The sequence below is a fragment of the Lynx canadensis genome, chromosome B4 (genome assembly GCF_007474595.2).
Source record: "Lynx canadensis isolate LIC74 chromosome B4, mLynCan4.pri.v2, whole genome shotgun sequence".
Lineage (NCBI taxonomy): Eukaryota > Metazoa > Chordata > Mammalia > Carnivora > Felidae > Lynx > Lynx canadensis.
The window spans coordinates 54,319,667-54,463,451 of record NC_044309.1 but is presented as its reverse complement, the minus strand read 5'-3'; the positions used below and the strand labels follow the sequence as shown (position 1 = coordinate 54,463,451).

At 44.3% G+C, this 143,785-nt stretch overlaps 4 protein-coding genes, 1 long non-coding RNA gene and 1 pseudogene across 6 annotated transcripts; 5 read left to right on the top strand and 1 right to left on the bottom strand.

Moving 5' to 3' along the window:
- The first annotated feature begins 6,929 nt into the window (after positions 1-6,929).
- Positions 6,930-21,810, top strand: LOC115518163. The gene is made up of 3 exons (XR_003970188.1): positions 6,930-6,942; positions 7,975-7,976; positions 21,695-21,810. It is a non-coding gene; the product is annotated as an uncharacterized LOC115518163 (long non-coding RNA).
- An 8,902-nt stretch (positions 21,811-30,712) lies between these two features.
- Positions 30,713-31,501, top strand: LOC115518669 (cationic amino acid transporter 3-like). Its single transcript, XM_032593775.1, has one exon. The coding sequence runs from the start codon at positions 30,713-30,715 to the stop codon at positions 31,499-31,501; it is 789 nt and encodes a 262-aa protein (XP_032449666.1).
- Positions 31,502-31,544: 43 nt separating this feature from the next.
- Positions 31,545-32,522, top strand: LOC115518162 (cationic amino acid transporter 3-like). Its single transcript, XM_032593728.1, has one exon. The coding sequence runs from the start codon at positions 31,561-31,563 to the stop codon at positions 32,482-32,484; it is 924 nt and encodes a 307-aa protein (XP_032449619.1). The 5' UTR covers positions 31,545-31,560; the 3' UTR covers positions 32,485-32,522.
- A 12,889-nt stretch (positions 32,523-45,411) lies between these two features.
- Positions 45,412-139,944, top strand: LOC115518419 (cationic amino acid transporter 3-like). 2 transcript variants are annotated; one of them, XM_032593921.1, is made up of 3 exons: positions 45,412-45,497; positions 66,227-66,278; positions 137,647-139,944. In XM_032593921.1, the coding sequence occupies exon 3, from the start codon at positions 137,831-137,833 to the stop codon at positions 139,607-139,609; it is 1,779 nt and encodes a 592-aa protein (XP_032449812.1). In that variant the 5' UTR covers positions 45,412-45,497; positions 66,227-66,278; positions 137,647-137,830; the 3' UTR covers positions 139,610-139,944. The 2 variants fall into 2 exon arrangements, with proteins under 2 accessions (XP_032449812.1, XP_032449811.1); XM_032593920.1 differs by having other exon boundaries at positions 137,535-139,944.
- Positions 45,419-98,070, top strand: LOC115518423 (cationic amino acid transporter 3-like). The gene is made up of 2 exons (XM_032593933.1): positions 45,419-45,497; positions 95,958-98,070. The coding sequence occupies exon 2, from the start codon at positions 96,143-96,145 to the stop codon at positions 97,892-97,894; it is 1,752 nt and encodes a 583-aa protein (XP_032449824.1). The 5' UTR covers positions 45,419-45,497; positions 95,958-96,142; the 3' UTR covers positions 97,895-98,070.
- LOC115518668 lies at positions 50,582-53,330 on the bottom strand (annotated as a pseudogene).
- Positions 139,945-143,785: the final 3,841 nt, after the last annotated feature.

Genomic DNA, 143,785 nt, shown 5'->3' with positions numbered 1-143,785 from the left:
ATAAATACCTACAATTATTATCCCTGTTTTACAAGGGGTATAAGCTGCCACACCCTATCAACTTTATCACACTGTATTAAATCATAGGTTTATATTAAAGTTCACTTATTCATTTTTTTCATTATTCATAGAATACATTTATGTTTTTTTCAGAGGAATATTTCATTTATTCAGTATAAGATATGAAAATGAAGAAAGCAGAACAGTTAGTAAGGTCTTGTAAGCACATCTCAACACCAGGGAGGCAGGTGGATGCTGGTGGAGAATGGCATCTAAATTAACTGGCTCCGTGTTGGCAATCCAGTTATCTATAGAGATGTCATCTGTATTCAGTCTTTAACTGGATGTAATCACTTATTCATTCAAATCTTTACTGAGCAAACTACTATGCTCGGCCTATGCTAATCATCTCCAGCATACTCAATCTATGAGAGTAAAGTTATAGTTTTGACCTTTGTCTATCATCAATGATAGGCTCTCACTCTTACCTCAAAGCACAAGTCAGCTTGGCTGCTCAAGTTGAAGATCAATAATTCTATAGCAAAATGTAACGATGATCTGCAGACAGAAAGAGCTGGCCCAGGGGACATACTGTAATGCACAAGTAAAAGCCTGAAGGATCCAGAAACGAGAGAGATACCAGAGGATTAAATAGAACCAACCCACATGTTAACACAAAAATCCAAGCAAACCTACACAGAATGAGTCCCATTCAAACCATACTGATAAGGTTTTCCTTGTGCTATTTACAATTTTAAAGTAAACTTACTTTACAAGCAACCAGGGAATTCTTTATTTAATACTGTCATAACATAAAAGTTCATTCAAACCATGAAACTGAGCTTTATGACAACCTAGAAATAGGAACTAAAAGAAGGCAAACATAATGCCTTAGAGATCAAGAGACATTGACATACTTCAGCTGTTAAAAACAGTTCAACATTCATCTAGTGGCTACAGTTTGGATGTCAATATGCATGGTATACCTGTTCTTCGGGGAGGTGAGAGACCCTTTGACTGTTATTCAGATTCTTGCAAATGGTGGGCTTGTGGAGCTTCTTCCAGAGGCTGTTACCACCCTCCCACCCCAATACTGTTTGAGGTTTGACACCTGTGGGTTCAGATTCGCAGGAAACATGACTATCTTCCTTTTGAGTCCTTGCTTCTCCTACTTGTCTTAAAATGACACCTTCTGTTGATAAAACTTTCTCTGTTTCCACAAATATCTTCTCTTTATCTGTTTCTCTGAGTTTCTGTAGTTCAATGTACTTCTCTACAAACTGTTGACAGGTAGACTTGAAGTTTGGATTGAACAGATCAAAAGCTTTCTGACCAGATTAATGGCTGAATAAAATTTCACTCTAATCCAATCTTTGGGGTACAACGTGTTCTGGATTGCAGCTTGGCTTTGTCATATTGCAAGCAGGGCCTTTGGAAGACCAACTCTCTCAGTGGGGGAAAGGCGTTATATATGTCAAACCAGAGGGGCATCTCCTCAACACCCCAGCCCCAATCAGGTCCCAAATCTGTGAGAAAACTCTCCCCATGGTCTTTAGCCAGATCCCTACCATGGCTGGCACGTCTGAATACATTTATTTAACAACATATATTGAATGTCTGTTGTGTTCGATAAATGGCTTAAATAATGTGGCAATTACAGAGATGACTCATACAGCCTTGTCAGATAGTTTATAGGCTAGACGAAAAAATAAACTGTGTGCATACGCAAACAAAATACAACTTAGAAGCTATAAACCTCTTCCAGATGTTCTTGCAATTCTGACCACTAAAGTATCAAGAAATACCAAAGTGGGCTGAATAAACATTTGTTGAGTAATTTCACAGTTTGGCATTCATCAGAATTACCTGATTACTTTTGCTACTTTATAGGTCAACATTATACATTTGGATTTATCAAAATAATTTATATCAATAAAATATTGCTTGTATTTAATCAGTGAGGTTCCACATAAGTTTACTAGGGGGTGGGGAGGAGAGTTTCGCTGATAAAAAGGTTTGAAAATGCACTGCTAGTTTATGCCCCTTTTTAAAGGCCCTCTCGTCCACCTCTGTGGAGAATGATAACATTTCCTTCTTCTCTAGTGATGCTTAATATATTCCACTTTGACTAATCCCTATTTAGATAAACATTTTATGTTTCCTAGGAGAACATACACAATGCCCTCTTTATATTTACATCCCATTTGGTGCCCAGTACGCAGAAGGACTCAACAGACACTGGAAGAACAATTGAGAAAGCAAACTGACTCTGAGCCCTTACCTTGCTTTGCTCCTTGTCTGTTTGCACATCTTTCCGTCGACAAGGAGCTTCTCCTGTTCTTGAGTCAGGGTCTTCACCATGTCTCTCATCTGATGTGTGGGAACATGAATGTCAGGTAACCAGCTGGTCACCAAAGAAGAAATGAAGGACTCGGACTTCTGTCTTGAGCTCTTCTATTGGTGCTCCTCTGTGCCCAGACCTCCACTTGTCTCTGGGATGCGATGCTCAAATCCCCAGATGAAGGCGATCCTGTTGTAAACCCTGAGTACCCAAGATTCCTCGTTCTAGAGCACAATCTAGAAACAAAGAGTTTTTCTTTTCTTTCTAGATATCATTTTTTTTAACGTTTATTTTTGAGACAGAGAGAGACAGAGCATGAATAGGGGAGGGGCAGAGAGAGAGGGAGACACAGAATCTGAAACAGGCTCCAGGCTCTGAGCTGTCAGCACAGAGCCCGACGCGGGGCTCGAACTCACGGACTGTGAGATCATGACCTGAGCCGAAGTCGGACGCTTAACCGACTCGACTGAGCCACCCAGGCACCCCTCTAGGTATCATTTTAAGAAAGTTTCTGCTGATTGCTTCCAAGTTGTTTTCACTCAATTAAGATGGCTTCCTAGTTGTTTTCACTCAATTAAGAGATCAGAATGTAATCTTTTCTAGACAAGAGGCAGCTGTTATTGATCATAAACTTTGGATCTAGGTCAGAAGTTGGCAGACTTTTTCTGTAAAGGGGCTGACAGTCAATGTTTTAGACAGGCCATGTGGATTCTGTGGCAACTCCTCAATTGTGCCACTGTAGTGTGAAAGCAGCGACAGACAACATGTACAAGGATAAGCATGGCTGTTCCAATAAAACTTTATTTATGAACCCTGGGATTTGAATTTCATATAATTTTCACATCACAAAGTATTTTTCTTCTTTTGTTATTTAACCGTTAATAATTGTTAAAACTATTCTTACCTCACAATAGTATTTCCTTGGGGCAAAACTAGCATATCCTGCACTGAAGAAGCCTCAGGGAGCAACTCACTTTTTACTCTGGGCCTTGGGTAGAATGTCTCTTTCCTAGAATGTCCTTCCCTGACTGATTATGTTATTCAATGAAAGAAAGAACTAGTATGATTTCTCCTGGAGAAAATTTGAAGGACAGGCATGGGAAGACGTCAATATTGGTGCTATTTGATAGAAATAATAGTTTTCCAGTAAAGGAAAGAAATTAATTTGTGTGGCTCCAGAGGTCTAAACCAGGACCAATGGAAGAAAGTCATAGGATGGAGGTGTTTTGTTCAATATAAGAGATACAAAAATGATAGCTATCTGCTATTGAAAGAAGCTGCCTTCTGAGGTACCGATCCTCTCTCACATACCCTCTTAAATATCTTACACTCTTCCTGCTGCTCAGATTCTATGATTTATACTTTTTTTCAGAGGAGAGATTCCATAACATTCCTGGATCACCAGTTCTCACATTTCCTAACAGCAAGAAAGGAGTCTGATCTTCTTTGCTGTGGTCATATCTGAAATCCATCCTCTCTTGTGCTGTTTTATTTATTCTCTTCTTCCAAATCCTCTGCTCCTAGCTCCTGTTTAGCCTTTGCTGCACCATAAGTGGTAACAATGATTACTTCTCAAGGTGAGTAACATAGAATAGGCTTAGGAAAAATGGAAGAGAGCTAGGCAAGGGAAAATATCCCCAGTAATTGGAATACCCTGAGTGAGGGTAAAAAAGGGAAAAAAACAAATAAAATACAGAGCAGGTTCACCTGCCTGAAACAGGAGGCTGGAGTTTGGAGGTAACAGCAAATGAAGGGAAGTGATGGGGGTAGAGAAGATACCCTCACCTTTCCAGCTGTACCTTCTCTGTCAGCACTTTCTCACTGATGGCCAAGATGTCACTTTCCAGCTCCAGGATGCATGCCTTATGGCCTCCTTGTTGCCAGCTCAGGGTATCCTTCTCTTCCATGAGCTACCTATGAAACTGAGAAAGTCCCTGGAATGAAGCTTCTCTCACAAGAGAGAGTTTGAGACTATCTCTCAAAAAATGGAACACGGGCTTCAGTAGAGCATACCAGAGTTTGACTGTTCTCACCCCCTTCTCTGTCACCTTCCTTCAAAAAGACACTGGAAGGTAACATTCCCTTACTGGTGAATACAGCCATCTCCACCCTACCTCAGCCCTCCCGTGCTCAAAGAACTGAGTCTCATTAGATTTGGGAGGTGTCTCCTGTGATATCAAGTTTAATTCTGCTTGTTGCCCTTTAAAAGCTATTTAAAATTTTTTTAATGCTTATTTATTTTTGAGAGAGAGAGAGAGAGAGAGAGAGATCGAGTGCATGAGCGGGGAAGGGGCAGAGAACAAGGGAGACACAGAATCCAAAGCAGTCTCCAGGCTCCAAGCTGTCAGCACAGAGGCAAACACGGGGCTCGAACCCATGAACCGTGAGATCATGACCTGAGCTGAAGTTGACCATTTAATCAATGGGGCCACCCAGGTGCCCTTATGCCAGAACCATCTTAAGCTCATGAACATCTTCCCTTTCCCCTTTTAATGGAGTTCAGATTTTGAGTCCTGGGTGAGCAGCCAGGCACCATCACCCACCTGGCCCAACTCCCCTTGCAGGGCTATTCTCAGCTCTGCGTGCTCCTGCCTGGTGGCTGCCAGAGTCTTCTGGAGCCCCTGTACTTGGCTCCTCAGTTTGGTCACTGGACACTCCAGCTGTAGCTTCACATGCAAGGGTCCTTCCTCTCATGCTAGTTCTCATCCAGCTGGTACAACAGGGGGCAGGATGAGGAGGTGTTTATGCTTGTGCTTGTGAAGCACCCATTCAGGTCCCATCCCCATCACTCTGCTGCTGCTGATGCATTCTGGGACTGGGAAGTTGCATCAGTACAGGCTATACAGAGGTGAGTAAGGGGAGGCTTGTTTGCACTACTAAATCCTGCCCACCACCAATCTCATGCACCAGCTCTGTTTTTTTTTTTTTAATTTTTTTTTCAACGTTTTATTTTATTTTTGGGACAGAGACAGAGCATGAACGGGGGAGGGGCAGAGAGAGAGGGAGACACAGAATCGGAAACAGGCTCCAGGCTCTGAGCCATCAGCCCAGAGCCCGAAGCGGGGCTCGAACTCACGGACCGCGAGATCGTGACCTGGCTGAAGTCAGACGCTTAACCGACTGCGCCACCCAGGCGCCCCCAGCTCTGACACTCTTGGAAGAAATCTTTCTCAATCCATACAGACAAAAGGGATGGCTCCCCTAATTTTCCTCAATCTATTCTGAGTCAGATATATGAGTTTAAATCTCCAATACAATTCTTACTAGCTATATCACCTTGGATGCTTTACTTAACTTCTCTGAGTCTCTGTTCTCATTTGTAAAGTTATCTCTTAGCCTGAGTTGATGAGAGGTAATTGTAACAAGAGTAACAGAAAAATGTAAAAACAGAACACAGGGTAGGAGCTCGTACATCTCAGACTTGTGTAAGATGTAAAGATTTCCTTCCTATTCTTGTGTTGGTTCCATGTGTTTAGAGGGTTCTAGAAGGTAAGAAATCACCTACATCACAGGCATGTTACTCATTGTTACCTCCTGAGCCTTCCTCAAGTCTGTTCTCTTGTCTGGGGAATGGATGTTGTCCCCACCTGTCCTTGTCCCTTCTTTTCCTTCAGGAAGTCCTTGCCAACATCTGTGCCCACTCTCTAATTCTTCCCTACAGAATAAGAATACAGGCCACATATAAATTTAAATTTTTCTAGTACACACTTATAAAAAGTAATAAGAAACAGGTGAAATTCATTTTAATGATATTTTACCTAGTCAATCCAAAATGTTATAATTTCAAAATGTAATCTATGTAAAAATCATTAAAACATTTTGAATTTTTTAAAATATGAAGTTTTCAAAATCTTTTGTGTATTATATCCACACAACACATCTCAGTTTGGGCCAGTCACATTTTTTTTTTTTCAACGTTTATTTATTTTTGGGACAGAGAGAGACAGAGCATGAATGGGGGAGGGGCAGAGAGAGGGAGACAGAATCGGAAACAGGCTCCAGGCTCTGAGCCATCAGCCCAGAGCCCGACGCGGGGCTCAAACTCACGGACCGTGAGATCGTGACCTGGCTGAAGTCGGACGCTTAACCGACTGCGCCACCCAGGCGCCCCCTGGGCCAGTCACATTTCAAGCCCTCAAGAACCACCTGTGGGCAGCCCCTCCAGTATTGGATGGTGCAGGTCTGGGGCCCTACTATCTGCTCTCACTTCCCACCTGTCCTGGAAGCGTGCCTCACCCTCCCCTTCCTCTGGAGTGGCCTCCCTCCACCCTTTTTATCTTCCTCTAGAGCCTAGGACAGGACATCACATGTGGGAGAAGGAATGCTTGAAAAGCACTTATGAAATCTTGAGTGACATTGGCCTGTGGGTGGCTTACTTTCCTGTTTCCATGTTTCTGTCTGTGTTAGATGGAGACTTTCTTAATGTGTAACTCCCAGTGAGGTCCTCAGTTGAGAACATAGCTGAGCAGAGGGTAAAGTGAGAAGGGGCCCTTGCCATGCTGCCCTCCCACTTCCTTGCCCAGGAGCAGCTCTGTAGTTCTGTTCTCACTGGCAGCACAGAGGCCTTGGGGACAACTGGCAGGATGTCAGTGTCACCTACAGTCTCCCTCAGGGTCATCAGTTCACCATGGGCTTTGGCTTTCAGAACTGGAAACGGGGGGCTCTGCCCACACAGCTGACCCTGGGGTTTCACATATCGGAACAAGTAGAGTTGGGCCGTGGGACTGGACAGGTAGCCGGATGTGGAAAGAGGAATGGACCCAGGACCCCAAAATGATCCCAGGCCCTCAAGTGCTTGTTTGGCAGTTCCCCTTTCCCCTTGATGTGTCTTATCACTCACTGTCCTTGGCTCCAGTCCCTTGTTCCCTGTTCCATATACTGTTTACTTTCCTCTCCACCTCCCACAGGCTATTTCTGTTCCCTGGGATAGTCTTCTCCATCCTTTCTGCCTAGCCCCAACCTTCCTCTCTTTCCCAAACCTACCCTCCTGTATAATAATAATAAAAATAATAGCTAGCACTTACTGATGGCCCACCATGTAGCAGGCATATACTAACCCTTTATCTGCATCCCTTTAAACCTCATATTGTCCCTGTAAGTCAGGCATCCCCTGTTACTGTTAAGATAACAGACACAGAGAGATCAAGTAATTTGTCCAAGGTCAAACAACTTGTAAGTATTAGAACTGAGATTTGAACCCAGGTCCTTCAGAATCTAATGACCACCTTCTTCTCAATCTAGGACACCTCTTCCCTACCTGTGGTTCCCTAAAAGGACTTCCTCCTTTGTTTTGGTAGGAGGCAGGACTAGTGACCTTCCACAGTTCCTGTTATCTCTAAGCCCCTGATTCTGCTTAGCCCTGCGGATTCTATGTCTGCTGAACGCTAGAGTTCTTATTTATTTGCACTTATTTTTCCTTGTCCTCTGTGCCTAACTTTTGTTTCTGATCCCATACCTTCCTCCAAGTCTCTATCCCCTTGCCTCTTCCCTCCTGGTTTTCCATCTTCCCTGTACCTTAGAACTGGACCCTGGCATGGACCAGGGAGCAATCAGTTGTGCTTTCAGGCAATGAAGTCCACACAAACATGTGGTAATCTTGAACACATGCAGCCTCCACCTGTGAAAGCCCACAGTGGTAGAGGGCTATGGTGATGGAACTACCACCTGGGGATGGCAGAAAGGGCTGAGGGATTGAATGGGGAGAGAGGATGCTGTTACAGTTTCAAGAATGATGACAGACAGGGAAAGTGGAGGGACACTAATGTGGCATGAGAGAGCAAGGCTAAGATCAGGAGAAGATGAGTTTTGCTTACACAGATGGCCTCTGTCATTTGTGACATTTTTCTCCCTTCTTTACCAACATGAGGTTGAGAACCCAAGAACTGAGTCATTCCCCCAATTCCAATCAACCCATGATCCATAAATCTGAGCCAAAAGTGTTCCAGACATATCTTGTAGATGCCTATCTAGTCACTGGCACTGGGCACGGTGCCTGGGGGAAGAGTATAGAGACATTTCACCTTGATGTAGGAGATGTATGTCGGGGCTACATTAAGAAAGCTGACTCCACCCCAGGATGGTGACAGGCTTAGTGATGATTCTTCCATCCTGCCCTCAGATATCTGCCCCCTGTGAAACAAAGGGTTAATATCCCAAAATCTCTCCATTCCATCTCTGCTTCTTCCCAACTCCATCTCCACCCACCCATAGTCCCTGCCACTGCACCTGGAGATGAAGTCATATCTGGTTTCCAGCCCCTAAGGATTACAGGACCCTGTAGAGGTGTGATTCTTAGTCTTTGGACATAGGCCTGATCTTCTAAGTCAGTCCCCATCCTGTCTCACACTGTACCCTCTCTGAGTCATAGGCTCTTCATAGAGCTAAGCTCTCTCTCATTTCTGCTCCCTTTTCACAGTGTCATTGACTAAGTCTCCATATCCCTGGCTCTGTCCCCTCAGTCCCTCCTTTTCTACCTCCTAACATACTTGAGCATTCCAAATTCTTCAGCCTCCAGCTTCCCATCCCACCCTCCCACCCCCAACATCATTTGGTTCTTGAACGAAAAATCCTACTGAAGTGTGGGGCCTGCTCATTCTGAGGAACACTCCACATATATCAAGGAGTTACTTACAACACCTGTAATCAACAACTAATCTCTGAAAGTAATGGCTGGGTCTTCAGAGCTGGAAAATGGCTGGCGGAACCAACAGCCCTATCCTCAGGCCCCTGAAGTCTCAGTTCTCTCCCCTCTATGAATTGTCTACCCCATGAATTGAAGGGAAAAAAAAGGCTTCTGCTCTTATTCAAGACGCAAAGGGAAAGGGAGATAGAAGGAAAGGTTCTATCTCTCAACTTTGTTACTCCAGGATGTCGAGAATTCTGGAGGTGGCTGCTTCAAGAGTGGAGTGAAACATTCAATAGGACATGGTGGTGTGGGGAGATGGAATTTGGGGACCTGGAGCCAGGAAAGTCCCATCCCCCTGGCAGGGGATAGACTGGAAAGTGGGAAGTAAGGGGTCCTGAGAAGGGGAAATGTATATATATTGTGGAGAGAAAGGAGAGATAGTTCAAAAAGAACCTAACATTCTTTTCTTCAGGTATTGCCAAGAGTAGGACGAAAAACCTGCTGGTGTGACTATATGTGAACCCCGCTCTAGTATTTCTCTCCCCATTTTCTCTCTGCCCCATTTAGCCTCAATTCTAAGTGCCTGGATAGGTAGTTGGAGGCATACTATAAGATGGGATTGAGAGAAAAAGGTGTTCCAAGTTAGGTGGGGAGAGTTAATCGAGAAATATGGGGTTGGGTGAGGAACAACAACAATCAGGAGAACTCCTCAGCCCAGAGCTGTGACATTGCCCTTCTCATCGCTCCTTTCCAGTCTACTAATCTTCATCCTCTGTCAACCACAGTGGACAGTGTCCAATCAGCCATGGCCACTAGTCGTGTGCACACCCCCAAGCCAGGCTGAAGTCAGGGGGTCAGGTAGAAACTTCAAAAGACAACAGAAACTCAGCAGAGAAGGAAAGGTGGGCCACCTCCAGACTTAAAAGAAGCAACTTGTTCCTCCAAAATAAGTACTAGATTGAGAACAAGGGGTTTCTTTGGGATTTCATCTCTGAAAAACCCCTAGTTAAAATTTATCCATGTTTTTTCCAAATACAAATCTTCTGACTTTTTAAGTGGGGATGAATTGTCCCTAAAGATCTAAGCCTGGGGAACCTCAAATACTGCCCACAAATAAAATCCATAACAGTTGGAAACATTCATCAAATATGAAACAAAAGTCTTGATCGGGGGAGGAGTTAGGGTGCTAATACCTTCTGCATAATGCCTTAAAAGGGGCAGGATGTGTTTGCAGTGCACTCTCCTGTTTGCTTTACACTACAGACTGTGGGATAGGTAGTATTGTTGCTCACACTTTACAGATGAAGAAACTAAAGCCCAGAATGGTTATGGAAGTGATCTAAAGTATCAAAGGTATGAGATGGTAGATCTCCACCAGGGTTGCCTGACTCCATCATGGCTACCTACTATTTAGGGGATGGGGAACTCTTAGCTGCGGTAGCAGTTTCTTCTTTGCTTCAACATCCAGGACAGTCTCTGTAAAAATCATGTATTGTGCACTGCTATTTTTTTCCCAACTTGGTTTCTGTGTCAGGGGTCCTTGGATGGGGCTTTCCTAGAAAGGCCTCTAGGTCTAGCAAGGGAACTCATTGCCTGAGGTGGTGGTGGTGATGGGGAGGTAAACAAAAAATAAAACTGAAAAGAGAGCCTGTAATAATTCAGGACCAGTCACAACTCACAAACAAGCCACTTGGAGGAGCTGGTTTGCCCAAACCTTTGAACTGGCTTAAATGAATTAGGATAACACATGTCCTTGCTCCTGTCTTTGTTTAGGAGAGGTGAAGGATTCACACTCTACCCACAACCCAAATCAAGTTAAAGACTTGGGCATCCTTCTCCTCACTTACTCCAAACCCCCTTCCTAGACTCTCCAGATAGTCTGAGGCATTCAAAATGATCTTTCTCCTTATCTCCATATTAAAGGATTAGAGTCAAAGGATTGATTTGCTCTTCCTGGATGCCTGCTTGTCTGCTGCACTAAGTTATGGAGCATCTGCCTTTTCCAAGTTATTTGATAGTATTTTGCTTTTATGACTAAATAGGGTGTCTGTTGCTTGCTTTTGGGTGCCTTTCATCTGAAGCCTCCAACCACTTAAAGCAGGCAGAGCCTGCTATATATTAGCAGAATCTCTTCCTTTCTTGTTCTTGAACACACAACTGGACCACACTTTTCAGTTTCCCTTTGAGTAACATGTTCCACTTCCAGGCTTGGCCCGTGAAGCCTCCCAAGGGAGATCCTTCATGTTCCTTCCTTTGTGGTTTGATTCATATGACCTTAAGCACACTGACCTTGAAGGCCAAATGTTAAAGATGGTAGGGCCACAGATCAGAAGGAACATAGTTCTCTGAATCGCTACCTGGCAGAGGACTGCTTGCTAATCAGGGTCATGTGTTTTGGACTTCACTTGACCAATAATCCATTTCTGTTTGTTACCACTCTAAAATTTTGGGCTGTATGTTTTATAGTAGTTAATGTTTTCCTAACCTATATGTCAAGTTAGAAGGTTGGACTTGATTGCCATCAGGAATAGGAAGTTAGTCACTGACAGTTTTTTTAACAAGGGGAATAATACCATGAAGACCAGTGGAAGTGACAGATACAAGGACTGAAGAATACTTACTGAGTGAGATTGTGAGATCTTGGGACAGTTGGTGTTGTCAGAATACAAGCTAACTCCTGACTATGTCAGAGAGAAGGTTGACGTGACTTTGAAAGTCTCTCAAGAGGCTTCCTCTCTAGAGGAAGGAGCTGCTGAAAAATGAATCCTATCTTCCTGAAGTTTAAAGTCTCTTTTCTCTTTTGTAAAAGTCCTGACTCTGGGGGCAACTGGGTGGCTCAGTCAGTTGAGCATCTGACTCTTGATTTTGACTCAGGTCATGATCTCAGTCAGGGTCATGGGATCAAGCCCTGCATCAGTCTCTGTGCTGAGTGTGGAGCTTGCTTAAGATTCACTCTCTCCTCTTGTCTCTCTATTTCTTTCCCTCTCTCTCTCTCCCTCTGCCCCTCTCCTCTGCTTTCTTTCTCTCTACAAAAATTAAAATAAATAAATAAATAAATAAATAAGAAATTTTTCAAATGTCCTGACTTCAGTATTGCTTAATCTAGCCCAGTGCCTGATACCTAATAAATATTGAATGGATGCTGGTCCTGGACTCTTGGAAGGCTTTAAGGAGCTACCACTAGCTGAGTGCTTATGGTGTGAAGAGGGCACTTTCATATACAGAATCATTACAACAACCACACAAAGTGCTAGCAAATTTTACAGAAGAAGTAATGTAAATTCTAAGAGTAACTTGCTCAAGGTCTCTTGGAACAATCTTATTATGAGACCCATATCTTTTCCAATATAACAAGAAACTAACTCAGAAAATCTTAATGGCTAGTGTTTACTGAGTGTCTGCCATGTGCCAGGCACTCTGCTGGGTGCCTTACAAACATACAGAAGCAGTTGGAGTATCAGATATTGCAGGCCATTACTAGTGTTTCCAAACTGTGGATTCTGTGGGAATCAGGTATAATAGTCTTCTCAGGCTGCGATAACAAAATATTATAGGCTGTGTGGCACAAAAAATTTATTTCTCACATTTCTAGATGTTAGGAAGGAAGTCCAAGATCAAGGTACTGGTTGATTTCGTTCCTAATAAGGACTCTCTTCCTGCCTTGTTGAAAGCTGATTTCTCAGCATGTCCTTACATCTCCTCACATCTCTGGTCTCTACTTGCAAGGTCACCAATTCCATCATGAGGGTCCCACTCTCATGACCTCATCTCACCCTGATTGCCTCCCAAAAGACCCATCTCCAAATCCCATCATATTGTGCTTTGGGGCTTCAACATATAAATTTTTGGTGGGCACAAATATCCAGTCCATAACAGTAGGGAAAACATTAACATAGTTTTAGGTCAAAGCATGATTCTTTTGGACTTTTCTTTAGGGCTCCTGACTCATTTTCTTTTGTCCTCTTAGTTCTTTGGCTCCATTTTCCTTGCACTGGGTCAAAGGGTGGTTTAGGGTTCTCACTAATACTCTGGTCCTGCAGCTCCTGCTTTGCTCCACAGACCTACAGACCCACTCTGATCTCACGGTGTTCAGATTGCTTTGGCCTTCTTTTATTAGTGGGGAGCAAGATGCTAGTCTGAGCCTTCATCCACCCATTTATTCACATTCCATCATTCATATTTATTTATTCAACAGATTTTTAATAAGCAGTAAGTGTCACCTATTAGAAAATAGCCAGTGACATTTGTAACTCTGGTTTCAAAGGACTTTTATATTCTTGGACTCCTCTGATCCTTTCAACCAATACTATGAAGTGGGTCATATTAATACTATGAATTTGTATCATTGAAGAAACCAAGCCCCAGAAATATTAAATAACTTGCCTAAAGTCACAAAGCTAAGATGAGATTCAAATAAAAATTTCTGACTTCCAATTGCTCTCCTCTGCCATCCACAGCTGTCAAAGTCCACATTCTACAGTGACTCCAGCCTCATTGCTTGCAGATGTGGCCTCATTACATTTATTCGTGTATTATTATTTTTTAAATGTTTATTTATTTTTTAGAGAGAGAGAGATACAGAGTGAGAGCAGGAGAGGGGCAGAGAGAGAGGGAGACACAGAACCTAAAGCAGGCTCCAGGGTCTGAGCTATTAGTGCAGAGCCTGACGTGGGACTTGAACCCATGAACCCTGAGATATGACCTGAGCCAAAGTTGAATGCCTAATCGGTTTAGCCACCCAGGTGCCCCTGATTCGTGTATTAGTTAGGGTATATATAATAGCTGCAAAGGACAAACCTCAGATCTCAGTGCTTCACCTGATAAAGATTTATGTATCATATAGTCCACTGTGGAGATCTGCGATCAGGTAACTCCAGAATCCAGACCTGCTAACGTAGTGGGTCTGCCATCTTATATATGTGGCTTCAGGTGGCCCAACAATCGCCTTTCCAGCAGATGGGGAGGGTGTGGGAAAGGCACAAATGCTCTTAACTTCCTCAGCCTGGACAATTATATTCCAATGGTGATAACCAGTTATACAACTTCATCTGGCTACAGAGGGGCTAGAGGTCAAAAAATTTAGCAACTTTGTATCAACACTGAATTGCGATAACATCCTAGGGTTGAAAGAGTTGTCCTGGGAGAAAGATGCCTTTGGAGACAATGATTCTAATCTGTCTACATGTTCACGCCTCTTTGTCTCTCATTCATGCCACCAGAATTCACAGAGCACCAACTTTGTGAACCAGTCATAATTAAAGATCTCCTGGCTGAAGAACAGATTAGAGCCCAGTCAACCAAAATGTTGGTGGGGCACTAGGCTACAGGCTGATTGGTGATAGAAGTGGTCTCTTCCCCTCAAGAGGGTGTTTGCTATTCCTACAATTTTATTTTTATGTTCTATCAAAAGCACTATCACAAAATAAAAAGGACTTTGTTGTGGTCACAACTTAAGTAGTTGATTTCATGTACTTAACTGTTCTATCACCTTTTAGAAGTTTCCAAATACTTCTCTCTGGGAAACTGTAGTGGGCATATCCTATTTGCTTCCTGGGCCTCCCCAGTACAGGAGGAAGGGAGAAGTTAACTCTGGAGCCTGGGAAAATAGGAAGAGGCAGCTCAGTTATCTTGCTGAGAGTTACTCTCATCAGCTAGAGAATGGAGCAAAGTGGTTAGACTCAAGAGTTATTTAGGAGGTTGTCTGGGCAGCATGTAGGGGATGTAAGGGAGAGGAAGCAGGACATTTTGATTTGTGAAGTCATTTTGATGCCTGTGTATATGTGACCCTAAAAAATTTCATCTTTTAGTGCCTTAAAAAGGCACTTTGTCATTTTAATGTGGGCAACAGAGTCCCTTGTCCCATCCTTAACTCAGGGAGAAGGAAGAGTCGCGACCGATCCCACGTCCCTGGCTAGGTGCATGGTGGTCTTTCCTTGAGATAGGGACCGTGATAGGAGGAGCATGTTTGGGGTGGATCTGGGTGAGGTTGAGATGGGGGAGGTTGTTCCTCTACATCTGGACATAGAGGGTTTGAAGTACTTCTTGATCCTCAGAAAGCCATTCCTTGTGCTGTGTAGCTCAGCCTTCTTGGCCAACTTTCTGTAACTCCAAACTTGCTCTTAAAGAAGAGGAAGGGTGATTCAGAAATTCAGGTACTGGGAGAAAAGGAGGAGCCAAACGTATATAAAATAGGTAAAGTGTGTGTGTATAAATACCATTAGGAGTAGGTTGCAACTGTAAAGCCCATAGATGTTCATCTGCATTGTGTATAACATTTGCAAACTAATTAGCACACATAAAAATGCAAGGAGACCCTCCAACTCTCAGCCCCTCTCCTAAATGAAGAATCATCCTTCTCTTTTTTTCTAGTTGCACCCTAAAACCCTGGTTCCTGTTATTTAAAGTTGGGCTGGTCATACTGAAAAAGAAACAAGTGGTTGGCATCTCTCCTCTCAGTATAGGGTCCCCTTTGTGCCTGGGTCAGTGTTGTGGGGGAGGGAGTGGCTGTTGAGGGGCCAGGATGGGGACAGAGATTGGCTTAGTCTGGTCTCAGGGAATGTCCTTGTTTTTATCTGAGTCCCTCTTTCTGTCTCTTTTCACTCACAGATTGTGTGGCATTTTGAGGGTGGAGTGCTTGGGCACCTAGCCCACTACTTCCCACTCCAATGTGGCCCTGGTCACAAGCCACATGGTAATGGCCATCAGCCTGGCCTCTTGGCCATCCATCATAGCCTCAGCTGCCACACTGGCACAGGTATTAAAAGGAACTTTTACTAGGTCCCTCCCACCCCCAGTTCTGTTCCCAAGGCTAAAGTGGTGGAGACTCACGTGTGGAGAGCCACTCTGGGTTGGAAACCAATGCCAACATAACCCTTTGATGATGGAGGGGGCTGTCTGTGCCTTGAGGAGGACGCTGGGGCATGAGGCTGTAGTCCATGGAGGAGGAGCACCTCAGTGTGCACTTGGGCCCTGCAGTGTTGGGAAGAGGCAGCAATGGTTGCTGTGGTATGAAGGAAGACTCCCTACCAGATCCCAGGGGATGTTTTTTCCTCTCCCTCCATGTATGTGCAAAGCCTGTGGACTTGTGCTTGTTTCCTACTGAGGCTGTATCCCCAGGTGAGAGTGTGAGCAGGGCTCCAATATCATAGGGAGAGGCCCTTAGCTGTGTCCAGGCAGTGCCCAGGTGAACCTGGAGAAAACACTGCAGGTCAGCACATCTGAATCTGTCCTGTGTGGGAGTGACAGCTGTCAGACTCAGGGCACAGGAGGAGCACAGGCATGGCTGAGGCATGAGACCTTTCAGTCCCATAGTACAGACCCCCTGTGTATGCTATATGGGACACATGAATACTATATACATGGACCTCAGCTATGGAAGATGTGTGCCCTCCTTCCTGAGAGCAGTGGCCTGGTCCTGGTGTAGACCACATCTGTGCATGGGCATTCAGGAGTGGTGAGAGATTGCTGAGAGATTGTGCCTATGGCTGATTGCACAAACTAATTAATTAGTGCTCCTCTGGTGTCCAGGAATGAGAAGGATCTAGGGGGAGGTGGTGGTGGGGTGTCTCAAAGCCCAAGAGCTCAGCTCTTCAGAGCCCAGAGTGTTACCAAGACTCAATTTCAGCAGCCCATCGCTTGAAAAGCCATACTCAAGAGAAGAATTTTGATTGGAAATGAATATGAGCTTTATTCAGGAGGCCTGCCACCTGGGGAGAGGGTAGACTCTTGTTCAAAGGCCAACTCCCAGGTTTCTACCTGGCCCAGGGATTTTTAAAGGAGCTCAGGACAGTCCATCAGAAAAGGCAATACAGTGGTCCCTAACATTTTAAAAAATATGTCCAGACTTGATGGTGCCAGCTATCCTAGTTCCTGGAGGTCGTTCAAGGGGGTCTTGTTCCTTGGTGCGGGGGGGGGGGGAGGTTATGCAAGAGTCTTTGGTTTCTGTTTCATGATGTGCATAAGGGCTCTGTTCCTTTCTAGAAAAGAATGAATGATCTATATGCACACAAGAAAGATTAATCATCATTTGGGCTTAGGGTGCTAGCTAACGCTTAAAGACTCCTAGGTTGACTAGAGGGGCCCAGGTGACTCAAAGAGGTCACCTAAGATTCTGCCAGAATGGGGGCATTCAGCCTGGTATGCAAGGTGTGGGATCAGAGATCTGGGAGCCCTGGCTGAAGAGAGGATGTGTGTGGCTCGTGGGGTTGGAGTGCAGAGGCTGGGCTCTTGAGGATGGGTGTCCTGGTGTTCTGAGCTGGACTGGATGGAGGTGGATGGAGGGAAGGACACCCCCTCTGCTTAGGGAGAACTCCAGGCTCAGGTCCTATCTTAGAGCATGTTCTCTCCAGGTGGCCCAGAGGGGAAGGGAAGGGAATGGGGATCAGACACTTCAGACCAGTCCAGCCTCATTCCTTCCCCTCTATCCTTGCTCACCTCACTAAGCTCAGCTTCACAATGGGCCATTTCACACTTATTACACACCCACTGTGTGCACTGAGCCCCAAAGTGTTCTTGTGCCATTCTCACCCTAGGAACCACTGCCTTCCCCTTGCAGCCCACACAGATCCTCAGACCCCTCAGCTCCTGGGTTGATCTCGGAGGCCAGAAGCTTCTTCTGAAGCCTGGGATCTGGAACCTAGATATTTGGGATATACCATGGGGACCCTGAAGAAGTGGGGGAAGGGAAGGTTGGGAGACAGCCCCACAATTTCCTGGGAAGGACTTATAGCAGCAAGAAAGATTCAAGTGAGAGGAGAGGAAGAACTTCCTAGGAGCAGACACTGCAGCTGGTTTTCTAGAGCAGAAATCCTGGGCCTGATATAGGGATGGAGCAAGATGAATAGGGGTGCATAGAGAGAGATCCTGTCCCCATGAGTGTTGGGGTTCAGCAAGGTATGGCGGGTGAAGGGGAGACCACATGGAGCAAACAGGCAGGAAACAAGGCGAGACTCTGGGGGAATTCTTGGCTTCCATGTGGAGGTGCAAGTCCGCTCCTGAACACACATGGCTAACTGGGAAATTATGGGCGTCTGCTGGGCTCTCAGACATCAGTAATCCTGGAGCGGAAAAGACACAGAGGACAAGTGGTTTCCTTTCTCTCCCACAAACCTCTGCTAGGAGCTGAGCGAGTCTCCCTCCAGCATGAGTGGAGGAGCAGGTGGTGGGACCAGCAGATATAACAGTCACCATTTGCCTCTGTTGTCTCCTGAGATGGAGTGGCTTTGGGGTGACCAGGTAATCAGGCCATCCTGAGATCCCAGGGCTGCCAAAGTTCCCATCTAACCTGGGGTGGGACTGAGCTGTGGGCTGTCCCTGCCCCCAGGCTACTCAGGAGGGGATGGCTCGCAACCGTAGGCAGACTTCTTCCAGGTGGGACTCAAGTACTCTGTAGGTTTCCCCTGGTCACCCTGTTATTCTGTGAACCCCTGCCCACCACTTTCCTAATGGAGAGATGGCTCTTCAGCACCTGTCTGAATCTGCCCCCAGGAAGAGAGGGAGGAGATGGCAGACAGAGGGCAGGAAGAGAAAGTAGGAGCCAATTGTCCTTCCTTTCATTGGGCTCTGAGTCCCGCTGTACTCCCTAGATTCTGGAAGGTGTGAGAAGTGTGAAAACAGATGTAGAAATGACTTGAAGTTGGGCAAAATGGTAGGATAGCTGGGTGGAGAGATGGAGGTAATGGGAAAGTGGAGCCCACTGGGAGGTTGAGTTGTCTGGGGAAGTGAGCCAGGAGGGGAGGGAGGCACGCTGGTGGGGTGGAAGGTGATCAAGGTGGGAGGGAACTGGTGGGAGGTGGGCAGTGCAGGGGTCAGAGGGATGGGGTTGGGCAGGCAGAAGGTGGAGGAACCAGGATAGGGCAATGCCAGATGGAAAATCAGAGAGGGTCAGGATGGTGGGTTGTCTGGAAGGAGGGCTGAAGGAGGATCCCACTGGGAGAAGGGGAAGACAGCACTTCAGAAGCAGTCAGGGCCTGGGAAGAATGTAGGGAGTACAGGCTGTGGCAGGGAGAGCAAGGGTGTTTGTGGGTCACTGGAGGGTCCCAGGAAGGTGAGGGTAAGACCTTCAGAGCCACTTCCCACTCAGGCTGAGGCTTGACTCTGAATGGGAGCTGAGGAGGCCACCTGAGCAGTAGCGTAGGGGTGTCATTCCTGCTTCCCCTTAACCCAGGGCAAATGCATGGATTGCCCATCAGGGTGATGTTTCTGTTTCTGTTTCTGGGAAAGCAGGGTGGAAGGTTTTTGGGGAGATGTTCACCACAGGGACTGGGTTTTTTTTTTTTAATTTTTTTTTCAACGTTTATTTATTTTTTTTGGGACAGAGAGAGACAGAGCATGAACGGGGTAGGGGTAGAGAGAGAGGGAGACACAGAATCGGAGACAGGCTCCAGGCTCCGAGCCATCAGCCCAGAGCCCGACGCAGGGCTCGAACTCACGGACCGCGAGATCGTGACCTGGCTGAAGTCGGACGCTTAACCAACTGCGCCACCCAGGCGCCCCGGGACTGGGGTTTTGAATGGGACAGCTTTCCACAGTGGTCATATGCCTTTCGGAAGCTTTATCTGTCTTTATCTTCACACAATTATTGGATAAATTTTATTAATCCTATCTTATAGGTGATGAAACTGAGGCTCAGAGAGGCTATGTCAAGGGCCCAAGATAAATTAGCTTATTAATAGGCAAATCAGGGTTCGAACTCAGGTCCTTGACTCCTGTGCTCTTGCTCCTTCCACCACACCACTGGGCAGAAGGTCTTACTCTGTTATGTGTCTGCGTCAGCTTCAGGCCTGGGGGTGCTGAGAGGTGGGAGACAGCGGATAGATGCTCAAAAATGCTTGTTGTATGAATGAATGAATTATCTCTGCAGGTTCCCCTTCCATGGTGTGGGACAGAGTCTTAGAACACTGGTGGCAGGAAGGGGAATATAGCAAAGGAGTGCCAGTGTGGGCAGAAAACTTGAAATAGGTTTCCTGTGGGTTTCCATGCTCTCTCCTGGACATTCTAGATCTCTAGAATCTAGAAGATTGGGCTCTGGATCCTTAGAAGAAAGGAATAGAGTGGAGTGTAAATGTGCACAAGTGTGTTTGATGAGTGTATAAAAGTGTGCATATTTGTGTGTGTTAACTATAAATGTGAGTTAGTGAGTATGTCTTTGTGTTGCATATATGTGAGTAGGTGATGTGTAGGTGTGTATATGTGTGTGTGTGTATGAGTGTGAGCATCTCTGTGTGTGTGTGCATGTGTGCAGGTGTGTGTGTGCATCTGTGTATGTGTGGGTGCTGTCCCAGGGGAGCCTGAAACCTCATAGCCAAAGGTGTCTTTGATTTGATTTGTGCAAAGTTCCAGCAGGTTTCAGGCTGTAGTATGTGGTGGGGGAGGTACAGGGCAGAAGAGGAAAGCTGTCTGTGCTTGAGGTCTGGGGGATTGCATAGCCTGAGCAGTGGGTGCCTCTGTCCTGCCAGGCACAGGGGGATGGCATAAGGGTCCTGGGTCTGAGGCTGGGTGGAGACTGGGTCATGATCCCTTCACTCAGGGCTTGCATTGGAAGAGCTCACAGGCCCTGCTCTGACCAGGGAGGGACATAAAGAGGTGGGGCCAAGGTGGGAAGGTGACCAGTCAGTGGAGGGTTCAGGCCTACTCTGTCCTCACCCCCACCCTCGAGATTTGGGAATGATGTAACCAGGCTGCAGTTCCTAACTCTAGGATCCACCCATTCTATCTGAGAGCCATAGAGTCCCCAGAAGTCTTTGAGTGCCACCTTCTGAGGCTGGGATGACAAGAATCACAGTGAAAACTTCTCTCTGTCAGTATTAGCCAGACAGGTCCCAACCAAGTCCCTGTCCCTTGGAAGCCATTGATAAGGCCCTGTATGCATTCTTAGTGAATTTCACAGAAACTGAGGCTTTCTCACACCTTGTGCTGGGAAGTTCTTACTGAGCATAATTCAGATCCTCTTGTTGACTTTGTGCCAGATAAGATCAGGCTGAGTTTGTGAAATTGGATCCCAGCACCCCTTCCCCCAAGTATGGAAGTAGCTTCTTCTAGATAGGGAAGTGGGTCAGAGTGTAGGGACACTGAGAGGATGTGGGGCTAAAGTTGGTGGATCACAGATGGGTCAGACCTTTCCTGGGCAGGAGGGTCATGATTAACAAGGCAATATCAGAGAAGGGAGCTCAGAGACCACCAGTTTTCCCTCTCTTTCCCCTGTTACTCCAAGCTCTGCCAGGGGAAACAGGGGAAATAGAGGCTGTGGAAGGAGGGACCAGATTCGAACAGGAAAGTGCTTCCCTGGCTGCAACTTTGAGGAGCCTCTGGAGACATAGGACAAAGAGAAAATGATGAATGAAGAGAAGTTCCTCTTGCGGCTCATGAAATAGGAAGAGAGGGGCAGGGGCCGTGGGACTCTGAGAGACAGAGGGGTGTGTGTGCTGAGGGTGAGGGTGCACACTGCATGGTATTTTTGGTGTACATGTCTGTGCTCTGTGGTTAACAGTCCTGTGTACATCAGTCATATATGTAAACATATATCACATGAGGAAGGGTGCAGCTTTGACGGTTTTTTTAAACCATGGTTTGTAAGCAGGCTTCCCACTGGGGCCTACGAAGTATGCTTTTCTGTTAGAAGCAACAGTCAGAACAGATGGGAAGACCCCAAGATTGGGAAGCAAGAAAATGTGGGTTCTAGTTCTGGCTCTAGTTATCAGCTGGGTCACTGTGAAGCATCACCTTTTGAGCTGGGATGTCACCTGCTATATGAAAAGCCACACAGCCCTTCTGTGCCAGCAGCCTCAGTGCTGGCACCAGAAAAGGGAAGGGGTCTGGAGTAGAGGAAGGCATTTTAGGGGCCAAAGGGAATAATGGATACAGGTGGAAAGGGCTGCAGGAGGGGAACCCAGAATTCGGAAATTCATGGGTTCTTGCTGGAGCCAAAGATTTGCCCAGCCTGGGCAGCCCAGGCCTATCTCAGGACCCAGGGCCCAGGGCTGGCTCTGCAGGGAGAGACATTCTCTGCCGCCCTCTTGTGGCCACCAAGCCCTTCAGTGGTTACTGCTGAGAATGTTCCCCTCAAGTTCCCAGGGCAGCAGCATCTTTTACCCCTGGTGGAAATTGCCTACAAGTGGAAAAGAAATGTTTGGTAGTCCAACCACACTTTTCCCTCATCTACTCTGGTTTCTGGGGGCACTCACAACCTCCTTAAGGCTGAGAGAGTCTTCCTGAGATTTATCTCTTTTTTTTTTTTTGCCATTGTCTGAAGTTTTCTGCTTTTGGAGATGTGCAGTGGAGACAGGGGGCTAAGATCAAGATATTGAACAGAGAAAGAAACTTCTCTTCCTCCTTGGATTCCATCTACACTCCCAGTTTCCCAGGGTGTTTGGGAGTTTTCAAAGAAAGATTGCAGGTGTAGTGACATTCCTGGAGAAAATGGGCCTGGGGCTGACCAAGCATTATGTTTCTAGGTTTCCATGAATTTGCACCTCAGTTCAGTCCCTCAGCCTCAGCAGGGAGGTGGATTGGCAGGAGCCAGGAGGCAAGAGACGGGATGATGGAGGGAGATGGCATATTTGGCAGATGCTGACGGGACTCCTTATCTGCTAGCTCTGGAATCCCCTCCCACCCACCAGGCTGCCCTTGACCCTCCCCTTCTAGTGCTCAGTGCTCATTAGTGATTGCCTGTCTTTGGGGAGACACCCAGGGGGCCAAGTGCCATTTGGTGGGGAAGGGGGAGGTTAGGAGGAGGGAGTGACACCAGGTAAGTGATGGAGGAGGAGGGGTTGGAATGACTGGGATTTGAGCTGGGGTCTAATGGTCACTGGGGTGCTTGGAAGGCTTCGCAGGGGAAACTGTCGTGGCTGCAGATATTGACTTGCTGGGGGTGAGTGAGTGGAGGGTGGGAATGGGAGGGAATATTGAATGAGATTGAGTTCCACTTATTTAGGTACTCATTTTGGGGGACCCAGTGAAAAATGAACCAATGACTTTATTGAGAGCTTCCTATGTCCAAGAAGGGTTACAGGTGCCACAAGGGATAGAAGAGAGACATTTGAAAACCTGCCACATCCCCTCCCTGGACTTGTTGCCCCATGTGGGCCTCTCTAAGGGGTACAAGGAGCTGCTGGGAAGTTCTCACCCAGGATGCAGAGGCAAAGCTTTCAGGCTTTTTGTTCTTCACCTCTGCAAAACACCTCCAAGTGGCTTTCTGCCTCTCCTCACTCCTCTTCTCACAGAATGCTCCAGACTCATAGATACCTGGCTGAGGGGTACATTGAGTGCCCTCCCAGAATTTCCAGTAGCTCCAGTTGACAAAGTGGGCATGGGTAGGGCCAAGCCTCAATGCCTCACCAGCCAGCAAAGCAGACAGAGAGGTGACTCACATCTAGAGTCCTGGAGAATATTCAGTAAGAAACCTGTGCATTCTAATCTGCCAGCTGTCCATCTTCCACACAAAGGGCTGCCTGCCACACCCCATTGCACTCTCTATGCCAGTCGATCCCTTGAATCACACAACAGCATGGGGGAGGCAGAGAAGGTTGCAGATGGACACAGGGACATGGGCAGAAAGGCCCAGTAAATTCAAGCCAAAACCAACAGAATTGGAACAATAAGGCAGAGCGGGTAAGAGCACCATGGAGAGTCCAAGAGACAAAGATACAGAATCAAGAGAGACAGACAGAATCAAGACAGACAGACAGGATCAATAAAGACCCAGAGACAGACCCAGAGACAGGAGAGAGGAAAGAGAGGAGCGTCCAGAGAACACAGCAGAATATCCAAAACAGAAACAGAGAGATACCCAGAGGCCAGAGATAGTAGAGTCAGACATAGACTCAGGGACATGAATTGGACCCAGGCTCAGGGGTCAGAAAGCCATGGACCCAGAACCAAAGACAGTTCTATGAGAAGAGACAGGTAGAACAGAAGGTTGGATGCAGACTTTGCGTGTGTGTGTGTGTGTGTGTGTGTGTGTGTGTGTGGCAGGAACACAACTCAGAGCTCCATACAAAATGGCAGCATCCTCTGGTGCTGAAGGAGACCCCACACCCCGCATGAAGGACTGCTCTGAGCAGTGGAGGTGAAGGGGGGAGAATAGGAATAAGATGCGAGTTAGAGAAAGACTGAGATGGAGAAGAAATGGCAGAGTCCTGACTGAGATCAGAGGGAGAGAAACAGAGTGAAGCAGGGAGTAGAGACATAGACAGAAGACAGAAGGAGACAGAGCAGGAGAAGGAATATGTTGGAGGCTGGTGTGCAGAGACACAGGGAGAGGGAGGGGGCCCCTCACTGCAGGAGGGAGAGAGGAGCAGGGAGAGAGACAGGCTGTTGAGAAGCAGATGAGGGTAAAGGGGGAGCAAGCAGGACACCTGTCTCCCCAGAGAGGCTGGGCTGGGATAAAACCACCCAGTGGGGGGCACTTAGTGAGTGCTTTTTTAGGGTGATCTTGTCTCTCTCTTGTTTTAAGTACAATGAACCTATTCCACACAACCATCTTCTTCACAGGAGCGCTTACAACTGCTGCTGCAGGTGCCTGGTCACCTGGCATCCTCTGTGGGAATTGCCTTCACAGCCTGCAGCACAGCTCTGAACATCCTCACCAGAGACACATGCCTGTCCTTGGGGTGGATCTGATTTTTGAGAATTGTCAAGGTTTTTTCTGATGCTGGAGAAGAGGGTGAGGACCCAGTTGGGAAGCAGTATTTCCAGTTAAATACAAGGTGAATGTGGGAAGACACAGTGGAGGATGTGCCCTCCTCCAAAATGGCTCTGAAAGGTCATTGTGAAGGAGATGCTTGCAGCATGTGATAGGAGACATTCCTAGTGGCTGCTGGAGCCCAAGTTTAATGTTCCTGTGTGTTTCTGAAACCAGGTAGTGGTGCACCCAGGAGCATTCCCAGCCTGGTACTGGAGGGTGAGGCCTGCATTTGCCTGAAATACTTGGTCCAGTGGTCCTGCCCTTGGGGAGCTCACAGTCCTTTCCATACCAACTAATATGCAAAGTAACCTGGTGACACTGACCCAACACAGACCAACAAGTGCAAAGGACAAAGGCAAATTGAGAATCAGAGTCAGTTAGTTTATCAGGGCATGCTGCCTGGAGGAAGGGAGTTATGAGTGGGCTGTAGAAAGAGAAACCCAACAGGGCATAGGGTGGAGGAGGAAAAGAAGAAGAGAACCTGTCTCTGTGTTTCTGAAGCAGGATAAGCAAACAATAAGGCAGGCAGGAGACAGCTTTGCTAACCTGGAATAAATACTTGGACTGGGGAACCAGCATGAAGGGGAGTGAGAGGGGGCAGATGCTGGCAGCTAGGCTGGGTGTTCTGAATTTGCTAGGAGAAGTATTGGGGCCCACTGGAGGGTGCCCTGAGTTGTGTTAGGCAGTGATGTGCGTGAGCAAAATTGTCTGGAGAAGTGCGTACCCAGGTTTGCATGTCTCCTGTGTGTGTGTGTGTGTGTGTGTGTGTGTGTGTTGGGGGGTTGGGATGTACATCCAGGTGAGTTTGTGCCAAGTTGCTTTGTGCCCCAAGCTTGTCTATTACATCTGTGTGGGTGATTGGCATTCTGGTATGTCTGAGTGCCTTTGTTCCTTTGTGTGTCTCCGTGTGGTCACGTGTGATTGGTATCTCGGTTGCATATTGTGTATTTTATTTGGCTGCAGGCAGTGGGAGGGCAGTGTGTGTGCATAGGAGTGTGTTGTGCATGTGTGTGTGTGCATGAGCATGTCTGCAGGAGGAGTGGGACCAGTAGGGAGCCCTGGCTGCCCAAACATCACTGTCTGTCTCTCTCCCTCCATTGGCTCCGTCTGCCCTTGCTAAGGAGGTAAACAGCAAAATGGCAAAGTGCTTTGCCCAAGGAGACCTAAACATTGTAAACTGGGAGAGGACTCCCCCTGCAGGAGAGAAATGGCAGGAAGAGCCAGAGGACCAACACACAGAGTCCTGCAGGCCCAGGCTTCTTCTTGGAGCAGGTGACTCACATGCACACACAACTCTCAGGCACCCACAGGCATGCCAGGCATAGAAGGACACACACACACACACACACACACACACACATACACACACACACACACAGCGTGGTTCATGACCTCCCGTTTCCCTCCCTTCCTCAAAGTCCTGTGACCTACTTTCCATCACTTCTAAAAGCCTCCGGGGTTTGAGGAGATGGGGCTGGGGGCACTCTCTTGGACTTAGGAGCCAATAACCAGACAGTTACTTAGCCTTGTAAGGCTGTGCATGTGTGTGTGTGTGTGTGTGTGTGTGTGTGTGCACCCACGCCCCTCCCTCCTCCTTCACTCCTCCCACATTCCACCACCATCTACCCTGCACCCTTTGAGGCTGACTCCTGCTCCCCCTTTCTGAGCACTGCCTCTAACCCTGGGTTCCTCTGTCTGCCTCAGTCCCACACGTCTTCCACAGGGTCCCTCCCTTGGTCAGGCTTTTTGTAGTTTGGCCTGGACTTTATCTTTCTGCCCCAGGCCATCATTATCTCTCCCTCCCTGGTTCCATGGACTCTGTAGCCTGGTTCCTCCACCCTTTTCCTTCTTCTACACCCTCCTTGGCCTCCCCCTAGGGTTCTTCTTCCCTCCTCCGTGCTCTACCTGAAGCTGCTGCCTCCTCCCAGTATCAGTCCTGTCCCTCAGTGTATTTCTGCCTGGGTTCTTCTCCCACTCACCATTCTCCTGCTGGGTTTCAGATGTGGTCGTTGTGTTTTATTCCCCTTCCATGGGAGCTCTTCTGGCCCCTCCAGAGTTCCAGTTTCCTGTTTCCTCCTCCCCCTTCCTGTTGTGAAACTGCTGACATTGCCTTCTGGCTCCCAGTGTCTGCCAGGACTCCCCTGGTTGTGGGGGCCAGTGGTGAAGCAGGAGGTCCTGGGCTGAGCTGAAATCCCAGCCCTGTTCCTCCCCATGTAGCCTCTTCACCTGGACTCACTCACCTGTAAAAGGTGGGAAATAATGGCAGGGGCAACAGGAAATAACTCATGGGACTATAGTGAGAATTAGCACTGAGGAGAGGATGCAACATACTCGGCACATAGTATGTGCTTAATAAATATTAGCTCTTGTTATTTGTCCTTCCTCAGTCTGCTCCCCTGTCTCTTCAGCCTGGAGTCAAAAAAATATTAAGAAGAGAGAAAAGAAAAAGTAATAGACAATATAAGCCAAATCCAACTAAATATCAGGAATTTCTTATGGTTCAGCCTAACAAGTGCTCTAAGTTCTGAACACAGGAAATGCCCGTGAGTGTGGACAAGAAGGGAGGGTGGGTACTGACTGAACACAGAACACAGGAAGCCATGTGAATTGTGCACTGGAAGGACCAAATTCAACCCCAGGGAAGATGGGGGCTGCCCAAAGTCCAGCCTGTATTCATCCTGAGGTGGCCATGCTGGCCGCACTCTGTCCCTGGGCTCATGGGCCTGTGTCTGCTAGGGCTGCAGAGTGTGGGAGTCCAGCTCCTAAAATACTCTCACTTTCACACAGGACCTGGATTTCCAGAGACTTAGACCCACCTCTTCTTGTCCTCTCTTTGCATGTCAGGGACACACACACACACACACGCCCTGGGATTTCTAAAGGAAAGCAGGGTCCCACTAGAGATGGATTCTCTCTAGCTGCTTGCTTTCCTGACACTAAACATCACAGGGCAGTGTAGGCCCAAATGATGTTCCTGCTTGGGTTTCTTTCTCAGTTCCCCCCTTTCTCCAAGGGAGCAGAATCAGTAAGTCACACACTCCACCCTCTATATGTGTGTTGGGCACTGAAGGGAGGGAGACCCAGAGGGAGGAGCAGGGGCCCTGTCCTGCAAGAGCTCCTTGAAGTTGGTGAGATGAGTCTGAGAGCCAAGACAGAGAGGCATAGCACTCTGTCTGCTCCCTCAGCAAATGTTTGTGAGCTGAGTTGGTCAAGGGCAAGTGGACCAGGCCCCCTGAGTCAGATGATGGGAAATAGTCACCAGGTATGAGGTTGAGTTGTGACTTGATCCTGAACAGTCTACCTGCAGAACTTTACTACTAACTACTAAACTGTGCTGCCTTCCTGTGAAGGAAGCTTTTTAGAATATTTTTCCTTTGAGATTGACAGCAATTCCTGTCAATTGGGTGGCTTAGAGCAGTCATGGGAAGTATGGGGCTAGTGGAAAAGAATCTCCAGAGGGAGAGGATATGACATTTGAAAATGTTCCAAGATGTCTTCATTATGCCTCCCTCTGTCCCCTGAAGTGAGAACCTCTACATTAGGACACCTCACCTAGATTATAGGGCTTGAACATGATGCCTTCAAAAAAAATAGGCATTCCCTAACTGGGTTTGGGTGGTTGGTTGCCTATAACCCAAGGGTGCCTGATAGTTTTAAAACAGCTGTCCTCAAAGGCAAACAATTTTTTTTTTTATCACTCTTTGTGGTTTATACCTGCCATGAATGATGTGCAGTCTAGGTGTTATCACAGTTGGTTTTCTCTCCATACCTTTGATTTTGATTGCCTTTTATAAGAAAGGTAATGTCATTTATATCTTTACCTGGGCCAGATTTATAAAAGTTACTTGGCTACAAAGTATGTATCTCAAAGTAAAGTAGATAGGAATTCTGGATTATGTGTTCTTTCAGGATTCTCTTCTCAGTTTGTGTATTTGTTCAACAAATATTTACTGAGCACTTAACTCACACTCTGATGGAGGAGACAGGCAGCTGGCCTGGATTTTTGCTACATTATGATAAATGGCACATGAGGGAAGCCTGGGTGCTATGAGAACACATAAGAAAGGCAGCATAAGGGTCAGGGGAGGCTTCCTGGGGCAGCAACATCTGAGCTGGGAACTGAAAGAGAAGTGGGGTTAGCTAAGTGAAGGGGACAAGAAGGCATTAGAAGCAGGGGAACAGGGTGGGTGTAGGATTTGGCAGTTGCATTATGAACTGGGCAGGGGATGATGCTAGAGGAATAAGCACAGGTCAGATGATGAAGGAAGACAGGATTAAGAATGAAGGGCAATGGGAACCACTGAAGAGTTGAAGCCTGGGGGTGGGTGGGGGACACATCAATCACATTTATAGTGTAGAAGATTTCCCTGAGTTAAGTATTGACTCTCTTTGTCTATGTTGTGTGCTTGTTAGTAAATCATAACATTGGAACTGGTGGGTGGCAAATAAGGAGTCTAGATGGATTTGTAGACAGAAGGTCTGACCCATAATCCAAGGGTCCCTTTTGATAATCTGTAGAGAAGACTTTTCAATTTTGACTTGTCTTTCCATCTTTAGAAACCTCTATTAACATTTCTTAAAATTCTCTCAAAATCCAATCCTGAATAGAGAGGAGAGTGGGGGCTGCATGACTTTGTTTTCTCTGTTCTCCACTACTCCTTTCTGGGGCATTGCTGTGAATTGTTCACCTAAAGTCTTGCTCCCCTTGAGGAGGGGCCCATTTGAATAGCAGCCAGGGGAGGAGGGGAAGGAGGAACCACACGCAGGATTCCTTCACTAAGAACACATTCAGACTATGGTTTAAGTGAGTTAAATATAACTCCTTGTGAAAAATTAAAAGGGAGTTACAGGTGAGTGTTTTAATACAAGTCCACAGATCAATGCAGGGTCTCCAGGCAGTTGGCTACTGACACCACAGATGGTGCAGGGTGTTTATAAAGCACAATGTGGCCAGTGAGGAGACTTTCTGCAGGAGTGAATTCACCTTCTTTCTTGGAATCCAGAGAGGAAGAAGACAGAAGGAATTGTTTTGGTTGTGAGATACTGAACTAAATGACTTATTTCTTTTCTTTCTATCCATCACAGTCTCAAAACTGTGGACATAAAAACTGTGGTGAATATTTATCTGGTTGCTTTATGTGGTTTATTGCATATCAAATATCATAAAATGACCTTTCTGGCTCTTCTCCCCTCTTAGTAATGGACTCTTGGTTGCCTGCTGCACCCATTTCTCCAGTGTTTTCTTTCCAGAAATCCTGTTTCTTACCTTGCAGGTAGTTATCCCCCTTTCTCCCTTTTCCTCTCTTTTCACAGCACCCATGTGGGCCTAAGGAGGGTAAAGTGAAGAGTTGGACTGTACATTCTGTGACATCCGTACAGCTAAATGGATGATGCAGAATGAGGATAAAGGGGGCAAAAATGACATCAGACCTTGGCTAGCTGATTTGGGGGTAAGGGTCTTAAAACTAGGGGCAAATATTTGTATTTTAAACTCAGATGATATTCTCAATATGGCTCTATAATTGCAACAAGGACCTCTAGTCTGTGAACTGTGTCATAACTCAAGCTCAAGCACCATGCAAATTTCCCATGTGTAAATTATTGCACAATACATTCACCCTGTTATGTCTTAAAGCTTAATTAGTACACAAAGCTACATGAGTTAGATGAATCCAAATGGGATTATGTCATGTGGTGTGCAAAAAAAGGAGAATGTTGGAAGGTATTTGGCACTTTTTTAGGGGGGAAAGCAGAGTTGATTTCTCTATAATTTCTTTTGGTGTCGGTTTCTGTGATATTTGGGCTGCAACAAGTTATATGCGACTTCTGAGTTTTTTTGTTTGGTTGAACAACATTATTCAATAAATATTTATTGTTTACCTAGGAATTATGGAAGGATACCACATACTAGAAGAAATATGAAGCAGCAGCTTTGAATCTTGAACAAGGGAAATTGGCTACCCCAACGCAACTCAGCTTAACTCAGCCTCACTGAACTGATCCAACACTCCTCAGGCTTGCTATAGATCTCTAATCCTTAGAATCTTCTTCAATTCCAGCTAGAATGCTGTGTCAGGCATTTCACAGATTTGGCCAAAAGCTGGTACGCAGACGTCCACTGGAGGAAGAAGTATTTGAGATTTCCTTTGAAAGAAGCCTGAGCACTCTGGATTTAGTGGCCCTGGGTGTGGGCCGCACAATAGGTGCAGGTGTGTACATCCTGGCTTGTGAGATGATCAGCAATCAAGCAGGACCATCCATCGTGATCTGCTTTTTGGTGGCTGGCTTATCTTTTGTGTTGACTGGGCTGTGCTATGCTGAGATTAGTGCCTGGGTTCCCCATTCTGGCTCCTCATATCTCTACACCTATGTCATTATTGGTGAACTCTGGGCTTTCATCACTGGCTGGAACCTCATCCTGTCCTTTACTGCTGATACAGTCATTTATACCATGACCTGGGTCTTAACCTTTGAAAACCTGCTTGGGAACCAGATGTCTCAGACCCTGCGTGAAAGCATCTCTCAGCATGTTCCTCAAGTCCTTGCAGACAATCTAGGCTACTTTGCTGTGGTCCTTCTGTTGTTACTTAGAGAAATTGAATATATGAATTTTTATGAGTTATTCGCCCTTTCCAAAGTGTTCATATTGGTGAAAATTTTGGTTCTCAGTTTTGTCATCATCTCTGGCTTCATTAAGGGGGACCTGCACAACTGGCAGCTCACAGAAGAGGACTACGTAAAGGCTGGACTCAATGACACTTCTAAGTTGGGCCCTCTGGGCTCTGGAGGATTTGTGCCTTTTGGCTTCCAGGGGATTCTCCGTGGGCAGCTACTTGTTTCTATACATTTATAGGTTTCAGTATTATTGTTACCAGAGTGAAAGAAGTCCAGAATCCCCAGCGTTCTATCCCCATGGGCATTGTGATTTCACTGTTCATCTGCTTTGTGGTATATTTTGGTGTCTTTTCTGCACTTACACTTATGGTGCCTTACTACAAGCTTCAACCTGGGAGCACCTTGCCTGAGGCATTTCTCCATATTGGCTGGGCCCCTGCCTACTATGTTGTAGGTTTTGGATTTTTCTGTAGTGTTTGTGGCATTTTCATGGGCTTTATGACCCCCATACAGTGGGTGATATGCATGATGGCAGAAGATGGCCTCCTGTTTCCTGTCTTGACCAGGATCTATACCAGTATATACCCCCGATTCATGGCCACTGTGGTATTTACGATTATTGCAGCAATCACGATATTCTTCTTTGGAATCACTGATCTTGTGGACCTCAGGTCAATTGGGACACTGGTATCTTATTTTCTGGTTGCTTTTTGTGTTCTCATCATCAGGTATCAACCTGATAGGAGGAATGGGGGACATGAAGCAGAGGTGCAGCAACAGAATGTATCTGCAGCAGAGAGGCTGACTCTACAGGGACTACTTTTTCCAGGCAGCCCCACCCCCACTCCACTCTCTGGCCGGGTTGTCTATGTTTGCTCCTCACTGCTTATTCTGCTGCTCACTCTTCTTTGCCTGGTGCTGGCCCACTGGCCAGTTCTGCTTTCTGGAAACCTAGCGTGGATTTCAGTGGTTGTGCTCCTCCTGGTGCTCATCACTGGGATCACTGGGGTCATCTGGAGACAGCCGCAGAGCTCCAGTCCCCTTCACTTTAAGGTCCCTGCTGTGCCTCTCCTCCCACTACTGAGCATCTTCATGAATGTTTACCTTATGATGCAGATGACAGCTGGCACCTGGGCCCGATTTGGTGTCTGGACTCTGATGGGGTTTGCTATCTACTTTGCCTATGGAGTTCAGCACAACCTTGTCACTAACCCCACTTAAGTTAGGGCCCAAACTGTAGAACTTGAACTCAGCAGTGCCAGTACATATTTGTTTGAAATCATCACACCTGAATGCAGTAAGTTTTCCCTGCACAGTAATGGAATTTACTCCTAAGTTCATGGAAAGCTAGGCCTCCCATGGGATGTTGGTGGGGGAAACACTAAAAGAGCTGTGTATTTATGGTGAAGTGAAGGATATGTGTTTGCTCCCCCCCCCCTTTTTTTTAATTGTCTCCTTTTCAGTTGTGTCATTAGCTGCTTTCTGGCTTAAAAAATTTATTTTTTAAAAGAAGGTTGTAAAATGTTTTCCTTTTCTTCGTTAAATATCTACTAGTGGCTAGGGGGTGGGGAATGCCTGGCTGGTTCAGTCAGTATAGCTGACTCTTGATCTCAGCGTGGTGAGTGTGGGTCCATTTTGCATGTAGAGATTGTTTAAGAAAATATCCAGTAGCAGAATTACTGGATCATGTGGTAATTCCTTTTTAAAAATTTTTGAGGAACCTCCATACTGTTTTCCATAGTGGCTGCACCAGTTGACATTCCCACCAAAAGTGCATGAGGGTTCCTTTTTTCCACATCCTTGCCAACACATTTTCTTGTTTTTTTTTTTTTTTTGTTCTTTTTTTTTTTGTTTGTTTGTTTTTTTATTTTAGCCATCCTGACTGGTATAAAATGATATTTGATGATGTGATTGCAGTTTTAATTTATATTTTCCTGATGATTAGTGATGCTAAGCATCTTTTCATGAGTCTGTTGGCAATCTATATGTCTTCTTTGGAAAAATATCTATTCAGGATCTCTGCCCACTTTTTAATTGGATTATTTGTTTCATTGGTGTTGAGTTGTATAAGTTCTTTATGTATTTTGAGTATTAATCCCTTATTGAATATATCATTTGGAAATATCTTCTCCCATTCAGTAGGTTGCCTTTTTGTTTTGTTGATGGTTTCCTTTTCTGGAAACCAAAAGCAAAAGCTTTTTGGTTACATTAATTTGTAAAGGTGTGGGGTGCCTGGGTGGCTCAGTCGGTTGGGTGACCAACTTCACTCAGGTCATGATCTCACAGATTGTGAGTTTGAGCCCCATGTCAGGCTCTGTGCTGATAGCTCAGAGCCTGGAGCCTGTTTTGGATTCTGTCTCTCTCTCTCTCTCTCTCTGCCCCTCCCCTGCTCTCATTCTGTTTCTCTCCTTCAAAAATAAACATTAAAACATTTGAAAAGATATATGCACCCCTATGTTTATTGTAGCATTATTTACAATAGCCAGGACATGGAAGCAAACCCAAATGTCCATCAGTAGATGAATGGATAAAGAAAATGTGGCACATATGTATATATAATGGACTATTGCTCAGCCATAGAGAATGGAATCTTGGCATTTGTAACAACATGGATGAACTGGGTGAGTATAATGATAATTGAAATATGTCAATCTGAGAAAGACAAATGCCATATGTTTTTGCTCTTATGAGGAATTTAAGAAATAAAACAAATTAAAAAGAAAGAAAGAAAGGAGAAAAGGCAGACAAGCAAAAACAAAACACACACACACACACACACACACACTCACAAAACAGCAACAACAAAAACTGTCCCAGATTCCTAAATCAGGGAACAAACAGGTAGTTGACAAAGGGGAGATGGGTAGAGAGATGGGTGATTAAAATTTTTTTTTAACATTTATTAATTTTTCAGAGACAGAGAGAGACAGAGTGTGAGTGGGGGAGGAGCAGAGAGAGACACAGAATATGAAGCAGGCTCCAGGCTCTGAGCTGTCAGCACAGAGCTTCCGATGTGGGACTTGAACTCACTGACTTCGAGATCATGACCTGAGCCGAAGTGGGATGCTTAACCGACTGAGCCACCCAGGTGCCCCAGAGGGATGTGTGATTTAGATAAAGGGAATTAAGAGTATACTTAATATCTTAATGAGCATGGAGAAATGTGTGAAATTTTTAAATTATTATATTGTATATATGAGTAATATAACAACACTGTGTATTAATTATACTTCAATAAATAAAAGAAACTAGAAAAAAAAACAAAAAAAGATAAAATATAGCCCCTGCTTTTAAGGAGCTTATATTGTAATATAAGAGGTAAAGCATAGCTGTAACACAAAGTGGAAAGTGTTGTCATAAGGAATATGCAAATAAAGTGTCCTAGGAATTCAGAGTGGAGGAAGATCATCTGTGGCTGACACAGTGGTGAGGGTTGATCTGTGAAATCAGAGAAGACTTTGTAGAGGAATGCCATTTGAGTTCTCTCTCTCCAGGGACAGATAGGATTTTGCCACACATGGACAGCAGGGAGAGATTGTATGCAGAGTGAACACCACAAAGAAAAGCAAAGGAAAACGAAGCAGTGTTTAGACCATACTGAACATGGCGTGTCGCTTGAGCCTTGGCTGTGAGAGGGGCCAACAGAACGTGCACAGGTGGATTGGAGCCAGAGCTTTCCTCTGAGCACAAAGCACTTTGGCTTTGAACCCACTACCCAGACTGAAAATCCCTGGGGTTAATTCTTCTACTTGGCAATATCTGCATTTTTGGACTTCAAAATTTCTCTATGGTTGTCTGTTTTGGTCCAGTGCTCAGAAAGTGAACAGCTGAGAGCCAGGTGTCTTATGTTCTGGTCTTGTTTCTACCACTAATTGGCAATGTGACCTTGAGCAAGCCAGTCAGTGCCTTAAATGCTATGCTTATTTATCTGTAACATGAGAGGTCACAACCAATACTTTCTAACATTCTTTTTACTTAAAAGATTCTAGGATTTCCTCTGGTTCTTATGCCCTGTTATTATCTTAAATATGTCTCTCTACTGCATGTGATCTGAACGCACTTTTTACTACAACCCATTGTACGAGCTGTAGAGGTACAATAAGTAACACCCCAATTTCCCCTACCTATGTTTGGAACCAATTGATAATCAAGACATAGAGATGATTAAACCATCAGCTGTAGATCTGCAGCCTAATTGGGTTGCCAATCCTGCATCATTAAATTCGATTTAATCCTCATTGCAAGTAGTGCTGAACATCCCCCACCCTCCACCACTAGAGAGAGTCTGATTTTATTAGATTTTCTCCTGTATGAGCAGGTTGGAATGCATGTGTTCTGGGCAGGTTGGTTCTGGATACAGAAAGAAAACCAACAAAAACTGGGGCTGAGCTGGGCATACTCAGTGCTGTCTCTTCAACTCACTAATCAAGTCACAGTGAGAAGGGTGGGTGGATAGAGGCCAGGAATAGTACTCTGCTCAGCAGTGCTCAAATGTTAGTGTATGTCACCTCACCTGGAGGGCCCGTGAAAGCACTGCTGGGTCCCACCCCAGATTTTGGAATTCAGTAGGCTTGGGTGGGACCCAGAACTTGTACTTCTTTTTTTTTTTTTTTTTTAATTTTTTTTTTTTCAACGTTTATTTATTTTTTTTGGGACAGAGAGAGACAGAGCATGAACGGGGGAGGGGCAGAGAGAGAGGGAGACACAGAATCGGAAACAGGCTCCAGGCCATCAGCCCAGAGCCCGACGCGGGGCTCGAACTCACGGACCGCGAGATCGTGACCTGGCTGAAGTCGGACGCTTAACCGACTGCGCCACCCAGGCGCCCCCAGAGCTTGTACTTCTAACAAGCTCCTAAATGCTGCTGCTGCTGCTCCAGGGACCTCACATAGAAAACCAAAGCACCAACTGTTGTCCTTTGGTATGTAAAGATGAAGTGAGGGAAGCAAAAGGTGCCCTTTGAACACTTATCTTCATTTAATGAAACACTTAGATTAAAGTACCACGTTAATCCTTTCACAGTGGGGAAATCATAGTGAATCATTTCACAATGAATATGTCCATAAAAATACCACAATGTACACTTTAAATATCTTACAACTTTATATATCAGTTATACCTCAATAAAGCTGAAATTAAAAAAAATTAAGATACCAAAGTTATCTGAGTGTCTTTATTTTCTTCATTTTGTTCTTGATTGTAGATCATAGGTAAGGAGTGTATCTTGTTCACCGCCCCAGAACATCCAGCTGGGACCAGACACATTATGAGCATTTAACAAATTTATGTTAAATTGAATTGAACCTTCCACATTTCTTTGGTACAGAAATGCTTCTACCTTTCAGGCTAGCACTGTGTTATTCCTTTAACTATCTTCTGTGAGAATTCTTCTGCAAGAATTGACAAATAGCATTTCTCTCCATTCAAACTATATCTAGAACTGTATCTGGATCTGTACCCAGCAACTAGAACTGTACCCAGGCACTTCTACTTTTGCCTTAGTGTGGTTATGCCTGAGTTCTGGTGACTGTCCTGTTCCATCAGAGTGGAGTCTTGTTCAGGGCAAGGAGTAGGTTCTCTCCTTCCTCTAGACCCAACAGTAAGAACAGTGTTCATTCAAAGAGCAACAGGGAAAATACAGCCCTGGGCAGGAAAATGCCTGACATGACCTCCTTTGGTCCTATTGCATCTATTCCCATGGGCTGTGGGGAGGGGAGTGAAGTAGCAAATTTATAGAAGGTCCAACCAGCTGACTCCATGGAATCCCTGAAGATGAGACTGATTCCAACTTGGGCACAACAGGCATCTTTCTTGAGGCAGTCAGAGTTTTATGGTTGGTATAGAGGGCCAGTGGTTTTCTATTGTATTTATGTATGGATCTGCCCTGGGAGGGAGGGATTGGAAGTTACTTTTTTACTTGTGGAATTTCTCATCTTCCCAACAGGTAGTAGGTGATTCCAGGGAAGCCAGCTAGAGGCAGGATTACCCATATACTTACCCACTCCTTTAGATGTTTTTTGAGAGCCTGGTGCAAAAACCTTGTGAGAGCATCTAAGATTCTTTTGGAAGAGAGAACGTGTACTCCAAATGGGGAGAGACACAGACTGAAGTAGGAGGAATTACTAACTGGACAAGGATTGAGACATCATTCCTTTGGAAGGAAGGTATGAGTAGAAACTGAGAAAGAGGCATTGATCAAGAGATACTTTGGTAAATAAAAGAGGGACAGGTGAGTTGGAAAAGAAATGGGACAGTAATCTGGGCTATACAGACCTCTAACAGTCATGAAAGAATGAGAATATTGTGAGGGATGTGTGTTTTCACACTTGAAGGGAATTTGTGAGCCAGATTTGTATTGTAGATTGTGTCATGGAGTGAGATTCCTGAATCAGGAAGGAATGGAATACGATTCTCATTGCCATCTGGAGGATGTGACAGAAGGAGGAAAGACAGAAGGATGTGGACAGATAGACTCTTCCTGGGAGACAGTTGTAGCACCTGCTCCAGTCATCTACATCCTTGCTCTTCAAAGCGTGGTCCGTGGACCAGCAGCATGGGTGTCACCTGGGAGCTTGTTAGAAATGCAGAGTCTTAGGGGCACCTGGGTGGCTGAGTGAGTTAAGCATCTTACTCTTGTTCTTAGCTCAGGTTTTGATTTCAGGGTTGTGAGGTCAAGCCCTGTATTGGGCTCTGCGTTGAGTGCGAATCCTGTGTTAAAAAAAAAAGAAAGAAAGAAAAGAAATGCAGAATCTTAGACCCAAACCAAGACCTACTGATTCAGAATCTGAATTTTTAACAGGCTCCCAAGTGATCTGTATGATCAGGTTTGAGAAGCACTGACTTTAGATCAAGGATGATAGGTGTCTGGCCTCAGATGAGCACTTATGAAGGTCTGAAAACTTTGGAACTGGGAGCACAAGAGGAGGGTCTTAAGCTGGGGAAATTGAATTTGGGAAAGACAGAGAAGTATGTGTCCTGGCTGCCCTCCTGTCCCCAAGCTTCGCACTCCACCCACTTTGGGAAAGTGCCTGCTGTGGCCACGCTGGAGTCTGCCTGGTCCTCAGGGGCTCCCCGGGGGCAAGCATTGTGTGAGTCAGGACTGCTGCCAATTGTTTCCCCTACTTCATGTGATGGCCTGAAAGGGACTGGGGAGGTCATAGTAGTCATGCCCCGCCTCAGGGTTGTACTGTCTCTTAATCAAATGAGTAATAACATGATGATACTAAATGAGGAAACTATAGTGGTTGGGGGATGAAATAGGAGTTCTTAACTATCTGTCCTAGAAATTAGGGATACTTTCATCTATCAAAACCTTTAAGGAGAGACCAGACGATTGCATAAGGAGTTATATATACCCTGGTAAGGACCAAATTAATGCTTTTTAAGGGATCTTTTGGTGATTTTTAATAGGTCAATATTAAAATAAAAGAGACCTATATTTCCGGGGACCTTGGAGCATTGGCAATAAAACAATGTTACCAGGTGGGCATTGAAGAATTTTCTTCAGCGTTTGAGGGTTCGTGTACTTCATCTTCAATCAGAATGGGTGATAAAGAGAGGCCAATATTAAAGTAAAAATGATTGATATTGAGCATGAGGTAGAATTTTCTGAGATTTGAGGATGACTAGAGGAGATGGGAGGGTGCAGGCCCTCTGGCCATGAGGATGGTTGTCTCACTTGGGTTCGGAATGCCTCAGATGGGCTCCTGCCCAGAAACAAGGAAATTTACAAAATGAACTATCAAAATGTTTTTTATTTCAGAAACTCTCCAGTTAACTTCCTGAAATGGAAGGTTGGTGTGGATGTGATGGGTATATCAGGTGGCGATTCATGGGGATGATGAATGACAGGAGAAAATCTTATTAGAGGCTTTAAATCTGGTAGAATTTTGAAACAGGGCTTGGATTATGGAGAACAAATGCATGTTAGGGCTCAAATAACAGTTTCAGGTTTTCATGTTGTGCCTCTCTCCATGTATTTATCTTGTATCATTGATGAGATTTAAAAACCTCTTAAGGGAAAAGAACACCTCTTTTATGTATTACTTCTTTACATCTCCAATATCCCCCAAATGATGATGATAATAATAGCTACCACTTACTGAATACTATACCCTATATTTTGTTCCAAACACTTGTCATAATCACCAATTTTTTAATGTTTGTTTAATTCTTTATTTATTGTTTATTTTATATTTTCAATTTATATACCAGTTAGCACATAGTGCAACACTGATTTCAGGAGTAGATTCCTTAATTCCCCTTACCCATTTAGCCCATCCCCCTCCCACACCCCTTCCAGTAACCTTCTCTTTGTTCTTCATATTTGAGTCTCTTATGTTTTTCCGCCTCCCTGTTTTTATATTATTTTTGCTTCCCTTCTCTTGTGTTCATCTGTTCTGTGTCTTAAAGTGCTAGTATGAGTGAAGTCATATGATATTTGTCTTTCTCTGACTAACTAATTTTGCTTAGCATAATACCCTCTAGTTCCATCCACATAGTTGCAAATGGCAAGATTTCATTCTTTTTGATTGCCAAGTAATACTCCATTGTGTGTGTGTGTGTGTGTGTGTGTGTGTGTGTGTATATCACCTCTTTATCCATTCACCCATCGATGGACAGATGGACATTTGGGCTCTTTCCATACTTTGGCTATTGTTGATAGTGCTGCTATAAACATTGGGGGGCATGTGTCCCTTTGAAACAGCACACCTGTATCCCTTGGATAAATACCTAATAGTGCAATTGCTAGGTCATAGGGTAGTACTATTTTTAATTTTTTGAGGAACCTCCATACTGTTTTCCAGAGTGGCTGCATCAGTTTGCATTCTCACCAGCTGTGCAAAAGAGATCCTCTCTCTCTGCATCCTCGCTAACATCTGTTGTTGCCTGAGTTGTTAAGCTTAGCCATTCTGACAGGTGTCAGGTGGTATCTCACTGTGGTTTTGATTTGTATTTCCTGATGATGAGTGATATTGAGTATTTTTTCATGTGTCAGTTGGCCATCTGGATGTCTTCTTTGGAGAAGTATCTATTCATGTCTTTTGCCCATGTCTTCCCTGGATTATTTGTTTTTTGGGTGTTGAGTTTGGTAAATTCTTTGTAGATTTTGGATACTAAACCTTTATCTGATATGTCATTTGTAAATATCTTCTCCCATTCTGTTGGTTGCCTTTTAGTTTTGCTGATTGTTTCTTTCACTGTGCAGAAGCTTTTTATTTTGATGAGGTCCCAATGGTTCATTTTTGCTTTTGTTTCCCTTGCCTCCAGAGGTGTGTTGAGTGAGAAGTTGCTGCGGGCAAGATCGAAGAGGTTTTTGCCTGCTTTCTCCTCAAGGATTTTGATGGCCTCCTGTCTTACATCGAGGTCTTTCATCCATTTTGATTTTATTTTTGTGTATGGTGTAAGAAAGTGGTCCAGGTTTCCCAGCACCACTTGCTGAAGAGACTATCTTTATTCCATTGGATATTCTTTCCTGCTTTGTGGAAAGCAGAAAAGATTAGTTGGCCATACGTTTGTGGGTCCATTTCTGGGTTCTCTATTCTGTTCCATTGATCTGAGTGTCTGTTCTTGTGCCAGTAGCATACTGTCTTGATGATTACAGTTTTGCAGTATAGCTTGAAGTCCGGGACTGTGATGCTGGCTTCACCCCTGAAGACCTTGTTCCAGCACCAGCAAATGTGGTTTCTCTCCTGGATCTTCTGGGGCCTTTGCCTGTGGGGTGTCACAGACTCTACCAGATGTCCTCCCAGCAGGGGAACCTCCTCTCTCTTTGTGGCCCAAAGACCCTGGACTTCACTCTGCTCTGGGAATTCGCCCTTCTCACCAGAGCACCACCAGGTATCGAGCTGCGGAGTTTCAGACTCTGCGCTGCCCCTGTTTATAGAGTCTTAATGGAATTTAAACCCTCTCCATTCTCCTTTCTCCCTTTTTTGTTCAGTCCCTGTGGCTGTTTCCACCTTTCCACTCTCTCTCCAGCTGCTTGTGGGGGGGGTGTGCTTTTCCTGTATCCCCCCCACCCCACTCTGTCTTCTCGCTGACAGCAAAAACAGCTCCCTGCCCATGGCGGCTTCTCTCCCCCACTTCACCTCTTTGCGCTGCGTACCTGCTGAATTCTGTGGTTCCAGTTGTGCAGATTGTTGTGTTAATCCTCAGATCAGTTTTCTAGGCATGCAGGATGGTTTAGTGTTGATTTGGCAGAATTTCATGGATGTGAGACACAAAAAAACTTCCATGCGGTTCCGCCATCTTGGCTCCTCCCCCAATGTTTATTTATTTTACAGAGAGAGAGAGTGAGAGAGAGCCAGTAAGAGCGAGCAAGAGACAGGCAGAGAGAGATGGAGACACAGAATCCAAAGCAGGGTCCAGGCTCTGAGCTGTCAGTACAGAGCCTGACGCGGGGCTTGAACCCAAACATTGTGAGATCATGACCTTTGCTGAAGTCAGATGCTCAACCAAATGAACCCCCATAATCACCTATTTAATACAGAAGTGTATGAGTTGAGTAGTGTTATACTCATTTTACAAAAATTGAAACTAAGTCTCATTGAGGTTAAGTCATTTGTGTAAAGTGAATAGTGAAGGTAGGATTTGTCCCAAGTTTAAGCAAAGCTGGTGCCTTTAATCCCTGAGCTATATTCTGTATTGAGTAGACACTCAGTAAGGGATAAATGAGCACTGAAACTTGATGGCATAGAGGTAATTGAAAGATAGTGGATAATTCCAAATACTGAAAAATAAAAAAAAAATTTCTATTTGTTTTGTGGAGTGTAGTTGGAGAAACACTTAGTGACACATGCAAACTTCTACTCAGACATTCTCTTATTCACCCTCACTGGGCCCCACCCTACAGTCAGGACTTTGGAAAGGGGGAGACGATGGGTATATACATTCACAAAGCACAACATTGAAAGTCATATATGTCCTACTCTCTGGACATATGTGCTTGAATTTGAGTGGAAATATGCACCAAGGGCTGAGGTACATTTATCTCAGTGGTCTATAAACATAAGCATATTTGATAGACTCCTGTGTATGATGTGTGTGTGTGTGTGTGTGTATGAGTGTGCGTGTATACAAATCAGAAAAGAGTTCAATGAATTATCAGGAACTGGCTGCCTTCCACTCTCAGCCATGGTTGGTGTGTTTGTACCAAACCCTGATATTTATTTTTTGTTGCCTCTCAAGGGAACATCAATGACTTTTATTTCTGGGAAGTTTATGGCTAAGATGCTGGGCTACTTGGAGGAGTCCCTATAAATCTGCTACAAGCAGAAGAGGTTTGCATAGAAAGAGAAACAGTGACCACAATGCAATCCCCTCCTGTTTCTTACTTTCTAGCCTAATATACAGCCTCCCTTGTATGTACACCACACACCTAACCACCTCTCCTCTCCTAGAACACCCTCATGGAAGGTACTAAGAGAAGCCATTTAATTTGCTTCTAAGTGGAACTCTCTGTTTGAGCCATCCCAGAAAGAGGAGAATGGAAAATTACGTTAATTAAGGAATCAAGAGTTGAGATTGTGAAAAACTGGTCATTTGTGCAACTAATTTTATAAAAAAGCAATGAGGTTTAACAGAAGCAAGGTTGGTAATAGGAGCTGAATGTCTGTGTTTACATCTTTAGAAAACCTGAAGCAAAGTTCCTGGAAATAGGAGGTGGGATGACCTGTGGTTTGAAAGCAGACATAGTCATGATAGGGATAAAAAAAGGGGCATGGGTATAAGTTATGTTGTGGGTGATTAGGAGCAGACTGCAGATCTATATGGGGTGAATAAGGTAGGTCTTGCTATTAACGTGCTATTACACCAAATGTGGGGAAGGGAGCAACTACTTGGTTATCTGGGGTAAAGGTGGTGCAGTTATAGGGGACAGCAAGTATGAAGACCCTGAGGTAGAGTCTTGCCTGGTATTTTAGGAAGTCAGAATGGTTAGGAGACCAGTGGCTAGAGAATGATGAGTGGGAAGACAGAGAAACAGAGGCTGAGAGGTAGCTGGGTCAGTGACCAATACTGTAGGACTTTGTAGGCCATTGTAAATGCGAACTTTGGCTTCTACTCTGAATCAAAAGGAAACCAGTGGATTTCCACCAGCAGTGCAAAAGAGATCCAGCAATTGCACTACTAGGTATTTATCCAAGGGATACAGGTATGCTGTTTCAAAGGGACATACGCACCCCAATGTTTATAGCAGCACTATCAACAATAGCCAAAGTATGGAAAGAGCCCAAATGTCCATTGATGTATGAATGGATAAAGAAGATGTGGTATATATATGTACAATGGAGTATTACTTGGCAATCAAAAATAATGAAATCTTGCCACTTGCAACTACGTGGATGAAACTAGAGGGTATTAAGCTCAGCAAAATTAGACAGTCAGAGAAAGACAAATATCATATGACTTCACTCATATGAGGACTTTATGACACAGAACAGTTGAACATAAGGTAAAGGAAGGAAAAATAATATAAAAACAGGGAGGGGGACAAAACATAAGAAACTCTTAAATATGGAGAACAAACAGAGGGTTGCTGGAGGGGTTGTGGGAGGGGGAAAGGGCTAAATGGGTAAGGGGCATTAAGGAATCTACTTCTGAAATCACTGTTGCACTGTATGCTAACTAGAATGTAAGTTAAAAAATATTAATTAATTTAAAAAAGGAAACCAGTGGAAGGTTTTGAGCAGAGGAATGACATGACATTTTTAACAGATATATGTGTGTAGCCTTGACAAATATGCAGCATATTTTGGCTGTTTTAAAAATGTACATAAATAGCATTGTGTTATACCCCTCATTTTGCTTTTGTTTTTCCTCCCTAATATTGTTTGTGAGATCTACCCAAGTTGCTTTCTATGAATCTGCTGTATTATTTCTGGCTGCTGTGTAATATTTCACTGTGTACGTACAACACATTTTACTTATATATGCCTCTAGTAACAGATGCTGGCCTAGCTTCCGACTTCCTCCCACCACAAACAGTCCTGTAATGAACATACTCATATGGACCTCCTTATGGACTAAGGAGAGAGTTTCCTTGGGGTGTTTACCTCAGAGAGGGATTGTGGGCTGAGAGGGTGTGTGCATTCTTAATTCCACTAAGACTGTGCTTCAGGATGGTGGTCCCAGTTACACTTCCACCAGGAGTGCATGATAGTTTGTTTGTATCTTATCAAATTCTTATGTTAATCCAGTAAGGGGAGCCAGGTAAGGTTCCTTGTAGATGAGGAAACTGAGGCTTAGAGAGATTAAGCAAATGACCCTGTTTATATAGTCAAGTGAAAGAGCCAGGGATGTGGGTGCCTGATAGGGCACAGCACTACCAGGCACAGAAGGACACATACACAATGGCTCATGACATCCTTCTCCCCTCCCCATCTCCAATCCCTGTGGTCCTGCCTTCATCACTTTCAAAATCCTGCTAGGATTTGGGGTGGTGGGGTGGGTATGCTTACTGGGACCTTGGAGCAAATGACCAGACAATTGCTCCTTATGCCTTGGAAGGGCCTGTGAGTGTCTGTGTGTGTGTGTGCGTGCGTGTGTGTGTGTGTGTGTGTTGTCCCTGCTTCAATCCTTCCCCAATCCCACCACCATGTCCACCCACCCCTGCCCTCTTTGAGGCTGACTCTTACTCCCTCACTGAGCACTGCCTCTAACCCTGGGTTCCTCTATTTGCCTCAATCCCACATCTGTTCCACAGGGTATCTCCCTCCTTCCTGCTTTTTGTCCTTTTGCCTGGACTTTATCTTTCCTCCCCATGTAACCGCTATTGCTCCCTCCCTGATGCCCTGGACCTATAGCCCTGTTCCTCAGCATCATAGCATTTCTGCTCTGTCTACACAGGCCTCCCCCTGCATTTCTTCCTTCTGCCCTCCCTTGCTCTGTCCCAGGCAGCTGTCACCTCCCATTTCCTGTCTAGGCCCTCTGTCTGTTTCTGCCTGGGTTATTTTTCAGACTGACCCTTCTCTAGGTGGGTTTTGGGTGTGGTTGCTGAGCTTCCAACCCCCTTCCGTGGGGGCCTTTCTGGCCCCTCCAGAGTTCCAGTTTGGCCTGTTTCCTTCTCCCCCTTCCTGTTGTGAAGCTGCAGCCATTGCCTCTGGCTCCCAGTCTCTGCCAGGACTCTCCTGGTTGTGTGGGGCAGTGGTGAAGCAGGAGGTCTTAGGCTGAGCTGGAATCCCAGCCCTGTTCCTCTCCATGTAGCCTCTTCACCTGGACTCACTCACGTGTAAACGGTAAGAAAAAATTGCAGGGGCTGCAGGGAATAATTCATGGGACTGTAGTAAGAATTAGCACTGTGGTAAGGGCACATAGTATGCTGTCAATGCATAATAGCTTTTATTTGCCTTTCCACAATCTGCTTCCCTGTCTCCTTAGGCTGGAGTCCAGAAAAATGCTTAGAAGAGAGAAGAACCAAAGTAATAGATAGTATAAGCCAAAACCAATTGAATATCAGGAATTTCATATGATTCAGCCTAATAAGTGCTCTAAGCTCTGAACACAGGAAATGCTTGTGAGTGTGGACAAGAAGGGAGGATGAGAATGGGACTGAAACACAGAACACAGGAAACAATGTGAATTGTACCCTGAATAGAGCAAATTCAAACCTAGGAGAATGGAGGTTGCCCAAATTCCAGCCTGCATTCATCGTGCGGTGGCAGGACTGGCTGCCCTCTGTCCCTGCAGTCATGGGCCTGTGTCTTCTGGGGCTGCAGAGGGTCTGGAAGTCCAGCTCCTGAAACACTCTCACCTCCATACAGGACCTGGACTCCTAGAGTTTCACATACACATTCTCTTCTCCCATCTGTGGATGTCAGATGTGTATGCGCATGTGTGTGTGTGCGTGCACACACACACACAGGTGCCCTGGGATCTCTAAAGGAAAGCACTGCCCCACTAGAGATGGATTCCCTCCAGTTGTCTGCTTCCCTGACACTACACCTCTCAGGCCAGTGTAGGCTCAGATGATGACCCTGCTTGGGTTTCTTAGTTCCCTCTTTCTCCAAGGGAGCAGAATCATTGAGTCACACGCTCTACCCTCTATGTGTGCTGGGCACACAGGGGAGACCCAGAGGAAGGAGCAGGGGCCCTGTCCTGCAAGAGCTCCTGGCAGCTGGTGAGATGAGGCTGAGACCTAACACAGGGAGGTACAGCATTCTGGGTGCTCTTTTTCAAATTTTTGTGAGATGAGTTGGTCAAGGGCAACTGGACAGGCTCCATGACTTAGATGATGGATGATGCAAAGGAGGGAAGATGGAGGAAAGCCCAGAAGTCTAGAAGGTGCCCTAGGAGATAAGTAGAACAAACTCATTTAGTTAGCAAGGAGCAGGAAAATGGAGAGGAGAGAGTCAGATAAGTCAGAGCTCTCAGTAAGTGCATAATGTTGGAGTAGGAAATCCGATTGCCTACTGAGGCAGAATTGTGTAGGTGTGCATGTGTGCATGTTGGGAAATGTGTGTTAGGGAGGCAGAAGTATGGAGGAAGCTGTGACTGCCCGAGAGAGGGTCAGGGAACTTGGGCTGAAATGACCTGGAGAGCTACCTCTCCAAGGGTGGGATGTGATGGCGTGGCAGTGGTGCTGGATATTTGGGGGCAGCAATGCAAAATGTGCCATGGTTGAAGCTTCACAGTGACCCTGGCCTGGGTGGACAAGTAGGCTGACTCTGTGCCCTGAGGTGACTTCATATGCTGTGAGGATGACTGAGCCTAGACTGCATAGACTAGTGATCCATGGCTGGTGGGGAGACAGCTGCCAGGGCCTAGACAGGTGGGGAAGAGGCCCGTGGGGTCAGGAGACCAAAAGAGGGAGAGGGAGACAGGGATAGGTGTGGGGAAGGTAATGGGAAGACTGAAGGGTTTGGCAACGTTAACTTGACTATCCCCTTCACCCACCGTTTCCATGGCTTGAATTCTATGTTTTAAAGCTCACAGATCTTCGATCAATGATCTGGTTTAGACTTTCATCTTCAGAGGGTAAGGTGTGACTTCTCCACTTCCCAGATAAGACCTAAACTTGACAATGCTCTCCTGGTCAGAACATGCTGAGAAGGGCCCCAGGAGGCAGGTCTTTTGCCCTCTGGGGAGTAACTTCTCCCTCACACAACAGGCCCCAAGCCTGGCTGCTTCCCAGGGCAGAACCTGCAGGAGGGGGCACCACAGTGCAGTCATTTGATTCTTTGCTCCTCCCTTACCAGCTCTGTGACTTGAGTCAAGTTACTTAACCTCTCTGTGTCTTAGTTTCATCATCTATAAAATAGTAGCACTGATACCTGCTCTGTAGCTTGTTATAGAGGATGAATTTTTTTGCATAAATGAAATTTATTCAAAAGAACTGTGTACAGTTGTAGTGATTTCTAGGATCGGATTCAGTGTGCTTCATAAAAGATGTGTGTCCATGGGGGAGAGATGGATAAAGGGTAGGAGTTGGAGAAGAAATGTAAGTATGCAGTTCATGATTTAATTACATGGAAGCCCTGAACATCACGAACTTTATCAAACTTCTTTATCAAGCTAAGCATCCATGTGAGTGGGATGGACCTGCTGGGTTTTCTCCCTGGTCAACTCTGCAGGACTTTTCTAGGAGGTTCCCTCTCTACCTTCCCTCCTGCTGCTTAGGAGACTCATTGGGCTTTAGCTATAACCAGACTTCTGGTCTCTGGGACCTTCAAATGTGGCTGGCAGGGAACAAGACTGAGAGAACAACTCCCCTTTAGATTGCTTGAGTTAAGGTTCTTAGGGTCTCCCCTGGCCCTGAGAGGAGCTGGGGGAGCTAGTCTTGGCAGAGCCCCAGGAAAGTCTGGGAAAAATACTGTCTTTGCATACTTAGCTGGTTGCTTCTTTACTGTGCCCTGAAAACCTAGATTCAAGCATGTATACTGGCCTCAGTGTCTCTATTTCTTTAAAAAAATTTTAAATGTTTATTTATTTTGGAGAGAGACAGACACAGAGTATGAACAGGGGAGGGGAAGAGAGAAAGGGAGACAGAATCCAGAGCAGCCTCCAGGCTCTGAGCAAGCTGTCAGCACAGAGCCTGACATGGGGCTCGAACTCACAAACTGCAAGATCATGACCTGAGCTGAAGTTGGATGCTTAACCAACTGAGCCACCCAGGTGCCCCTCAGTGTCTCTATTTCTGCCTTGTTTCTTCTTTTGGGAATTTCATATGTATATTTGTGGAGGCCCTAGAGTGAAGAGCTGCTTGGAGGCTTCATTGTGACTGAAAAGAAGGTGTCTGCATGCTTGATCCCAAATTAATGGACAATCACTAGTATGTTATTTTGCTTATTCTTTGCGTGTTGCTTGTTTAGCTCCCAATGCAGACATAGTCCCTGTCCTTACCCTCTCCTCCCTCTTCTCCATGTGATCCCTAACCAGTCGGTCCCCAGCACTTTCCCCAGAGCTTATCAGCTTCCCTTGCCCACCAGCCTCTGTTTCTGCTTCTCCTTGGCCTCAAATCCCCTTTCCTCTGGTTATGATTGGCTGCATTAACTCTGAAATATGTAGGCCTGAGCTCAGGTGTCTTTTGAATGCAGGATTTTGGGAGAAAGGGGAGGAGAGGCAGTATTCATATCCATGTAGGGTGTCTGGGATCTGGGGTTTGCACTAAGAAAGAGCATGGGGCAGCTATGGCAATAGCTTCACGGAAAGAAGATGTACTTTCTGGGCACATCCACCACCTGGTAGCACCTGAGAGGAGACTGGGCTCAGCAGGGACCAGGTGAGATGGAAGAAGATCCTAAATGTATATCCTTCTCCCTGACCTGGAAACCTCTCCTGCTCCACACTTACCTCCTTCTCTCTCTCTTCCTCCCCCCCCCGCCCCACCCTGCTCCCCTGTCTTTACCTCCTTCACCTTCATCTCTGTCAAGCAGATCTGTCTGTCTGTGGGTCTGTTTGTCTCTCTGACTGCAAGTACTTTGTTGTCTCTGATTTTCTGGGACTGAGTCTGCCCTCAGCTCTTCCTTCTGGCTGTCTCCCTCCCTACTTCCCTCCCTCAGTCTCTGAGGGTCTCTTTTCCCATCACATCTTTGTGAGTTTCATCCTGTGTGCCTTTTAATTTCTCCTCACACATCTCCTCCCATATGTCTCCTTTTGCTGCCTCTCCATCCCTGTTCCTTCTCTTGTCCTCCCTTCCATCTCTCTTCCTTGCTTCTCTTATCTCTGTCTCTTCCAGTCTCTTCCCCTGCCTCTGACTCCGCCCCTGCCTCCTCACCTCTTCCCTTCTCCTACCCCTCAAGTTTCAGACACTTCATGTGAAATCACCTGGATGGGCTCCACCTTCCAGGTCTCCACACTCTGTCCCCTCCTCCAGGAGAGACGTATGTCCCCTAACTCTGTATCCTCTGATTCCCCCAACCCTCACAGTCTTGGTCACTTATTTTCCTTTCTTCTTCTTTTTTTTTTTTTTTTAACTTAAAATGTTGTAATAGGCTCTGTACAAAAGGAGGGAGTGAAAGCTGGGGAACATGCAGGGTACACAATAACACAATGACATGGCAGGGCCACAGCTTCTGTCCTGTGGGAGGGGTATGAGAAGAAAGGGCCATGGCTGGAGCTGGGGAGCAAGAGGGATGGGGAGTCTGTAGCTGTATCCCTCTACTTCCAGGAAGCATCTATAGTTCCTGGGTCTTTCCCAGTTTACTCTGTAGCCTACAATTCTGTACCTTGTCCTGCCTCTGGCCTTAGTGCTCCTTCTTTTGCTCCCCCTGACTTTATTTACCCTGATAGTTATTCTAGTATAATGATGTTTAGGTCCTGACCCAAACAACCCCATCTTATGAAGGTACTACCTTTGCATTCCCTGCTTTTGCTCCTTTTCCAGTCTCACATTTTCCTGTCTCTGGGACAGAACCTTGAATCTCCTCCTTCCTCTCTTCCCTCCCCCTGAAAAATATAAGTACTAACTCCCCAGGGAGAGGCAGCACACAGTAGTGGGAGTAGAAGGGGAAGAGTAGGGACCATCAAGGAGAAGGTCACACATCTCTCAAAGGGCAGAGCAGGGGGAAGGTATGGGGAGGAGGGGAGTGAAGACAGTGGTCACTCCTGTCCTCCACCACCCCTGCCCACTGTCCTGGGGACTTCAACACAACTGAGGGGGCAGGTGTGTGTGGGGTCAGGTATGATAGGGAGGAGAGAGGAGCAGGAGAGACAAATAAAAACCTAGGAAAATTCCCCTAAGGAAGATCTCTTTCTCCTTTCCTTCTGGAGTCTCTTTGGTTGGTGGAGGAAGAGAGAGGAGGCGGTGGGAAGAGAGAGGGGAGGAGGAGATGATTCCAAGGGACTTTCCTTCACTTTCCTATCCCTGCCTCCAAATGGTAGCTCACCAGGGCTGGGAAGGAAGTTCTGAGAGCAAGGGCGCCCTCTTGGGCTGAGAGGGAGCCCCCAGCTGGGGAGAGGTGTGCCATCACCATCCTCACTGCTGCCCTAGGACAGACCTCACCAGTACCGTGGTTGCATACCTCACAGACATGGTGAGAGTCCTGGCAGTGTACCTTCTTGTGAGACGAAATAGAAGCTGAGCTCAACATCTTACCATGCACGGCATGGCACCTTCTTCTCGAGTGGCACTGTGTGCGTCCGCAGTGGATCCTTTGGGCAAAAGCTGCCTCACGTGGGCCACATGTGAAGGGTCGTCTGTGGAAGGCACTTGTGGGACATGACTGTTGAGATGATTCTGAGGAAGAAGCTTTCCCACAGTGGAAGAAGCTCTCCCTCCACAAGCTACAGGGCTTGTGCATTCTGCCGTCCTGTCCTGTAGCTTGTGTGCACATGGTAGCTCCTGTGGTCCTTGCACTTGCAGCGCTGTTGGCACTTGGACATGGGTAAGCCTCCTCGTCTGAAGCCACAGCTAGTCTATGCTCAGGTGGGAGACGTCGCAGGGGTCTTGCAAAGCAAATCACAGGCGTGCTTCTCCTGGATGCACTTTCCAGAGGCAGTCCTGGTCACCCTTGGCTCCCGTGGCTCCTGAGGCTCCTGTGGCTTCTCTGCCTCCAGCATCCACATATCCCCCTCCCCCGCCAGCTCTGCTCAGCTAGGGATGCTCAGGAGGCTAGGGGACCATGGTGGGTGATAGGGTTTTGGAATGGTGGGAGTCTGGAGATCAGGGCCAAGAAAGATTTTTGAGACATCTTTGGTGCAAAAGAGGTGATATTATTAAAGCACAGGGACAGGGCCCCAGGGCAGAAAGAGCTGCCCTGGAAACATGAGGAGAGACTGATTATATACTTGGGAGTTGGGGGAGGTAAAGTCAAGGAAGTTTCCAAAGGAAATTTGATATGCTAAAGAAGACTCACAGGATACTGGAGGCCTAGCTATTGTCAAGCTAAAGTCCCTTTTCCCTTAGCAAAGCATTAACATTAAGACAGTAGGGAGTTCCTGGAGAAATGTTACACTCTGTCTGCCTCAAGTATTTGCCAATGGGCTGCAGGTTATAAGGAAATTTAATTTTATCAGTCATTTTCTTCTGCCTTTGTTTTCCATATCAGTAGGTATCTCCATAGCACCTGAGGTGACCTGGCCTGTCTTGACTCCCATGTGGATGGTCTTGTGCCTTGAGGTTGTACCCATCCAGAACTCCTTGGCACAAGGGCACACATGTAGGACCCCTTGCTCTTTGTCTCCTCCCAGGCAGGTGTGACCCGGGCTGCAGCAATCATCCAGGTAGGGGCTATGAAAGCAGTGGTTTGGCTGTGGCAATGGTGGTGGCAGAGACAAGACTGTGGCCTGGGTAGTGGGCAGAGATCCTGGTTGGGGCGGTGGGGTTGGAGCCTCTGTGTCCAATATGGAAATGGCGGTTAAACTAGGGCTCAGCAGCAAGGGCAGTAGTGGTGGGGGCAGAATCTTGGGCAACAGCAGGAAGCCAGAGCACGTCCACTTGGAGGGGTTTGGCCTTAGGGCTGTGGCCTGGCTGCAGCCCTTGTTGTGCCCTGGAATGGACTCTGGTAGCAGCCCTGAGAGGCAAAGAAGGGGGACTAGAGCTCAGTCCTAAGTTGCAGGGTATTCTGGGCAAGACCCTTTAGTGGGTGGAAGGAGATCATGAGGCCACCCACCAGGGAAGTCCAGGCCCTACCAGGGAAGCAGGGGTGAGCAGCATGCTAGGGAATACAGGGAACATGGCCTCAGCCACTGAGGGGCTCCATGGGGCTCAGTGGGTTCCAGGGGTGCAAGCCCTACAGGGTCTAGGCCCTGGATGCCAACCCTGGCTTGTCAGCCTGGGTCAAAGCATGGCCTTAAGGCCCCCAGGCTGTTTCAGGATCCCTGCTGGTCTATGGGAGGTAGGAAAGGAGGACACCTGGGCCAGGTTTTTCATTACCTGAGCTGGTATTTCCCTAGCCCCCCACCCTCTATCTAGCAGGTAGTGAATAGCACAGGGAGAAAGGGGAAGGATTGTTCCTGGGACCCGATACAAGGATAGACAGACTCTCCCCCTGCACCTGCCTTTCTTTCCCTCAAGCAGATGCACATCTGGGAAAAATCTCAGCTTGAGGCAAGGGAAGAGAGCCTAGGACTGTTGGAACAGATGCATATGAAACCCCCAGCTGTCCCTACCCTACAGTCCTGTCCTGACAGCCATCTTTCCAATTCCTGCCTGCCTCCTTTGCCTATAGGAATTTTGGCTCTGTAGTCCTTTCTGGGCCACTCATCCACCACCCAGCATAGCACCTGGAACAAAAGAGGTGCTCAATTAGTGCCCTTGGTCCATGCCTACTGGAGAAGTGTTAGGGCAGGGTCAATGTGATTTTTAGGTTTTCCTTCTTTAGAGGTTCTTCCTGACATCTGGAGCAATTCTTTCTGCTCAGAGTTCAGTGTTTTGTCTGAGTATAGGTAGTATAGACTCTCCCTATTAAGTATCTGCCACTACCCTTCTCTTCCCTCCCTCCACCTCCACCCCAGTCTTTAAGGAACCTAATGTAGCGTCTACAGGAATCTCAGCACTATCAAGAGATGGCAGTGATGTCCCTTTTCCTTGACACTGATGGTTTCTTGGGCCCATGAATTGTCCTCAATCTCTGAGTGGGCCCCACCTTCTGCATATCTGAGAGGTCTTGCTTCTCTTTGAAGATTAACATTCTGGGAAGGAGGAGGTACCTTCCTTTGGTCACTGTTTCAGGGTCTTGGAAGCTTTATGTGTTGAATGTCTAGAGAATAAAAGTCTCTAGGCAGGGACTATATCTTTTTTTTTTTTTTTACTTCCTCAGCACAATGCTCAATGGGTATTCAGTTAGAATATGCGATGGACATTGAGTGACTATCAGGAAATACCTTGTGGTGAAGCTTTAGTGAGTTCCCTTTTAGTTTTATTTTTGTGGTGAAGGGAAACAGGAATGAGGGGGCAGTGATGGATGATGCTGGTAGAGGAAACTAAAAGGAGATTCTGGAAGAGATTGTGGGCAGGAGGTGCTTCTATCCTTGATGAAAGGGCAGCTGAGTGGGCTATTTAACTGGATCTGGGACTGGCCTCCAAATCACTACAAACTGGGCTCCACCTGGCTCCCCATGCTCTTCTCCTGAAAACCAGGACCTCCTCCATACTCAAGCCCCTGGAAAGCTTGTTTACTTCTAAGTTCACATCTTGCTGCCACAAAGCCTTCAACAAAATTCCATTTAAGCATTCAGTCCACCTCCTCACCCAGACAGGGCCCTACTAGTCTTCCATTGCCCAGTTCCAGCTTTCCTCCAGGATTCTGCCTAATCCACTTCCTTCACCCTTTCCCACTCTTTCCATAAGCCCTGCTTCCAGACAACTCAGCCTCATGATGGCCCCACCTCCTAAGGGTCCTGCCTCCTAGGGCCCCTTCTTTAAAAAAAAAAGTTTTTTTAATGTTTATTTATTTTTTAGAGACAGAACATAGGCAGGGGAGGAACAGAGAGAGAGGAAGACACAGAATCCAAAGCAGGCTGCAGGCTCTGAGCTGTCAGCACAGAGCCTGACGTGGGGCTTGAACCCATGAACCATGAGATCATGACCTGAGCCAAAGTTGGACACTTAACTGACTGAGCCACACAAGTGCCCTTCCCAGGGCCCCTTCTAAGCTCCACTCCAAGTCCTGACTGCTTGGCCAAGCTATCTTCCCTCTCCTGGGTTTGACTTGTACTTCCTTTTCAGGTCTTTCTCCTCTGAGATGGGAAAAGCCCATGGGTAAGTGATTTCTCCTGTTTATAGAGTTGGTCAGAAAACAGAGACAGAGTCAGAGACGATGAAGGCTGGGCTTGGAGTGCTTCTGGCTTTCAAGCCATGTGAGGTTTGAGCAGAAGGTATTTCATGGCACCAGAGGTCTGTGGATTGGGGCGGGCAGGCCAGAGGCCTTGTGAGTTTCAGAAGGGCAGAGAGGTTTGCTGGGTCAGAGTGGTTTGGAGGCCTACACTCTGTTCTCCAGACCAGAAAGGTTCTCTGCTCTGCTAAGGAAAATATGAATTCGGGGAGGTTATTCCTTGGCACTTCTCCCCCAGAGTCCTTCCCAACTCTTTGCCCTGCCCTCCTCCCTGGCCTTCTTTTCTGCCCTGGTGCAAAATTTGCTTTTCAAATCTTTGTCTTTCCCACAGGCCCCAGCACATCATATGCTTAGACCTATTCTTTGAATGAAGAATCTTCCACCTGGCTCTGCTGCCTCCTTCATGTTTTGCCACACTTTCTCATTGGAGATTCTGAAAGACTCTGTATCATATCTTCTTAGGGAGGACATTGGTTTGTGTGGACTTTGCAGAATAGCAGGTCCAGTTTGATAAAGTCTAGTGGTCCACTATAACCATGATGATTTGATGGGCTTCTTCCTCCATGCTCAAAGACCTAGATATCTATATTTATAGCTGCTGAGGGTATCTCCCTGCTTTCCTTTTCTAATTTTAAAAAGCTGTGGTGGGGTTTGATTACAGACCAGGAAAAGCTGTAGGAGGAAAGATTACCAAGTTCTCCTGGGGTGTAGCTGCCCAGTGGTCTTTAAAACACTTCAGGAAATTTTTGTCTGAGGTTCCAAGTATATTTTAAATCAGCCAGTGCTAAATAAACCTTGAAACTTGATGGCTTTGTTCATTCTCTTGGAATCTATCAGTTTTACGTACATGATAGGCATATTCATTGACCAAAAAAGGCTTGGAGGAGAAGCTTGAAATAGGACTGGCTTCCTGGGTCTTCAAGAGGCAGTTTGCTGTTATGGCAAAACTCTTCAACTTATTTTAGTTTTAATTTATTGGAACTCTTTGCCACTCTTTAATTTTGAAGGCCCTTGGAGTTTAAATTGTCCTTCCCACTCCCCCACTCCCTACAACCATCTACACAGTGGGCAGTGCCACAACACCAGAAGCCCAGACAACACTTATCCATGCAAGACACCTACTTTATTGATTATGTGTGGCAAATGTGTATTTCTACATTATCTTTCTTGTTCCCTCAAGCAGTTCTGGGGCAAAGTCTCTCCATTTCCAGTTGATAAGTATTATGTGCTTCCAGAAGACAGATTCATTTTAACTTTAGTTTAAGCAAAATCTTGTGGAAAGGGCAATTTCTTTCACCAAGTATATTCCAAATTGATAAATATGATTTTTGGATTATATTCTTTTGTTTTATCTTCATCCCTTTTTTCTTTTATTGTCACAGAAAGCACAAAGCAGAGTGGGAATAAGAAAGAACTAGGGAAGAGGGACAAAGAGTGTCCTTGAATGTGATATCAGAGGTTCTTTGTTGTAGATATGCTGCCTGCTCTGGGGTGAGGCAGATGGGTCTTGGTGAAGTCATATCAATCAATATTTGGGTAAGAACTCAGGACTTTGAGTCCTGACACAACTTTCATATGGCTTTGTTGATCTGGTGTCTTTCCTACCACAAAACAAAACAAAACAAAACAAAACAAATGAACTTTCCAAGGGAGATGGTGAGGATGTGGAAGAGATACCTGACTCTGAGAGGAACCAAACACTGGTGAGAGAGGACAGAGAAAATAATCACATGGGAAGACAGAAGGACATATTTAAAGATATGAAGTAAGATAAGCAGATAGTTGGCCCTTCCCAACCCACCTTTTGTGCGGTGTATTATTGAGGCTATATATTGGGAGGAAGTACATGGAAAAAGAAACCATGGATTCTGACCAGTCACAATTGCTTGTCTAAAAATGGAAACAGGCGGGGGTGCCTGAGTGGCTCAGTGGTTAAGTGCCCAACTTTTGATTTCAGCTCAGGTCATGATCTGACAGTATGTGGGTTTGAACCCCTCATTGGACTCTGTGCTGACAGCACAGAGTCTGCTTGGCATTGTGTCTCCTCTCTCTGCCTCTCCCCTGCTGGCTCTCTCTATCACTCTCTCAAAATAAATAAATAAACATTAAACAAAATAAAAATGGAGACAGGATATAGTGTTCGGTGGGACCACCGGATGGATTTCTAGATTCTGTTGAGAAGGAAAGGAAGGATTTGGAGGAAAAAACCAAAGCCGTTTAGCAAGGCTTCTTGAAAATGAGTTTGGATCAGTGTTCATTGTAGAACAAAGCCCATCCTACATTATAATCGTAATATGGAAACTAAGGTGGACTGCACTTGATCTTAGCCCAAAGGCTGAGAACAGATAAACTAAGGTGGACTGGCAGATGGGTTTCCTTCTGCTGCTTTCTCCTGATGACTTTTATTAGGTGTTCTATGTTGACATGGTTGGGGGTTGAGAAACGGGGAATAGAGATTCACACAGGGAAGTAGAGAAGAAGTTGATTTTCACTGTTGAAATCAGTGTATCACATCACTTTCTTATCTCTTATTGGCACACCCTTCCAGGCTTTTCCCAGCTCTGTTTCCAATTCCTGTTTGGAAAATCTAATTCTGATTCTTCCTGGTGTTCATCTATTTTCTGAAGACTTCTAGAAAAAGAATATGAGGCTTTTCTGATTTCTCAAGTTAATCATCTTGTTTTGATGTGATAGAAATGTTAAGAATTTCCAAAACTGGATTCTGACTGAAACTAAGCTTGTGTCATATCATGAATGAGGAATGTAGCATTTAGTTCTGTCTTCTTTGCAGTTATCCCAGAGGGACTAAGAAAGGCCACCTTGTTCAAAACCATCCTAGAATCATTCTAGATAATATGGAGATTATACAGCCTCTGGAGAAGCTCTGGCTATTGGATTGTTTACCCACATAATGGTGCAATGATACTTGTGTGGTGTGTGCACATAGCAGGGATCCAATAGGTTTTATGGGAAGGAAGCAAAAATATTTTGTTCTACATATACATAGATTCTGCTCTACATTTGTGTGGATGGATTTTGTCTACATATAGTTGATCTGGCTTGTGTTAGCCTGTATATGAATGTGTTTCATTGATGTGGAATTCAGCCTTTTCCAGGCTGAGATGGGATGTGGGAGGTGCAGTGCTGGGGGTTGTAGGTTAGGTAGGTGAGTTGGATGATGTGGCTGTGTTTCCTCTTGGCCTAATGAGCAGACAGTTTGGGACTTGCCACGCCTTCAAGTTCAAGTCTTGGTTGCACCTAGATATATTTACTTGCAGAATTCGAGTTTCCAGCCTCACTGAGAGAACATGAAGCAGGTTTTACCCTGAATAGTTTTTTTTGTTTGTTTTTATTTTTAGAAAGGGAGACAAAGGCTTCTTCCAGTACAAAGTAAGACCACAGGTAGGAGGATGCCTGGTAAATGATCCATTTGGTGAGGTTGTTCTCAGAAGACTCCTGGGAGGTAAGTTTGGATATTTGTTTTCTTTAGTATGAGCTGAATTTGGTTACTTCAGATTTCTTTCCAACCATCAGGGAAACTATCTGACCTTTTTTCTCTTTCCCCAGGGGAGAAGTCACACATTTATTACTACTGCAATGGTTTCTCTCTTCTTTCCTATCCTTTTTTTTTTAAATGTTTGTTTGCTTATTGTTTATTTAAATATAATTTATTGTCAACTTAGCTAACATACAGTATGTACAGTGTGCTTTTGGTTTTGGGGGTAGATTCCCATGATTCATCGCTTACATACAACACCCAGTGCTCATCCCAACAAGTGCCCCCCTCAATGCCCATCACCCATTTTCCTCTCTCTCCTGCCACCCACCCCCTCCCATCAACCCTCAGTTTGTTCTCTGTATTTAGAGTCTCTTATGATTTGCCTCCCTCCCTCTCTGTGGGTAATTATTTTTTTCCCCTGCCCTTCCCCCATGGTCTTCTGTTAAGTTTCTTAAGTTCCACATATGAGTGAAAACATATGATATCTGTCTTTCTCTGACTGACTTATTTCAATTAGCATAATATCCTCCAGTTCCATCCACATGGCCACCAATGGCAGGATTTCATTGTTTCTCACTGCCAAGTAGTATTCAATAGTGTATATAAACCACATCTTCTTTATCCATTCATCAGTTGATGGACATTTAGGCTCCTCCTATTTGGCTATTGTTGAAAGTGCTGCTGTAAACATTGGGGTACATGTGCCCCTATGAATCAGCACTCCTGTATCTTTGGATAAATTCCTAGTAGTGCTACTGCTGGGTCATAGGGTAGTTATATTTTTAATTTTTTGAGGAACTTCCACACTGCTTTCCAGAGTGGGTGCACCAGTTTGCATTCCCACCAACAGTGAGAGAGGGTTCCCATTTCTCCAAATCCTCGCCAGCATCTGTTGTTTCCTGAGTTGTTAATTTTAGCCTCTCTGACTGGTGTGAGGTGGTATCTCATTGTGGTTTTCATTTGTTTTTCCCTGATGTTGAGTAGTGTCGAGTATCTTTTCATGTGTCTGTTGGCCATCTGGATGTCTTCTTTGGAAAAGTATCTATTCATGTCTTCTACCAATTTCTTCACTGAATTATTTGTTTTTTGGGTGTTGAGTTTGGTAATTCTTTATAGATTTTGGGTATTAACCCTTTATCTGATATGTCATTTGAGAATATCTTTTCCCGTCTCGTTGTTTGCCTCTTAGTTTTGTTGATTGTTTTCTTTGCTGTGCAGAAGCTTTTTATCTTGATAAGGTCCCAATAGTTCATTTTTGCTTTAGTTTCCCTTGCCTTTGGAGACGTGCCAAGCAAGAATTTGCTGTGGCTGAGGTCAAAGAGGTTGTTGCCTGTTTTCTCCTCCAGGATTTTGATGGTTTCCTGTCTCACATTTAGGTCTTTCATCCATTTTGAATTTATTTTTGTGTATGGTGTAAGAAAGTAGTCCAGTTACATTCTTCTGCATGCTGCTGTCCAGTCTCTCAGCACCATTTGCTAAAGAGGCTGTCTTTTCCATTGGATACTCTTTCCTGCTTTGTCAAAGATTAGTTGGCCATACATTTTTGGGTCCAATTCTGGGTTCTCTATTCTATTCCATTGGTCTGTGTGTCTGTTTTTGTGCCAATAACATACTGTCTTGATGATTACAGCTTTGTAGCAGAGGCTAAAGTCTGGAATTGTGATGTCTCCCCCTTTGGTTTTCTTTTACAACATTATTTGGCTATTCAGGGTCTTTTGTGGTTGCATACAAATTTTATTTATTTATTTTTTTAATTTTTTTTTCAACGTTTATTTATTTTTGGGACAGAGAGAGACAGAGCATGAACGGGGGAGGGGCAGAGAGAGAGGGAGACACAGAATCGGAAACAGGCTCCAGGCTCTGAGCCATCAGCCCAGAGCCCGACGCGGGGCTCGAACTCACGGACCGCGAGATCGTGACCTGGCTGAAGTCGGACGCTTAACCGACTGCGCCACCCAGGCGCCCCAGCATACAAATTTTAGGATTGTTTGTTTTAGCTTTGAGAAGAATGCTGGTGCAATTTTGATTGGGATTGCATTGAATGTGTAGATTGCTTAGTAGTATTGACATTTTAACAATATTTATTCTTCCAATCCATGAGCATGGAATGTTTTTTCATTTTTTTGTTTCTTCAATTTCCTTCATAAGTTTTCTATAGTTTTCAGCATACATATCTTTTGCATCTTTGGTTAGGTTTATTAGATATTTTATGGTTCTTGGTGCAATTGCAAATGGGATTGATTTCTTGATTTCTCTTTCTGTTGCTTCATAATTGGTGTATAGAAATGCAACCAATTTCCGTACATTGATTGTGTATCCTGTGACTTTGTTGAATTCATGTATCAGTTCTAGCAACTTTTTGATGGAGTCTTTCAAGTTTTCCATGTTTTTCTTTCCTTTCCTGCACATACCAAGACTGAGAATTTATTATTATTATTATTATTGTTATTATTTAGTATCTAGATCTGTACTAATATCTGTAGCAAATTATTACCTGGATTTCTCTAGTTTGGCAAACTGGATTTACTGGTTCAAGGTGTGGTGGAGTTTGTTTTGTGTTTTTGGTGCAGGGGGGGGGGTGGTGGTGGCATGGAAGGACAGTTTAAAAGAGGCTCTATTTAAAGATTAAGGTCCAAGCTGAAGATGTAGCTTGAACTGATATTTTCCTGGGAAACAGTTATACACAATGCCAAGAAGGGGTAACCCCCTCCCCATGCAATCTTCTTAGACTGACCCATGGTGCACAGAAGATACTCACTAGTCTTGCCAACACTGGAAAATGAGGTCCTTACTACTTTCATCTTTCATCAAGTAGGAGGCCATTTGGGATTTTGACATGCCCTTGCTGTAATCACGGGTTCGAGCCCTACATTGGGCTCTGTGCTGACAGCTCAGAGCCTGGAGCCTGCTTCAGATTCTGTGTCTCCCTCTCTCTCTGTTCCTCCCCTGCTCTCACTCTGTCTCTCACTCTCTCAAAAATAAATAAAGATTAAAAAAAAAAAGAAAATATGCACAGTATGATCTCGATCTTTTTGTACTTACTTAGGGCTGATTTGTTTCCCAGTATGTGGTCTATTATGGAGAATGTTCCTTGTGGACTGGAGAAGAATGCTGCTTTAATATGAAATGTTCTGAATATATTGGTTAAGTTCATTTGGTCCAGTGTGCCATTCAAAGCCATTGTTTCCTTGTTGACATTTTGATTAGATGATCTGTCCATTACTGTGAGTGGGGTGTTGAAGTCTCCTACTATTATGGTATTACTATCAATGAGTTTCTTTATGTTTGTGATTGATCTATATATTTGGGTGCTTTCACATTTGGCACATAAATGTTTCGCATTGTTAGGTGTTCTTGGTGGATCGACCCCTTGATTATGATATAATGCCCTTCTGCATCTCTTGATACAGTCTTTATTTTAAATTCTAGATTGTCTGATATAAGTATGGCTACTCAGGCTTTCTTTTGTTGACCATTAGCACAATTGATGGTTCTCCATCCCCTTATTTTCAATCTGAAGGTGTCTTTAGGTCTAAAGTGGGTCTCTTGTAAACAGCATATAGATGGATCTTGCTTTCTCATCCATTCTGTTACCCTATGTCTTTTGATTGGAGCATTGAGTCCATTGATGTATAGAGCGAGTACTGAATGATATGAATTTATCGCCATTATCATGCTTGTAGAGTTTGAGTGGCTGACCAGAGAACACCACCAGACACTCAAACTCTACAAGCTTGAGTGTAAGGGGGACTCTCTGAGGGGAGAAAAGATGAGAAAAATATGGTTTTTTTTCCTCATCTTTTCTCCCCTCAGAGAGTCCCCCTTAAAATTTCTTGCAGGACTGGTTTAGTGGTCACAAACTCTTTTCATTTGTATTTGTCTGGGAAACTTTTTATCTCTTCTTCTATTTTGAATGACAGTCTTGCTGGATAAAAAAAATTCTTGGCTGCATATTTTTCTGATTCAGCACATTGAATATATCCTGCCACTCCTTTCTGGCCTGCCAAGTTTCTGTGCCAGGTCTGCTGCAAACCTGATCTGTCTTCCCTTGTATGTTAGGGACTTTTTTCCCTTGCTGCTTTCATGATTCTCTCCTTGCCTGAGTATTTTGTGAATTTGACTATGATAGGCCTTGTTGATGGTCGGTTTTTGTTGAGTCTAACAGGGGTCCTCTGTGCTTCCTGGATTTTGATGTCTGTGCCTTTCCCCAGGTTAGGAAAGTTTTCTGCTATGATTTGGTCACATAACCCTTCTGCCACTATTTCTGTCTCTTCCTCTTCCGGGACCCCTATGATTCTGATGTTGTTCCTTTTTAATGAGTCACTGATTTCTCTAATTCTTAAATCGTGCTCTTTTGCCTAAATCTCCCTCTTTTTTTCTGCTTCATTATTCTCTATAAGTTTGTCCTCTATATCACTGATTCTCTGTTCTGCCTCATCCAATCTTGCCATCACTGGATCCATCTGTGATTGTAGCTCAGTTATAGCATTTTAAATTTCATTCTGGCTATTTTTTACTTTTTTTATCTCTGCAGAAAGGGATTCTAATCTATTTTCGACTCCAGCTAGTGTTCTTATTATTGTGAATCTAAATTCTGGTTCAGACATCTTGCTTGTATCTTTGTTGGTTAAATCCCTGACTCATTTCTTTTTGCTCTCACTTTTGGGGTGAATTCCTTCGTTTTGTCATTTTGAGGGGAGAAAAGGAATTAATGAGGTGGAAAAATTGTAATAAAAAAATTAAAATTAAAAAATATTAATATTAAAAATTAAAGACACACACACACACACACACAAATCGAATAGATGATGCTAGATCCTAAGTTTTTTTTGGTCTGGGAGTTGAAAGTGGTTTTACAGATTAGAGAAAAAAAGTGGGAAGGAAGAAAAAAAAAGGAAATCGTTTGAGAATTGAAAAAATGAATACATTGAAGTCGACTAAAAGGAGATGATGGGGGTAAAGTAGAATTTGAAAAAATATACACAAAAGTAAAGAATATAGTAGGAAAAAATTAAATAAAAATATTTTTAATAAAAATTAAAAATAAATATAAATTTTTTTGTTTTTCTGTATTCAAGCAAAAAGAAAAGAAACGACAGAGAAAAAAGATAAAAAAGAAAGAAAAAAGAAAACAAAGGAAATAACTTGAAAATTTGAAAGAGTGAATACACTGTAGGAGACTAAAATAGAATGAAGGAAGTAGACATTGAAAAAATTTACATAAACACAAAAAAATATAGCCAAAAATTAAATAAAAATATTTTTAATAGAAATTGAAAGTAAAAATGAAGTTTTTCTCTTTCTGCATTATAGAAAAAGAAAAGAAATGAAAAAGAGGAAAAAAGAAAAAGAAAAAAATAAAAAGGAAATTGTTTGAAAATTTGAAGAGGTGAGTACACTGAAGTAGACTAAAATAAAATGATGGAAGTAAAATAGAATTTGAAAAAATTTACACAAAATTAAAAGTATAGTAATAAAAATTAAAGAAAAATATTTTTAATAAAAATTGAAAATAAAAATGAATTTTTTCTTTTCCTGTATTCAAGAAAAAGAAGTGTAAAAGAGAAAAAGAAAAAAAAAGAAAGAAAAATTGAATAGATGAACCTGCTAACAGATTGAAGTAGGATTGAAATTACTCTGTTTTCCCCTAGAAATCAGTCTATGTAGCGCTTTATAGTCCATAAGCTAAGCTGGCAGTGAGACTTATGTTCTTGAAGAGGGAGGTTGACCCAGTTGGACGGGGCTCAGTGTAACAGCTCCGCTCTCCACTAGATGGCGCTGCTAGCCTACTGGGGTGGATTGTTGCAGTGCTCCTAGGTGTGTACGTGCATGCGTGGGAGTGGTCAAAATGGCGCCACTCAGCTACTGAGTCTGTTCTCCTGGATCAGCAATTGGGTATCCGTCCTCTATCTTCAGCTTTCATCCACTCCCTGCTTTTTCACTCTACGTGACCAGGCCCCAGGCAGTACCTCTCTCCCAAGTTTTGTCTCAGATGCGGCTGTTTTCCCTGGCCCCTTACTTCCGAAGGACTGTGGCTTTGACCCATTCTGCCCCTCTGCGGGAGGGTCTCACGGAGCAGTGACTGAATGAGCAATGGCTGAATGTCAGCTGCCACCCAGGAATGTTTGCTGGACCCCACTGCTGCCGGTGCCCCGAGACTGCGGCCAGGTGCCAGCCCGCCCCAGAAAAAGGTCGCGAGATAGTGTAGCAGCACCATTTCAGGGATTATGGAAAATCATCACATACACCTGGCACCAGGTTTCACCCTTAAGGACCTTGTTCCAATACCAGCGAATGTGGCCACCTTCTGGGGTCTGCTGGGACCAGGTGGCTTCAACAGTCTCTACCAAACGTCCTTCCAGCAGTGGAACCGCTTTTCCCCGTGTGGCCCAAGAACCTCCCGGACTCCACTCTATTCCTGGGGATTCGCCTTTCCCACCAGAGCACCACCAGGTATAGAGCTGCGGAGTTGCAGACTTTGCACTCCCCTTGTTTACAGTCTTAAGGGAATTTAAACCCTCTCCTTTCTCCTTTCTCCCTGTTTTAGTCCCTGCAGTTGTTTCCAATTTTCCACTTTCTCTCCAGCTGAGCTTTTGGGGAGGGGTGCTTTTCTCATATTCTCTGCCCCTCCTCCCCCCAGTCTTTGTCCTCTCTCTGCCCACAAAAGCAGTTCCCTACCTTCAGCGGCTTCTCGCTCCCCAAATTCCCCTCCTTGCGCCATGTACCTGCTGAATTCTGTGGTTCAGATTGTGCAGATTGTTGTGTTAATCCTCCACTCAGTTTTCTAGGTGTGTAGGATGGTTTAGTGTTGGTCTGGCTATATTTCATGGATGGGAGACACACAAAAAACTCCCATGCTGTTCTGCCATCTTGGCTCCTCCCCCCTGGTGCTTGGCTTCTTATAACCCAAGGCAGCCTGATATTTTTAAACAAGTTTCCTCAAATGCAAACTATTCTTCATCACCCTGTGTTGCTCATACCTGCCACGAATGATGTGTGGTCAAGGTTTCATCAGTTGGCTTTCCCTTCACACTTTTTATTTTTCTTGCCTTCCACAAGGAAGGTAGTACCATTTATATCTTTACTTGAGCCAGGTTTATAAAGATTGCTTCACTACAAAGTACGTGTCTCAAAGTCAAGTAGATAGGAATACTGGATTATGTGCTCTTTCAGGTTTCTCTTCTCAGTTTGTGCATTTGTTCAACAATATTTATTGAGCATCTAACTAACAGTCCAAAGGAGACAGGCAGCTGACCTGGAATTCTGATACATTAGGATAAATGGCACATGGGGTAAGCTAGGTGCTATGAGAGCACACATTAAGGGTAGCATAAGGGTCAGGGGAGGTTCCTGGGGAAGTAACACCTGAACTGGGAACTGAAAGAGAAGGAAGGATTAGCTCAGTGAAGGTGCCAAGAGGATATTAGAGACAGGGGAACAAAACATGGTGAGTGTAGAATTTCACAGCTGGAGCAGGAACTGGGTAGTGATGAGACTGGGGGAATCATCACAGGTCAGATGATGAAGGAAGGACTGTGCAGGAAGTGCAGTGGGAACCACTGAAGGGTTTGAAGCCTGGGGGTGGTTGGGGGACATGTCAATCACATTCATAGTGTAGAAAGCTCCATGAGTTAATTAATCCTCCTTATCTATCTCACGTGCTTGTTGGTAAATCATAACATTGGAACTGGTGGGTGGCAAATAAGGAGTATAGACGGAATTGTACAAAGATGTCTGACACATTTCCCAAGGATTCCTTTTGAATATCTACAGAGAAGAGTTTTCAGTTTTGACTTCATCTTTCTGTCTTTAAAAACCTCTGACATTTCCTAAAATTCTGTCAATACCAAAGCCTGAGGAGTGAGGAGAGTGGGGGCTGCATGACTCTCTTTTCTCTGTTCTCCCCTACTGATTTCTGGGGCATTGCTGTGAATTGTTCATCCAAAGCCTTGTTCCTCTTGAGGAGGGGCCATCTGAACAGCAGCAGAGGAGGAGGGGAAAAGAGGAACCACAGGTGGTGTTTGCTCAATAAGAAAATATATTTTGCATATTCATAGTGTGAGTGAGTTAAAAATAACTCCATGTGAAAAATTAATAGGAAGTTACAAGTGAGTGTTTTCATACTAGCACACAGAGTAAACCAGATTCTCCAGGTCGCTAGAAGCTGACATCACAGAGGGTACAGGGTATTTTTAAAGCATGGTGTGGCCAGTAAAGACAGTGTCCACATAAATGAGCTCACCTTCTCTCCTAGAACCCAGAGAGGAAGGACATAGAAGGACTTGTTTTGGTTGTGAGCTACTGAGGTAGGTGACATTTCTTTCCTCTCTACCTATAACACTCTCATAACTGTAAGCATAACTGTAGTGAGTTTTTTCTGGTTGCTTTGGGTGAGGTTCGTTGACTGTCAGATTTCACAAAACAACATTTTTGGCTCTGCTCCCTTCTCAGTAATGGACTTTTGGTTGGCTTCTGTTCCCATTTCTCTAGGGCTTCCTTACCAGACAGGCTGTTCCTATGGTTTTTTTGCATGGTATGAAGGACTGCTCCTTTCTTCCTCTTCCTCTTTTCACAGCACCCCTGTGAGCCTATATGGCTACAGTGAAGGGTTGCACTGTTTATTCCTTGACATCAATACAGTTAAACGGATAAGGCAGAAAGAGGAGAGAGAGGGCCAAACTGACACCAGACATTTGACAGTTGATTTTATTGCTAAAGGTCTTTAAGAATGGGAGAAAAATATTTGTGTTTTAAACTTAAATGATATTTAAAAAAATTTTTTTAACGTTTATTTATTTTTGAGACAGAGAGAGACAGCGCATGAGCGGGGGAGGGTCAGAGAGAGAGAGGGAGACACAGAATCTGAAACAGGCTCCAGGCTCTGAGCTGTCAGCACAGAGCCTGACGTGGGGCTCGAACTCACGGACCGTGAGATCATGACCTGAGCCGAAGTCAGCCGCTTAACCGACTGAGCCACCCAGGTGCCCCTAAACTCAAATGATATTTTAAAAATGATTCTGCATTTACAATGAGGCCCTCTGCTCTGTCCATGTGTCATGGCTCATGTCATGCAAGCACCATGCAAACATCCCACGTGTGAACTACTGTACAATACATTCATGCCCTGTTGTGAGCTACATAAGAAAATATATTTTCTGCAATTAGTACATGAAGCTACATGAGTTAGATGAATGTAAAGGGATTGTGTCACATGGTGCACAAAGGAGAATGTTGGGAGGTATTTGGCACTGTTTCTGTGGCAATCGGGGTTGATTTTTCTATGATGACTTTTGGTGTCAGTTTCTGAAATATTTGGGTGGTGTGAGGTGACATGGGACTTCTAAGCTTTGGTTGGCTTGTTGAACACCATTGTTCAATAAATATTTATCGTTTGGGCACTTTGGAGGGATAGCACATACCTGATGAAATACAAAGCAGGAGATTTGAAGCCCGTGCAACAGAACTTGGCAGCCCAAAGACAACTTGGTTTAATTCAGCCTCTGACCCAGATGTGAGACTCTGCTTCCAGGCTTGCTAAGGCTCTCTGATCCTGAATCTGATCCTGTATCCTCTTCAATTCCAGCTACAATGCTGCATCAGGCAAGTGGCAGATTTGGTCAAAAGTTGGTATGCAGACATACCCTGCAGCAAGATGTGGCTGAGCCTGCCCCTCTCAGAAGACTGAGCATTCTGGATTTAGTGGCCCTGGGTGTGGGCTGCACAGTAGGTGCAGGTGTGTATGTCCTGGCTGGTGAGGTGGCCAGAAATCAAGCAGGACCATCCATTGTGATCTGCTTTTTGATGGCCAGGCTATATTCTTTGCTGGCTGTGCTGTGCTATGCTGAGATAATGGCCCAGATTCCCCATTCTGGCTCTGCATATCTCTACAGCTATGTCACTATTGTCACTATAGGTCAACTCTGGGCTATCATCACTGGCTGCACTGTCATCTTTTCCCTTGTTTCTGATACAGCAATTTATGTTGACATATTTATCTTAGCTTTTGAGCACCTGCATGTGACCTGCATGAAATTATCTTACCGTATGTTTACCATTTCCTTAGAGAAAAATATCTAGACTTCATTGTTATGTGCCTTGTGTGGCCTCTCATGATTTTGTGGCATAATCACTTTTCTTCACTTATCAAGGTGCTCACTTTGGTTCTCAGTTTTGTCATCATCTATGGCTTTATTAAGGGGGACCTGCACAACTGGAGGTTCACAGGAGAGGACTATGTAATGGCTGGACTCAATGACACCTCTAGCTTGGACCCCCTGGTCCCTGGAGGGTTTTTGCCTTTTGGCTTTGAGGGGATTCTCTGGGGAACAGCTACTTGTTTCTATGCATTTATAGGTTTTGACAAAATTGTTACCAGAGTTGAAAAAGCCCAGAATCCCCAATGTTCCATCCCCCATTGTGATTTCACTGTTCATCTGCTTTGTGCGGTATTAAAAAAAATTTTTTTTAGTGTTTATTTATTTTTGAGAGAGAGAAAGAGTGTGAGTGGGAGAGGAGCAGAGAGAGGGAGACACAGAATCCAAAGCAGGCTCCAGGCTCCGAGCTGTCAGCACAGACCCCGATGTGGGGCTCGAACTCACGAACCATGAGATCATGACCTGAGCTGAAGTCAGATGCTTACCAACTGAGCCACCCCGGCACCCCTTTGTGCCATATTTTGGTGTCTCTTTAACACTTAAGGTTATGTTCTCTTACTACCAGCTTCACCCTGTGAGCATCTTGCCTGAGGTAGTTCTCCTTATTGTCTGGGCCCTAGCCTACTATGTTGCAACTTTTGGATTTTTCTGTATTCTTTCTGAAAGGATCTTTCGCTTTATGTACCCATATGTCAGCTATCATACAAGATGGAACTGGATGGCCTCCTGTTCCCTGTCCTTGGCATGATATGTACCAGCACAAACTTCTGCATCATGGCCAAGGTGATTTTTGTCATTATTGCAACAATGATGGCCTTCTTCTTTTTTTTTAATTTTAATTTTGTTTTTTTTTTAATTTACATCCAAAATAGCATATAGTGCAACAATAATTTCAGGAGTAGATTGCTTAATGCCCCTTACCCATTTAGCCCATCCCCCCTCCCACAACCCCTCCCGTAACCCTCTGTTTACTCTCCATATTCAAGAGTCTCTTATGTTTTGTCCCCCTCCCTGTTTTTGTATTATTTTTGCTCCCTTCCCATATGTTCAACTGTCCTCTGTCTTAAAGTCCTCATATGAGTGAAGTCATATGATATGTGTCTTTCTCTGACTAATTTTGCTTAGCATAATACCCTCTAGTTCCATCCACGTAGTGGCAAATGGCAAGATTTCATTCTTTTTGATTGCCAAGTAATACTCCATTGTATATATATACCACCTCTTCTTTATCCATTCATCCATCAATGGACATTTGGGCTCTTTCCATACTTTGGCTATTATTGATAGTGCTGCTATACACATGGGGGTGCATGTGTTCCTTAAAAACAGCACACCTGTATCCCTTGGATAAATGTCTAGTAGTGCAATTGCTGGGTTGTGGGGTAGTACTATTTTCAATTTTTTGAGGAAACTCAATACTATTTTCCGGAGTGGCTACACCAGTTTGCATTCCCACCAGCATCACAAAAGTGATCCTCTTTCTCCACATCCTCGCCAACATCTGTTGTTGCCTGAGTTGCTAATGTTAGCCATTCTGACAGGTGTAAGGTGGTATCTCATTGTGGTTTTGACTTGTATTTCCCTGATGATGAGTGATGTTGAGCATTTTCTCATGTGTCGGTTGGCCATCTGGATGCCTTCTTTGGAGAAGTGTCTATTCATGTCTTCACTGGATTATTTGTTTTTTGGGTATTGAGTTGGATAAGTTCTTTGTAGATTTTGGATACTAAACCTTTATCTGATATGTCATTTGTAAATATCTTCTCCCATTCTGTTGGTTGCCTTTTAGTTTTGCTGATTGTTTCCTTCGCTGTGCAGATGCTTTTTATTTTGAAGAGGTCCCATTAGTTCATTTTTGCTTTTGTTTCCCTTGCCTCCAGAGGTGTGTTGAGTGAGAAGTTGCTGTGGGCAAGATCAAAGAGGTTTTTGCCTGCTTTATCCTTGAGGATTTTGGTGGCTTCCTGTCTTACATCGAGGCCTTTCATCCATTTTGATTTTATATTTGTGTATGGTGTAAGAAAGTGGTCCACGTTCATTTTTCTGCATGTTGCTGTACAGTTTTCTCAGTACCACTTGCTGAAGAGACTGTCATATTCCATTGGATATTCTTTCCTGCTTTGTCAAAGATTAGTTGGCCATATGTTTGTGGGTACATTTCTGGGTTCTCTATTCTGTTCCATTGATCTGAGTGTCTGTTCTTGTACCAGTACCATACTGTCTTGATGATTACAGCTTTATAGTAGAGCTTGAAGTCCGGGATTGTGATGCCTCCTGCTTTGGTTTTCTTTTTCAAGATCGCTTTGACTATTTGTGGTCTTTTCTGGTTCCATACAAATTTTAGGATTATTTGTTCTAGCTCTAGCTCTAGAAGAATGCTGGTGTTATTTTGATAGGGATTGCATTGAATATGTAGATTTCTTTGGGAAGTATCAACATTTTAACAGTATTTGTTCTTCCTGTCCAGGAGCATGGAATCTTTTTCCATTTTTTTGTGTCTTCTTCAATTTCTTTCATAAGCTTTCTATAGTTTCCAGTGCATAAAATTTTCACCTCTTTGGTTAGATTTACTCCTAGGTATTTATGTTTTTTGGTGCAACTGTAAATGGGATCAATTCCTTGATTTCTCTTTCTGTTGCTTCATTGTTGGTGTATAGGAATGCAACCAATTTCTGTGCATTTATTTTATGTCCTGAAACTTTGTGGAATTAATGAATCAGTTTTAACAGTTTTTTGGTGGAATCTTTTGGGTTTTCCATACAGAGTATCACGTCATCTGCAACGAGTGAGTTTGACCTCATGGCCGATTTGGATGCCTTTTATTTCTTTGTGTTGTCTGATTGCAGAAGCTAAAGCTTCCAATACTATGTTGAGTAACAGTGGCAAGAGTGGATATCCCTGTCTTGTCCCTGACCTTAGGGGAGGATGATATTAGCATTGGGTTGTTCATATATGGCTGTTATGATCTCGAGGTATGCTCCTTCTATCCCTACTTTCTTGAGGGTTTTTTATCAAGAAAGGATGCTGTATCTTGTCAAAGGCTTTCTTTGCATCTATTGAGAGGATCATAAGGTTCTTTTCTTTTGTTGATGTGATGAATCACATTGATTGTTTTGCAGATATTGAACCAGCCCTACATCCCAGGTATAAATCCCACTTGATCGTGGTGAATCCTTTTTTTAATGTATTGTTGGATCTGGTTGTCTAATATCTTGTTGAAGATTTTTGCATCCATGTTCGTCAGGGAAATTGGTCTATAGATCTCCTTTTTAGTGGGGTCTCTGTCTGATTTTGGAATCAAGGTAATGCTGGCTTCATAGAAAGAGTTTGGAAGTTTTCCTTCCATTCCTATTTTTTGGAACAGCTTCAAGAGAAGAGGTGTTAACTCTTCCTTAAATGTTTTGTAGAATTGCCCTGGAAAGCCATCTGGTCCTGGACGCTTGTTTTGGGGGACATTTTTGATTACTAATTCGGTTTCTTTACTGGTTATGGGCCTGTTCAAATTTTCTGTTCTTCCTGTTTCAGTTTTGGTAGTGTATATGTTTCTAGGATTGTCCATTTCTTCCAGATTGCCCATTTTATTGGTGTGTAATTGCTCATTATATTTTCTTATTATTTGTATTTCTTCTCTGTTGGTTGTGATCTCTCCTCTTTCATTCTCGATTTTATTTATTCCTTTCCTTTTTCTTTTTGACCAAACTGGCTAGTGGTTTATCAATTTTGTTAATTCTTTCAAAGAACCAGCTTCTTTCTGGTTTCATTGATCTGTTCTCTGTTTGTTTGTTTGTTTGTTTTGGTTTTGATAGCATTGATTTCTGCTCTAATCTTTATTATTTACTGTCTTCCTCTGGCTTTGGGTTTTATTTGCTGTCCTTTTTCCAGCTCCTTAAGGCGTAATGTTAAGTTGTGTATCTGAGATCTTTCTTCCTTCTTTAGGAAGTCCTGGATTGCTATATATTTTCCTCTTATGACCGCCTTTGCTGCGTCCCAGAGGTTTTGGGTTGTGGTGTTATCATTTTCATTGACTTCCATATATTTTTTAATTTCCTCTTTAACTGCTTGGTTAGTCCATTCATTCTTTAGTACGATATTCTTCAGTCTCCAAGTATTTGTTGCCTTTCCAAATTTTTCTTGTGGTTGATTTCGAGTTTCATAGCGTTGTGATCTGAAAATATGCACGGTATGACCTTGATCTTTTTGTACTTACTTATGGCTGATTTGTGTCCCAGTATGTGGTCTATTCTGGAGAATGTTCCATGTGCACTGGAGAAGAATGTATTTTCTGCTGCTTTAGGCTGGAATGTTCTGAATATATCTGTTATGTCCATCTCGTCCAGTGTGTCATTCAAAGTCATTGTTTCCTTGTTGATTCTTTGATTAGATGATCTGTCCATTGCTGTGAGTGGGGTGTTGAAGTCTCTTACTATTATGGTATTACTATCGATGAGTTTCTTTATGTTTGTGATTAATTGATTTATATATTTGGGTGCACTGACATTTGGCGCATAAATGTTTTGCATTGTTAGGTGTTCTTGGTGGATAGACCCCTTGATTATGATATAATGCCCTTCTTCATCTCTTGATACAGTGTTTATTTTAAAGTCTAGATTGTCTGATATAAGTATGGCTATTCCGGGTTTCTTTTGTTGACCATTAAGCATGAGAGATGGTTCTTCATCCCCTTACTTTCAATCTGTAGATGTCTTTAGGCCTAAGACGGGTCTTTTGTAAACAGCATATAGATGGATCTTGTTTTCTTATCCATTCTGTTATCCTATGGCTTTTTATTGGAGCATTGAATCCATTGACATTTAGAGTGAGTACTGAAAGATATGAATTTATTGCCATTATGTTGTTTGTAGAGTTGGAGTTTCTGGTGGTGTTCTCTCGTCCTTTCCAGTCTTTGTTGCTTTTGGTATTTTTTTTTTTTTTCATCTTTTGTCCCCTCAGAGAATCCCCTTAAAATTTCTTTCAGGGATGGTTTAGTGGTCACAAACTCCTGTAATTTTTGTTTGGGAAACTTTTTATTTCTCCTTCTATTTTGAATGACAGCCTTGCTGGATAAAGAATTCTCGGCTGCATATTTTTCTGATTCAGCACATTGAATATATCCTGCCACTCCTTTCTGGCCTGCCAAGTTTCTGTGGATAGGTCTGCTGAAAACCTGATCTGTCTTCCCTTGTAGGTTAGGGACTTTTTTCCCTTGCTGCTTTCGTGATTCTCTCCTTGCCTGAGTATTTTGTGAATTTGACTCTGATAGGCCTTGTTGATGGTCGGTTTTTGTTGAGTCTAACAGGGGTCCTCTGTGCTTTCTGGATTTTGATGCCTATGCCTTTCCCCAGGTTAGGAAAGTTTTCTGCTATGATTTGGTCCCATAACCCTTCTGCCCCTATTTCTGTCTCTTCCTCTTCTGGGACCCCTATGATTCTGATGTTGTTCTTTTTCAATGAGTCACTGATTTCTCTAATTCTTAAATCGTGCTCTTTTGCCTTAATCTCCCTCTTTTTTTCTGCTTCATTATTCTCTATAAGTTTGTCCTCTATATCACTGATTCTCTGTTCTGCCTCATCCATCCTTGCTGCCACGGCATCCAGCCATGATTGCACTTCAGGTATAGCATTTTTTAATTTCATTCTGACTATTTTTTACTTCTTTTATCTCCGCAGAAAGGGATTCTAAACTATTTTTGACTGTAGCTAGTATTGTTGTGATTCTAAATTCTTGTTCAGACATCTTGCTTGTATCTTTGTTGGTTAAATCCCTGGCTGTCATTTCTTCATGCTCTTTCTCTTGGGGTGAATTCCTTCATTTTGTCATTTTGAGGTTATAAAAGGAATTAATGAGGTAGAAAAATTAAAAATAAATTTAAAAAAATTTAAAATTAAAAAAATAATAAAATTTAAAAAATTAACCCCTCCCCCACAGACAAAAATCAAATAAATGATGTTAGATCTTAGGTGTGTTTTGGTCTAGGTGTTGAAAGGGTTTTGAAAGATTAGAGAAAAAAAGGGGGGATGGGAATCATTTGAAAATTTGAAAAAATAAACACTTTGAATTAGATTATAATGAGATGATGGAGGTAAAATAGAATTTGAAAAAAATTACACAAAAGTAAAGAATACAGTCAAAAAATTAAAGAAATATATTTTTAATAAAAATTAAAAATAAAAATAAATTTTTTCTCTTTCTGTATTCAAGAAAAAGAAAAGAAATGAAAAATAAAAAAAAGAAAAAGAAAACATAGTTTGAAAATTTGAAAAAGTGAATACACTGAAATAGAATAAAATAAAATGATGGATGTAAAATAGAATTTGAAAAAAATTACACAAAATTAAAAAATATAGTAAAAAAATTAAAAATATTTTAATAAAAACTGAAAATAAAAATGAATTGTTTCTCTTTCTGTATTCAAGAAAAAGAAAAGAAGCGAAAAAGAGGAAAAAGAAAGGAAGAAAATTCAATAGATGGACTTTCTAACAGATCAAAATAGTACTAAAATTACTTCATTTTCCCCTAGCAGTCAGACTATGAAGCACTTTATAGTCCATAAACTAAGGAGGTAGTGATACTTGTGTTCTTGAAGAGCGAGATTGACCCAGTTGTGCGGGGCTCAGTGTAACGGCTCTGATCTCCACTAGATGGCACTTTTAGCCTACTGGGGTGGGGTGTTGTGACTCTCATAGGTGCATAGGTGCATGCGCAGTGACAGTGAAAATGGCGTCACCCAGCTACACAGTCTCTAGTATCAGAACTCTGTTTTCCCCGATCAGCAATCACGCACCCGTCCTCTGTCTTCAGCTTTCGTCCACTCCCTGCTTTTTCACTGCCCATGACCAGGCCCCAGGCAGTACCTCTTTCCTGGGTTTTGTCTCAGATGTGGCTGTTTTCCCTGGCCCCTTACTTCTGAAGGACTGTGGCTTTGACCCGTTCTGCCCCTCTGTGCAAGGTTCTCACTGAGCAATGGCTGAATGTCAGCTGCATCCAGGAACACTTGCTGGACCCTGCTGCTGCTGGTGCCCCAAGACCTCAGCCAGGTGTCAGCCTGCCCCAGAAAAAGTTAACAAGATCAGGGATTATGGAAAATCACAGCACACATCTGGCACAGGCTTCACTCTTAATGACCTTTTTCCAGCACTAGCGAATGTGGCCATTCTCTGGGATCTGCTGGGACCAGGTGGCTTCAATAGTCTCTACCAAATATCCTTCCAGCAGTGGAACCGGTTTTCCCTGTGTGGCCCAAGAACCTCCTAGACCTCACTCTGCTCCTGGGGATTTGCCCTTCCCACCAGAGCACCGCCAGGTATTGAGCTGTGGAACTGCAGCCTTTATGCTCCTCTTGTTTACCATCTTAATGGAATTTAAACCCTCTCCTTTCTCCTTTCTCCCTTTTTAGTTTAGCCCCTGTGGCTGTTTCCAATTTTCTACTTTCTCTCCAGCTGCTTTTGGGAGGGGTGCTTTTCCCGTATTCTCCTCCCCCCACCCCGTCTTTGTCCTCTCTCCACCCGCAAAAGCAGTTCCCTACCTTCCGCAGCTTCTCGCTCCCCAAATTCCCCTCCCTGTGGCGCATACCTGCTGAATTCTGTGGTTCAGGTTGTGCAGATTGTTGTGTTAATCCTCCAATCAGTTTTCTAGGTGTGCAGCATGGTTTAGTGTTGGTGTGGCTGTATTTCATGGACATGAAACACACAAAAAACTTTCATGCTGTTCTGCCATCTTGGCTCCTCATGATTTTTTAATAGTGTCTTGAGGCCAGAAGCCAAGCCAGATGCCTGCCATCAGATTTTCCTGTGATACTTGTATATTTGGGTGAATTTCTCTCCTGCAGATTCTCCAAATATCCTGAGGTGTCCTGCACATGCCAGCAAGTGATATTGTTTAATCACCTGGTAAGAATGCTGGAAACTCTGTAAGCAAGTTATCAGGCCAACATGTCCAAGAGGCTTTATTGGCTCCATAAAGTTAACCTTAGTCCTTAGAGATGTCTAGTGATATCTGAGTCTATGCATGACTCTCTCAAACATGACATTCTATTCAAAGCATTGTTGAAGTAACCAAAGTTTCCACTGGTGTCCTGTTACAAGGAGAACATCTTTTTAATGAACTTATGCAAATAATGCACTTGCCTTGAAACAAAGAGTACTCACAAAGAGTTTCAGTGACCAATGCTTTAGTGTTCTATCTTATTTTAAAAAGACTTAGATATCCAATGAAATCAACCCAGTGTTGCATTTCATTTAGCAGAACTTTAAAAATTTCAAATTACTAAAGATTTTGAAAGATATAAACCTTTCTATTTCTTCACCCAACTTATTCCTAACAATTATTCATGAAAACTTTATGAGACAGACATAATTAATCATCATTTAAGTCACCTTTTTGCTGAACTGGCAACTGAAAGAACATGAGCTCCTTTGACCTTTACTAAAACTTGCTGGAATAAAAGTTTTATATTTAATGCTGATATCTCTAAAGATGTGTCTTAACTTTTAATGAAACCAACAAATTTCAATTTACATTGGGGTGGTTTTTGCTCCCTGATAGTGAGGGTAGGAGGAGCAGGAGCCTTTGGCACTCCAGGCAGGGAGGATGGCATAGGAGCCCGTTATATAAGTCCTGCAGATGCTGGGGCAGAAACAGGAGGAAAAGGAGTAGGTAGGGGTGCAAGGGAGTCTTCAGAAAGGCCAGGGGCAGATCTACAGTTTGGACTAACATTCCTTGCTTGTCTTGGTCTTGTGTCCCCCTCCTGCAAAAAATAAAAAAATAAAAATAAAAAAAAGAGCCTCTGCACCATTTATTTAAAATATTTCCTGATGGATGGATGAAGTACTTTCTTTGGGAACAGGAGTATTCCTGTTTTCTTCCTGGGCAAAAGTTGAGAAGCAACACAGAAATAAAACTATGACTCCATGAAACCCTGAGTACCTCTTCTGACATTCCTTTTCCCTAAAAGTTGGGGCATGATGGACTGAACCAAATGGCTTCCTGGTTTCTTGTTCCTCCCTGAAATTCAGAGTTCCACTAACTGACCAACGGTCTCTATAGACAAGCTAAAAGCCAAACCCAAACCCCCTATTTAGAGAGAACACAATGCGGGGAAGAGATCCAAGAGACCCATTTCATGGTCATCTTTCTTCTGAACCTAACATACATGACAAGGTGCTGTCACAATAAAAATTATCACTTTCTTAGTCATAGATCCCTGCCAATATTCCTTCCACATATTCCAATTTCAGTCCAGTGGGCTAACTGCTGGGATAGAGATGGAACTTCGCATTCTACACAAATTTAAACCACCACCTCCCTATACCAAAACAAATCTGTTACAACTTCCAAATAAATTGAACACTAGTCACATCCCTTTTAGTTCTTGGGAAAGCTGAGGCTTTCTAATGGGAAAAGTATGGACAGGAAAAAAACAACACACAGTGGTTTACATCTGAGAGACTTGTGTAGGTGAGCACTCTGAGGGACTTACCTGGTCCTGAAGCTCCTCAGCTTCCCCAAATTCTCCTTTCCTTCCACTCCAACCAAAAAGCAAAATTGGCAGTCAGCTTCAGTGAGGAATCATCAGGGAGTTTCTCTTAGGCAAAAAGAATCTGGGAAGCTGGAGGGACAGATGCCTCAGATTCCCTCCCCAAGAGCAACTAGCCTGGAGCAGCTAACCTCCTGCTGTAGTCCAAGTTACCTGCCCAGGAGACTAGGAAAGAAGCCCTGTCATGGTACAGACCAACTTCTCCGACTTTGCCATACAGGGGAACTGGATGGATGCCACAGAGACATTGGCTCCCAGCTGGTTCGCCAAATTTTGTTACTTTAACCCAGTGCAGCTGCCCACCACTCCAAATGCTAATACTCAAGAGAACAGTTTGTTTTTTAATTGTTATTTATTTTAGAGAGGGGGGGCAGAGTGCTAGTGGGGGAGGGACAGAGACAGAGGAAGACACAGAATCTGAAGCAGGCTCTGGGCTCTGAGCTGTCTACACAGAGCCTGAATTGGGGCTCGAACTCACCAACCATGAGATCATGATGAGCTGAAGTCAGATGCTTAACTGCTTGAGCCACCCCAGTGCCCCTCAAGAGAAAAGCTTTGATTGGAAAGGATTATGAGCTTTATTCAGGAGGCCAGCTCATGGGGAGAAGCAGACTCTTGTCCAAATGATAGATCTGAGGTTTTCACCTGGCCCAGGAGTTTAAAGGTGCTTAAGGCTGTTCCTCAGTTAAGGGAGTACAGTGGTCTGTAACATTTCTTGAACTTGCAGATACACTGGTACCAGCTACAAATTTTATCTCAGTGCAGGTGGGTGTGGTTGCTTGATGAGGGGTAAAGTGTTGTGCAAGAGACTCTGGTTTCTGTTTCATGATATGCAGAAGGGCTCTGTTCTTTTCTCGGGAAGAATACATGATCTATATTAGGAATACAAGGAAAGGTTAGTTAATTATTCATGCAGGCTAAGGGTGCTGACAAATGCTTCAGGAATACTAGTTGACTGGAGAGGTCCAGGCTGCTTCTAGATGTCACTTAAGATTCTGCCAGAATAGGGGCATTCGGCCTGGTGTCCTAGGCAAAAGCTCAGAGATCTGGGTGCCCTGGCTGAAGAGAGGGTGTGTGTGGCTGGTGGGGTGGGGGTACAGTGGCCTGAGCTCTTGGGCATGAGTGTGCTGGTGTCCTGAATTGGGCTGGGTGGAGGTGGATGAAGGGGAAGACATCCCCCTCTGCTTAGGGAAGACCCAAGGCTCAAGTCCTATATTAAAGCATATTCTTTCCAGGTGGCCCAGAGTGGAAGGGGAGAGAATGGGGATCAGACACTTCAGACCAGTCCAGCCTCATTCCTTCCCCTCTACCCTCCCTCAACTCCCCAAGCCCAGCTTATTGATGGGCCATGCCACACTTATTACACACCTGCTGTATGCACCAAGCTCCAAAGTGTTCTTGGGCCATTCTCACCCCAGGAACCACTGCCTTTCCCTTGCAGCCCAGGCAGATACTCAGAGCCCACAGCTACTGCATTGACCTCAAGAGCCCAGAAGCCTCTTTGGAAACCTGGGATCTGGAACCTAGATATTTGGGACATACCATGGAGACCCTAAAGGCATGGGGGAAAGGAAGGTTGGGAGAGAGCCCCACAATTACCTGGGGACAGAATGATGACTTAGAGCAGCAAGAAAGATTCAAGTGAGAGGAGAGATGAACTTCTCTTGAGCAGACAGCAGGGCTTGTTTTCTGAAGCAGAAATCCTGGGCCTGATACAGGGAGAGGGCAAGAAGAAAAGGAACCCATAGAGGGAGATCCTCTCCCCATAAGTTTTGGGGTTCAGCAATGTGTGGTGGCGGAAGGGGAGTCCACATGCAACAAACAGGAAACAAGGGAGACTCTGGGGGAATCCTTGGTTTCCATGTGGAGGCGCAGGTCCCCTCCTGCACATACAAAGTAATTGCGAAATTACGTGCCCTCTGATGGTATCTCAGACATCACTGATCTTGGGAGGAGAAAAGATGCAGAGACTGCGCAGGTTACTTTTTTCTTCTGCAAACCTGCTCTAGCAGCTGAGGGGGAGTCTTCCTCCAGCGTAAGTGGAGGCACAGGTGGTGGGATGACCTGATGGGAACAGGCACCATTTCCTCTGTCCTCTCTGAAGATGGAGTGGCTTTGTGGTGACCAGGTAATTAGGCTGTCCAGAGTTCCCAGGTAGGCCAACGGTCCTGGGGCAGGGCCAGGCTGTGGGCTGACCCCGCCCTGCTGAGGCCATTGAGGAGGGGACAGGGATCGCGATGGTGGGCGGGGCTTCCTCCTGTTGGGACTGAGTTACCTAGGAGGTTTTCCTTGGTCACTCCATTCCTCTGAGCACCCCAGCCCAGCACTTTGCTGACGAGGAGATGTCTCTTCTGCTTTCTTTAACACCCAATCAGGTCTGTCCCCAGGAAGAGAGGGGGAACGGCAGGCAGAGGGCATGAAGAGAGAGAAGGGGCAAATGTCCATCCTTTCACTGGGCTCTGAGCCCTGCTCTACTCCCTAGATTCTGAAGGGTGGGAAAGGTGTGAAGGCTGGTGTAGAAATGACTTGGAATGGGGCAAAACGGTAGGATGCAGCAGGGTGGAGAGATGGAGGTAATGGGAGAGTGGAGCCCACTGGGAGGTGGTGTTGTGTGGGGAGGTGAACCAGGAGGGGAGGGAGGCAGGCTGGTTGGGGTGGAAAGTGGTCAAGATGGGAGAGGACAGGGTGGGAGGTGGGCAGTGGAGGAGGTCAGAGGGATGGGTATGGGCAGGGCAGGGAGGTGGAGGAACAAGGATGGGGCAATGCCAGATGGAAAGTCAGAGATGGTCAGGGTGGTGGGTTGTCTGGAAGGAGGACTTGAGGAGGATCCCACTGGGAGGAGGGGAAGACAGCACTTCAGAAGCAGTCAGAGCCTGGGAGGAGTGTAGGGAGTACAGGTTGTGGCAGGGAAAGCAGGGTGTTTGTGGGTCCTTGGAGGGTCCTAGGAAGGCGAGGATAACACCTCCAGAGGCACTTCCCACTCAGGCTGAGGACTGACTCTACAGGGGAGCTTAGGAGGCCACCTCAACAGCAGGGATAGGGGTGTAGTACCTGCTCCCCTTAGCCCAAGACACCTGAGTGTGTGCCAGTCAGGGTAGGGGTGGGCTGGGCTGCTTCTCAACTCTGAGGGCAGAATCTAATGGGGTTTCTCTGGAACAGTTTTTTAGTATTCATGTAGTGACACAATTTCACCCACATCTGCTTATCACCCTAAGTCCTGTCATATAACTTCTCCTGCTCTGTGTATAAAGAATGTTTCAAATAGGAGTAATTTAGGGAATTTAAGGACAACTGGAGGACTCTCCTGGGGATTATTAAACCCTTCATGTCCATCTGTTGTGTGGGCTCAGTGCTCCATGGAGAACTTTGGGACAGTGGTTAGCCTCATTAAAGGTTTTAGGGAAAATGCAACCTGTAAAGGGGCAAGAGGCATGATGGACCAGGAGGGGAAGGGGCATAGTAGGCTGAGGGTGGGGAATGGAGCTTGCCAAGTTTTAGATCAGATTTCCCTTGGTGTGGGCACCTGGTGGTCTGAGCCTGAAGAAGACTGATTTCTGTTGCAGGGACCCAGGACTAGAGCAATGTTGGGGAGATGCTCACCACAGGGGCTGGGGAATGGAATGAGGTGGCTTTCCAAGGGTGGACACATGGCTGATGGAAGCTTTACCTGTTTTACTCTTCACACAATTATTAGGCATATTTTATTATTACCACCATATAAGTGATGAAACCTAGACTCAGAGAGGTAATGCCAAGGACCCAAGATAACAAAGCTTATTAATAGGCAAAGCAGGATTTGAACTCAAGTCCTTGGCTCCTGTGCTCTTGCTGTTTCTACCACACTACTGGGCAGATGGTCTTACTCTGTTATGTGTCTGCTTCAGTTCAGGCCTGGGGGTAGGAGGTGTAGGATTGGTATGGCAGATAGATGCTCTAAAGTGTTTGGTGTATGAAGGAATGTATTGTGATCCGCACTTCTGCTTTGGTGCTTGGGCCCAAGTCCTAGAGACTCTGTGGCAGGAAGGGGAATATAGCAAAGGGGTTCCAGTGTGGGCCAGGAAGCTGGAAATAGGTTTCCTGTGGAATTTCATGCTTTTCCTGGAGATTATAGTTCTCTAGAATCTAGAGGTCTGGGCACTGGATCCTTAAAAGAAGGAATAGAGTGGCGTGTATGTGTGCAAGGTGTGTTTGATGAGTGCATGAGAGTATATAAGTACGGGAGTGTATGCCTGTCTGTAAATAAGAGTTTGTATGTGTCTTTGTGTTGCACACATGTGAGAATGTTTGTGATGTGTGGGTGTGTATTTGTGTGTATTTTGAGAATGTGTGTGTTTGTATGAGTGTGAGCATGTGAGTGGGTCTCTGCATGTGTGTTGCAGACTAGGAGTCTGGAGTTCTTTCTTGTCTAGTAAGAGAGCGGACACAGAATTGAATACAAGAGAGGCTAATGTCCAGGAGGAGACAAGAGCCCCAAACAGGGGTTTTGTCTCCATATTTATTGATCTCCAATGATCTTAAACATGTGGAGAATGTGAAGAAAAACAATCATACTAATCATTAACTTGTGCAAGAAGCAAAGGGTCTGGGGGTCAAGTGGAGTTTGTGATTGAAGTACATTTGTATATTGGTATCAAAAGGAAAGTAACTTCCTGCAGGTGATATAACAAGTTACTCATGATCCCATTACAATAGCTCACTAGCTGACCTTGGGGACTTTTGCCCCGTGGTTCGGTTTTCTGCCTTAAGCTTTATCTAACCCATTTGTGTAAGTAGAACTTATTTCCCCATAGTTCCCCCTTTTTTGTTTTTCTTCGTTTTCTTAAGTTTACATGCAAGGACTGTCATGATGAGCTCCTGATCCATTTTTGCTATCAAGTGGTTTGGAGGGTGATTCTGCAAAAGGGTAAAAAGAGACATAGTTAAAGTATTCTGCTTCCCAGAGTTATAATGGAGGATTAGTGCCTTTTGTCTTTTTCCTATAAATTCAACAGCAACCTCAGGGGTTTTGAGGCATGCCAATATTTGTGTAAAGAAGTTTGGCTTATTAGCTCTTTGGTAATGTTGGCCATAACTTGGTTAAGTACACGGGCAGTTTGATAGTGTGGTGAAGACTTATTCCAGTAACAGTAGCAGAGTCTATAATGCTTCCTGCAGCTAGGATCCCAATGATTAAGAGGCTTATGAATCACCTTTGCCTGTTTAATGAATACCAGTGATGGAGATCATGGCCATCAGATGCAAATTGTGGATATATGCAATACCATTGTGTTTTAAGAGGATGCTGGCCTGGTTAGACAGGTGCTTAAGCCTTCCCCATGTTATATCAGGGACAAGGACAGGAGTTTGTGGAGTGGCTTCAGAATGAGGAGTCAGTGAAGAGGCTTCATCTACCTTGAAAGAGCAGGACGGTGATTGCTCATTCAGAGTCATTCTCTGGAAGTCCTTGTTTATTGAAAGATATTCTGGGGGGGGGGGTCTCCACTCCATAGAGGCCCAAGATCTGAAAGAACACAAGCATATCCTCTACCCCAGGTGAGTTTAGTGGGTCCAATCCATGTGGGTGCCCCTTTGGGGGTTTTGTATAGCACTATAGGATGAGAGGGTTTATCTAATTTAGAAGAATGTTGCTCAGCTGCAGTTAGTCCTTGAGGGTCAAGATTTAAAAAGAGTGATCGTAGTGCAGTCAAGGAGAAGTTGAGGTTGTAGACAGCCATGGGTAATTCCCCCTTCGGGTTTTTTGTTTTAAGGTATTAAGTTGACTATGTGCTCATCCTACAACTGCTTGGCTTTGCATATTATAAGGAATTTAATTTTATATTCCATTTCCCTCTGCCTTTGTTTCCCACATCATCCCCCCCGCTGAGCAATTTTGATCATTAAAGTCTTTAAGATTGCCAAGGGTGGATGATCTTCTCTTTGGTAACTTCTTCCTGATGAATAGGGGCATAGAGATGCTGCTACCTATGGGTCAACATTGCTCAGTTGGGGTAGGTATAGGGGAGTTATGAAAGAGAAAGATAGAGTTGAGGGGAACCAGAGCCTTCTTGAGAAGGAAGGATTGTCTGTGTACCAGAAATTATAGCAGTGAAGCCTTCCAACAAGAGTCACAGAACTATGACAGAAAGACTAAAAAATGGACATGATTAAAAGATCTAATACAGTTGATAAGGCAATTCAATTATTTCTGTGGCACATAACACTTAAACAATTAGAGTATCAAGTGATTACCTTGTACCAAAAAAATATTAAAAGTAGGAGTTGAATATAATCTCTTAGAATTGTTATAGCATTTACTCAAATGTAACCTAAGGCTTATTGTATGTTTGACAGTGCTTCCAGAGTAACTTAGCATACCAAAGAAGCCTAATTGGTCAAAAGACTTCATTTACAAATTAAATCTTGGGAAATTCATTTAAAAAATTATCAGAAAGTTATAAAGCACAAAGCATGTTTTTTTTTAAATTTGTTTTTCAACGTTTATTTATTTTTGGGACAGAGAGAGACAGAGCATGAACGGGCGAGGGGCAGAGAGAGAGGGAGACACAGAATCGGAAACAGGCTCCAGGCTCTGAGCCATCAGCCCAGAGCCCGACGCGGGGCTCGAACTCACGGACCGCGAGATCGTGACCTGGCTGAAGTCGGACGCTTAACCGACTGCACCACCCAGGCGCCCCACACAAAGCATGTTTACCATCAGACCCAAATATCCTTAGTTTCTCTGCAATAAGAAGCCAAAAGCAGATAAGCCTTGTTTAGTAATCAATCCTTTCACATCCCATCCTAATTAGAAAAGGCGTAGAAGTCCAACGAATTCAATCCCAAATTATCATGGAAGAAAAACTTTTTAGGTTACCGAAGTCTTTGATAGCTATTGTAACAATTACCCGTGAAAACTAGGAGACAAAGTCAACCATTACATTAAGTCATAACATGAGCTTAATTGACCTTTGATAGACATGTCTATCAAACAACAAACTTACATTTGGGTCCATCTAAGATAATTTGTTCCCCATGGTTAATTTTTACCTGGAACACTGGTGGGAAGTCTGAAGTGGGTGGTCTTTGCTCCTTGACATCTCAGGGACAATATTTAAGGGTTGGAAAAAGGTTTCTATAGCTAATAATATGGCTCATAGTTCTAAATGTTAGGTAGAGATTGGTCCAGTGTATAATATGTTTCCAGTTTTTTCCAGTTTTACAAACACAAGAAACCTGGTGAGCTTTCCCCGAGGCATCTGTAAACACTGTAAAGGTTATACTTAATAGGTTATAGCATTGGGGTAAGGATGTCCTCAGAGGGAATCTTTTGATTCTTTAAAAGCTTATTTTTTTCCAATGACAAAGGGGATAGTCAGCATTCTCTGGATGTAGGGCTGCCAAAGATGCTGGCTGACAATAAGGAGGCTTAGGTTTCTTGGAAAAATTTTTATTTACTTTGGGTGGGTCTATATCTTCACAAACATTATTCGCACTCAGGGGGAGAATGACCGTAGGCCAATAGGCCATGTAAGAATGACCTCAGGTGGAACATTGGTGCCTTCCATATGGCATGGTTTTATTGTTTTACCTATTCATTCCCAGATGTCTAGGTCAAAGGTTCCTTGCTCGGAAAATCAAGAGGAGTGTTGCTGGATAATCATTAATAATTTAAGGAGTGATATATGAGTGTACTGTTCTGTCCTGGGGATAGGGAGTTTCCCATAAATTCTCTCAAAAGTTCCACATCAGCAAATCTTAATATAGTTTCGCTTTTCTCTTACCTCGTCAGGAGAGATTAAAGTCCCATGCACTTTTTCTTTTAGAGCTCTAGTCATTCCGTGGCATTCTGCAGTCCTTGAGTACACATCACTTTATAGCCACATTGACCTCTTGTCACATAGACTTTTCTTCTCATCACATCGGAGTCCCCATCTGTCACAGACTACGAGTCTAGAGTTCTCTCTTGTCCAGCAAGAGAGCGTGGATGCAGACTTGAATACAAGAGAGGCTAATGTCCTGGATGAGACAAGAGCCCTGAACAGGGATTTTGTCTCCGTACTTATTGAGTGCTCAAGATCTTACACATGTGGTGAACATGAAGAAAACAATCAGATAGTAATCATTAACTTGTGTGTGCAAGAAGCAAAGTGCCTGGGGGGCAAGTGGAGTTTTCGATCAAAGTACATTAGCATATTGGCATCAGATGGAAAGTAATTTCCTGCAGGTGATAAAGCAAGTTACTTGTGATCCCATTACAATATCTTTCTAAGTAACATTGTGTGCTTGTGCCCCATGGTGGCAGCTTTCTGCCCTAAGCTTTTTTCTAACCCATTTGTGTAGGTAGAACCTATTTTCCCACACATGTGTATATATGTGTCCTATCCAAGGAGAGCCTGAAGACTCATAGCTGAAGATGTCTTTGATTTGTGCACATTTGTAGCAGGATTCAGGCTGTGTTATGGGGTGGGGTGAGTTGGGAGGACAGAATAGAAAGGCTATCTGGGCCAACAGGCACATGAAAAGATGTTCAGCGTCGCTCCTTATCAGGGAAATACAAATCAAAACCACACTCAGATATCACCTCACGCCAGTCAGAGTGGCCAAAATGAACAAATCAGGAGACTACAGATGCTGGAGAGGATGTGGAGAAACGGGAACCCTCTTGCACTGTTGGTGGGAATGCAAATTGGTGCAGCCACTCTGGAAAGCAGTGTGGAGGTTCCTCAGAAAATTAAAAATAGACCTACCCTATGACCCAGCAATAGCACTGCTAGGAATTTATCCAAGGGATACAGGAGTACTGATGCATAGGGGCACTTGTACCCCAATGTTTATAGCAGCACTCTCAACAATAGCCAAATTATGGAAAGAGCCTAAATGTCCACCAACTGATGAATGGATAAAGAAATTGTGGTATATATACACAATGGAGTACTATGTGGCAATGAGAAAAAATGAAATATGGCCTTTTGTAGCAACGTGGATGGAACTGGAGAGTGTAATGCTAAGTGAAATAAGCCATACAGAGAAAGACAGATACCACATGGTTTCACTCTTATGTGGATCCTGAGAAACTAAACAGGAACCCATGGGGGAGGGGAAGGAAAAAAAAAAAAAAAAAGAGGTTAGAGTGGGAGAGAGCCAAAGCATAAGAGACTCTTAAAAACTGAGAACAAACTGAGGGTTGATGGGGGGTGGGAGGGAGGGGAGGGTGGGTGATGGGTATTGAGGAGGGCACCTTTTGGGATGAGCACTGGGTGTTGTATGGAAACCAATTTGTCAATAAATTTCATATATATAAAAAAATAAATAAATAAATAAATAAATAAATAAATAAATAAATAAATAAAAAAAAAAGAAAGGCTATCTGTGCTTGGGGTGTGGGGGTTGGGTGGCCTGAGCAGTGGGTGTCTCTGCCCTGCCAGGCACAGGGGGATGTCATATGGGTCCTGGGTCTGAGGGTGGGTGGAGACTTGGTCCTAAGGCCTTCAGTCAGGGTTTGCGTTGGAAGAGCTTGGATGTGCTGCTCTGAACAGGGAGGGCCAGACAGTGGAGGGTTCAGGCCTACTGTGTCCCCCAACTCCACCCCCATCAGGATTTGGGAAAGATCTAACCAGGTGGCAGTTCCTAACTCTAGGCTCCACCCATTCTGCCCGAGGCCTTAGAGTCCCCAGAAGTCTTTGTGTGCCACCTCCTGAGGCTGGGATGACCACAATCACAGCGAAAACTTCTGTCTCTGTCGGTACTAGCCAGACAGGCCCAAACCATGTCCTTGTCTCTTGGAGGCCTCTGGTAAGGCCATTCCTACATTTGTAGTGAATTTCACACAAGCTGAGGTTTTTCAGACCCCTTGTGCTGGGAAGTTCTACTGAGTCTAACTTAAATCCTCTTGTTGCACTTTGTGCCTGTAAGACCAGGTTGAGTTTGTGCAATGGAACCCAGCACCCTGCCCCCAAATTCATCCTTAATGAACTTGTTCCAGCAGCAGTGAATGTGGTTGTTCTCCTAGGTCCACTGGGGGCCTTTGCCTGGGGGGAGGCCACACAGCCTCTATTAGACATCCTCCCAGCAGGGGAACCACCTCTCCTTGTGTGGTCTGAACCCCCAGACTTCACTCTGCTCCTGGGGATTTACCCTTCTCACCAGAGCACCACCAGGTATCGAGCTGTGGAGTTGCAGCCTTTGCTCTCCCCTTGTTTAGAGTCTGTTTAGGTTCTGAATATTTATTCACTGAACAAATAAATGAATGAAATAAGATTTTCACTGCCACTTAGGTCTATTATTTTTCTACTCAAGGAATGGGGAAGAGCAGCCTTCTCCTATATCTTAGTCCCCTTTTTATGATAAATGGGTTAAAGCTTAAGGATAACCCAGGACATCTGTAAAGACCCACAGAGAAGGAAAATGAGATGGGCCATATGTCATGAGGCAACCTGTGGAGCCTCTTTACCCTAGGAGTGGGTGGTGATAATACTATGTTGCAAGTGGTTGCAACAATTCCCACAGAATTGAAGGGAGGGACTCAGAAAGACTTTTATTACATATGTATTATATGTACATGTATAAAATACACATATTTATTACAACATTATTCATAACAGCTAAAAGGCATATCCATCAGTGCATGGACACATGAACAAGATATGGGATATACACAATGTAGTATCATTCAGCCTTAAAGAGGAAAGCCATTCTGACATATGTTCCAACACGGATGAACCTTGAAGATATATGCTAAGTGAGAAAAGCTGTTTGCAAAAGGACAATATTGTGTGATTCCACTTATATGATGTATCTATAGTAGTCAAACTCAGAGAGAGAAAGTAGAATGTTGGTGCCAGGGGCTACAGGGAGGGGAGAATGGAGAGTTACTGTTTATTGGATGCAGAGTTTCACCTGAGGAAGATGAACAATTTCTGGGCAAGGATGGTGGTGACAGTTGCACAACAGTGTGAAGGTGAGGCTCTCTTGGATCACCCACTTTATAATCACAACACCCACTCTGAGCACATCCTAACATTTTCTTGCTTCCCTTTTCTCTGCAGTGCTGATTGCAAATCCAACACAATATATATCCATATTACTTATTTGTTTATTGTTTGCTTTCAACTACAGGATGTAACCAACTTGTGTGGAGATATTTCTGTGCTTTTTATGCTTCATCTACAGTGCTGAATAAATGAGAATCAGTATATTAGTTGAGCAGATAAAGGAAAGACCATGATTGGACACAGACTTGAAGAGAAGGCCAAACAGAAGGAGAAATTGGGAAGATTCCATTTTTCATTGATTTTGTAAACTAATTTCTTCTACCTTGGATATGAAACTCAGCCCCGCTGTTCATGGTGGCTTTTGTTCTGTTTGCCTTTTCATATGCCTTGTGAACTATTTCACCTTGGGACACGTTGGTGTACATGTACATGACACTATTACTTAAAATTCTTGCCCTGAACTCAAAGTTTCTACTCCTGTATTCATGATTGCCCCGTACTTCAGTTGCAGGGCTGCTTGAGTTAGGAATTGAGAAACTCTGGGTAAGCCCAGCTTTCTAAAAAGCTTTATACTTGAGTGTTGGGACCACTTGTTTGATTGGCTCCAGAGTCTTCATTGTCCAGAAATTTTAAGGACAAAGAGTTTTCATATACTGTGAGGTTAGAAAGGATCTATGCTTGGATACGGAGGATTGATATGATCTCTGCAGATGTTGTATTTAAATTCACTTCTCTGACACTTTGAGAAGTGAAATAATCATTTAACAGCCTCCTTAGCCTTCCTCTTAAGTCCTTATCAAACTTCTAGCAAAGCAGCTGGTAGCCAAACTCTCTTTGATGCAATTCAGTAGGAGCCACTAGGCCAACTTCCTGATTGGCAAGAGTGTTGACACTCAACCAGGGGAGCCAGTAGAACTTACTGCCTTGGAAAATGCTTTGAAAAGGAAATGTCCAGAGTGAGGGCAGTGCCACTCTTAGAGACAGAGGAGTAAACACAATGACCTCCAGGACAAAGAGGAGTGGTTGGGGCCAGCTAGGAGAGGAAGGCAGCCTGCAATTTAATGGGTGGATTGTTGGACTTGACAGGAGTTGTTCTGGGAGCCTTGAGCTGAACTTTGGTTTTGGAGTTTGGAAGGAGCTCAGAGACTGAAAGAAACACATGGAGGAGTGAGAGGGAAGGGGGAGGTGACGGCATTATGGAATTCATACAAGCTGGCTTCATGTTCCCTGGCCTTTCTCTCCATTTCTTTCACCACCTCCTCTGAATCAAGCACCTCCTTTCAGAGAGACTGTTTCTTAATGAAACAGATTCACAGAGTCAAGGCCCTCAATGACTCTGGAAATGTGCTTGAAATACATGATTGTGCATGTTCTAACTCCAGTTTACACCCCTGTTTGACCCTGTCTCTCTCAAAAATGAAAACATAATCCCAAACATACAAACAAACAAAAAACAAAACAAATTTCCTCTAGGAATCTCAGGATATAGTAGTCAATCAATACATCTATAAATTCATTTTCTCTGTCCTAAATGCTTCTTATCATTGCTTCGTACAATTATGTGTAGATCTTTGTCCTGGGTAGTGAGGGTTGGAGGTGGGAGTGTGGAATCCAGAAAGATGAGGTATATAGATCCTGGCCCTGACCTCCAGAAGCTTTTAGATTATAAAGGAATTTAAGTGACACACTCAGGACACCAGCAGGCAGAAAGGGAAAATTAGTTTTAGCTGAGCATCAGGGTGGACTGTAAGTACTGATGGGAATTGGAAGGAAGTTGGAGATGGGGACCTGTCAGGATGGATTAGGAAAGGCTTCCTAATCACCAGGGGAAACATTGTACAATAGGACTGAGAAGACCTAGAGCATCAAGACTGGACAGAAAGGAGTGAGGAGGGCATCCCTGGCAGGGCAGGCACTTACTCAGGCCAAAGGCTCATCCCAGGAAAGGTAAGTCAGGATGTGAGGAGCTGAATCAGGAAGGAGGTGATGGACCTGAGGGTAGGGAGAGAATTTGGGCGGGGCTCTGACAGCTTGGTCAGAGAGTCTGGACTGAATATAAACTATTGGAGCAATTGTAGATTACCACGTGGAGAAAGGGCAGTCCTGAAAATAGCATTTTAGGGTGATGTTTCTGTATTGTTATAAGCTGGAATTGTGGTAGGGTCTCTCAGGATTCCCAATAATGGCTTTGCTTTCTCTTCGACAAGCTTGCTCATTTATTGTTCTTGTGCCAGCTTGTGTTAGAGTAATGAAATATGATTATTTAATTACCAGATGCTTTGTTCCTTGGGCTGCTTCTCTGGTAGCTGCATACTCTGTCTGTAGCCCACTCTCCTTCATCTTCAGTAAAATTGGAAAGAGCACAAGAACCACCCTGCACACACAGTTGAAGTAAACAGAAATGATCAAACCATTACCCATCTCCGACCCTGCCATTCACATGGTCCTCCTCTGGGATTCCTGCTCAGGGTCCATGGATGGACTTCAGGAGAGTGTAGGGAATTTTTTGAGGCAACCAAACTCAGAGAGCTCTGTGACTCAACAAATGTTCAGAACAACTCTTGTGTCTGTTGGGAGGGAGGTGCTGGGGACTGTTTCCCAGTGGGAGAAACGTGGTACAAGCATCCTTAGTGCCCAGTAAGGAGCCTCCAGAGGCAGTTGAAGGAGTGAAGGAGAAAGAGGAATTGGGAAAAGGGAAATGGGTACAGAAGGAACTGGTAGGAGGAGTGCCCCATCTTCCCTTGTTCTCCACCCTCTTTCTAGCAGGTATTCCTTCTCTGTGTTCTCCATGTCCTAACAATTACAGGATCCAGTTACCCTTCAACTTAACTCCCACAACATTATCTCATGAAATTCCTTGTTGAATCTGAAGTGCGCAGAGTGGAGTCAACCCCTCCCTCAGCCATGGACTGTTAGCATCATTGCTTCCTGTCAGACCCCTTTGCATGCAATGCATTTTATTTTACCCTTTCATCCTGATCTCTATTCTCATTTCCCCTCCTCACTGGAGGCACCTGCTTTAGTGTATTTAGCAAATGCTCTTCCAATCCATGCTCTATATGTGTATTGGATACATTCATCCATTCTACAAATACACAGTTGTAATGTGGGGAATATAGCCAAGAGCCAAACAGTAAAAATGCCCTGCTCCCATGGAAATTACATCTTTTAGTGTGAGGCAAATAATAGACAATTAAGTACAACCCATAGTACCTTGAATAATGACAAGTGCTATGAGGAAAATGAGGGCAGGGGGATAAGGTATGGCTGGGTGGTTAGGAGAAGATTGTAGTTTTATATGTGGTACTTAAGGAAGGCTGTGCTACACATGTGCTATTTTACCAAATTTAGTGAAGTGGGCAACCATGGGGCTATCTGGGTTCGAAGTGGTATGGTCATAGGGACAGCAAGTACAAAGGCCCTGAGGGGTCGGGTCTTGCCTGGTATGTTAAGAGTCCAGAATGGTTAGGAGGCTAGAGAAAAATAAGTGGGAAGAGGGAGAAACTGAGGCTGGGTAGTAGGTGGGTCACTGACAAATACTGTAGGGCTTTGTAGGCCATGTAAATGCAGACTTTGGCTGCAGACTTTGGCTTCTCCTCTGAATGAAAAGAGAAACCAGTGGAAGGTTTTATCAGAGGAGTGGCATGACATTTTTAACAGGTATGTGTCTATCCTTGACAAATACGCAGCACTTTGTGGGTGTTTTATAAATGTATATAAATGTGATTGTGTTGTATACCTCATCCTCCTTCTACTTTTGCTACTTAACATTGTTTCTGAAATCTACCCATGTTGTTATCTTTAATCTACTTTTTTTCTGACTGCTATGTAATATTTCACTGTGTACATATGGCACAGTTTACCTGTACCTACCTCTAGTAACAGAGACTGGCATAGCTCCAAATTCAGAAACAATCCTGTGATGAACTCGCTCATAATGAGCCTCCTTACGGACTCAGGAGAGAGTTTCCTTGTGGTGTATATCTCAGAGAGGGATTGTGGGGAGGGAAGGTGTGTGCACTGTTAATTCCACTAAGACTGTGCTTTAGGATGATGACCCCAGTTATACTCCTACCAGCAGTGGTGATATTTTGTATCTTCTCATCAAATTCTTATGTTGATCCTGTAAGGGAAGTGAAGTGAGGTTCCTGTGGTGGAGGAAACCCGAGGCTTAGAGAGATCAAGCAAATAACCCTGGTTTATATAGTGAAGTGGAAGAGGCAAGGCTCAAATCCAAAATTTCTGACATAATGCCTGTTGCTCTTAGCACTACAGTACCCAGCACTTCCCCTTCTAGGAATAAGATGAGACATCCATAGGGAAAAATATTTATGATGATGATGATGATGGGGGTGATGTTTGAGGCTTACATTTTTTTTTTTTTTTGATGCCTGGACTAACCCAGTAAGCCTAGGACCTCCAAGTGTTTGGCACCATGTATGAGGGTGTTTAATTAGGGTACTTAGCTTTCAAGGCAAAATATATGGAATAAAGCTGTTTTCATTGTCTCACGAGAGCGAGCTAACAAGTTTGAATTTTAGTGGATGATTTTGGGGCCGGACATTTATAAAGACTAACTGATTTTCAAAGTTTGGCAGTTTGCATCAGGTTTCAATAATAAACGTTAGGTAGATTATATTAATTATATATTGTTTGCTAGGCACTGTGCTAATTACTCTATAGGCATCATTTCTCTTATCCCTCATAATTACCCTTGAGGAAATTTTACCCTCATTTGACTGCTATTGAAACCAAAGCAGCAAGAGGGTAACTAATTTGTCCAGAGTAGCTGGTATAAGGTTGAGTTTTGATTTGAACCTGAACCATGTATCAGCAGAGCCTTACTCCTATCTGCTAAACTGTGCTGCTTTCCTGTGAAGGAAGCTTTTGTAATCTCTTCTCTTTGATATGAGGACAATTTCTTGTCATTTGAGGTGGTTTTGAGCAGCCATGGGAAGGATAGGGCTAGTGGATAAGAATCTCCAGAACGAATGGATATGAAGTATGAAAATATTTCCCAGTCTTCGTCATCCCTGTCTCTGTCCCCCAAAGTGAGAGCCTCTGCCTTAGAATATCCTGCCTAGGTTACAGGGCCTGAGCATGATGCCTTCAAAAAAAATTGACAATTCTTTGTCACCCTGTGTGGCTTATACCAGCCATGAACGATGTGTAGGCAAGGTTCATCAGTTTCCTTTTCCTTCACACTTTCATTTTCCTTGCCTTCTACAAGGAAGGTAATACAATTTATATTTTTACCTAAATCAGGATTATAAATATTGTTTGGCTGCAAAGCATGTATCTCAAAGTCAATTAGCTAGGAATTCTGGATTATGTTCTCTTTCAGTTTTCTATTCTCAGTTTGTGTATTCATTCAACACGTATTTATTGAGCATCTAACTAACACTTTGATAGAAGACGCAGGCAGATTAGCTGGAATTCTGATACATTAGGATAAATGACACATGGGGAAGCCCGGGTGCTATGAGAACACACAGGAAGAGCAGCATAAATGTCAGGGGAGGCTTCCTGAGGCAGCAACTTCTGAGCTTGGAACTGAAAGAGAAGTGGGGGTTAGCTAAATGCAGGCGACAAGAGGACATTAGAGACAGGTAACAGGGTAAGTGTAGAATTTTGCAGCTGGAGCAGGGAGTGGGCAGGGGATGAGCCTGGAGGAATTAGCACAGGCCAGATGCTGAAGGACGAACTTAGCAGGGAGGGCAGTGGAAACACTGAAGGGTTTGAAGCCTGGGTTGGGGGGGGTGCACATTAATGACATTCACAGTGTAGAAAGATTCCATGAGTTAAGTATTGACTGTCTATGTGTGTGCTTCTTAGTAAATCATAACCTTGGAACTGGTTGCCACTGGTGGGTGGTTGATAAGGAGTCTAGATAGATTTGTACACAGAAGCTTTGACCCACAACATTAGGATTTCTTTTGATAATCTGTACAGAAGACTGTTCAATTCTGACGTGATCTTTCTGTCTTCAGAACCTCTGGCAACATTTCCTAAAATTCTCTCAAAACCAAAGCCTGAGAAGTGAGGAGAGTGGGGGCTGTATGACTTTGTTTTCTCTATTCTCCACTACTCATTTCTGGGGGCATTGCTGTGAATTGCTCACCAAAGTCTTGCTCCAATTCAGGAGGCAGCCGTTTGAATAGCAGCAGTGAGGAGGGGGAAGGAGGAACCACATGTAGGGTTCCTTTGTTAAGAAAATATCTTTGGCATATTGAGACCATGGTTTGAGTGAGTGGAAAATAACTATAGTGGAAAATTAAGAGGGAGTTACAAGTTAGTGTTTTAATATAAGCTCATAGAGCAGGGCAGGGTCGCGAGGTGGCTATCAGCTGACATCACAGATGGCCCAGGGTGTTTATAGAGCATAGTGTGACTAGTGAGCAGAGTTCCTGCAGAAGTGAGCTCATCTTCTTTACTGGAACTCAGAGAAGGAGGAGAGAGAAGGAATTGTTTTGGTTGTGAGCAGCTGAGCTAGGTGACTTACTTTTTTCCTTCCTACCCATCACACTCTCATAATTGTGGATTATAGTAAGTTTTGCCTGGTTGCTTTGGGTGAGGTTTACTGAATGTCAGAATTCACAAAATGGCCTTTCTGACTCTTCTCCCTTAGTAATGGACAGTTGGTTGGCTTATGCACCTATTACTCTAGTGTTTCATCACCAGACAGCCTGTTGCTGTCGTTCTTGCAGCTAGTTATGAAGGCCCTGCCTCTTTCTCCCTCCTCCTCTCTTCTCACAGCGCCCCCTGTGGGCCTAGATGGGTAAAGGGAAGGGTTGGACAGCACATTCTTTGCCATCAGTATAGCTAAATGGATGATGCAAAATGAGGAGAAATGTGGCCATCTGACCTTGGGAACTGATTTCGGGGCAAAGAGTTTTAAGACACTGGGACCAATATTTGCATTTTAAACTCAGATGATATTTAAGAAATGGTTCTGTAACTGCAACAAGGCCCGCTAGTTCATGAATTAATGTGTCATAACTTATGCTCAAGCACCACACAAACATCCCATGTGTAAATTTTGCACAAGAATTTCGTGCCCTCTGTGTCCTATAGCTTCATTAGTACATGAAGCTACATGAATCAGATGAACCCAAAGGGGATTTTGTCATGTAGTGTGTAAAAAGGAGAATTTTGGGAGATATGTGATGCTTTTCTGGGGGGAAAGCAGTGTTGATTTTTTTTAATGATTTTCTTTAATTTCAGTTTCTGTGATGCTCGGGCTGCAACAGGTGACTTCTGAGCTGTGGTTGTGAGCTTTCTTTAGTTTGTTGAACACCAACTCAGTTTGGTAAATATTTATTGTTTCTTTAGGCATTATGAAGGGCTATCAAATACCAGATGAAATACAAAGCAGCAGCTTTGAAGTCTGAGGAACGGACCTCAGCAGCCCCAACTCAACTTGGCTAAACTTAGCCTCACTGAACGAGATCCCAGAGTCTGCACCCTGGACTTGCTACAGCTCTCTGATCCTGGAATAGTCTTCATTTCCAGCTAGAATGCTGCGTCAGACATTTCATACATTTGGTCAAAAACTGGTACACAGACCTACGCTGGGGGAACCAGTGGCTGAGGATGACCCAGAGAGAAGACTGAGCACTCTGGATTTAGTGACCCTGGGTGTGGGCCGCACACTGGGTGTAGGTGTGTATGTCCTGGCTTGTGAGGTGGTCAGCAATCAAGCAGGACCATCCTTTGTGATTTGTGTTTTGATTGCTGGCCTATCTTCAATGTTGGCTGCGCTGTGCTATGCAGAGATTACTGCCCGGGTTCCCCATTCTGGCTCTGCATATCTCTACAGCCATGTCACTATAGGTGAGCTTTGGGCTTTCATCACTGGCTGGAACCTCATCCTCTCCCTTGTTGCTAATGCAGTGATTTATTTCCAGGTATTGTTCTTAGTTTTTGAGTCACTGCGTGTGACACTGCAAGAATTTATCTTACAGCATGTTTCCCACTACCTTAGAGAAGACCATATAAGCTTCATTTTTATGTTCGCTCTGTGGTTTTTCATGGATTTCTTGTATGATTCAACTTCCCCACTTGCCAAAGTGGTCATGTTGGTGAAAATTTTGGTTCTCAGTTTTGTCATCATCACTGGCTTCATTAAGGGGGACCTGCACAACTGGAAGCTCACAGAAGAGGACTACGTAAAGGCTGGACTCAATGACACCTCAAGCTTGGGCCCTCTGGGCTCTGGAGGATTTGTGCCTTTTGGCTTCGAGGGGATTCTCCGTGGAGCAGCTACCTGTTTCTATGCATTTATAGGTTTTGAGGAAATTGTTACCAGAGTTGAGGAAGCCCAGAAGCCCCAACGTTCCATCCCCAGGAGCATTGTTATTTCACTGTTCATCCTCTTCGTGCTGTATTTTGGTGTCTCTTTAGCACTTACCCTTATGGTGCCTTACTACCAGCTTCAACCTGGGAGCACCTTGCCCGAGGCATTTCTCTTTATTGGCTGGGCTCCTGCCTACTATATTCTAGTGTTTGGATTTTTCTGTAGTTTTTTGGGAAGTATCTTTGGACGTATTTTCCCCATATACCAGCTGTTACACGAGATGGCAGAGGATGGCCTCCTGTTCCCTGTCATTGCCTGGATCCTTACCAGGAACATCATCATCAGAATGAGTTTGTTTATCTTTATGATCATTGCAGTAATCATGACCTTCTTCTTTGGAATCACTGATGTTGTGGACCTCATGTTTATTGGGTCCCTGATATCTTACTCCATGGTTGCTATTTGTGTTCTCATCATCAGGTATCAGCCTGAGATGCAGAATGATGAAAATGAAACAGAGGTGCAGGATGAGAATGGACCTGCAGCAGGGAGGCTGACTCTACAGGGACTACTTTTTCCAGGCAGCCCCACCCCCACTCCACTCTCTGGCCGAGTTATCTATGTTTGCTCCTTACTGCTTGTTATGCTGCTCATTCTTCTGTGCCTGGTGCTGGCCCAGTGGCCAGTCCTGCTTTCTGGAGACCCAGTGTGGATTTCAGTGGTTGTGCTGCTCCTGGTGCTCATCACTGGGGTCACTGGGGTCATCTGGAGACAGCCTCAGAGCTCCAGTTCCCTTCACTCTAAGGTCTCTGCTCTGCCTCTCCTCCCAGTACTGAGCATCTTCATGAATGTTTACCTTATGATGCAGGTGTCAGCTGCCACCTGGATAGTATTTGGTGTCTGGATACTGATTGGGTTTGCTATCTACTTCAGCTATGGGTTCCGGTATAGCCTGATCTCTAACCGCACTTAAGCTAGGGCCAAAGCTGTAAACTTTGAACTCAGTAGTTCTAGTACCTATTATTACTTTTATTTTTTACTTATCTACTTTTGAATTGTGCCTGTAGCGGCACACTGGCTTTTAAAAATATTAAAAATGGGGTTCCTTGATGGCTCAGTTGGTTAAGCATCGGACTTCAGCTCAGTTCACGATCTCACGGTTTGTGAGTATGAGCCCTGCATCGGGCTCTATGCTAACAGCTCACAGCTTGGAACCTGCTCTGATTCTATGTCTCCTTCTCTCTCTGCCCCTCCCCACTCACACTCTGTCTCTCTCTCAAAAATAAATAAACATTAGAAAATTATAAAAATATTATTAAAAAACTAGAGAAAATGTTTTTGTTTTCTTTGACAAAATATCCAGTGGCAGTGGGATGCCTGCCTGGCTCAGTCAGTAGAGCATGTGACTCTTGAGCTAAGGGTGGTGAGTTAGAGCCCCACTTTGGGTGCAGAGATTACTTAAAAAATATGCAGTAGCAGAATTAATGGATTACTTAGTAGGTCTATTTTTAATTTTGTGAGAAACCTCCATACTGCTTTCCATAGTGAGTGCCCAATTTACATTCCTACCAATAGTGCATGAGGGTTCCTTTTTCCCATTATCTGGCCAAGATTTGTTTTTCTTGTCTTTTTTATTTTATCCATTCTGTCAGGTATAAAGTGTTATCTTACTGTAGTGTTAATATACATTTTCCTGATGATTAGTGAGGGGGAGTATCTTTCCCGGTGTCTGTTGGCTATCTGTATATCCCTTTACGAAAATGTATATTAAGGTCATCTGACCATATTTTTAATTGGATTATTTGTTTTTCTGGTGTTGAGTTGTATCAGTTCTTCATGTGTTTTGAGTATTAACCCCTTATTTGATGTATCATTTACAAATATCTTCTCCCATTCAGTAGGTAGCATTTTTGTTTTATTGATGGTTTCCTTTTCAGTGCCAAAACATTTTAGGTACATGAATTCAAAAGGAGAGGTGCCTGGGTGGCTCAGTTGGTTGGGCGACCGACTTTGGCTCAGGTCATGATCTTGCAGTTTGTGAGTTCGAGCCCCACGTTGGGCTCTGTGCTGACAGCTCAGAGGCTAGAGCCTGCTTCAGATTCTGTGTCTCCCCCTCTCTCTGTCCCTCCCCTGCTCATGCTCTGTGTCTTTCTGTCTCTCAAAAATAAATAAATGTTAAAAAAATTTTTTAAAAAACAAAAGGATAGATGCACCCTTATGTTTATTGCAGCATTATTTATAAAACCCAGAATGTGTGCAAGAAACATGAAATATGGCCCCTGCCCTTATTGAGCATGTCTTCTAATCCAAAGGGTAAAGCATAGCTGTAACACAAAGTAGAAACTGTTTCATAAGTAATATACAAATAAAATGTCTTGGGAAATCGAGTGCAGGATTATCATTTGTGGCTGGCACAGTGATTTCTCTGAAATCAGAGAAGACTTTGTAGAGGAATGGCATTTGAGCTGGCTCTCTCCAAGGACAGATTAGGTTTTTCCCACACGTGGGCAGCAGAGAGAGATTACAGGCAGAGAGAACAACATTTGGAAAAGCACAGGAAAATGAAGCCATGTTCAGAGCACACTGAGCATACAGTGTAGCCTGAGCCTTGGCTGTAAGGGGCGGGGGGGGGGGTGCAATAGGACATGTTCAGGTGGATTGGAGCCAGAGCTTTCCTCTGAGTGCAAAGCACTTTGGCTTTGAACCCACTACCCATGCTGAATACCCCTGAAATTGGTTCTTCTACCAGGAGCTATCTGCATTATTGAACTTTAAATTTCTGTACTGTTGTCTTCTTTGGTCCACCTGCTCTGAAAGTGCACAGCTGAAACCCAGGTATCCTGGGTTCTGGTGGTGTTTCCACCAAGAACTAGCAATGTGACCTTTAGCAAGCCGCTCAGTTCCTTTATTGCTCTGCTTAATTATCTGTAACATGAAAGGTCAGGACTGATAATTTCTAAAGTTTCATTTACTTAAAAATTCTAGGACTTCTTCTGACTCTTCTGCCCTTTATTCTTTTCACTAGGTCTCTCTACTGTGTGGGGTCTGAACGCACAGCCCACCCACTTTTCACTACAGCCCATTGTAGGTGCTGTAGGGGGTCCAATAAATAATACCCCATTTCCCCCTCCTCTATTTAGAACCTGGTGATAATCAAGACATAGAGACAAATGATTACTCAGCTACAGCCTGATTGGTTTCCTAAGCTCACATTATTAGACAGACTTACTCCTCATCAGAGGTAGTGCTGAGCACACCCTGCCTTCCGCCACAAGAGAGAGTCTGCTTTTATTAGATTTTCTCTTGTATGAGCAAGTTGGAATGCAAGTGTCCTGTGGACAAGTTGGTTCTGGATAAATAAAGAAAACCAACACAAAACTGGAAGGGGCTGAGCTGGGCATCCTCACTGCTGTCTCTTCAACTCACTAATTAAATTCTCAGTGAGAGAGGGTGTGGAGAGAGGCCAGGAATAGTACTGTGCTCAGTGATGGCTCAAACTTCAGCTCCTGCCACCTCACTTGGAGGGTTTGTGAAACCTGCTCCCAGTATTTGGAATTCAGTAGGCTTGGGTGGGGCTCAGAACTTGTACTTCTAACAGTTCCCAGGTGATGCTGATGCTGCTGGTCCAGGGACCACACTTTGAAAACCAAAGCTCCAGCTGAGGCACCTCCACATGTAAAGATGTAGCAAAGGAAACAAAGTGCTCTTTTAACACTTACCTGCATGTTTGAACGATTTAGATTAAAATATCACCATTAATCCTTTCACAGTGGGGAACTCATAGTGAATGATTTCACAGTGGATATGTATATCACATCACCACAATGTACATTTTAAACATCTTACAGTTTTATGTGTCAATTATACTTCCATTAAGCTGAAATTTAAAAAAAATAATATACCAGTTATCTGTGTGTCTTTATTTATTTTGTTCCCTGATTACAGATCATAGGTTATGAGTGTACCTTGTTCACTCCTCCTGAGCATCCAGTTGGGACAAGGAACATAATGAATACATAATAAATTCATGTTAAATTGAATGTAGTCTTACACATTTCTTTGGTACCGAAAATTCTCCTTCCTTTCAGGCTACCAATGTGCTACTCCTTTAATACTATCTTTTGGGAGACTTCCTTGACAAACAACATTTTTTTCCATCCAGAACTAGATCTAGAACTCTATGTGGAGCTATATACCCAGCATCTAGAACTGTATGCAGGCACTTCTAGTTTTGCCTTTGTGTGGCTCTGCCTGAGTTCTGGTGACTGTCTTGTCTGTTCCATCAGAGTGGAGTCTTGTTTAGGGCAAGGAGTAGGTTCTCTCCTTCCTCTAGACCCAACAGTAAGAACAGTTGTTCCTTCAAAGAGCAACAGGGAAGATACAGCCCTGGGCAGGAGAATGCCTGACATGACCTCTTCTGGTCCTTCTCCATCTATTTCTATGGGATGTGGGGAGGGGCCAGAAATAGTGAAATTGACAGAAGACACAACCTGCTCTATCTGACTTCAGGGAATCACTGAAGAGGACATTGGATTCATGGTGGGCACAGCAGGCACGTTTCTTGAACAGTCAGTTGTATGGTTGGCCTAGAAGGGCCAGTGGTTTTCAACTGTACTTATGGGGCCAGCTCTGGGAGGGAGAGATGGGAATCTACTTTCTTACTTGTGGAATTTCTCATCTTCCCAACAGGGAGTAGGTGCCTCCAGGGAAGCCTGTTAGAGGCAGGATTACCCATATATTTACCAACTCCTTTAGATGCTTTTTTGAGAGTCTGGTGCAATAATTTTGTAAAATCATCTAAGATTCTTCGGGGAGAGAGAAGTTTCCCCCCAAATGGGGAGAAACACAGACTGAAATATGAGGAATTGGGAACTGGATGGGGATGAAGGCATCATTACTTTGGAAGGGAAGGTATGAGTAGAAACTGAGAAAGATGTACTGGTCAAGAGACACTTCCTGGAGGTGGGTGCTTGTGGAGAAGTTTGGGCAATAGAAGATGGATAAGTGAAAAGATGGAAAAGAAATGGGACAGCATTTCTAGGCTACATGGACTTTTAAGAGTCATGAAAGAATCAGACTTTTGTGAGGGATGTGTTGTTTCACTTTTGAAGGGAAATGATGGAATAGGTTTGTACTGTGTATTGTGCTCTGGAGTGAGATTCATGAATTGGGAAGGGATGAAATATGATTCTCATTGTCATCTGGAGGATAGACAGAAAGAAGTATTTGGACAGACAGTCTCTTCATGGGACACAGTTGTGTCAACTGCTACAGTCATCTAGATCCTTGCTCTTTGAAGTGTGGTCCCTGGGCCAGCAGTGTGGATGTCACCTGGGAGCTTGTTAGAAATGCAGACTCTCAGGCCCCACCCAGAACTACTGAATCAGAATCTATATGCTCTTTCCAGTTTGAGAAGTACTGGCCTTAGATGATGGATGATAGGTGTCTGGAGTCAGATGAGCACTATGAAAGGTCTGAAAACTTTGGAATTGGGAACACAAGAGGAGGGGCCTAGGCTTGGAAATTGAATTTTGGGAAGAGAGAGAAGTGTGGACACTGGTTGCCCTCCTGTCCCCAGGCTTCCCAAACCAGTCACTGTGCTAGAATTTGTCACTCTGCCCACTTTGGGAAAATGTCTGCTGTGCCCATGCTAGAATCTGCCTGGTCTTCAGGGGCTTCCCTGGGGCAAGCCTTGCATGTGTCAGGGGTGCTGCCAATTCTGTTTCCTCGACTTCGTATGATGGCCTGAAAGGGACTGGGGAGGTCATATTAGTCATGGTGAGCCTCAGGGTTGTACTTTCTCTTAATCAAATGAGTGATAACTTGAAGATACTAATTGAGGAGGTTATGGAGGTTGGGGGTATTGAAATTGGAGTTCTTAACTTTCTGTCCTGGAAATTAGGATATTTTCATCCTTCAAAAACTTTCAAAAACTTGGAGAGACCAGATGACTGCACAAGATGACTAAATCAATTCTTTTTAAGGAAACTTTGAAGTTTTTAAATGGTTAATAACAAAATCTCTGAGACCTATAATTACAGGGACCTGGGCTGATTGGCAATGCATCAGTGTTACCAGGTGGGCATTTGAGAATTTTCTTCAGCCTTTGAGGGTTTGTGTACCTCATCCCCAATCAGAATGAGTGTAAAAAGATGCCAGTATGGAAGGAAAACAGATTAAGATAGAATACAAAGAAGAATTTCTGAGATTAGACAGTGACCAGAGGAGATGGGAGGAGGAAGGCTCTCTGGCCATGCGCATGGCTGTCTCACTTGGGTTTGGAATGCCTTGGATGGGCCCCTGTCCAGAAACAGGGCAATGTACAAAATGAACTCTCACAATATTTTTCTTCCCAAGATTTCTCCAGTCAACTCCTGAAATTAAAGGCTGGGGTGGACGTTTGGTGTATATAAGGTGGTGAAGCATGGGGATGATGAATGGCAGAAGAAAAAAACAATTTTAGAGCATTGAAATCTGCTGCAAATTTTAAAATAGGGCTTGGATTTAGGAGAATGAGTTGCATGTTAGGGTTCAAATAAGAGTTTTAGGTTTCCATGTCCTTTTTCCATTTATGTATTTATCTTGTCTCACTAACGAGATTTAAAAACCTCCTAAGGGAAAAGAACATCTCCTTTATGTATGAATTGTTTATATCTGCAATGCCCCTAAAATGATGACAAAAGTAATAACTACCACTGGCTGAGTGGTATGCCCTGTACTTTGACCCAAATATTTTACATAATCACCTCTTTCATACAAGAATTGTATGAAGTGAGTATTGCTATGTTCATTTTACAAAAGTTAAAACTAATGCTCAGAGAGGTTAAATAATTTGTGCAAAGTGAGTCCTGAAGTTAGGATTTGTGCTGAGTTTGAGCAGTGCTCATGCAGCTAAGCCCTGACCTATACTCTCAGTGAAGTAGTGGCTCAACAAGCCGTAGATGATCACTGAAACTTGATGATAATTCAAGGGCAGTGGATAATTCCAAATAGTGAGTCATAAGAAAACAGTTTCTCTTTGTTTTGTGGAGTGTAGTTGGAGAAACACTTAGTGACACATGCAAACTTCTACTCAGACATTCTCTCATTCACCTTCATTGTGCCACACCCTGCAGTCAGGAGCTTGGAAAGGGGGTGAGGCTGTGTACATATATTCATAAAGCACCTCATTGAAAGTCATGTATGTGCCTAGTATATGGACCTATGTCTTTAAATTTGAGTGGAAATATGCAGCAAGTATTGGGGTACTCTTTTCTAGGTAGGTTTACAAATAAGCATATTTGTTTGACTTTCTGGTTATGGTGTGTGTGTGTGTGCGTGCGTGTGTGTGTGTGTTTTGTTCATGTACACAAATCCTGAAGGAGTTCAGCCAGTTATGAGGAATTAGCTGCCCTTCATTCCCAGCCATGGTTGTTGTGTTTGTATCAAAACCTGATATTTATTTTTCATCACCTCTCAAGGGAAACTTAATGAGTTTTCTTTCTGGGAAGATTATGGCTAAGATGCTGGGCTGCTTGAAGCCCCTAGAAATCTGCTACAATCAGAAGAGTTTTGCAGAGAAAGAGAAAAAGCAACTGCAATGCAACCCCCTCCTGTCTTTACTTTCTAGCCTAATACACAGCTGCCCTTGTATGCACGTCACTCATGTAACCACCTCCCTGTTCCTAGAACCCGTTATGGAAGGTACTAAGAGAAGACATTTTATTTACTTCTTTGCTTCCAAGTAGGACTCTCTATTTGAGCCATCCCAGAGAGAGGAGAATTGAAAATTATACCAATGAAGGAATTTAGAGTTGAGATTGTGAGAATCAGGTCATTTGTGAAACTAACTTCATAGAAAGCAATGGGCGTTGATGGAAGCAAGGATAGTGAGAGGAGTTGACTGTCCCTCTTTACTTCTTTAGAAAAACTGAAACAAAGTTCCTGGAAGCAGGCAGGGGTATGACCAGCTAGTGGTTTGAAGGTAACCAAGCACAGGAACCCCCTCCCCCACCTTCCAATGCCAGTACTTGGGAGAGTTTTATGAGGGATTTTATGACAAACTTTACTTCACATCTGACATTTCACAACATCTCTTCTCCAGAGAAGAAGGAAATGTAGATAATTATTGACATATAGTATCAGAATATGAAGGAAAATGGACTCTGGAGATGGAAGAGGAGATTTTCTCCCTTTCCCCAGGAATGCAAATTACCTAACTTATTTGTGCAGTGTCTGCTTTTCTGTGCTTTGTGCTCTTCTCAGTAATGAGAGTAAGAAATCCTTTCATTGTTTGTAAAGAACCCAGTGCGGGGAGACAGGAGATAAGAGACATATAGATGGAAGAATAATGGTTACATATGTTTACCATATATTCTTTATATCTATGGTGAAAATGTCCCATTTGAACCGTATACCTCTTCAATAAGATCAGGTGTAGGAGAAGTGGGGATAAAAAAGCTAAGCTGGGACCCAGGACCTGGCTCTGGTCTTCTGTATTTAACGCCTCCAATTTCTGCAATTTTGCCTGGATTTTCACTGGTCCTCTCAGTTCACTCTCCAGTGATGAAGAGAAGTTCAATATCAATTGATGCCCAAAGTCAAGAAGTCCTTGCCAGTAGCTGTGTCTTTTCCTTGGAATGCCACCTCTCAATCTCTGACTACTGAAGTTCTACACAGTCATCATGGTCCAATTTAAATGTTACCTCCTGTCACTGCCTTTCTGGATAATCCACCTCAGAAGTAATTTATTTCCTCTGACCCTATCGTTTGTGTCAGTGTTACCATAGCTGTCTTTTTTTTCTTTCCTTTTTTTTTTTTTTTAGTTTACAAGAGTCAATTTATTAAAAGAGTAAAGTCATTATTTAAGATAAAAATCAAAATATTACATAAACATGCCATATTGCTAAGATTAACAGTGTATTTCTTTAAAGAGAACATTTAATAACCAACATTTACTTTATTGTAACAAATCTTTTAATAACTTCAAGTTTCGTCACCTGTTATTTCTAACATTCGTCTTTCCCGTGACAACAATATATCACTATTTTTTGGTTAAAAACTAGATGTTCAGTTTTAGGTGAATGCAAGTGCTACACTTTGTCACTTTATAGTACTCAAATGCAACCTGTAAGTTCGGAATACACTTCCAATTCATAACACATGAACAGTGATCAAAATCTGAGAAATCCTCCAAACTCTGATATTATCATTTACATTTGTTGCCCTGACACCTTAGTGAGTTCTTTAAAGGTTGCAAACGTTGTCATTAGGCAATTATAGGGTGGGGGTGGGACAAGTTTGTCCCAGACAAGGGCACTGCGGACAGGAGATCATGGGTTACAGAAATGGAAAAGCTTCTGAGGCTTGTAGGTGCTAAATTGGTGGAATCCACATCTCTTACGAAATGTCTCCACTCCAGCAGAATGATGGGGCAGGGATCTACAGGGACAAAGAAAACAGAACTTAGAAGAAACAGGCGAAGAGGAAAACAGCACTTGGGCTGTCCCTTTTGGGGTCCAGGCATTAGATCAGAAGCCGCTGGGCTGGGGGTTGTAGGCTGGCGGGGTGCTGAGCTCGTGGGGCCAGGTGGGACCCCGAGAAGCGCGGGGCCACCACGTCCGCTCACCTAGCCAGGTCCAGCACGTCCCCAGCGACAGCAGCTCAAGGGGTCTGGGTCAGCTCAAGTGCCACCCTCCACCGCCCTGGTCCGCCTGTGTCTTACAGGCCCCTGCGCCACTTCTTCTCCTACCCACGGACTCCCTTGGGTCCCAACTTCTTCTGCTCTTCACCTCAGAGGGAGATGTGTAGAGTCCTGGGAAGAAGATAACCCCAGGTGGTTTCTTAGCTGAGGAAATCAGCAGTGGGCGTCCCCTGGAGCACTCCACCCCCAGAGTCTCCTGTGCTGCCAACTCCCATGGCTGACTCTCCACAAACTGTCTTCAGTGGTGCTTCCCCTGTGACTTCTCTTCCTCCCTCACTAGCCTGTGGGCTTCTGGAGGGCAGAGACTGTGCCTGAACATACTGATATTCTCTCCACAGTGCTTAACACAGAGCTAAAGACTTGTTCAACAACTCTCACGTGTGGATACAGTTGTAGGACAGAGGCCAGGGGTAGAGAGGTAGAGGTAGGGGCATTATGAATATTGATTGAGGTTATTGTTAATAGAGACCTACACCATACTTTCAGGTAAAGATCATATTAGCAGAAATATTTTATCCCACGAGTAGATTTATTCCCATATAATATGTTTACTCATCATTCATTCTTTCTCTCGTTCATATATAGAGATTTTCCTAGTGGGAAAGCAAATGTTCACATAGTTACAGAGGGTGATAAACATCCCAAGGATATGAACAAGAACTTGGGATAAAGAATAACAGAATTTTCTTTAGATAGGGAGGTTAGGAAAGGCGTTTATGGTCACTGTCATATATTTATCCCACTATAATTATGAGTTAACTCAATTTCTAATCTGAAGAGCAAGAAAGATAAAATCATTAACAGTATGAGAATAACAGGCTTCCCACCAAGGGGCGTGTTAGCCAATCCAACCTTAGGAATGGCTCTTTCTCTGGTGGAACTTCCCAACCTCCCCCCTTGCTTTGACAAGAGGAAAGTCAGGGCCCTCCCCTTGCCTCAGGATGGACCCTGCCCCCTCTTCTCTAGCCTAAGAGTTGGGGGGGAAAAAACAGGTGTTAAGAGTTTTGAGCTTGCTAGAGACTTGGAGGCAGATCAGTGTAGTGGCCTGTGAATAATGCCCTAGGAGGTGAGAAGCTGAGGCAGAGATGGAGACGAAAGTACTCAGAGAGAGAGAGGGAAACTGCTGTCACAGAGATTCCCCTTTCACCTCCCACCTCAGTCTCAGTGGGTTCTGGGCTCTGTACACTTGGGGAGCTGGTCAGGGCTTTTAGGCTTTAGGGGAGGGGGTAGATATCCCATGAGGGACTTTAGAGACCATTATCCCAGCAGCCTCAGCTAGCTCTTTCATTACCAGGTTCTTTGACTACTTTTCTGCTGCCCACACGCCAGCACAAGTTGGTATCATTAGTTTTGGTCTCTTGCAGGGCAGGGGGCACATGAGGAAAGGCTTGGGAGTGGGTAAGAAGAATCTGAGACTGGTTCCCTGGAGCTTTTATACCCATTAACCCTTTCTTGTCCCTGCTTCCTGTTGGGATAACACGTTTTGGTTGCTACATCAAGAGGAATGGTTCCAGTTCACACGAAGGGCCTGACCTCCTTGGTCCTGCTGAGGAACACCACAGGCTGTTAAGAAGTTCTTACTGAGGTTACCATAAGTTCCTCAAATTCAAGTTGTTGCCTTAACCTCTCTTCAGCCTTCCCCCACCGATTGGGACCAGCTTCTCTGCAAGTTGTATCTTGCACAAGAGTAAAGGCTGTACTTCTTTAAAAAAAATTTAATATTTATTTATTTTTGAGAGACAGAGCATGAATGGGGGAGAGGCAGAGAGAGAGGGAGACACAGAATCTGAAGCAGGCTTCAGGCTCTGAGCTGTCAGCACAGAGCACCATGCAGGGCTTTAACTCATGGACTGTGAGATCATGATCTGAGCTGAAGTTGGACACTTAAACAACTGAGCCACCCAGGAGTCCCAAGGCTGTACTTCTTCAAGAGGAACCTACCTCTCTGCTCCATAGTGCCTAGAGGACTTACATTGCTTTGTTTTAGAGATGCCTGTTCAGAGAGGAATAACTATACTTCCTTCTAGCTGCTCAGGGCACACACAAGACACACTCCTGATGCTCAGAAAGGACAGGCAATTTGGAGTAGTGGTACCTACAGAGTGCTTGAAGTCAAACAATCAAGTTCTCGTCCAAGCAGGTCCACTTGCTGTGCCTGAAGCAGGACTTACATCTTCTAACATCTGCACTAAGGCCGGCACCTGAGATGAGATGAAGTGGTTTTATTTTTATTTTTATTTTTTCAATATATGAAATTTATTGTCAAATTGGTTTCCATACAACACCCAGTGCTCATCCCAAAAGGTGCCCTCCTCAATACCAATCACCCACCCTCCCCTCCCTCGACCCCCCATCAACCCTCAGTTTGTTCTCAGTTTTTAACAGTCTCTTATGCTTTGGCTCTCTCCCCCTCTAACCTCTTTTTTTTTTTTCCTTCCCATCCTCCATGGGTTTCTGTTAAGTTTCTCAGGATCCACATAAGAGTGAAACCATATGGTATCTGTCTTTCTCTCTATGGCTTATTTCACTTAGCATCACACTCTCCACTTCCATCCACGTTGCTACAAAAGGCCATATTTCATTCTTTCTCATTGCCACGTAGTACTCCATTGTGTATATAAACCACAATTTCTTTATCCATTCATCAGTTGATGGACATTTAGGCTCTTTCCATAATTTGGCTATTGTTGAGGGTGCTGCTATAAACATTGGGGTACAAGTGCCCCTATGCATCAGTACTCCTGTATCCCTTGGATAAATTCCTAGCAGTGCTATTGCTGGGTCATAGGGTAGGTCTATTTTTAATTTTCTGAGGAACTTCCACACTGCTTTCCAGAGCGGCTGCACCAATTTGCATTCCCACCAACAGTGCAAGAGGGTTCCCGTTTCTCCACATCCTCTCCAACATCTATAGTCTCCTGACTGTTCATTTTGGCCACTCTGACTGGTGTGAGGTGATATCTGAGTGTGGTTTTGATTTGTATTTCCCTGATAAGGAGTGACGTTGAACATCTTTTCATGTGCCTTTTCATGTTGGCCATCAGGATGTCGAGATGAAGTGGTTTTAGATCTGGCAAGGGACTTCAAACTATGGGTACAGGGAAGTGAGGTGGAAAGAATGAACACTGCTTGGAGAAGGAAGAGGAAGAGTGGGGCCAGAACACACATGGAGGCAGGGGAATGAGACAGTTGACTCCTGAACCCAGGGAGCTCAGATTTGTATCCAGGGCAGAGTTCATAATCTGTACACTGTACTCATGCTCTAGTTCCAAGGTGAAGGTCCGTTCTGGAGTCTCTCCCTCAATGGCAGCAGCCTTACTATCTCCCTTCTGTGGGAGACAGGATAGGGCATTAGGCTCAGGATAGGTCAGAGCAGATTCTGGTGGGAGAGCTGACATTAACGTGGGTGAATATGGACAGATTTTCCCAAGATCTTTGTTCAAAAGTAGGAGGATTAGGGGATGGAAAACAGAGGAAGGAAGAAGGTCCAAGTATCCTCTCCATGTTCACTGGATTAGGGGATGAAAGAGAAGGGGAGGCTTCAGTCAAATTCATGTCTCCATTAACTGTTTTGGTTTCCTACTTTATCCCTTTCAACCACAATCTAAGTGACTGAAAATAGAGGGTATATTGCTAATAATTTCCCTGGTCCTCCATTCCACATCATGTAAGTTTATCCTGTCACGTGTCCCTGGAGCAGATACTCCTGTGACCCATCTCCTTCAGGGGAAGGACTTTCAGTCCCAAGTCCGTCCCAGAACAGGCTCTACAACAGCAAAGCAGAATGTGTACTGGAAATTTCTCCTCATGCCTTAACTCATGTTGTTTTTCTACAGCAAAGCTGTCTGCCTACCTCCCCATTCCTCTCCTTTCTTCCTCTTTTCCTTCTTCACCACTCCTGTTTCTTTCTATAACGACCTGCTGGGGTTGGGGATTATGTTCTCTACATTTCACTCCCTCTACTCTTGCTTCTTCTGTGTTTTGATTCTCCTCTTAAAACCTCCCCCTGTCCCCCATCCTTGTCACTCCTCTCCTCTCCCTGCCTGGTCAGTTCTTCCTGCCTTCTTCTGGGTCATTTCACTTCTCTTTTTCCTCTCAACCTTCTTTATCTATGACTCCAACTTTGAAGAGAGGGGGGATGAGTTTTATGGACAGCATCTGTGAGGGAGTGGGCTTTGGACACAGCAAGAGGCATGGTGGGCAGACATCCAGAGGAACCTGATAGGCACTGACAATGTGGCCTAAATGTCTTCTAACCCATCCTGTCTCTTAGATGGGACTGAGGTGCAAGTGACAGAGACTAAAATAAAACTGGTTAGATTATGTGGTCAATAAGTCCTCTTTGCCTAAAGTCTAGGCTTAACAATATCCAAATATAAGGGGTGCCTGGGTGGTTCAATCACTTAAACATCTGACTTCAGCTAAGGTCATGATCTCATAGTTTGTGAGTTTGAGCCCCACATTGGGTTCTGTGCTGACAGCTCAGAGACTGGAGCCTGCTTCAGATTTTGTGTCTCCTTCTCTCTCTGCTCTTCCCCTGCTCATGCTATGTCTCTCTCTGTCTCTCAAAAACAAACAAATGTTAAAAAAAAAAACAACTTAAAAAAACCCAAAAATAAATTTGAGGAGTCACTGGCAAGTGCAAGTGGGGATATGGGCATCCCCAGGTGCATACTGTCTCTAGTCATAAGGAAAGTGGGGCCACCCACTACTTCCTCAAGTTCACAGGTAACCCCATGAAATGGGGTAAGTTCCTGCTTTTAAGGCTCAATTTTGTATCCCAGCCACAGAGAACGGGTCAAGGTGATAGCTGAATCACACAATTGTCAGGGAGTGCATGCTATTGTTCAATTGTTCAAGTAATCGTATGCCCATGGGGTCCTGTTATTATCCCCACAGAGTAATAAGCATGAAGTTGGCTATAGATAGATAAATTATATACTGTGATGAATTCCCTGACATTTACAAGTTGCCTTGCTTAGACAAACAACAAATATTCAAAGACTAATCAGAACTAGAATTCAACATTTATAAAGGTGTGTTACTGAAACATAAATTTTCTCTCTAAAATCACCCTCATTTCCAAAGAGAGTCAAATAGGGACCAAATCCTTGGAAAAGGAAGTCCAATTTTAACAAAGGTGACCTAATTATTTACATAAGCTCAGCAAGAATAGTGATTGATCTTATAGATTCTTTTAAACGTGCTTTGCTGGAACTTTTCATAAGGACTCTCTTGATGGCACTTTCAATAGTCTCTCGAGGCCAGAGGCCAAGCCGAATAAATACCTGCCATCAATTTTGCCAGTGATACTTGTAGATTTGGGTGAATTTCTCTTCTGAAAATCCTCCAAATTTATCCTGAGGTATACTGCACCTGCCAGGAAGTGATATTGTTTAATCACCTGGTAAGGCTGCTGGGAACTCAGTAAGCAGGTTATCAGACCAACATTTCCAAGAGGGTTTATTGGCTCCATAAAGTCAACCTTAGTTCCTTAAAGCTGTCTGGTCATATGTGAGTCGATGCATGACTGTCTTAAACATGACATTCTAGTCAAAGTCTTGGTAGAGTAACCAATGTTTTCACTGGTGTCCTGTTATAAGGAGAATACCTCATTGAACTTGTGCAAAAAATGCACTTGCCTTGAAACAAAGAATACTCACAAAGAGTCTCAGTAACCAATGCTTTAGTGTTCTATCTTATTTGGAAAAGACTTAGCTATCCAGTGAAATCCACCCAAGTTTTTATATAACTTAGCACAACTTTGGAAATTTCAAATTACTAAAGATTTTGAAAGCTATACACCTTTTCATTTATTCACCCAACTTACTCTTGACAATTACTCATGAAAACTTTATGAGTTTAATTAATCATCATTTAATTCACTCTTTGCTGACAAACGGCAACGGAGAGAACATGAACTCCTTTGACCTCTACTAAAACTTGGTAGAATAAAAGTTTTATATATAATGCTGATACCTCTAAAAATCTTTCTTAAATTTTAATGAAACCAATGAATTTGAATTTACATTGGGGTGCTTCTTGCTCCATGATAGTGAGGGGAGGGGGAGCAGGAGCCTTTGGCACCCCTGGCAGGGAGGATGGCATAGGAGCCCATTATGTAAGTCCTGCCAATGCGGGAGCAGAAACAGGAGTTTTCAGAAAGGCCAGAGGCAGATCTAAAGTTTGGACTAACATTCCTTTCTTCTTTTGGTCTTCTGTCTCCCTCCTAAAATAAAAACAAGGAAGTCCCTCCGCACCATTTATTCAAAATATTTCCTGATGGACGGATGAACTACTTTCTTTGGGAACAGGAGTATTCCTGTTTTCTTCCTGGGCAAAAGTTGAGAAGCAACACAGAAACAAAACTATCACTCTATGAATCCCAGAGTACCTCTGATGGCATTCTTTTCCCCCCAGAGTTGGTGCATCATGGACTGAACCAAATGGCTTCCTAGTTTCTGGTTCCTCCCCCAAAGTCAGAGTTCCACTGACTGAACAAAAGGTCTCCCTAGACAAACTTAAAGCCACACCTAAACTCCTTATTTGGAGACAACTCAATAGGAGGAGGAGATCCAAGAGACCCATTTCATGGCGATCTTTCCTCTGAACCTAACATACATGACCAGGTGGTATCACAATAAAAATTATTTCTTTCTTCCTGCCTACATTCCTTCCACATATTCCAATTTTGGTCCAGCAGGCTAACTGCTTGGATAGAGATGGAACTTCCCATTCTACATAAATTTAACCCCCCCCCACACACACACCAAAACAGATCTGTCCCAACTTCCAAATAAATTGAACATCAGTCATGTCCCTTTTAGTTTCTCAGGAAATCTGAGGCTTTCTAATGGGAAGAGCATGGACAGGAAAACAACAACACACAGCGCTTCACAATTGAGAAACTTGTGTAGGTGTAGAGTCTGAGAGACTTGCCTGGTCCTGCATCTCTTCAGCTTCCCCAAATGCTCCTTTACTTCCAATCCAACCAACAAGCAAAATTGGAAGTCAGCTTCAGTGAGGAATCAGCAGGGAGTTTCTCCTAGACCAAAAGAGTCTGGGAGGCTAGATGGACAGATGCCTCAGATTCCTCCCCTAAGAGCAACTAGCCTGGAGCAGCTAACCTCCTACTGTAGTCCAAGTTACTAGCCCAGGAGACTAGGGAGGAATCCTTGGCCTGGTATACATCAACTGCTCCAACTTTGGAGTCTAGGGGAACTGAATGGATGCCACAGGGACGTTGGTTCCTGGCTGGCTCGCCAAAATTTGTTACCTTATCCCAAGTGCAGCTGTCCACCACTCCAAATGCTAATACTCAAGAGTTTTGATTGAAAAGGATTATGAGCTTTATTCAGGAGGCTGGCCCATGGGGAGAAGCTGACTCTTGTCCAAATGACAGATCTGAGGTTTTCACGTGGCCCAGGAGTTTTAAAGGTGCTTAGGGCAATTCATTAGTTAAGAGAGGACATTTCTGGAGCATGCAGATTCAATGGTACCAGCTATAGATGTTATCTCAGTGTAAGTGGGTGTGGTTGCTTGATGAGGGGTAAAGTGTTGTGCAAGGTCTCTGGTTTCTGTTTCATGATGTGCAGAAGGGCTCTATTCTTTTCTAGGATAGAAGGCATGGTCTATTATAGGAATACAGAAAAGGTTAATCATTCATGTAGGCTAAGGGTGTTGATAAATGCATCAGGAATACTAGGTTTACTGGAGGGGCCCAGGTGCTTCAAGGTGTGATCTAAGATTCTGCCAGAATGGGGGCATTCACACCAGTGTCCTAGGTGAAGGCTCAGAGGTCTGGGTGTGCTGGCTGAAGAGAGGGTTTGTGGCTGGTGGGGTGGGGGTACCGTGGCCTGAACTCTTGGGTTAAGTGTCCTGGTGTCCTGAGCTGGGCTGGGTGGAGGTGGTAGGAGGAGAGAACAACCCCCTCTGCTTAGGTAAGACTCAAGGCTCATGTCCTGTCTTATCACATATTTTCTCCAGGTGGAGAAAGGGGAAGGGAAGAGAATGGGGCACAAGACACTTCAGACCAGCCCACCCTCATTCCTACCCCTCTGCCCTCCCTCACCTCACTAAGCCCAGCTTCTCAATGGGTCATGTGACACTTATTACACATATGCTGTGTGCACAGAGCCCCAAAGTGATCTTTGGCCATTCTCACCCCAGGAACCCCTGCCTTCCCCCTTCAGTCCACACAGATCCTCAGCCCCCTCAGCCCCTGGGTTGATCTCAGAGCCCTGAAGCCTCTTCAGAAGCTTCGGATCTGGAACCTAGATAGTTGGGACATACCATGGAGACCCTGAAGAAGTGGAGAAAGGGAAGGTTGGGAGATAGCCCCACAATTTCCTGGGGACAGGATGATGATTTACATTAGCAAGAAAGATTCAAGTGAGAGGAGAGGAAGAACTTCGCAGGAGCACACATCAGTGGCTGGTTTTCTGAAGCAGAAATCCTGGGCCTGATACAGGGAGGGAGCAAGAAGAAAAGGAACCCATAGAGGGAGCTCCTCTCCCCATGAATGTTGGGGTTTAGCAATGTGTGGTGGGGAATAGGAAGACCACATGGAGCAAACAGGCAGGAAACAAGGGAGACTCTGGGGGAATCTCTGGCTTCCATGTGGAAGCGCGAGTCCTGTCCCACGTACACACTGTAAATGCCAAATTACGAGGAATCGGCTGGGCTCTCAGACATCACTGATCTGGGAGGAGACAAGGTGCAGAGAAGGCGCAGGTTACTTTCTCTCCTGCAAACCCGCTCTAGCAGCTGAGGGTGAGTCTCCCTCCAGCGTGAGTGGAGGCGCAGGTGGTGGGACGACCTGATGGGAACAGTCACCATTTCCTCTGTCCTCTCCAGAGACAAAGTGGCTTTGTGGGTAATGAGGCTATCGCGAGTTCCCACTAGGCAAAGGGTCCTGGGGCAGGGCCAGGCTGTGGGCTGGCCCCGCCCCACTAAGACAATGAGAAGGGGGCAGGGTTTGTGATGGGCGGGGCTTCCTCCAGTTGGGACGGAATTACCCAGGAGGTTTTCCTTGGTCACCATATTCCTCTGAGCATCCAGCCCAGCACCTCGCTGATGAGATGTCTTTTCAGCTCTCCTGAACACCCGACCAGGTCTGTTCCCAGGAAGAGTGGGGGAGGGCAGACAGAGGGCAGGAGGAGAGAGAAGGGGGCAAATGTCCATCCTTTCACTGGACTCTGAGCCCTGATCGACTCCCTAGATTTGAAGGGTGGGAAAGCTACAAAGACAGGTATAGAAATGACTTGAAATGGGGCAGAATGGTAGGATGCAGCAGTGTGGAGAGATGGAGGTAATGAGAGATTGGAGCCAACTGGGAGGTGGGGTTATCTGGGGAGGTGAGCCAGGAAGGGGGAGGGAGGCAGTTTGGGTGGGGTGTAAGGTGGTCAATGTGGCAGGGAACAGAGTGAGAGATGGGCAGTGCAGGGGGTCAGAGGGATGGGAGTGGGCAGGTGGAGGAACCAGTATGGAGCAATGCCAGATGGAAAGTTAGACATGGTCAGGGTGGTGGGTTATCTGGAAGGAGGGCTGCAGGAGGATCCCACTGGGACAGCAGTTAAGAAGCAGTCAGAACCTGGGAGGAATGTAGGGAGTACAGGCTGTGGCAGGGAAAGCAAGGGTGTTTGTGGGTCCTTGGAGGGTCCCAGGAAGGTGAGGGTAAGACCTCCAGAGGCCTGATCTGGAGGGGACCTGATGAGGCCACCTGAACAGCATGGGTAGCAGTGCAGTACCTGCTCCCCTTAGACCCAAGCACCTGCAGGGTGTGCCCATCAGGGTGGGTACAGACTGGGCTGCTTCTCAGCTCTGAGGGCAGAATCTAATGGGGTTTCTTTGGAGCATTTTTTTTAGTATTCATGTAGTGACGCAATCTCACCCACATCTGCTTATCACCCCAAGTCCTGTCACATAACTGTCTCCTGCTCTGTGTATAAAGAATATTTCAGAATAGGAGTAATTCAGGGAAGTTAAGGACAACTGGAAGACTCCCCTGGGGATGATTCACCCTTCATGTGTATCTATTGTGTGGGCTCAGTGCTCCATTGAGAACTATAGGACAGTGGTTAGCCCCATGAAAGATTTTATGGAAAAAGGAACCTATAAAGGGGTAAGAGGCATGATGGACCAGGAGGGGCAGGGGCAGGTATAGGGGTGAGGGTGTGGGATGGAGCCTGCCAAGTCTGAGATCAAGTTTCCCCAGGTGTGGACACCTGGTGGTCTGAGCCTGAAGCAGACTGATTTCTGTTTCAGGGACACAGGACTGGAGTGGTGTTGGGGAGATGCTCAGCACAGGGGCTGGGGAATGGAATGGTGTGGCTTTCCATGGGTTGACACGTGGCCGATAGAAGCTCTGCCTGTTTTAGTCTTCACACAATTATTAGGTAAATTTTATTAATCCCAACCTATATGTGATGAAACTGAGGCTCAGAGAGGTGATGGCAAGGACCCAAGATAACACAGCTTATTGATAAACAAAGCAGGATTTGAACTCAAGGCCTTGGCTCCTGTGCTCTTGTTCTTTCCAGCACACCTCTGGGCAGAAGGTGTTATACTGTGATGTGTCTGCCTCATTTCAGGCCTGGGGGTGGGAGGTGAGGGACTGGGATGGCAGATTGAGGCTCAAAAGTGTTTGTTGTATGAAAGAATGCGGATATAATATGGTCCTGCTTTGGTGGTTGGGCCTGAGTCCTAGAGACTCTGTGGTAGGAAGGGGAATATAGCAAAGAGGTTCCAATGTGGGCCAGGAAACTGGAAATAGGTTTCCTGTGGGTTTCCATGCTTTTCCTGGACATTCTAGGTCTCTGGATTCTAGAGGTCTGGGCACTGGATCTTTAGAAGAAGGAATGAAGTGGTGTATCTGTGAGCAATGTGTGTTTAACGAGTGCACGAGTATGTAAGTTTGGGTGTGCATGCCTGTCTGTAAATACATTAGTTCGTGAGTAGGTGTCTTTGTGTTGCACACATGTGAGAATGTTTGTGATGTGTGGGTGTATATATGTGTGTATTTTGAGAGTATGTGTGTCGGTATGGGTGTGAGCATCTGAGTGTGTATCTGCATGGGTGAATGTGTGTTGCACACTAGGAGTCTGGAGTTCTCTCTTGTCCAGCAAGAGAGAGGCTAATGTCTGGGAGGATACAAGAGCCCCAAACAGGGCTTTCATCTCTGTATTTTTAAAAAAAAAATTTTTAACGTTTTTTAATTTATCACTGAGAGCGAGAGACAGAGCATGAGCATGAGTAGGGGAGGGGCAGAGAGAGGTGGAGACACAGAATCTGAAGCAGGCTCCAGGCTCCAAGCTGTCAGCACAGAGCCTGATGCGAGGCTCAAACTCACGAACTGTGAGATTGTGACCTGGGCCGAAGTCCGTCGCCATCTGAATAAGCCACCCAGGTGCCTGTCGTCTCTGTATTTCTTGAGCTCTCAAGATCTTACGCATACGGTGAATGTGAAGAAAACAATCCAAAATAATCATTAACGTGTGTGTGCAAGAAGCAAAGGGTCTGAGGGGCAATTGGAGTTTGTGATCAAAGTACATTAGGATATTGACGTCAAGTGGAAAGTAATTCAGTGCAGGTGATAAGACTAGTTACTTGTGATCCCATTACAGTAATCTCGCTGGCTAACCTTGGGTACTTTCGCCATGTGGTGGCAGCCTTAAGCTTTTTCTAACCCATTTGTGTAAGTAGAACATATTTCCCTACAACTCCCCCTTTTTTTGTTTTTGTCTTCTTCAGTTTACATGCGAGGACTGTCATGATGAGCTCCTAATCTGTCTTTTGCTGTCAGGTGATATGGAGGGTGATTCTGCAAGAGCACAAAAACGACATAGTAAAAGTATTCCACTCCCAGAGTTATAATGGAGGATTAGTGCCTTTTGTCTTTTTCATATAAATTCAATGGCAGCCTCAAGGCTTGAAGGCATGCCAATATTTGTCTATAGAAGTTGGCTTATTAGCTCTTTGGTAGTGTTTACCATAACTTGGTTAAGTACATGTGCAGTTTGGTAGTGTGGTAAAGGCTAATTCCAGCAATGGTAGCAGAGGCTATAATGCTTACCGTGGCTAGGATCCCCATGATTAAGAGGCTTATGAATCACCTTGTCTGTTTAATGAAACCAGTGATGGAGATCATGGCCATCAGATGCAAATCAGGGATATATATGCAATACCATTGTGCTCTAAGAGGATGCAGGCCTGGTTAGACAGGCGTTTAAGTCTTCCCATGTTATATCAGGGGCAAGGACTTAGGATTGTAGAGTGGCTATAGGATGAGGAGTCAATAAAGAGGCTTCTTCCATCTTGAAAGAGGGGGACGGTGGTCACTCATTCATATTCTGGGGGGTCTCCACTCCATAGAGGCCTGAAATCTGAAAGAACACAAGCATATCCTCTACCCCAGGTGGATTTTGTATAGCACCATAGGATAGGAGGGTTTATCTAATTTAGAAGAATGTTGCTCAACTGCATTAGTCTTTGAGGGTCCAGATTTACAAAGTTAAGAGTGATAATAGCACAACCAAGGAGAAGTTGAGGTTGTAATATAGACAACCATGGGTAATTCTCCCTTTGTTTTTTTTTTTTAAAGCATTTTTAAGTTTATTATGTGCTCATTCTACAATTGCTTAACTTTGTGGATTATTAGGAAATTTCATTTTGTCTGCCATTTCTACTGCCTTCCCCCCCCCCCACCATATCATTCCCCCCTGAACTATTTGACCCTTAAAATCTTTAAGGTTGCTGAGGGAAGATGGTCTTCTCTTCTGTAACTTCTTCTTGCTGAATAGGGGCATAGAGATGCCCCTACCAATGGGTCAACATTGCTCAGTTGGGGTAGGTATAGGGGAGTTATGAAAGCAAAAGATAGAGCTCAGGGGAACCAGAGCCTTCTTGAGCAGGAAGGACTGTCAGTGTACTGGAAGTTACAACAGTGAAGAGGTCTTCCAACAAGAGCCACAAAACTACGAAAAAAAATACTCAAAAATGGACATGATTAAAAGATGTAATACAAGTGACAAGGACATTCAGTTATTTCTGTGGCACATAACACTTCAGTAATTAGAATATCAAGTGATGACCTTATACCAAAGAAATATTAAAACTAGGAATTGCATATAATCTCTAGAATAGTTATAGAATTTACTCAAATGTAACCTAAGGCTTATTCTGTGTTTGATTGTGCTTCCAGAGTAACTTAGCATACCAAAGAAGCCTAATTGTCAAAAAGACTTCATTTACAGTTTAAATCTTGGGAAATTTGTTAAACAAAACCTCAGAAAGTTATAAAGCACAAAGCATGTTTACCATCAAACCCAAATATCCCTAGTTTCTCTGCAGTAAGAAGCAAAAAACAGATAAGCCTTGTTTGGTAATCAATGCTTTAGCATCCTATCCTATTTAGAAAAGTCCTAGGGGTGCCTGGGTGGCTCAGTCAGTTAAACATCTGACTTCAGCTTGGGTCATATGAGTTGGAGTCCAGCATTGGGCTCAGTGCTGACAGCTCAGAACCTGGAGCTGCCTCAGATTATGTGTCTCCCTCTTTCTCTCTGCCCCGCCACAGCTTGCTCTCTCTCTCTCTCTCTCTCTCAAAAATAAATAAACATTAAAAAAAATTTAAAAAAGTCCTAGATTCAATCCCAATTTATCATGCAAGGAAAACTTTTTAGGTTCCAAAGGTTTTGAAAGCTATCTTAACAATTACCATGAAAACTAGGAGGCAGGAAAAATTAACCATTACTTTAAGTCCTAACATGAGCTTACTTGACCTTTGATAAACAGGTCTATTCCAAACCAACAAACTTACATTTAGGTCCACCTAAGACAATTTGTTCCCCATGGTTAAGTTTTACCTGGAACACTGGTGGGGAAATCTGAAATGGGTGGTCTTTGCTCCTTGACATCTCAGAGACATTGTTTAAGGGTTGGGAAAAGGTTTCTATAGCTAATAATATGGTTCACAGTTCTAAATGTTAGGTAGATCTCGGTGCAATGTATATTATATGTTTCTGTTTTTTTCCAGTTTTCCAAAGGCAAGTAGTCTTGTGAGTTTTCCCCGAGGCATCTGTAAACACCATAAGGTCATCCTTAATAGGTTGTAGCATCGTGGTAAAGATGTCAGAGGGAATGTTTTGTTCCTTTAAAAGAACAGATTTTTTTTTCCAATGACAAAGCGGGGAGTTGACATTCTCTGGACATAGGGGTGTCAAAGGGGCTGGCTGACAATAAGGAGGTCTAGGTTCCTTGGAAAAATTTGTATTTACTTTGGGTGGGTCTATATCTTCATAACATTATCCACACTCAGGGGCAGAAGGGCTGTAGTGACAATAGACCATGTAAGAATGACCTCAGGTGGAACACTGGCACCTTATGTATGGCGTTCCTTTAGTGTTTTAACTATTTGTTCCCATGTCTAGGTCAAATGTTCCTTGTTCAGGAAACCAAGGTCAGTGTTGCTGGATAATCATTAATAATTTAAAGAGTGCTATATGAATGTCTTTTTTCTGTTCTCGGGATAGGGAGTCTCCCATAATAATTCTCTCAAAAGTTCCACGGCAGCAGCTCCTAATATAGTTTCACTTTTCTCTTACCTCATCAGGAGAGATTAAAGTCTCATGCATTTTTTTCTTTTAGAGCTCTAGTCAATCCATGGCATTCTGTAGTCTTTGAGTACACACTGCTTTCTCGCCACATTGACCTCTAGTCACATAGGCTTTTCTTCTCATCACGTCGGGGTCACCATCTGTCACAGATGATGAGTCTAGAGTTCTCTCTTGACCAGCAAGAGAGGGGATACAGAATTGAATATAAGAGTGGCTAATGTCCAGGAGGAGACAAGAGCCCCAAAGAGGGGTTTCATCTCTGTATTTGTTGAGCTCTCAAGATCTTACACATGAGGTGAATGTGAAGAAAACAATCAGATAGTAATCATTAACTTGCTTTGTGCAAGAAGCAAAGGGCCTGGGGGGCAAGTGGAGTTTGTGATCAAAGTACATTAGTATATTGACACCATATGGAAAGTAATTTCCTGCAGGTGATATAACAAGTAACTCATAATTCCTCTACACTATCTCACTAGCCAAGCTTCGGTGCTTTTGCCCTGTGGTGGCAGTTTTCCACCCTCAGCTTTTTTCTAACCCATTTATGTAAGTAGAACCTATTTCCCCACACATGTGTATATGTGTGTGCTGTCCCAGAAGATCCTGACGACTCATAGCTGAAGATGTCTTTGGTTTGTGCACATTTGTAGCAGGATTCAGGCTGTTTTGTGGGGTGAGTGGGAGGCCAGAAGAGAAAGGCTGTCTGTGTTTGGGGTGTGGGGGATTGCATAGCCTGAGCATGGTGAGTCTCTGCCCTGCCAGGCACAAGGGGATGGCATCAGGGTCCCAGGACCTGAGACTGGGTGGGGCCTGAACTGAAGCCTTCACAAAGGGCTTGCATTGGAAGAGCTCAGATGTCCTCTCTGACCAGAGGGCCAGACTACGGAGGGTTCAGGCATACTGTCTCCCCCAAATCCCCTGAATCCCATCAGGATTTTCGAATAATGTAACCAGGCTGCACTTCCTAACTCTAGGCTCCACCCATTCTGTCTGAGAGCCATAGAGTTCCCAAAAGTCTCTGTGTGCCACCTCCTGAGGCTGGGATGACCACAATCACAGCGAAAACTTCTGTCTCTGTCAGTACTAGCCAGACAGGCCCAAACCATGTCCTTGTCTCTTGGAGGCCTCTGGTAAGGCCATTCCTACATTCCTAGTGAATTTCACACAAGCTGAGGTTTTTCAGACCCCTTGTGCTGGGAAGTTCTACTGAGTCTAACTTAAATCCTCTTGTTGTACTTTGTGCCTATAAGACCAGGTTGAGTTTGTGAAATGGAGCCCAGCACCCTGCCCTCAAATTATGGAAGTGGTTTCTTTGTAAGGGACATGGATCCAGAATGTAGGGACACTGAGAGGATGTGGGGATAAGTCTAGTGGTTCGTGGATGGGTCAGACGTTTCCTGGGCAGGAAGGCCATGATCAACAGGGCAGATTCAGATAATGGAGTTCAGAAACCACCGTTTTCCCCTCTGTTTCCCTTCTGTTTCCCCTGTTACTCCAAGCTGTGCTGTGTCAAACAGGGACAAAATTAGAATTTTAGAATTGGAAAGTGCTTTCCTGTCTGCAGCTTTGAGGAGCCTCTGGAAAAACAGGACAAAGAGCAAATGATGAATGAAGAGACATTGCTCTTCCAGCTCAGGAAGTAGGGGGAGAGGGGCAGGGGCTGTGGGACTCTGAAGGGCAGAGGGGTGTAAGTGCAGAGGATGACGGTGTGCAGTGCATGGTGTTTGTGGTGTACCTGTCTGTGCTCTGTGGTTAACAGTCCTGTGTGCACTGTCATGTATGTGAACATGCATCACATGGGGAAGGGTGCAGCTTTGATGGGTTTTTTAAATTTTTTTTTCAACGTTTATTTATTTTTGGGACAGAGAGAGACAGAGCGTGAACGGGGGAGGGGCAGAGAGAGAGGGAGACACAGAATCGGAAACAGGCTCCAGGCTCTGAGCCATCAGCCCAGAGCCTGACTCGGGGCTCGAACTCACGGACCGCGAGATCGTGACCTGGCTGAAGTCGGACGCTTAACCGACTGCGCCACCCAGGCGCCCCTTTGATGGGTTTTTTAAACCATGGTTTGTGAGCAGGCTTCCCACTGGGGCCTATGAAGTGTGCTTTTCTTTTCTTTTTTTTTTTTTTTTAATTTTTTTTTTCAACGTTTATTTATTTTTGGGACAGAGAGAGACAGAGCATGAACGGGGGAGGGGCAGAGAGAGAGGGAGACACAGAATCGGAAACAGGCTCCAGGCTCTGAGCCATCAGCCCAGAGCCTGACGCGGGGCTCGAACTCACGGACCGCGAGATCGTGACCTGGCTGAAGTCGGACGCTTAACCGACTGCGCCACCCAGGCGCCCTGAAGTGTGCTTTTCTTTAGGGGCAACAGTCAGAACAGATGGGAAGATCCCTGGAATAAGAAGCAAGAAAATGTGGTTCCATTTCTGGCTCTAGGTATCAGCTGGGACCCTGTGAAGTGTCACCTCCATGTTGGGATGTCCCCTGCTATATGAAAAACCACACAGCTCTTGTGGGCCAACAGAAAAGGGAAGGGGCCTGCAGTGGGTGATGACATTTCAGGCATCAAAGAAAATAAGGGGTGCCATGGGAAAGGGCTGCACAGGGGTTCCAGAATTGGGAAATTCATGGGTTCCTGCTGGAGCCAAAGACTCTCTCAGCCTGGGCAGCCCAGCCCTATGTCAGCACCCTGGGCCCAGGACCGGCTCTGCAAAGAGAGCTATTCTCTGCTGCCCTCTTGTGACCTCTGAGCCCTTTGCAGGTCGCTGCTGAGAATGTTCCCCTCAAGTTCCCAGGGGCAGTACAGCACCCCCTACCCTCTGGTGGAAATTGCCTACAAGAGGAGAAGAGATGTTTGGCAGGCTAACTACATCTTTTCCCCATCTCCCCTGGTTTCTGGAGGCATCCACAATCTCCTTAAGGCTGGAAAAGTCTTCCTGAGATCTATCTCTTTTTGCCATTGTCTGAGGTTTTAAGTTCTGCTTTTGGGGATGTGCTATGGAGACAAGGGACTGAGATCAAGATATTGAGCAGTGAGAGCAACTTCTGTCCTCCTTAGGATCCACCTAAAACCTCAGCTTCTCAGGGTCTTTGGGAGTTTTCAAGGAATGATGGCAGAGGTAGTGACATTCCTGGAGAAAATGGGTCTGGAGCAGACCAGAGATTATGTGTGTAGGTTTCCATGAATTTGCACCTGAACTCACTCCATCAGACTCAGCAGGGAGATGGGTTGGCAGGAGCCAGGAGGCAAGAGACAGGGATGCTGGAGGGAGATGGCACATTTGACAGATGCTGACGAGACTCCTTATCTGCTAGCTCTGGAATCCCCTCCCACCCACCAGGCTGCCCTTGACCCTCCCCTTCTAGTGCTCAGTGCTCATTAGTGACTGCCTCTCATGGGGGAGACATCCAGGGGGCCAAGTTGCATTGGATGGGTAAGGGGGAGAGGTGGAGGGAGGGACACCAGGTAAGTGATGGAGGAGGAGGTGTTGGAATGACTGGAATTTGAGCTGAGGTCCCATGATCACTGGGCTGCATGGAAGGCTTGGCAGGGGAAACTGTCCTGGGGGTAGATAGTGAGTTGCTGGGGGTGAGTGAGTGGGGGTGGGTATGGGATAGATTATTGAAAGGGATTGATATCCATTGATTTTGGCACTTATTTTTGGGTACCTGTTGAAAGATGAGCAAATATTTACTTAGAACTTCCTATTTACAAGAAGAGTTACAGGTGCCATGAAGTGATAAAAGTCAGATACCCATATTTTCTGTTCCCCTTCCCATATTTGAAGACCTGCCACATGTCTTCCCTTGACTGGTGGAACCAAGATGACCTCTCTGAGGGGTTCAAAGAGTCTCTGTGCAGTTCTCACCCAGGATGCAGAAGCAAAGCTCTCAGTCTCTCTGTTCTGCACACCCTGCAAAGACCTTCTATGAGCCTCCTGCCTCTCCTCACTCCTCTTGTCACAGAATTCTCCAGACTCATAGATACCTGGAAGAAGGGGACCTTGAGTGCCCTTCCAGAATTTCCAGTGATCCCACTTGATAAAGTTGGGAGGGGCAGGGCAGCCTCAATCCCTCACTGGGACCTGGAATCCAATAAGCAGACAACTGCTCCTCTCACCTTATAAGAGAGAGAGAGAGAGAGAGAGAGAGAGAGAGTATGTGCCACCTCCTTCACTCTTTCCCAAATTCCACCTCACCCCCCTTCTCTGCACTCTTTGAGGCTGACTCCTGCTCCCCCTCTCTGAGCACTGCCTCTATCCATGGGTTCCTTGATTTGCCTCAGTTCCACATTCCCTCTGCAGGTTCCCTCCCTTGCTCAGACTTTTCATACTTCCTCCTGGACTGAATCTTTCTGAGCCCAGGCCATCACTACCTCTCACTCCCTGGTGTCCTAGACTCTGTAACCTGGTTCCTTCCTCTGTGTCACCATCTTCTGCTCTGTCTACACCTTGCTTGGCCTCTCCTTGCAGGTCCTCCTTCCCTGCTCTCAGGTGCTGCCTGAAGCTGTAGTCACCTCCCAGTGTGAATCCTGGTCCTCAGTGTACTTCTGCTGGGTTGCTGTCTCCCACTGACCCTTCTCCTGCTGGATTTCAGGTTTGGTTCCTGGGCTTTGCCCCTGCCACTTCCATGGGGGCTCTTCTGCCCACTCCAGAGTTCCAGTTTGGCCTGTGTCCTCCTCCCCCTTCCTTTTGTGTAGCTGCAGGCATTGCCTTCTGGCTCCCAGTCTCTGCCAGGACTCCCCTGGTTGGGGATAGGGGGTGGGGTGGTGGTGGTGGGGCTGCGGTGAAGCAGGAGGTCTTGGGCTGATCTGGAATCCCAGCCCTGTTCCTCCCCATGTAGCCTCTTCACGTGGACTCACTCACCTGTGAAAGGTGGGAAGTAATTGCAGCGGCTGCAGGAAATAATTCCTGGGACTGTAGGGAGAATTAGTGCTGTGGTCAGGACGCAACACTCTCAGCATGTAGTATGTGCTCAGTAAATATTAGCTCTTATTATTTGTCCTTCCTCAGTCTGTTCTGCTTATCCTGGAGTCCAAAAAATGTCTAGAAGAGGGAAAAACTAAAGTAATAGACTAAAGAAGCCAAAACCAAGTGACCATCAAGAATTTCATACAGTCCAACCTAACAAGTACTCTAAGCTCTGAACACAGGAAACGCCCGTAAGTGTGGACAAGAAGGGAGGATGGGGACTGGACTGAACCACAGAACACAGAAAACCATGTGAATTGTGCACTGAATGGAACAAATTCCAACCCAGGGAGGGTGGAGGCTGCCCAAAGTCTAGCCTCCATTCATCCTGTGGTGGCTGTGCTGGCCTCCCTCTGTCCCTGCAGTCATGGGCCTGTGTCTGCTGGGGCTGCAGAGGGTCTGGGAGTCCAGCTCCCAGAACACTCTCACCTCCAGACAGGACTTGGACTCCTGGAGCCTCATATGCACATCTTCCTCTCCCCTCCGTTTGTGTTGTTAGGTGTGTGTGTGTAAACTCACACACACACACATACACACACATACACACATGCACACCCACCCACATGCACACATAGGTGCCTTATGATCTCTAAAGAAAGCATTGCCCCACTAGAGATGGATTCCCTCCAGCTTCCTGCTTCCCTGACACTAAACCTCACAGGGCAGTGTAGGCTCAGATGTCCCTGCTGGGGTTTCTTTCTCAGTTCCCTCCTTTCTCCAAGGGAGCAGAATCAGTGAATCACACACACTCTACCCTCTATGTGTGCTGGTTAGTGAGGGGAGACCTAAAGGGGGGAGCAGGGCCCTGTCCTGTGGGAGCTCCTGGCAGCTGGTGAGATGAGGCTGAGAGCCAAGACAGAGAGACACAGCACTCTAGGAACTCCCCCAGCAAATGTTTGTGACCTGAGTTGGTCAAAGGCAACTGGACCAGGCCTTGTGACTCGGACAATGGGAGACAGACAAACACCAAAGGTGGGAAGATGGAGACACAGAACTCTAGAAGGTGTCCTAGGAGACAAGAAGAATAACGCTCATTTATTTAGCAAGGAACAGGAAAACGGAGAGGAGAGGATCAGATAAGCTAGAGCTCTCAGTAAGTACATGACATTGAGGGAGATAATATGAACTTTATAGGCAGATGAGGCAGAAATATGTAGGTGTGTCGGGGGGGTTAGAAAAAGTATGTTAGGGAGGCAGAGGGATGGAGGAGGCAGGGTCTGCAGGAGAGACAGAGAGCTTGGAGAACCCACCCTCAAGGGATAGCATATGACAGGGTGTTACAGGTGGTAGAGATGTGGGGCAGCAATGTAAAATGTGCCATGGTTGTAGCTCCGCAGTGACCCTGGGCTGGGTGGGCAAGATGCTGGGAAGCTAGGCTGACGTCCCTGGCTGTGATGTCCTCATAGGCTTGAGGATGAATGAGCCTCAACTGCATAGGCTAGTGAGCCATGGCTTGGGGGAGACAGCTGCCTATGCCTAGACAGGTGAGGAAGAGACCCCTGGGGGTCAGGACACAGAAATAGGAAGAGGGAGACAGTGATAGGGTGAGGAGAGGTAATGGGAAGACTGAGGCTTTGAGCCCTTATCCTGGCTATCCCCTCATCCACCCCTTCCATAGATTGAATTTTGTGTTTTAAAGCTCAAATATCTTTAGTAAATGATCTGCTTTAGCCTTTCATATTCAGAGGGTAAGGTATGACATCCCCACTTCCCAGATGAGGCCTCCACTTGGCCAAGCTCTCGTGGGGAGAACATGCTGAGAAGGGCTGCAGGTCTTTTGCCTTCTGGGGGTCACTTCTCCCTCACACAAGTAGGCACCAGGTCTGGCTGCTTCCCAGAGCCTAATTTACAGAAGGGGGCACCACAGTGCAGTCATTTGAATCTTTGCTCTGTCCCTTCCCAGCTCTGTGGCTTGAGGCAAGTTACTTAACCTCTCTGTGCCTTAGTTTCATTATCTGTAAAATAGCACTAATACCTGCTTCTGTAGTCTGTTACTGAGCATCAAATGAAATATATGCAAAAGAAATGTGTAGAGTTGAAAAGATTTATAAAACTAAATGTACTAGGCATTTTCACGTGTCTGTTATCCATCTGGTTTTTTGCTTTGGAAAAGTGTCTATTCATATCTTCTGCCCATTTCTCCACTGGCTTATTTTTTTTTTTTTTTTTTGGGGTGTGAGTTTGATGAACTCTTTATAGATTTTGGATCCTAACCATTGATTCCATATGTCATTTGCAAATATCTTCTTGTTGGTTGCCTTTTAGTTTTGTTGATTGTTTCTTTTGTTGTGTAGAAGCCTTTTATCTTGATGAGGTCTCAATAGTTCATTTTTGCTTTTATTTTCCCTGCCTCTGGAGACATGTCTACTAGGAAGTTACTGCGGCCAAGGTCAAAGCGGTTGCTGCCTGTTTTCTCCTGTAGGATTTTGACAATTTTCTGCCTCACATTTAGGTCTTTCATTCATTTTGAATTTATTGTTGTGTAGAAAGTGGTCCGGTTTCATTGTTCTGCATGTTGCTGTCCAGTTCTCTCAGCACCATTTGCCGAAAAGACTGTCTTTTTTCCATTGGCTACTCCTTCCTGCTTTGTTGAAGATTAATTGGCCATATATTTGTGGGCCCATTTCTGAGTTTTCTGTTCTATTCCATTGATCTATGTGTCTGTTTTTTGTGCCAATACCATGCTCTCTTGATGATTACAGCTTTGTCATTCAGCTTAAAGTACAGATGTGATGCCTCCAGCTTTTGTTTTCTTTCTCAACATTACTTTGGCTATTTGGGCTCCATAAAAATTTTAGGATTGTTTGTTCTAGCTCTGTAAAGAATCCTGGTGTTATTTTGATACATGAAAAGATGGTGAGCCTCATTCATCATCAGGGAAATACAAATCAAAACCGCAATGAGACACCACATCTCACCTGTCTGAATGGCTAAAATGAACACCTCAGGAAACAACAGATGCTGGTGAGGATGTGGAGAAAGGGGAACTCTTTTGCACTGCTGATGGGAATGCAAACTGATGCAGCCACTCTGGAAAACAGTATGGAGATTCCTCAAAAAATTAAAAATAGAACTACCCTATGACCCAGCAATTGCACTAGTAGGTATTTATCCAAAGGATACAAAAATGCTGATTCGGGGGCACATGCACCCCAATGTTTATTGCAGTGCTATCAACAATAGCCAAATTATGGTAACATCCATAATGTCCATCAACTGATGAATGGATAAGGAAGATGTGGTGTGTGTATGTATATGTATATATGTATGTGTGTATATGTATATGTATATGTATATGTATATGTATATGTATACACACACACACACACACATACATATATACATATACATACACATGGTGATGTCTCAAAAACTACATATCCAATTACCATAGGATCCAGGAATCCCACTTCTGGTTGTTGTCCCACAGAATTCAAGGGAAGGACTCAAGAAGATATTTCTATTCACATATTCATAACAGCATTATTCATAACAGCTAAAAGGTGAATCCGCCAGTGGATGGAATGTGAACAAGATGTGGGAGATACACAATGGAGTATTATTCAGCCTTAAAGAGGAAGGACATTCTGACATATATTCCAACCTGGATGAACCTTGAAGACATATGCTAAGTGAAATAAGTTGGTCACAAAAGGAGAATATTGTGTGATTCCACTTATATCTAGGTACTTACAGTAGTCAAATTCAGAGAGTGAAAGTAGAATGGTGGTGCCAGGGACTGCGGGGAGGGAAGAATGGGGAGTTAGTGTTTATGGGTACGGAGTTTCAGCTGAGGAAGATGAACAAGTTCTGTGCAACAAGTTGCACAACAGTGTGAAGGTGAGGCTCTCTTGGATCACCCATTTTATAATCACAACAGCCTCTCTGAACACATCCTAACTTTTTCTTGCTTCCCTTTTCTCTGCAGCGCTGATTGCAAATCCAACACAATGTATATGCATATAACTTATTTGTTTATTGTTTGCTTTCAACTACAGGATGTAACCAACTTGTGTGGAGGGATTTCTGTAGTTTTTCTGCTTTATCTGCAGTGCCGAATAAATGAGAATCAGTGTATTTGTTGAATGGATAAATGAAAGACCATGATTGGACACAGAGTTGAAGAGAAGCCCAAACAGAAGGAGAAATTGGGAAGATTCCATTTTTCATTTGATTTTGTAAACCAATTTCTTTTATCCTTGGGAATGAGACTCAGCCCCAGTGTTCATGGTGGCTTTTGTTCTGTTTGCCTTTTCATATGCCTTGTGAACTCTTTCACTCTTGGACATGTTGCTGTACATGTACACAACATTTACCTTTACTTAAAACTCTTGCCCTGAACTCAAAGCTTCTACTCCTGTATTCATGACTGCCGCTACCTCAGTTGCAGGGCTGCTTGAGTTAGGACTTGAGAAACTCTGGGGTAGCTCAGCTTTCTAAAAACCTTTATAGTTGAATGTTTGGGAGTCACTAGTTTGATTGGCTCCAGAGTCTTCTTTGTCCAGAAATTTTAGGAGGAAGAAATTTTTATATACTTTAGGTGAGAAAGGATTTATGTTTGGATACAGAGGATTGATATGATCTCTGCAGATGTTGTATTTAAATCCACTTCTCTGGAACTTCGGGAAGTAAAATAATTATTTAACAGCCTCATTAGCCTTCCTCTCAAGTCCTCATCAAATTTCTAGCAAAACAACTAGTATCCAAACTCTCTTTGAGGCTATTCAGGAGGAAACATTAGGCCAACTTCCTGCTGGGCAAGAGTGTTAACACCCAGCCAGAGGAGCCAGTAGAACTTACTGTCTTGGAAAGTGTTTTGAAAAGGAAATGTCCAGATGAGCTGTACCCTTCTCAGAGACAGAGCAGCGAACACAATGACCTCCAGGATAAAGGGCAGTGGTTGGGGCTGGCTGGGAGGGGAAGACAGACTGCAATTTAATGGGTGGATTTTTGGACTTGACAGGAGTTGTTGTGGGGGACTTGGGATGGAACTTTGGTTTTGGAGTTTGGAAGAAGTTCAGAGACTGAGAGAAATACATGGAGGAGAGGGAGGGAAGGGGGAGTTGGGGGCATTGTGGAATTCATACAAGCTGACTTCATGTTCCCTGGCCTCTCTCTGGATTTCTTTCAGCACCTCATACACACCAAGCACCTCCTTTGGAGAGACTGTTTCCTAGTTAAAATGAGATTCACAGACCCAGGGCCCTCATTAGGGAAATATCCTGGAAATGTGCTTGAAATAGATGATGGTGCTTGTTCTACTCTCCTGTTTACATCTCTGTTTGGCCTTTTCTCTCTTTCAAAAACAAAAACAAACACAAAAACCCAAACAAATAAACAGAAAACAAAACAAGCAAAACAAATTTCCTCTAGGAATCTCAAGGTATAGTAGTCGATCGATATATATATATATATATATATATATATATATTATATATTTATATAAAAATTCATTTTCTCTGTCCTAAATGCCTCTTATGGTTGCTTTGTATGATTTTGAGTAGATTCTTGTCCTGGGTAGTGAGGTTGGAGGTGGGAGTGTGGAATCCAGAAGAAGGAGGTAGATAGATCTTGGCCCTGCCCCCTGGAATCTTTTTAGATTATAAAGGAATTTAAGTGACACATGCAGGACACCAGCACACAGAAAGGGAAAATTAGTTATAGCTGAGCATCAGGATGGACCTTAAGTGCAGATGGGAATTGGAGGGAGGTTGGAGATGGGACCAGTCAGGATGCCTTAGGAAATACTTCCCTTACACAAGGGGAAACATTGTAGAATAGGACTGAGAAGACCTAGAACATGACAACAGGATAAAAAGGAGTAAGGAGGGCATCCCTGGCAGGACAGGCACTTACTCAGGCCAAAGGCTCATCCCAGGAAGGGTAAGTCAGGATGTGAGGAGCTGAGCTAGGAGGGAGGTGATGGGCCTGAGGGTAGAGGAAGATTTAGGGCAGGGTTCTGAGAGGTGGGTCAGAGAGTCTGGACTGAATATAAACTATTGGGATAATTGTAGGTTACTGCACAGAGAAAGGGCCTTTCTGAAAATAGCATTTGAGGATGATGTTTTTGTGTACTGTTATAAACTGGATTTGTGGTAGGATCTCTCAGGATTCCCAATCATGGCTTTGCTTTGTCTTCTATAAGCTTGCTTGTTCATTTTTCTTCTGCCTGCTTGTGTTGGAGTAATGAAATGTGATTAATTTAATTCCCAGATGTTTTGTTCTTTGGGTTGTTTCTCTGGTATCTTCATACTTTGTCTGCAGCCCACTGTCCCTCATCTTCAGTAAATGTGGGAAGAGCACTAGGACCACCCTGCACAACACAGTTGAGGGAAACAGAAATGATCCAAAGACTTACCCATCTCTGACCCTGCCATTCAGATGGTCCTCCTCTGGGATTCCTGCTCAGCATCTATGAATGGACTTCAGAAGACTGTAGGACATTTTTTTGAGGTGACTAACCTCAGAGGGGTCTGTGACTCAGCAAATGACAAGAACCACTGTTGTATCTTTGTTGGGAGGTTGGTGGCTGGAGATGGTTCCCCAGAGAGAGAAACATGGTACAAGTGTCCTTAGTGCCCAGTAAGGAAACTCCAGAGACAGTTGAAGGAGCTGAAGGAGAAAGAGGAATTGGGAAAAGGGAAATGGGTTCAGAGGGAACTGGTAGGAGAGGTGCTCCATCTTCCCTTGTTCTCCACCTTCTTTCTAGCAGGTTTTCCTTCTCTGTGTTCTCCATGTCCTGACAATTACAGGGTACAGTTACCCTTCAACTTAACTCCCACAACATTCTCTCATGCAATTCCTTGTTGAACCTGACGTGCACAGAGTGGAATCAACCCCTCCCTCAGTCATGGACTCAGCATCATTGCTTCCTATCAGGCCCCTTTTCAATGCATTTTATTTTACCCCTTTCGTCTTGATCTCTATTATTTCCCCTCCTCACTGGAGGCACTTCCTTCAGTGTATATAACAAATGTTCTCCCAATCCCTGCTCTGCTCTATATGTGTATTTAGATACATTCCTTCACTCTACAAATACACAGTTGTAGTGTGGGGACTAGGCAAAGAAAAAAAAACAATAAAAAATGCCTTGCTTTCATGGAACTTACATCTTTTGGTGTGAGGAAATAATAAACAATTAAGTAAAACATATAGTACCTTGAATAGTGAAAAGTGGTATGAGGAAAATGAGGGCATGGGGATAAGGGATGGCATGGGTGGTTAGGAGCAGATTGTAGTTGTATATATGGTGATTAAGGAAGGCTATGCTATACATGGTCTTTTACCAAATTCAGTGAAGTGAGCAACCATGGGGCTATCTGGGCTAGAAGTGGTATGGTCATAGGGACAGCAAGTACAAAGGCCCTGAGGTAGGGTCTTGCTTGGTATGTTAGGAGGTCAGAATGGTTAGGGGGCTAGAGAAATGTGAGTGAGGGAGAGAAAAAAACAGAGGATGAGTAGCAGGTGGGTCAGTGACAAATACTGTAGGACTTTGTAGGTCATTGTAAATGCAAACATTGGCTTCTACTCTGCATAAAAGGAGAAACCAGTAGAAGGTTTTATCAGAGAATGACATGAAAATTTTAACAGGTATGTGCGTATCCTTGACAAATAGGCAGCACTCTTTGGCTGTTTTATAAATGTATATAAATGTAACTGCTGTATACCTCATCCTGCTTCTACTTCCGTTACTTAACATTGTTTCTGAAATGTACCCATGTTGTTATCTTTAATCTACTTTTTAAAATTTCTGACTGCTGTGTAATATTTCATTGTGTATATATGGCACATTTTACTTACACATTCCTCTAGTAACAGAGGCTGGCATAGCTCCAAATTCAGAAACAGTCCTGTGATGAACTTGCTCATATGAGCCTCCTTATAATCTCAGGACAGAGTCTCCCTGGGGTGTATATCTCAGAGAGGGATTTCGGGGTGGGAAGGTGTGTGCATTCTTAATTCCACTGATTGTGCTTCAGGATGGTGACCCCAGCTATACTCCCACCAGCAGTGGGTGATGTTTTATATCTTCTCATCAAATTTTTATGTGGATCCTGTAATGGAAGTGAAGTAAGGTTCCTTGTGGGTGAGGAAACCTGAGGCTTAGAGAGATCAAGTAAATAGCCCTGGTTTATATAGTGAAGTAGAAGAGGCAAGGCTCAAATCCAAAATTTCTGACATAATGCTCATTGCTCTTAGCACTATAGTACCCAGAACTGTCCCTTCTCGGAATAAGATGAGGCATCCATAGGCAAAAATATTGATGATGATGATGATGATGATGATGATGATGATGATGTTTAAGGCTTTCATTTTCTTGATGCCTGGACTAACTCCGTGAGCTTAGAACCTCCAAGTGTTTAGCACCATGTAGGGGGTGTCTAATTGGGGTACTTAGCATTTCAAGGCAAAATATATGGAATAAAGCTGTTTTCATTGTTTCATGAGGGCGAGCTAACAGGCTCGAATTTTAGTGGATGATTTTGGGGCTAGAAATTTATAAAGACTAATTGATTTTCAAATTTGGGAATTTGGATCGGATTTCAATATTAAACATTAGGCAGATTACTTAATTACATATTGTTTGCTAGGCACTGAGCTAACTACTTTATAGACATCATTTCTCTTATGCCTCACAATTACCCTATGAGGTACTTTTACTTTCATTTGAGTGTTATTGAAACTAAAGCACCAAGAGGTTAACTAATTTGTCCAGAGTACTGGTATAATATTGAATTGTGATTTGAACCTGAATCATGTACCTGCAGAGCCTTTACTCCTAAATGCTAAACTGTGCTGCTTTCCCATGAAGGAAACTTTTGTAATCTCTTCCCTTTGAAATTGAGGACAATTTCGTGTCATTTGGGGTGATTTAGAGCAGCAACGGGAAGCACAGGGCTAGTGGACAAGAATCTCCAGAGGGACAGGATATGAAGTTTGAAAATGTTCCCCAGTGTCTTCATTATACCTCCCTCTGTCCCCCAAAATAAGAACCTCTGCCTTAGGACATCCCACCTAGGTTATAGGGCCTGATATCTTCAAAACATTTGACAATTCTTGTCACCATGTGTGGCTTATACCTGCCATGAATGATGTACAGTCAAAGTTTCATCAGTTTGTCTTCCCTTCACACTTTTCATTTTGCTTTCTTTCTACAAGGATGGTAATATGATTTATATCTTTATCTAAATCAGGTTTACAAATATTGTTTGGCTACAAAGTATGTATCTCGCAAAGGCAATTAGGTAGGAATTCTGGATTATGTTCTCTTTCAGATTTGTATTCTCAGTTTGTGTATCTGTTCAATAAGTATCTATTGAGCATCTAACTCACACTTTGATAGAAGACACAGGCAGCTGAGCAGAAATTCTGATACATTAGGATAAATGGCACATGGTGTAAGCTAGGTGCTATAAGGACACACAGGAAGGTCAGCATAAGGTCAGGGGAGGCTTCCTGGGAAAGCAACTTCTGAGCTGGGAACTAAAGAGAAGTGGGGTTAGCTATGCAAACTGGACAAGAGGATGTTGGAGGCAAGGGAACAGGTTGAGTGTTGATTCTTGCAGCTGCAGCAGGAAGTGGACAGGGGATGACACTGGAGGAATCAACACAGATCAGGTGATGAAGGAAGGAAGAAAGGAAGGAAGGAAAGAAGGAGGGAGGGAGGGAGGGAGGGAGGAAGGAAGGAAGGAAGGAAGGAAGGAAGGAAGGAAGGAAGGAAGGAAGGAAAGGAAAGGAAAGGAAGGAGGGAATCAGAGGGAAGGAAGGAGGGAGGGAGGGAGGGAGGAAGGAAGGAAGGAAGGAAGGAAGGAAGGAAGGAAGGAAGGAAGGACGGACTATGAAGGAAGGCAGTGGGGAATCACTGAAGGATTTGAAACCTGAGGGTGGGTGGGCAACATGTCAATGCTATGTATAGTGTAACAAGATTCCATGAGTTAAGTATTGACTCTGTCTATGTTGTGTGCTTGTTAGTATATCATAACCTTGGAACTGGTGGGTGGCAAATAAGGAGTCTAGATGGATTTGTACACAGAAGTTTTGACCCATAACATTAGGATTCCTTTTGATAATCTGTAGAGAAGAAAGTTCAATTTTGACTTGGTCTTTCTGCCTTTAAAATCCTTTGACAACATTTCCTAAAATTCTCTCAAAACCAAAGCCCAAGTAGTGAGGAGAACGGGGGCTGCATGACTTTGTTTTCTCTGTTTTTCTCTACTCATTTCTGAGACATTGCTGTGAATTGTTCACCAAAGTCTTGCTCCATTTGATGGAGGGGGCCATTTTAATAGCAGCAGTGGAGGAAGGGGAAGGAGGAACCACATGTAGGGCTCCTTGATTAACAAAATGTATTTGGCATATTGAGACCATGGTTTGAGTGAGTGAAAAATAACTATGGTAGAAAATTAAGAGGGAGTTACAAGTTTGTGTTTTAATATAAGCTCAGAGAGCAGGGCAGGGTCTCCAGATGGCTGGCCACTGACATCACAGATGGCCCAGGGTGTTTATAGAGCACAGTGTGGCCAGTGAGAAGACTCTCCAGAAGTGAGCTCACCTTCTTTCCTGGAACCCAGAGATGGAGGAGACAGAACGAGTTGTTTTGGCTGTGAGCAACTGAGCTAGGTGACCTACTGCTTTCCTTCCTACCCACCACACTCTCATAACTATGGACATATAAACTGTAGTAAGTTTTGCCTTGTTGCTTTGGGTGGGGTTTACTGAATGTCAGAATTCATAAAATGCCCTTTCTGGCTTTTCTTCCTGAGTAATGGACACTTGGTTGGTGTATGCACCTATTTCTCCTGTGTTTCCTCACGAGAGTGTCCTCTAGTTCTTTCAGGGAGTTATGAAGGCCTTGCTTCTTTCTCCCTCTTCCTCTCTTCTCACAGTGCCCCCTGTGGCCTAGATGGGTAAAGAGAAGGGTTGGACTGTACTTTCCTTGCCATCAGTACAGCTAAATGGATGATGCAGGATGAGGAGAAAGGGGGCCATCTGATCTTGGGTACTGATTTGGGGGTAAAGAGTTTTAAGACAGTGGGACCAATATTTGTATTTTAAACTCAGATGATATTTGAGAAATGGTTCTGTAACTACAACAAGGTCCTCTAGTCCATGAATTAATGTGTCATAACTTATGCTGAAGCACCACACAAACATCTCATGTGTAAATTGTTGCACAATATCTTCATACCCTTTGTGTCTTACAGCTTAACTAGCCCATGAGGCTACATGAGGTAGATGAAACCAAATGGGATTTTATCATGTGGCGTGTAAAAAGGAGAATATTGATAGATATTTGGCACTTTTCTGGGGGGAAAATGGCATTAATTTTTTATGATCTTTTGTTTCAGTTTCTGTTTTACTCGGGCTGCAACAGGTGACGTGGGACTTCTGAGCTGTGGTTGTGAACTTTCGTAAGTTGGTTGTACACCATTGTTCAGTAAATATTTATTGTTTATTTAGGGCTTAGGAAGGGCTATTACATACCAGGTGAAATACAAAGGAGCAGCTTTGAAGCCTGAGTAACAAACCTCGTCAACCCCAACTCAACTTGGCTAAATTCAGCCTCACCGAACCTGATCCCAGACTCTGCTCCCTGGACTTGCTGCAGCTCTCTGATCCTGGAATCCTCTTCAATTCCAGCTAGATGCTGCGTCAGGCACTTCGTAGATTTGGTCAAAAACTGGTACGCAGATCTACGCTGAAGGAACCGGTGGCTGAGAATGACCCACAGAGAATATTGAGCACTCTAGATTTAGTGACCCAGGGTGTGGGCCACACAATGGGTATAGGTGTGTATGTCCTGGCTGGTGAGGTGGTCAGAAATCAAGCAGGACCATCTTTTGTGATCTGCTTTTTGGTGGCTGGCCTATCTTCTCTGTTGGCTGGGCTGTGCTATGCAGAGATTAGTACCCGCATTCCCCATTCTGGCTCTGCATATCTCTACAGCTTTGTCACTATAGGTGAACTCTGGGCCTTCATCACTGGCTGGAACCTCATCCTCGCCCTTGTTGCTGAGAAAGCCATTGTGTTCATCACATGGATGTTAACTTTTGACAACCTGCGTGGGAACCGGCTGTCTCAGACTGTGCAAGAGAGCATCTCAGCACATGTTCCCCCTCTCCTTACAGAATATCTAGAATTCTCTGCTCTGGGTTTTGTGTTGTTGTTCATGGAATTCAGGAGTCTTTGGTATTCCACATCATTATTGAGTTCCACAGCTGCCAAACTGGTCACATTGGTGAAACTTTTGGCTCTCAGCTTTGTCATAACCTCTGGCTTCATTAAGGGGGACCTGCACAACTGGAAGCTCACAGAAGAGGACTACATAAAGGCTGGACTCAATGACACCTCTGGCTTGGGACCTCTGGGCTCTGGAGGATTTGTGCCTTTTGGCTTCCAGGGGATTCTCCGTGGATCAGCTACCTGTTTCTATGCATTTCTTGGTTTTGACAGTATTGTTACCAGAGTTGAAAAATCCCAGAATCCCCAGCGTTCCATCCCCATGGGCATTGTGATTTCACTGTTCATCTGCTTTTTGGTGTATTTTGGTGTCTCTTCAGCATTCACGCTTATGGTGTCTTACTACCAGCTCCAACCTGGGAGCACCTTGCCTGAGGTATTTCTCCATATTGGCTGGGTTCCTGCCTACTATGTGGTAGCTTTTGCATTGCTGTGCATTCTTTCCGCCAGCCTTTGGGGCTTTGTGTGGCCAATGCGTCGGATGCTATACATGATGGCAAAGGATGGCCTCCTGTTCCCTTTCCTTACCCGTATCTCTTTATTCCAATACTCTCTTATCATGATCGTTGTGTTTGTTGGAACTATTCCAGTCATTGTATTCTTCTTTGGAGTCACTGATCTCTTGGATCTAAGGTCAGTTTTGTCCCTGATTTCTCATTCCCTGGTTGCGATTTGTGTTCTTATCCTCAGGTATCAGCCTGAGGTGCAGAATGAGGAAAATGAAGCAGAGGTGCAGGAGGAGAATGGACCTGCAGCAAAGAGGTTGACTCTACAGGGACTATTTTTTCCAGGCAGCCCCACCCCCACTTCACTCTCTGGCCAAGTTGTCCGTGTTTCTTCCTCACTGCTTGTTCTGCTGCTCATTCTTCTTTGCCTAGTGCTGACCCAGGGGCCAGTTCTGCTTTCTGGAGACCCAGTATGGATTTCAGTGGTTGTGCTGCTCCTGGTGCTCATCACTGGGATCACTGGGGTCATCTGGAGACAGCCGCAGAACTCCAGTCCCCTTTACTTTAAGGTCCCTGCTCTGCCTCTCCTCCCACTACTGAGCGTCTTTGTGAATCTTTACCTTATGATGCAGATGACAGCTGGCACCTGGATAGTATTTGGTGTCTGGATGTTAATTGGGTTTGTTATCTACTTCGCCTATGGGATCCAGCACAGCTGGGTTGCTATCCCCACTTAAGTTAGGGCCAAAAGTGTAGACCTTGAACTCAGCCATGTCAGTACATATGCAGTTTGACATCATCACACCTGAATGCAGTCAGGTCCCCCTGCATAATAATGGAGTACTCTTGATCACATGAAAAGGTGGGCCTCCCATGGGGTGTTGGTGGGTGAACATCAATAGAGATCTGCATATATTGTGGAGTGATGGGTGCATCTTTGTTAATTCTTTTTTTTTTTTGTTTTTTTACTTGTTTACTTGAATTGTATCTGTAGTTGCTTACTGGCTTTAAAATATTATTATAAGAAACTAGAAAAAAAATTTTTATTTCCTTGCTTAAATATCCAGTAGCCGTGGGGTGCCTGGCTGGCTCAATCACTAGGGCATGCATTTCTTTCTCTCAGGGTGGTAACTTTGAGTCCCATGTTGTGTGTAGAGATTATTTAAAAAAAAAATAACCAGTAGTAGAATTCCTGGATCATAGGTACTTTTATTTTTAATTTTTTGAGGAACCTGTATACTGTTTTCCATAGTGGCTACACCAACTGACATTCCCAACAACAGTACCTGAGGGTTCCTTTTTCTCCATATCCTGGACAATACTTGCTTATCTTGTCTTTTTGATTTTAGCCATCCTGACAGGTTTAAAGTGATATCCAGTTGTACTGTTAATTTGCATTTCCCTGTCATTAGTGATGGTGAACACCTTTCCAAGTGTCTTTGGCCATCTGTATATCATCTTTGGAAAAATGTCTATTTAGTTCCTCTGCCCATTTTTTAAGTGGATTGAGTTGTATAAGCTGTTTCTGTATTTTGTGTTTTAACCCCTTATTGGATATATCATTTACAAATATCTTTTCTTATTCAGTGGTTGCCTTTCTCTCTTGATGCTGGTTTCCTTTTCAGGGCAAATGCATTTTGGTTACATGAATTCAAAAAGATATATGCACCTGTGTGTTTACTGTGGCATAGTTTACAATAGCCAGGACATGAAAGCAACCCAAATGTCTCTTGATGGATGAATAGATAAATAAGATGTAATATCTATCAAATTATCTATCTATCATCTATCTATCTGTCATGGAATATTACTCAGCTATAAAAAAGAATGGAATCTTGGCATTTGTAACAACATGGATGGACCTAGAGGAAATAATATGATGTGAAATAACTCTGTTCAGAGTAATACAAACACCAGATGGTTCCACTCTTATACCAATTTGAGAAATAAAACAACAACAACAAAAGAGGAAAAAGTGAGACAAACAATAAAAACAACCGCATACACTCAAATATAGGGCAAAAACTGTTGGTTGTCAAAGTGAAGTGGGTACAAGGATGGGTGAAATAGATCAAGGGAATTAAGAGTATACTTATCTGGATGAGCACTGAGAAATGTGTGGAATCAATAAATCATTATGTATTACACCTAGAATAATATAATGACACTGTATAGTAATTATACTTCAACAAAAACAACAAAAAAAGAAACTAGAATCAAACCAAAAAAAAAAAAAAAAAAACAAAAGATGAAATATGGCCCCTGCCCTTAAGGGGCTTATATTCTAATACAAGGGGTAAATCATAGCTGTAACACAAAGTAGAAAGTGTTGTCATAATAAGTAATATACAAATAAAGTGTCCTGGGAATTCAGAGTGGTGGAGGATCACATGGGGTTGGCACAGTGGTGAGGGTTGATTGGTGAAATCAGAGAAGACTTTGTAGAGGAATGGCATTTGAGTTGGCTCTCTCCAAGACAGGTTAGGATTTTCCCACATGTGGGCAGCAGTGAGAGACTGTAGGCTGAGAGAACAACACTTGGAGAAGCACAGGAAAATGAAGCAGTGTTCAGAACACACTGAACACACTGTAGTGTGTGTAGCCTGAGCCTTGGCTGTGAGAGGGGCCAACAGAACATGCACAGGTGGATTGGAGCCAGAGCCCTCCTCTGAGCACAAAACACTTGGATTTGAACCCACTACCCATAATGAAAATCCCTAGGGTCGGTTCTTCTACTTGGCAATATCTGTGTTCTTGGACTTGAAAGTTTCTCTACTCTTGTCTGCTTTGGTCCAGCTGCTCAGAAAGTGCACAGCTGGGAGCCACGTATCCTGGATTCTGCTCTTGTTCCCACCATTAACTAGCAATGTGACCTTGAGCAAGCCTTTTGGTTCCTTCAATGTTTTGCTTATTTATTTTTATTTTTTTGTAACATGAGACGTCAGAACTGATTATTTCTAAAGTTAGGTTCACTTACAGAATTCTAGGATTTCCTCTGGTTCTTTTGTCTTGTTATTCTCTCAGCTAGGTCTCTCTACTGCAGGCAACCTGAACCTGCATCCTGCCCACTTTTCACTACAACCCATGTTGGAGTTATAAGGATGCGATAAATAACACCCCATTTCTCACTCCTATGTTTGGAACCAACTGATAATCAAGACATAGAGACAGTTGATTAAACACTTAGCTTTTGATCTGTAGCTCAATTGGCTTGCTAAGCCTGCATCACTAAATTAAACAGACTTATTCCTCATCAGAAGTAATGCGAAGCAATCTCCACAAGACGCCACAGGAAAGATTCTGCTTTAATTAGATTTTTTATGTATGAGCAGGTTGTAATGCATGTGTTTCTGTCAGTTTGGCACTGGATAAAAAAGGAAAACCAATAAAAAAAATGAAAGGGGCTGAGCTGGGCATGATTAGTGCTGTTGCTTTAACTCACTAATCAAGGTGACAGTGAGGGGGGCAGTACTATTCCTGGAGTGGGGCCAGGAATAGTACTCTGTCAGTGGTTCTCAATCTTCAGCAGGTGTCACCATACCTTGAGGACTTGTGCCAAAACAGATTGCTGGTCCCTGGCCCCAGCATTTAGAATTCAGTAGGTCTGGGTGGAGCCCACAACATGTACTTCTAACAAGTTCCCAGTTGATGCTGATGCTGTTGGTCCTGGGACCACATATAGAAAACCAAGTCTCCACATGGAAAGATGGAAGTGAAGGACACAAAGTTGCCTTTTGAACACTTACCTTCATTTCATGAAACATTTAGATTAAAATACAATTGTTAATCCTATCACCTTGGGGAAATCATTGTGAATCATTTCACAATGTATATGTATGCCAGATAACCAAAATGTATACTTTAAATATCTTAAATTTTATGTCAATTGTACATAAATAAAGCTGAAATAAAAATGAAATACCACAGTTATCTGAGTGCCTTTATTTTTGTATACTGTTCCTGATTGTAGATCATAGATAAGGAGTGTATCTGGTTCGCTCCTCCAGAGAATCCTCCTGTATCCAGACACACAATGAGCATTTAATAATTCATGGTGAATTGAATAGAGCTTTACACATTTCTTTGGTACAGAAATTCTCCTTCCTTTTAGGCTAGCACTGTGTTTCTCCTTTAAAACTATCTTCCTGGAGCCTTGCTTGACACACAGCATTTGTCTCCACCCAGAACTACATCTAGAAGTGTATCTAGATCTGTACCCAACATCTAGAACTGTACCCCAGCACTTGTAGTTTTGCCTTTGTGTGGCTCTGCCTGGAGTTCTAGTGACTGTCCTGTCTGTTCCATCAGAGTGGAGTCTTGCTCAGAACAAGGAGCAGATTCTCTACTCCCTCTAGACTCAATGGTAAGAACAATGTTCACTCAAAGAGCAACAGCCCTGGGGCAGCTGATTGCCTGACATGACCTCTCCTGGTCTTGCTGCATCCATACTCATGGGACTTGGAGAGGGTCCAAGGTACCAAAATTAAGAGAAGTCTACTGACTCCAGGGAATCCCTGAAGATGAGACTGGCTCCAGCTTGGGCACAACAGGCATCTTTCTTGAAGAGTCAGAGTTTTATGGTTGGCATACGGGAGCCAGTGTTTTCCTATTGTATTTATGTATTACTAGAAAAGAAGGATGGGAAGCTACTTTCTTACTTGTGGAATTTGTCACCTTTCCAACAGAGAGTAGGTGCTTCCAGGGAAGCCTGCTAGAGGCGGGATTACCCATACACTTATCCCTTCCTTTAGATGCTTTCTTGAGAGACTGGTGCAAAAATCTTGTTGAAGCATCTTCAATTCTTTTGGGTAAAGAGAATTTACACCACAAATGGGAAGAAAAATGAACTGAAATAGGAGGAATTACTAACTGGACAGGGATTGAGACATCATTACTTTGGAAGGGAAAGTATG

Excerpts from the sequence above, each read along its gene's own strand:
- LOC115518669 (XM_032593775.1), top strand. The coding sequence starts at position 30,713 with ATGCTGTGTCAGGCATTTCACAGATTTGGCCAAAAGCTGGTACGCAGA.
- LOC115518162 (XM_032593728.1), top strand. The coding sequence starts at position 31,561 with ATGGGCATTGTGATTTCACTGTTCATCTGCTTTGTGGTATATTTTGGT.
- LOC115518423 (XM_032593933.1), top strand. The coding sequence starts at position 96,143 with ATGCTGCGTCAGACATTTCATACATTTGGTCAAAAACTGGTACACAGA.
- LOC115518419 (XM_032593921.1), top strand. The coding sequence starts at position 137,831 with ATGCTGCGTCAGGCACTTCGTAGATTTGGTCAAAAACTGGTACGCAGA.